Here is a 130,000-nt window from a genome sequence, read left to right as displayed (position 1 = left end):
TATCATCCTGGTTTCCTATAAAAGGCAACTCTTTTGCATTTACTATCAAAAAGTCAAACTCACAGAGGCACAAACATGATCAAAAATATCCTTTTTTCCCTTTTTTTCCATTTTTGAATGAAAATATTTGTCTGTAGGTGTGTCTGGTTAGTTTAGAAACCACATCCTGTTACAAATATGATGGTGATAAAAATAAAACCCATTATATTACACTCAAAATGGCCATTTGGAGAATCCAAAAGGACAGTCATTAATAATATTAAGGGGCATCAAAGCTGCTCTGGTGTCAATCTAAAGGTACAAATTAGTCTGAAGCTGCAAGTAATGACAATTTGTATTATTAATTAATCTGCCAATCATTTTTTCCATTAACAAATTAAGCATTTAGTCTAAAACAATATGAGAAAAATGCCCATCACAATTTCCTAGAACATGATGTGGCATCTTCAAATGTCTTGTTCTGCTTGAGTCCTAAACCCAAAGATATTCAGTTTACAATGATGCATACAAAAGAAATCTGCACGTTTGAGAAGCTGAAACCAGTGACTGTAGTAAACCATCAAACTTCACCCACCAGTTCTCCACTGTTCTCATCATACACTTATCCATTAACAGCCAATATATCAACAGAAAATGAAACTATTTTGATAATCTAGTAGTCATTTTAGTCATTTTTTGAGCAAAATGCCAAACCTTTGCTGGTTTCAGCCTCTTACATGTGAGGATTTGATGGTTGTCTTTGTCTTACATTATAGTAAGTATATTTGGGTTTTGGACAGTTTGATGGACAGAAAAGACTTTTGAAGACGTCACCTGAAATTTTATAGGCAAAAAAATTAATCAACTAACTGAAAAAATAATCAGCAGATAAATCGCTAATTAAAATAAAAGTTGGTTTCAGTCCTAAATAAATCAGTAATACAGATGTTTCTAAAAACCCGGAGCTGAGTGTGTGTCATTGGCTGCAGTGTTACCTGGAAGTCGTTCATCAGGCCGTACTGACAGCCTCCCTCCTTGCAGATGGAGAAGTCGTATCCCAGTGTGCAGGCGGCGTCGGTGCAGTTCACCGTGTCGCTCACCGTGTCATTGTGGTCGCCGGTGGCGTCTCTCACAAGGCAGGAGCCTGAAGGTGGAGAAAACCAACGCACACTATGACATTACTGTGACAAACCTTTGTGAACAGGGCTTACTCCACTCTTACTCCCCTCGCTTCTACTCTTCTCGTTTCTTTGGTTATATTTAGTTTGTTTACACATTTTCCACTGTCCTGAAATGCAGACGCCACAGATGTTGCACTTGATTCGTAATTTATTTTATGTTTTACACCTCTGTTTGCATTTCACAGTCCTGCCAGTGGTTTCACACTGTTCCAGTGATTTACAGGTGGCTGGAAATACATCAAGAACCGCAGCTAGTAAACATGGATGTAAACAATGAAGGATTTAAAACACTGAAAAAATCGGCTTTGCAAATGTTTTGTGATTTTTGTCAGATCTCAGTGATACACACAATGAGTTTTGGTGAGTAACACTCAACTGAAAGAAGATTAGAAGCAGAATATTAACCTGCAGAGATGGCGATAACCACGTAGGTGATTCCTGTGATGAGAATGGCCAGCAGGGTTCCTTTAGGGATTGCTGACTGAGGGTCCTAAAGGTGGAGACATGAGGAGATTCAGTTTTATTGTCCACTCAGTTAAGGATTTAAATTTTACCTTCAGCCTCACAAAATTATTGACTCAATACCAAGCTGAAAAATATAGTTTAATTGGCCTGTAACTACGTATCAACAGTGATGTCACAGTGTACTGAACACTTCTACATCACTTACAAGTTAAACTAAAACAAGACTTTCTGCAGGTGAAGATTTTTTCTCTTTGTCAACTACTAGTCACATAAGTGTACCAGATACTATAAATTGCACTTTATGTAAAATACCAAACATAAGAGAATATTTAAACCTACAGCGAGATCTCCAGAGATGTTGGCGCCAGCCAGGATCCCAGTGGCTGCTGGGAAGAAGATGGCAAACACAGAGAAGAACGTCTCTTCCTCTCTGAAGTCTGGACCCAGGTTCTCGAGAAAGATGGCCGCTGTTGAAATTAGCAAACCAAAACAGACGAAAATGTAGGCTGGACTGGATTACACTTTTTGCAGTGGCAAGATCAGGTAGAGTACATCGTAGACTGATTAGGTCATAGAATAGACCAACATTTTGGAAAAAACCCAGACAATTAGTGTTTGGCGGGGAAAATGAAGATGCAGACTGACTGTGGTAGCCGAAGAATCCTTTGGGCTCCTTGCTTTCTGTTGGCATGAAGCTTCCTATGAAGTAGTTGGCGATGGCTCCCAGCAGAATAACCAGGAGGACAATCTGAGCCTGGGGGGTCAAGGAGAGAGAGGATCAAGGACTTTATTTTTTTATTTTTATTTATTTGTTTATTTATAAGGGCACATTAATAAACATTGCTGTAAATGCGCCAGAGTTAGCCAAGAGGCTATTTTTCATCTGTAGTCCCTGGACAGATGTTACAGAGTCACCCTAAAGACAGAATATGAAAATGAGATTGAAATTACAAAGTTACTGAGGTCATTTATAAGCATGCAGGAACAATTAATAAAATGAAGAAAGAAGAACATATATAATATTAATAAAAAACATCATTCAGGACATCCTTAAAACATGCAACACAGAGACTCATGGTACAAGATATGCAAGACAATAAATACATGAAGATATTTATGTTAATAGAAAAGTAGATTGAATAAGACCACATTGAGGTGCATTGTTAGACACTAACTAGAACATGCAAAGCAGAAGCACAGATACAAAAAACATGCACAGTATGTAAAATACATTAATTAGTCTGACACAATAAAAGCAAAACCACAATAAGACATGCATGCAGGTACATGAAGGCAGACTGGCAGCAGCAAGATAGCAAGATGCTACATGTTATGTTATGTTATGTTATGTTATATTTAACATGCTTATATTAACCATCCTGGCTCTTATCTGATTGGTTTACAGCAAGAAAAAGAAAACAGTAGCGAAAAATGTCACTTTTATTTCAAATGAAATTTATTCATTAATCAGTTTTCAATTCATACCAGCTTAGAAAATGTCCTGGATGTGGTTGTTCCTGGAAAAATGTGGGGAGTGGTGTCCATGTATTTTTTGTGAATCAAATAGAAATTAGCTGTTGGTATTTAGTTTAGTTTAGTTTAGTTTATTTGGCAATATGTGAAGAGACATAATGTGATTGTGGTCCTTGATGTATTCCTGGCATTCCTCCAACAACTAGTCCAAATTAAACATCACAATATGTCAAAGTATGATCATGGTCATGGTGTTGACTCGCAGTTGGAGATAGGTAGTGAACTCTTGTGTTAAAGTCCAATGTTTTGTTGACCCATCTATCCACTCTGACCTCCTTCCTACATGGACTTTGTCGCTCTATAATAATGTCACCTGATTTCTTCCTTTGGTCCTAATAACTACGGCCACTAGATGGCACTGTCACTTGAATGTAAACATATGTAGTTTTTGGGGCAATTCCTGAAATAACTGATTGTGCCATTTTTCTTTGGGAGGACAGTCTTCATTCCTCATTGAAATTCATGACTATCTGATTGTCTCCGACCAGGCAGTTCTCTCAGGTTTCAATAAGTTAAGTGAACAAGCTGCATTAGGATAAATTGGACAGATTTCTCTGTGGAAATTGGCACAGTACAGCACAGCACAGAGTAGGGTGTTGGTACAGTATCAAAGATATCACAAGCAGCCCATTATTGTTTGGTGAACTGACCCAAAGGCTCTAGACAATGTGACCGCTGACACCAATTACAAATAGGGTCTTAAAAAGTATCTTTCTGTGGTGTCTGTTGGTAGATTCACAAATTTACAGATAGTTAATTTATCATTGTTAACAAAAACTGAAACTAAATCAGATTTGGCAATTCATTTCTCATATAGTATGAAGATTGTTCTATAATTACAGCATCTTTCAAATTCTTCTGATTGAAAGTTTTCATTTTTACAGAAATTAGATAATTAAAGCATGCATTGCTGTCTGACACGGTGTCTTTTTTGATACCATCACTACATGGCGCCAAAGTCAGACATTTCAGTAGCACTGAAGTAATCCCACAGCAACACTGTTTAAACATAATTCCAACAGCTGTACTGTCAATGTTGTGTCAGTGTTTGAGGTGTCAGTAGAGGATTTTTAGTGTGGACTATCAAGACCTACCTTGGCCTCCCACTCCATCCCAGCTACAGAGATTCCCAGCAGCAGGATGACGGTCAGAGTCCCGACGATTCGAATGTCATTGAGCTCATCGGTCATCAGGGCGTCAACATCCTGGAACCACCAACCACATCAGGACATGGATCAGAATCAGTGCTCGACAGAAACACACACACACAGATGTTTTGAATAAATCTTTCTCACATTAAGCAACTCGACGACCGTCTCGGCGAAGCCCACGACATACATGGCCACAGCCACAGCATTGGCAAAGGCGAAGATGAGACCGATCGAGCCTCCGAACTCTGGCCCCAGACTCCTGGAGATCAGGTAATACGCCCCTCCTGGGCAGCAGGAACAAACGGTGTCAATCAGTTTCATCATACGGCACTAATAAGCTTGGTTTCTAACACAGGGGCTTTATTTTGAAGTGTGCTGATCAAGTAATCACTTTCTTCAGGCTGGTGATGACCCTGGTTAGATTATAATCAGACCCTGCTGTTTGAGCTGAAAATCTGAACTTGGTGTGACGGTTTGGATTTTAAAAGTCTTCTAGAGTAAACTATTGGACAGTAATTATATAAACCATTGCAAGAATTCAGACTTGCATTGGCAGACTTTATTGGCGCTTCAGTGATTGTTAAGGATCCCCATTAGCTTCCTCAAAGTGGTCATTAGTCTTCCTGGGGTCCACACAACAACAGCAACAATAAAACAAAATCGCATTGATCAACATTAAAACAAAAACAAAATTGTCCAGATAGAAAGAAAGGTAATAATGATCATCAAGAAGGTTCCAAGACCGCAATAACTAAAAGTAACGTCTATTTAAGAGTAGTCAGACTTTGTTCTCCACCATTGGAAGATTCAATGAAAGCCTGACTTTGTTTAATAGTTAAAATCAATAACGGACATTGCTGCTTTTGAATCTTTAATAACATGGACTAATAATTATGAAGGGAGGTTTTATGAAGTTTGGTCTCAGTTTTGAATGTATATAAAGAAAGAAACATAACAGGAAGTAAATATTTCTAGCATTTTTTCAATGAATCTGTCTTACTTTTCTATGTACCCAGATTTGTTTTGTTTTGTTTATTCTGTCACTGTAATATGTTGTCTTGTATTGCTTATCTTTTATTAACTTTACTGTAAAAGTTAATAAAATACTTTATGTACAAAAGAAAATCTTCTAGTGTGTTGTTCTAATCCTCCATATTTTGGGAAAACTGGGTCATAAACAAAAGAAACTCTTCTCACCAAGCAGATAACACTTTCAAAAGCCTGTATACAGCCTGAGCATCTGTTGTCTCACCTCCTCGAACGAAGCCGTTGGTTGCAATGGCAGAGGTAGACAGACCGGTGATGGTGGTGACCAGAGTGGCCATGAGAATGATCGCAATCGTCAGTCCTGTTACACAAACACACACACAAACAAAATCAATGAAGTTACAGTGGAGAAGACTTTCATTCAAAACATGAACTCGGTCGCAGCAGAATGATCACACTAGTCAACCATGTTAAACAGATCTGACCCAAAAATATTTCAAGCAGCCATAAATCTAATCCAGAATGCAGTAACATCATTTTGAGTTAGCTCGCAAGCTAATCTTGACATAACTGTTCTCCACTGTTGATCATAGCACAACTACTGTGCCTGTTAATTGGAAGCATTAAGATGGTTAACTCAACTTGTCTTCAGGCTAACCACCTGGCTAAGGCAAAAAAATTATCATAAACTGTCATTTATCTAATCTTATAGCAATCATTTTATGTTTTTGAACAGCTGAGTTTAATTTAGTTAATGAGTTAATGCTAGGTTTACAACTTAAAGGAGTGTGATGTGTTGCATTTTTTTTATTGTCAACAAATTTCATGGAAAGATCAAAACCAACAATGTGTTATTTTATCTCTCAATATATTCTGACTTCCTTAATGTGGTTCATACTGAAGACATAAATCTTTAAAAACAGCTCACAAATGTATAATTCATTTTTATTTTAAAGAGCTCAGTAATTTCCTGAAACAGCTAGCCAATGTACTTTTTAGCAAATGTTACTCCAACAGGAGGAAAAAGTGCACTTGTTGGGGACTATTTTCAGAGGCGGATAAATCCACATTTGGTGCTCTAATAAGTATTTCTGGCAGCAGACTGGTGTGTGTGAGAGAGTCAAAATAAACTACAGAGTGTGTGTTTCATAGTAATGAAGGAACATGTCACCCAGTTCAGCGGTGTGACTCATTGGCGTGTTTTTTTTATAGTTTTTGGATGACAACGGAGCTCTAAGGCACAGAGCAATAAGATATATCAGGCAAATTCTTGTTAGTGGATCTATTAATTGTTGGTTTTGGTCTTTATGTGGGATTTGTTGACAAGAAGATAAATACTGAATAGACCAGACTTATCCTTTAAGTAGTTGGCACATCCTACATATTGTACATCTTGAGGAAGGCTTTATACTTATCAGGTGATCTGGAGTAGAGGAGGTCCCCTGAGTCCTCTAATGGAGACCGAGTGTACACAAAATCAGATTTATAAGATCCATCTGTTTATTTGTACATACCAATGCCAGCCTGTCCAACAATCCAAGACATTCTGATGAACAGCATCACACCCCAGATATTAAGCATACAGCGGACCTGCAACACACACACAAACACATGGTTAACCTTGTGGGGACCCGCTTCTTGTCCCCAGATGTGACTATGAGTCTTAAGTCCCCGTAATGTCATTAAAACATGTACACACAGTTCGGCTCCAGATTCATTCTCGATATAAAACCAGAGTGGAAAAGCAGTCCTCTCCCCTGATTCTTCACATTTATTTGATAAACTGAAGTTATTTAGTTGTCATGAGATTATTTTATTCAAGTCATCATAACCAGAGGCTGTGAAGTGTGAAATTGAATAAATGATTTAAAGTTTAATATCACAGGGAGAAGGTGGTCACACTAACCAGGACTCCTTTGACCCAACCAAACTTGACAGTTCCTCGTTTCGCCTCCTTCGCTGCCAGCGCCGCCGCCTCCTCAGCTGCTGAGGGCTCCTCTCCATTGGCCAGACCATCCTCAAACGGCTCCTGACAACCAATCACAGCCAAGATAGAAATGAGAGATAGTGTACCAGAGCTGAGACAGTGAGTCAACTCATTGATAAATTGATAAACAAAAAAATCAGTCTCGGTTTAATCACTGAACATTTCATAATTAATTAATTAGTTGAATTTAAAAATGGGAGCTCTGATTGGCCAGCCATCATTTTCAGGCATAGATATACACACGTAGTTGCTACACTGGACACTGCTAGTCATGGTATTGATACGTGAACATGGACGCCACATTGGTCTGGTCTACTCGTCACAAAATAGGAGACGTTTATGTGTAACACAGAAAACTTTGTTGATCAAAAATGATGTTTTTTATACAAAAATACTTGTGTTTAATGCAAAGTAACATTACGCTAATATTACTTAAATAAAATAAAGTTGAGCCTATGTTTTGTAATTATGTTAGAAGTATATTCTGTTTTCTCATTGTGTTGTAAAATGGCAATTATGATGATTTTAATGTCACTGCATGTCAAGATGCTTCTCTTTGAAACTATAGATGGGTGACAAATTAAAGGAAAAACCTGAATAAATGAGTAGAAAATCAAGCCAACTCAACACCAATGCAAGATTTTGGAGCGACATGTTAGACAAAACTCTTCACCGACATCATCAAAACACCAAAAGAGGAAATATCTTTTGGAAGAATGTTTGGAAACTTGGAGAATCTGCTGTTCTGGAGGCTCGTGGTGGAATAACACCATACTAACATGCTATATTTTAGGTTTTAATTCAGTTTGTCACCAGTCTGTATCTCATATCTTAAGATTACTGTAAAATTTGAACCAACAGTCTGCACTTTACGTGTTGCTTCACCGTAATCAGAGGAGACAGCTGCAACTTCCCGCTGTCACGATACTGTCAATGCTCCCTGTTAATGTACAATATAGCCACCTGATTGTACCCGAGGAGTGGGAGCACGGCTGTGGGGGCCTGCAGGGTCATGACAGACAGCATTGTATGTGTGTGTGTGTGTGTGCGTGTGTGTGTGTGTGTGTTTGGGTCATGCCTCCAGTGATGTCATTGAGCCCACTCACAGTCTCTCAGGTGGGAGTGAAGGGAATGTTTTCTGTCTTAAGACGTCTGTTTATTCAATTTTTATGGTAATTTTATTCATTGTTTGTGTTTCGGGTTGTTTTATGGTCATGTAGAGTTTTATATACTTGTCTTTATAAAAACAAACATTAAAAAGATTCAATAAATTAATAAATCCATTCAAGAAGGAAATTAAACACTGAACTCAAGCAGACAGGAAATAGTTACTATGGTTTTTCCTGCTATGTTTTTTTATTTTGTGTAATCATTTATTTTATTAATATTTTAAAATGTTTTTATTTCCTTTATCCTCTTATTGTTCTTTCATTTCTCATTGTCTTTTATCTGTTTTTAATGTTTTTTAATCTAATTTATTGGTTTTCATCATTTTTATTACTTGTGTGTTTTAATCTCAAATTGTTTACATTTGTTCTGTTTTATTATCAGTTTCTCAGATCTCTGTAATAAACTAAGAAATGCATTAATCTGAAGGAAAGGTGCTATATTACTAAAGTTTGATTTATTGATTGATTGATGAATGTTGTATGTTGGATTGATGATGATGGATTTAGGGGATAAAATCATCTCTTTTCTCTCAGATAATAATAATAATAAAACGTACTTTAACTTTAACGTCTCCAGAATATAAAGATTTATCGTGTGTTTGTGCTGTATAGTAGGGGGCTGTGTAAACCTGTCGTTATTACACATATAGATCAATAATATTCATCAAACTGTGCTTGTTCATTGCACTTTATCACTAATGGATTACCTCTCTTGAGTTTTTAATAATGACATTCTAAATCTTCCTATAATATCCAACATTATTATTACCATTAGAATATGTTGCTTTTTACGATAAATGATTCTTAGTCAGAGTGATGGATGTGACACTGATATTAAAACTTTTACTTTATCGAGTTCATCATGCAGCTCCGACAGCGACGGTCTGGTCAGTTTCTCCCCGAAGGACGCAGCAGTCTGCCGGTAGAACTCGATGTTCGGCACAGCGTCTATGGTGTTGTGTCCGAAGGTCCTCATGTAGTAGGTGTTGGAGTGGGAGTCGGAGATGTGGGTATGCCCAGTGCCCGTTGAATGGAGGCTGACCGAGTCGCTCTTGGTCGTGTCCGGCTCGTGGGAGACATCCGGTGGGAGCCCGATGTCCATCGCGCTGCCCAGCGCGCCCGAATCCAGGAACCCCACCACCCTGAACCGGCCTTTGGAGTCATCAGGCGGCTTGGATCCATCGGTGGAAGCCGGGACAGGTGCAGGTGCTGCGGATGATGCCTCTGTCACCACATCCACCTGGAAGCGGCTTTCAGCGGAGCCGCCGGTCTTCAAGGACGGTTTCTGTCCCGACATGTCCGCCCGGATAGAGGATAAAACTGAAGCACCGACAGACTAAGTGCTACCGTGAAATAACCACCTGCTCCAAAACCGCGGGGAGGTCCAGGCAGCAGCGCCGCAGCATTTAGTACCGACTACCGAACAGTCAGAGAGGACACACAGAACCACAGAGCGGAATCAGTCATAAAACTGGAGTCCAAATTAAACGATTTGAGGTGAAAGTTACATACAAACAGTCATTTACTCCTCTGCTGACCACGGGGGAACTCTGGGTACATGCGCCAGGACGCACGGCAAAGATCTGTGCCGCGCGTAAAGGACACCAACTCTCTCTCTCTCTCTCTCTCTCTCTCTCTCTCTCTCTCTCTCTCTCTCTCTCTCTCTCTCTCTCTCTCTCTCTCTCTCTCTCTCTCTCTCTCTCTCTCTCTCTCTCTCTCTCTCTCTCTCTGTACATCCATCCACGAGTTGGCGAGCGTGGCGCACCCGCACTTGGTAACTCAAACGGGTTATTGTCATCGCCCTCTCTCTCTTTCTCCCCCTCTATCTGGACTCTCGAGACATCCCAGCATGTCGGGAACACGGAGAGGATGAAGAAGAAGAAGGAGAGAGGATGGATCGATGTCCACAACGCTCCAAACTTTGGCACGCGTCCTGGCGCCTCCAAGTCGAGAGAGGAAAGCTTGAGATTGGAAAGAAAGAAAGATTTTACATCATAAAGTTTAGATCCATTGTAACATGAATATGTTTATTTTTCATAGAGAACACTGAACCAAACCCTGGTTATACCCCATTAAAAGCAGAATAACGTTCTTATAAATAAAATAAACAATATGAAGTCCTAATTGTACCATTCAGCATACTTTAAAGTGTGTGTGTGTGTGTGTGTGTGTGGTGGCATAAAACAAAGACATTTGTCATCACTGCTCGTGACACACTGAGACACTCACACAGAAGCCTGGACACGCAAGGAGTGTGTGTGTGTGTGCAGCATTAGCATAGGGAACAACAGTTGCTTTCTCTGTCAAAGTGCTTGATGCTGGAGCCAAGCACTGGACAATAAATATAAAACAATACAAGGACAGAAAGACAGGAACCAGTTTAACCACACTGTAAAAAAAAAAAAAAAAAAAAAAGTTATTTCACAGAAATTCACTGTATTATTTTATTTTCTACATTAAGTGTAAATGCCATAAAAACACAGTAAATTATTTTTATTAAAAATATTAACCATAAAATAAAGGCTGTAATCTGTAAACATTGCTGAAATACCTTAAAATTACCTCATTTAAATAATGGCTTGTTTTATACAGTATTCTTTTGTAAATTCATAGAATTATCCAGTTTATCCTTAAGACTGCCCCATCAAAGCACAAATTTCTGGATGTAAAACACAAAAAAAACATGTAAAATTATATTGAAATTATCCTCCTTTAACAACCATTAATGGTATCTTGAGAGCTTTAGGCTTTAATTGTATGTGATTATCTCATCTATTTAGGGAGCCTGATAGTTGAAGGCTCTGCCTCCCATTCTACTTTTGGAGACTGTAGGAACCACCAGTAAGCCTGCATTCTGGGAGAGCAGTTTTCTTGTGGGGTAATAGGGTACTATGAGCTCTCAATAATTACAAAGATCAGTGGCATAGAACCAGCAGCAAGCATGCCAAAAGTAGTTACAAAAAATGACCAGCAGGTGTCGCACTGAGTGAACCTCCTCATCAATAGGTTTGTACACTCAATGTCTCAAAAAATAAATAGAAATGTGGATATGTTGACAGCTAGACAAAAAACAGGCATCTATAGATAGGCATTTATGCAGTGACTAATCTACACAGACGGTAAACATCATATGAAGCAGTAAATCAGTTTGGGACATCTCATCCAGGTAGCATCAGTTAGAATCAAGCTCTCACTGGACAGTGGCCTTCATCAGCTGTGATCATGTGGAGCCACTTGATAACTGGCAAAACACACTCAATGTAATTCTGCAGACCGGTTAGAGACTCATCCTACCTGATAGGAAGGGACTGCTTTACGGCTATTATGGAGATAGGACGAATAATTTCCGCCCACTAATAACTTTGTCGATATACATTTGACATTTGAATATTGTATTGAGATAGACTTGAAAAAGTCCAAACCTATCCTTGAATCTACCTACATTTTGAGAATGCTACAGGAGGCGTTCAAGTTCGTTTACCATACAATATGTTATGTCAACAGTGTACTGATAGATGTTGACATTTCTGTGAGTGTACTGAGAAGTTACACTGCTGGTCTTGAAGAACTCAGAGACGCCTCGCGCTGATACACCGGAAGACTACGAAGGGCCAGAGTGCATCTCATATTCATGAACATTTTGTTCCTAGACTGAAAATGAAAAAGTAATAATCATTACACAAATAATTATACATCACACAAACATCAAGCACAAAACAGTGTAACAGTTCGACTAATGTAATTTCCAAAAAATAATATAATTATGATGGTTCTATTTTTTTTTAAACTTTAATTTTTTCTTTTAAACAACCATAGTTGCCCAAGCCAGTGTTTGAGAATTACATATATAAAAATGTTTGCGGTCATGTTTCCAGACTTTACAAACTTGCCAGGGTTGTAAAATACTGACTTGCAGTATTATAAAGTGCTATGCATTGTTTTGGCATCTGAATAGTCTAAAAACGCATGGATCTATCCCTCAAACTAGACTTCTTTTATCATATTTCATCATCTCACTGCTACCTGAAGCAACATGCCAACACTAATACAGACCATTTTTGGTCTGAACAGGTTTCAGACAGATATTCAGTCTGGTAATAGCTCAGTACATAAAAAGCACTGAGTCTATATATTCTTAAATAATTCATACAGATATACAAATATACTGCTCCTGATGTGGAGAAAATCAAATTTAAAATATAGCTCTGATTGCTGTACAAGGGGCAATGTCACTCAGTCAGTTTGATCTTGTGGGAACAGATTTATCAAAAAATATGAAATAATTTGTGTTACAGTCATAATTGCTAATTATTCCAGTTAACAAGGACTTCACAATGAAATGCTTAAGTGACTTTTTAAATACAAAATGTAAATATCCATCTGACTTACCAATACAATAGCCGCTTCCTGGTGAGTGAGTGATTTAGTCCTAGATGTGCACAAAACACATGAATATGAACTTTTGATTAGTTTACAAAATAACAGTCAAGTAAAAAACTTCAAATGTAATATGGGCAGGGTTTGAAGTGGGGTTACAATGTTAAATTGATAAAGTTTATCAATAGAAAATTAATCAGTAATAATATCTTAAACAATTATATAAAAATATAATTGTTTCACAAGAAAAAATGCCAAAAATGTGTTGGTTCCTGCTTCTCAAATATGCAGATTTGCTGCTTTTCTTTATGTTACATCACTGTGAATTGAATATCTCGGGGTTTGGGACTATTGGTTGGACGAAACAAGACATTTGAAGAAGTTCCCTTGGGCTTCTGCAAATGACACTAAAATTGGTGTAATTTCTTACTTTGACAGTTTATAGACAACACAATTATATAATTGTATTATAATATTATATAATTGATGAGTCAAGAAATAATCGTTGGAATAATTCGAGCAATACCAACAGTATTTCAGCACACATCATACCGAGATGTCTTTGAAGCTCAAGGAACCTCAGCATGCATGTTTCACTTGAGCCTACGAGGAAAGATAAATGACAATAAATATATAAATGACAACTTAAAATATATGATGGACTTAGCATACAAACATACAGTATGTTCAATAGTAACACAGTTCAGTATTCACTGGTTGAGTCAAGCTATTTATATCCAAAACCAAATTATTTAGCTTAATTTTTCCAAGTTAAAAAAAGAGTTTTGACTATATCAGTATCAAATATATCAAATCTTAAAATCAGAGGAGGAAAGTAGTTCTGGGATTGTTTTGTCTGAATAGTTTTTAGAGGCTGTGAAAAAGTGGGTGAGACCTCCATTTTGTCTCCATTAAACTTTACATTTCCATCCATATTTATCATTTGTTTGTTTAGCCAGTCACATTGCTGTCATTTATGGTTCACTCAAGAGAGAAAAGTATTGAAGCTCTTTATTTATTGTTTCTTGAGTTATAGATTAGCTTAAGTTCAAACCTACCATACTCACCCACCATGCGGCCAGGAGACAAAATGGAGGCACTGAACCACTTCCTGATTTTAAGATCTTGCTGACATCACCAGTGATGTCATGAGTTAGACCAAGTGTGAGGGAATTTATTTTATTTAGTTAAATGTTTGGTTTTGTATTTATGTTATTTGTACTTATTTTGGTTTACGATAAGGAACAATGCTGTTGTTGATGTGTGTGTAAACAATGTTAACTGATACAAGTGACATTGTCATTCACCAGTTGTTGGTCTAAGGGAAAGGACACCCCTGATAGAAATATGGTTCTGCCTAGACAGATTTCAGGGCCTATTTAAAGGGAGAGATGTTAGTTTGGGAGAGAGCAGAAACCACAGAGGATGTCAGCGTAGCTGTGTGAAGGTAAGTTTGATTTTGCTTGTTTTCATTTGGTAGTCTCTGAGTCTGTCCCTTATCACCTTCCTTGACACTCTGGCAAAGCTTCCTCACAGGTAAAACTTTATTTCACAGTAAAACAGCAAAGGATTGTGCAAAGCCAGAAAGGGTTGCAGAAATGTTTCATTTTTCTTGTTTCCTATCTTGTCAATTGTCTCTTTGATCCAAAATCCTTTAGGATTTAATTTAACTTTTAAATTGTATTGCATGCAAATGAAAGTTCGCGACTTGGATGACTGACACTGATAAGACTCGACCTGACTTTGACTTGAGGCAGATGACTCGAAAAGACTTGACAGTTTTTATTTAGCTGAATCGCCTATTTGCATTATTGTAGATATTGAGCATGAACAGCTAACGTTGTGAGACATGAAAGGGTGTCTTCTAGTGAAGTGTGTGCAACCCAGGCTTTAAAGACAGTATCTAGCAAGACCTAGAAAACAATGCAAGACAGGATTGAGCTCAAAGCTTGTTGAAAGCATTTTCCCATACCTGCGCTGATTTTCTCTCAAGCTTAATATTATCAGACCGTTTTTGATTCAGACAAGACAGCTTATGAATTGACAGCTTTTCATGACAGAGCTTCACTGTTCTGTTCGCAGTCCCTCACTAGTTCAAAGTCAATGTAACTCAACCACAGCAGAATGGTCTCTTTCTCTTTAATCAACTGTGTGACAAATACAATCCTTCAAGATCAGGCAAACAACATGGTATTTTTCCTTGATGATGCTTGATGTTTCAATAATTTCAGTGTTCTAAATGAATGAATGTATTAGTCTACACAATCCACAGCAGAAAAAAGTAATCATCAGATAGAATATTATGTTTCGTTGTGCAAGCGCCAAATGCAGGTAGATTTTCCATTTGGTGAGTAAATATACCAAAGTAGTCATGTGTTGCAGACAGACACTCAGGCTGTAGTATAACTTGCAGTTTTTTTATCTGCGCACTTTACAACCACAACAAAGCAGAATGTGTAGCTTACAGTCCATCAGCATATTTTTGCTGCTGTTAAAACCCACTAGCTTTGTGCTAACTAATGCAACTGGAGGAACTTCCTCTTCTTCTACTACTTCTGCTTCAAAACTCTCACCTTACTCAAAGGCACAACCTGGTGGCAGAATGGCAGAAGTCATACAACATATCCATAAACATTAATACTGCATAAAATACAAAATTATGAACCCTAGATCCTGGAAAACATGTTAGATCAGATTATTTATTTTTGTTCAAATAGTTAATTAATGTGAAGTTAATTCATAAAGTTAATCAACCTGCATGATGTTCTTTAGTGTTCTTTAGTGATGTTCTTTAGTTGACATAAATTGTCAACAAATTGTAGTTGTTTTAATCTTTAAATGTCAGTAAAAATATGTATATATTTATTCAGTGTCAGAGTTGATATGAAGGTACTTTTACATAGACCTTCTGGTTTTTGTACACTCAGAACTCCATATATTAATGTGAAATGTCTGTAGATATATTGGGGAGTTGCTTGCAATTACTGTCACATAATATTTATATAAAGTAAACCCCATACATTAATGGGAAAAGCCTGTGAATATATTGGAGAGCTGATTTTAATTACTGTCAAAAATGTTTATATAATGTATACTCCATACATTTATGGGAAAAGCCTGAAAATATATTGGAGAGCTGCTTGTAATTACTGTTAAATAATGTTTATATAAAGTTAACCTCATACATTAATGGGGAAATGTATGTAGATATATTTGATAGTTGCTTTTAAATACTATCAAATAATGTTAGTAAAGTAATGATTATTAAAATTATGTTTTTGTAAACTATTATCACATGATGTTTTTTTTTGTACAGTATAAAACCAACATTTACCAGGGATCTACTGTTAATAGATTGGATAATCACATAAAATAAAAGCCTAAAGCTCTCAAGATACTGTTAATGGGTGTTAAAGGAGGGTAATTTGAATGTAATTTTACATAATTTTTCTGTGTTTTACATCCAGAAATCTGTACTTTGATGGGGAGTTTTTGTGGATGGATTGGATAATTTACCAAATTTTACCAAACATTACTGTATGAAAACAAGAGTCTTCATTTAAATTAGGTAATTTTAAGGTAGTTCTGCAATCTTTTTCATTTTTTGTGCAGATTTATACATTTGCTTAACATTCTAGCAATGTTTTATAATGAGATTTTCTTTTTATTTTATAATGGTTGGGCTGTAAAAATGTAGACAATGTCCAAAGTAAATGTCCATATATTTTTTTTTTTTTTGAATAACTAAAGAATAGAATAAGAAAAGAAGAATAGAATAACTACATCCTCATCACCACCATGTTGTCACTGGTTTACACTTATTTTACATAATTCTGTTAATATTACAATGTTAAAATGTTGTGTTCTGAGCCATTATAGACTTTTTAATATTTTGTTTTACAGTAATCACTTAATAAATTACAGATAATTTTTAAAGCTATTATAGATTTTTATTTGCTTTTAAATGATAAGTTCAAAATAAAAACATAATGAAAACAAATCATTACATTTGCCAATATATGATTCTATTTCCTTATAAAGTATGAATCAATAATTTAATTTCAAAATGGAGTTGCATGAATTAAATTATTTTAAGAATGCTTTTAAATTTTACTGGCTTGGTGTCTTTTTGTTGTTGTTTCCTTATGTGACACGTAAGTAAATGAATGAATGAATGAGTCATTCATTTATTGTAATTAAACCCTAAAAAGTTCATAAAAGCACACTCCAGAATCCTAATTATACAAAGAGCAACTTCAACCAGTAAAGGATGACTCCAGTGTAAAATATTTGTAAAATTGTAAAATACTGTAAAATATTTATTTATTAAACTTTCTGCCAACAGATTGCTCTGATCAGGTTAAAGCAACATCACTGAGGCAGCTCTTAGAACCACATTGTACTTTAAATAGAGAAGAAAACGATGCAGATTTGAAGCAACTATGTGTTCAAACTGAATCAACAAGTTGCTGAAGCTCCTGTTGATGATGACTGTATGATGAAGACCACTGAGCAGTTACAGCAGTCAACACTGACATCCTGTGGTGAACATGAGAACTACAGGACCATCCTGAGCTCTGATATACTGATCAAATCAATGTTACTGCTTTTTTTTATAGAGGTAAAGATGTGTTTTAAAAATGGAGGTAACATGCATTTGCTTTTGTCAGTATCAACTAAAGGAAACCAAATTAACAAAATAATGATGAACTATAGCAAGAACATAAGCTACTTGATAGCACTTTAGATCATAGTTTATATCTGACAATAAACTTTATTTGTACAGCACATTTCATAGATACAGTGTAGCTCAAAGTGCTTTATATCAAATTGTATACATGGAAATGTTTAAAGTAATAGGAATAAAATTTTAGATATAATGAAATGAAATTAAAATGAACTTCCAGTAACATTAGATAAAAGCTAAGTTACATACTTAAAAACTAGATTTAAAAAGTGAGTCTTAATGCAAGTGTTAGTAGTTTTCTTTTTTTTAAACACTTAATACTAAATACATACAAACATTTCAAATAATCACAGTACACGTAGTCTTTTGTTTTCATACAGCACAGATAAGGAGTTAGTGGCATAAGGCCTATAGATGGCAATGTTCAGTCATTTTCAAGATAATTCTTGAACTGAAAAACAACAAATAGGGGGAAGATAACATAAGAATGAATCACAGAATGAAATGGTCTTTAATTGATTTAATTGATTGAGATACTAAGTCATTATTATGAGAGACTAAGTCATTATTATGAGATACTAAGTCATTATTTTGAGATAGTTTCTCATTATAATGACTTACAGGATCCTTTTTTTCATCACAGTGGTGGAAATGTTCCCAGATGAGAGAAAACCAAAGCATGAATTAACTTCAGAGGACGATATGAGCTGACTTTTACAGCATTTCTCAGGTGGAAAAAATGCTGTTTTACTGGTATGTTATATGCCTACAAATGTTCATATCATTGTCTTTAATGACACTGTGGCTTTTTATCTCAGATTCATTCTGCTTTGGCAGAGTTAAATTCTTTCAAGAATTTAGTCTCTTTAAGAATCAGGATACATTTAATTCTCAGTTTTGTCCTCATGTATTTGAAATAGTTGTTACACATCTGTAATATTTTATCTTTAACAATTTAAACTGTTGAAATCAGCGGGCAATAATGATATAGCTATGTGTTGTCCTGGTGGTTATGAAATTGTACACTGTGTTGTAATATTATTGTGTAAGGGAAAAATTAGTGGGCCAAGTATTGAACCTTGTGCAACCCCATGTAGAAAGTAATGTGCATTTAAAACATGCTCACTAAAACTTACAAACAACCTGTTTAAATAAATAAATAAAAAAGATTGAGCACAGCTGTGTTTTTCAGAGCTTAAAGTAGACTCAGTTTATTTAAGTCTTTAGGTTTGGTAAAGCTGCCTGGTCGTCACCACAGAGCTGTTGTACCTGCAGGAAAACAGAAGAAAATGTTTTTATTCACACTAAATATCTCCTCTGGTACGAAATCAGTGTTTCATTTTGTTTATGGCCGTTTTGGAATGTCTCATAAGAGTCAACGAATCATCAAAAATGTTTACTGAAAGCAGTCAAATCTTTTCTTGAGCATCAGTCTCTGATACCTGGAGAAGTGGGAGGAGTGATGAGCTGTCAGTCCTGTTTGGGTGAGAGGAGCGGAGGTGGAGGCTGAGGAAGAGGAAGAGGAAGAGGATGAGGAGGATGGAGAGCTGTGGTTGGAGTCCTGACTGTGGCAGAGACGTTCCCGACCACAAAAACACAAAGATTCCTCATGAGGAACCACAGGGATCCTCGCCAGGGCTGCGTTCTGTAACACACACACACAAACAAGATGGAGGACGACATAACAGACCAATCAGTTTGCTGTGAGGTGTGTTTGTTTCGTTCCCTACCTTCATCAGGAGCCTCTGGTTCTTCATGTCCTGCTTCCATGGCATCACATAGAGTTTGGGTATCATAGGATGTTGGGCTGAGAACGTTGGGATGTGGGAGCAGGATCGCCTGGGAGCGAGCAGGAAAAGATGAAAAGATCAATCAAAATTGATTTATGTTGCACAATTTATAAAGTAGAAATAAGTGTTTCACATTAAAAACAAAGGTAAAGTTAAAAATCAAGATGAAAAAAAGAGAATAACAACACAGAAATTCAGGAATTATAATAAAAATAAGCTAAAATCTTGATTAAATTATTAGATAAGAAAAAAGAATTTAAAAAACAATAAAAATACAGACGTGTTAATTAAAAGCTAAGTTAAAAAGTTTTAGCTGCTTTTTACTGAGGCTGCCCGTTTGCTGTTTACATTTATGCTGGTAGGCTGTTCCACAGACTTTGCAGCAGCTTTTTATCAAAAATTGCAATACACTGCAATGTTTTATGTGCTCTTTTTGCAGTAAAATTGCATTAATTGGGGAAAAATTGCAAGTAAAGGAAAATAATGCGATTTAAAAAAAAATACTACCAAAGAAGAGTCCTATGTAATCACTTTCCTCAATAAAAAGTATACTGCATATCACAGACACAACTATAAGCCTTATAAGCCTTTATTAAATAAACTTTCACCTCAACATTAGCACCAAATAAAACCAGTCAATAATGCCGTTAAAATAAAACCATTAATATAGAAATATAGCTTCATTTCCAAAGTGCCCATTTTTATGTCTAAGCTACGTTTTGTCACACTTGTCACATTCAAATGATGGAAAAATGATTTTTGTTTTAAATTAAACAGACAAAACAACATAGTTTTACTTGTATTGTTTCAGACTCATATAAATCACATAATGGATCATATTTTACAGTCGACTTTACTTTAAAAGTTCATTCTTCAGTGAAATAATCTGCAACAGTACTCACTCATGTTGGTCAGAGCTCCCTGCAGCATCAGCCATGTTTGTTGACTGCCAGGGTCGCCTTAGAAACCTCCCGGTGGATCATTGGTCGGGGTGTGTGTGTGGGGGGTAGGATTACAAGAAAGAGGCTTTAAAGTGACTCACTTAACTATTAGTTAAAACTGACAGTTATGGCCAGTTAAAAAGTGGTGATATGGGATGGGAACCACCAAATGTCAGACAGAAATGTGTGATGATTCGACTCTGGAACAGACTTGTGAATATGCCTGAACAGATTTTTAATTGGGACATAATGTCTGATGAAATGATGTTACAGGTACATCACCATTAGCTATGGAAACATTGTCCCTGTAGGCAGTGGCACAGTGCACAGATTCTCTGGTAGAGTCAAACAAAAGGGCACCTCTAAGTTTATGTTGACATTTAAGTCCATTTCTGTCCCGATGTCACACCAAAGCAGCATCTGAGCATCACTAACTGAAATTACTTTTATCTGAATGTAGCAGCTTTGTGAAAATAAAGAGTTAACCCTTTCATGCATGAATTATGATAACCTCAGTCAGGATTTTTTTTCCTAAGTGTTTTTATTCTCCTTTAGTCATGAAAAAAGAAAACTGAACTTAAACATGCATTTTTCAAGGAGTTTTTCACATGTCCACTCAGGTGGAAAGCATCCGTTTGAGTTTTCAATTGAAGGAATGTGTATTTAACAAATGAATAAAATGATACATTATTTGAAAACTATAAAATAATATATATTTCAAAGCTGTTAAACTAATGTTTTAACATATTTCAACATATTCTAATACTGTTCAATGCAATGCAAAAACATTGAGCCTTGTTCCTGACTCCTCAGCCTCTCCCCTCTGTCTTATTGCATTTATTAGCACATGAGCTACAGATGACTTGAAAAGCAGAAGATCCTTCTTTTCTAATCCAGGCATTCTTTTGAGGTGCCGGGCATTCCCTCAACATCCTTATCCCCCTCAGCATCCTCATCATCCTCAGTATCCTCAACTCCTTCAGCATCCTCAGTATCCTCAACTCCTTCAGCATCCTCAGTATCCTCAACTCCTTCAGTATCCTCAGTATCCTCAGCTCCCTCAACATCCTTATCCCCCTCAGCATCCTCAGCATCCTCAGTATCCTCAGCTCCCTCAACATCCTCAGCTCCCTCAACATCCTTATCCCCCTCAAAACTGCAAGTTACATTCTAATATCATAAATCAATTGATTTACAGCCAAAAAAGTTACTCCAGATGAAGTATTTTCAAGAACAACAAAGTTGCAGTAATAGTATAATTGTAGTTGAAATGTAGTCAGCGATGCATGATGTCCAACTTAGTGGACAGATGATTAATTGTCATTTTCTCCCAACATACAATCAACATATATAGAGAATTTCCGGCCGGCAGGCGGCCATCTTGGTTTTGAGTAATTTGTGCTGCACTTACAAAGGCTGGCCAATGGATGGCAGTGTATGGGATGACACACTAGAGTCCACTGTGGTGGCCGATGTGCAACTATGCCATCAAAACCCAAGAAAACGGCTTTTGAATAGTTGTCCACTGTAGTGACCACTATGCATGAAAAGGTTAAACTAAGATTATGGTGTGTTTATGTTTACGTTATGGGTTAGATGAAATCTCCCAGTTTCCCAGTCACAATCATGACTTGGATATGGAGCCTGGGAGAGGCCATGACAAAAACAATGACTAATTTGTGCTCTCGGTTTAATATTACATGCTCTAGATTTAATAATTCAATTTAAAGGATTTCATTCATGCCAAAGAGCATCTACACCTAATGTATAACAAAGAGACAAAAATGCAGAAATATTACAGCAAAAATAAAACTTTATTTCAAAATAGATCTTTTAATCATCAAAACTACGAATCTGACAGAGACCCTCTGTGTATAATTTTAATATTTACAGAATCACAGTGATTCTTATCTCTGTAACAGTCTATCGTATGAATCTCATCTGGAATTATTCTGCTGACACATCAGTATCACAGTCTTTATCCTTCCTATTCTGATTGGATCTAAGCTGGTAAACAGACGCCAATTATTACAACGCTAGACCAACTGTATAGAATTGGAATCGTTTGGAAAATAATTGGCAGTAAAGAAGATATAAATCAACTGAAACATTCATAACTAATTGCAGATATTGATGAGAGAAATGAGGTTTTGAACTCCAATGAACAAAGACAGAAGCAGCAGCAAACTATCTGCTACCTGCTCAGCACTGTGAGTTTTAATGCTGTTGTTTTTACTTCATAAATGACAGTAAGTGAAGCTTTAAGGTAGCATGAGGTAAACATGAGTAAACTTCTGTCAGGGTTTATGGAGTATCTACAAAACCAGGATGAAGTCCAGAGCTGGTTTTCAGTCTTAAATGTCATCATGTGTTCGCTGTTTCAACCTCACATGAACATCAATGTGATCAGTCAAAACTGGGTGATCAGAAAAATAAATCCAGCACTGAGAACACAACATGGATCTCTTCAGATAAACAGGACTGTAAACAGAAGACGCTACTTTAAAAATAGGTTTTGTTTCACTGAAAGGAAAATGGAAAGTTCTTGTTACTGCCTTCCGACTACATGTTGTAGCCCTTAAAATCCAAAAATTTACAGTACACTTTACTCATACAATACTATTCTAATACTAATGTATTTAAAATTGCACCAAAACGTTTAATTTAATAAGCCAATAAAACGTTGATCACAGGTTGGCCGTAGTTGCAGCGACTGGTTGAGTTGAACAGTATTTGAGCTGTGCGTAGCATTTTCAATACAGTACTCAATACTAGTATTGTCAGTTTGTAACATCTAGTATAATGAACTATATACTGTACATACAGTATATATACACAGTGGTTTTCTGTTAATATACTGGTTTCCAGTATCATCAGGCAGCTTCGTCCAGCAGCCTCTGCAGGTTCTTCTGCACCTGGAAGAACAGATATCCTGTTTTATTATAACAGTAAACTGAATGCTGTACGACATGATGCTACATTTCTAATCAAACTGGGATCTAATGTCCTGTCATTGATCATTTTGAAAATAAATAATGCTGTAACATGACAGATGAATATACGGAAGCCCTGAAAGGCAAGTGAGAAAAAAAGTTTCTGGAGATCCAATTTCTAAGTCTGATCTAAATTCTTTTCTCTCTTGTGTTTATGAGTTAAGAACAAGTGAAAAAAAAGGTTTTGCCAGGATAATCTTTCTAAGTTCCATAAAAAAAAATTTAAAATTTTTTACACCTGTTTCACAGATCAAAAGAATTTTTAATTTTTTTTTATGGAACTTAGAAAAATTATCCTGGCAAAACCTTTTTTTTCACTTGTTCTTAACTCATAAACACATGAGAGAAAAGAATTTAGATCAGACTGTTTCACAGATTAATTTTTTTTTAATTTTTAATAAAAAAGAAAACAATTTCACAGATCAAAAAAAATTTTTTTATGGAACTTAGAAAGATTATTTAGAATTTTGTTTATGAATTAAGGACAAGTGAAAAAAAGGTTTTGCCAGGATACTGGGTTAATGGGTTTTAACCAGTTCGGGTCAATATTACACCAACACATTACTGAGCCACTCATGACAAGAGGTTGTTTTGATCCAGTTTTAGTGTTATTTTTTATTTTACTGTTATTTACCCAAACTAAAGCTTGTTTTAATCTGCTCTCCTGTTTTTTTTTAAACTTCCATGTCACGGTTTGTTAATTACTTGTGTATGTTTTGAATGTCATTTGTGCATCTTTTTTTGTACAAGAAACAACACATTTGTGAGAGTTTTTAACTAAAGCTTGTTCTGTGTAACACTGGGTCAAAATAACAGATTGTTAAAGTCAACCCAATGTTGTGTTGGTGTCCTGTAAACTGTCATGTGATTCGTTACACCACATGCACACCTCACGCCACAGTTTATGGGATGGCGGTGATTCTAGTTGTCTCTGGCTGTATCATAGTGAATTTAACGGTTGCATCTATGAGACAAAACAGACTGAAAATAACTCTTCACACTGACCTGCGACCTGCAGTTAGCAGACAAACAAAAATCATTCTGCTGTAGTTCGGGGTGTTTTTATGTATCACGGCTCTTTGGCTTCTGTTCTGTGATTATTGTGTGTGGATTTGATGTCAGATCGACGTTTCTCAACAACCGGTCTGTGCAGTGTTTCAACTGGAGCTCACCTCCTGACAATATAGTGATGTGGCGCCTTCAAAACACTAATCTGACCCCGGAATAAGTTTAAAGTCACAGTGTATAAACCACAGAGGCCTTCCAGCAAGAGCAGCTACTATCAACACATCAGGAGGATGTTTTTCAGTGTATGTTTGCAGCGACACAGTTTACTCATCATCGAATCATACTTTGATCCTTGATACATGTTTACTGGTTAAACTTAGCTGTCAGCTGCTGTTTGTTTGTTGGTAAAGAGACGAGTGTCAGCCTGAAATGTTAATGCTGACTGATGGATGAGCAGATGAGCTCTTCTTACAGATGACGTCCAGGCTTTTCTACAAACAGATCACTGACTATAAATGTTTGATTAACGGCAACAGTCGCAGGTTTCACTTTGTTCGCTGGAAACAAAGCCTTCCTGTTCTGGTTCTGACGCACTCTGTGTGTGGTTTCACGTGTTGAGGAAAGGACGTAGCAGACGGAAAAATCCCTCTTGAACACGGGCTCAACGAGTTTTAAGTTGTGATTGAAAGTTGACAAAAGGTTACTTTGGCTGCACTGATGAGAAACACAATCAGGTAGAAGCAGGTCAACGTTCTTTGGGCAGCTGGTTTCTGGGTTCGAGACGTACCTTAATTAACTAGAGTGACAAGTCTGTTTATCCTGGAAGAAAGCCTTTTTGTTTTATATATACTCTCTGATTTTGACATAATCCCCTGTTTGCTGTTGATGTTTTAAAACTGGACTAAACTACACAGGTTTGACAACTATAACTGTAACAAAATCAGGTGTTTCTCTTCTTCTTTTATCTAATATTTAACTTGGAAGAGACAGACTGACCTTCTCCAGTTTAATCAAGTTGATGGTCAACAGTTCAGAGAAAAGCTCCGTGTTCACGTCGCTGTTCACTCGTAGAAAGTCGTTTCTGGAAAAAAAAAAAAAACACATAATGGGTGGAAATAAATTGTTAAATATATATCGGAAAAGATGCAGATGTATCAGCAAACAACCAGAATTAATAAAATAACTTCAATCATTTCATTTCCTGACATAAATAATGTGCAGGAACTTAATTATGGATCTAATTTTTAATATGAATAAAGGCTACAACTAATTTATTTCATTATCATTTAATCAGCTGTTTATTTTCTCAGTTAATTATGAAGCCATTCAATCTATAAAAAAGTGCTGCTTTCCTAAAGCCAAAGGCGACATCTTCAAATGTCTTGTTTGGTTTGACCAACAGTCCAAAACTCAAAGATATTCAGTTTACTATAAAATAAAACAAAGAAAAGCAGCAAAATCCCACATTAGAGAAGCTGCAGCCAGAGGATTGATGGAGTTTTCTGATTGATAAACGGTTAATCTATTATCTAAATATTTGCAGATACATTTTCTTTTTGATCAATTTAATCATTTCAGCATTAACATGTATCGTGTGACTCTGTGCAACTTTGTACTGTTTGCACACGTTAGGAAAATATCAGGGGTCACTTGCAAGAGAAAAACGATGACATCACGCGTTTCACAGCGGTGTGAACAGAGCAGGTGCAAAGGAGACAGTAGGTCAGAGGATATACAGTTGTGCTCTGGTAGAATCTGTAAGATGTGCACCATTCATAGTGTCTATAGTTGTGACCATAAAATTCAATTTTGGTCTCATCACTCCTAATAACTTTGTTCCAGTAGTTTGGAGGCTTGTCTCGGTGCCGTTTGGCATATTGTTAGCAGGCTGTTTTGTGGCGTTGGCACAGTAACGGCTTTTTTCTGGCAACTTGACCGTGCAGTCCATTTTTGTTCAAGTACCTCTTTATTGTGCATCTTTCAGCTGAAGTGGCATGTGGGTTTTTCTTTGCAATCTGAACAATTTTTCTGGCAATTATGGCTGAAATCTTTGTTGTTCTACCTAACTGTGGTTTGGTATCAACAGAAACCTTCATTTTCCTCTTCTTTATCAGAGCTTGAACACTACTGATTGGCATTTTCAAATCTTTGGATATCTTTTTATATCCTTTTACTGGTTTATAAAGTTTAACTCCATTTTCTCGCAGGTCCTTTGACAGTTCTTTTGCTTTCGTCATGGCTCAGTATCCAGTAAAGTCAGAGCAGCCCTGGATGAAATGTGCAGAACCTCATTGACTATTTATACACAGACACTAATTACAATCAAACGAGTCACAGGTGTGGAAACTTACCCTTCATATCCATTTAAACCTGCATGTGTCAACTAGTGTGTTTATTATCAGGTGAAACATTCAAGGGGATGTAAACTTTTGATCAAGGCCATTTTGGTGATTTCAGTTATAATTATGATTTAACACAATTATGTGAAAATAAATGGCTTCACCTGATCACTATCTCTAAATAAAACAAAAGTTTTCAGCATGATCAGTCATATTTCCCAAAAATGGCCAAAATTTCACAAAGTCTACCAGGGTATGTAAACTTATGAGCACAACTGTACATATATATAAATAGTTTTAATATATAGGGCCAGTTCATCAAAATTGGTTTATTATTTGCGTTTTCGACATCCTTTCTTATATTTCTGCCTCCACCCCAAATGCAATAAAGGTAAACGGACTTTTGTTTACGGTGCTCAGAGTTTTTAAAAAATCAAGAGGAGCATTTCTTTCTACAAACTGTTACTCTGGATAATTAACAGACCTCATTATAATTATAATAACAGTTGTCATGTGAACTACTTTCTATTGAGGAAATAGTTCCTATGAAAACTGTGGACAGTGACAGTCTGTAAACAGCTCGAGGTAAATCCTTTAAAATCAGTGCATGTGTTGTATATCTGAAACAAAATATGGGAGAATTTGTAACCAGGGAGGATATATCTATATCTATATCTATATATATATATATATATATATATTTAGAGAGAGAGAGAGAGAGAGAGAGGATATGTATAGAAAGTTAAAAAAAAAATCCAGTTTTATTTCATCTGTCTAGAAATTAGTAGCTTTTTCTCGCATGTTTTCCAGGATTTTACAATCTGTGACAATCTTTAATTTGTCACAGTATTTTTTAGTTGTTATTTTATTGTTGCCTATTTATTATTATTTATTATGGTGTTTGATGATGATGATGTATTGTTCATTTTCCTGTTTAGTGATGTTTCTTGCCACTGCCTGATGAAAACAGATCATTTTCCACAGTGAGGACAATACAGTTCCTTCCTTCCCTCCTTCCTTCCTCCCATCCTTCCATCCTTCCATCCATCTTTCCATCTTTCCATCCTTCCATCCATCCTTCCTTCCTTCCTTCCTTCCTTCCTTCCATCCTTCCTTCACTCCTTCCTTCCTTCCTTCCAGCCCTCCATCCATCCTTCCCTCCTTCCTTCCTGTCAACTCACTCGTGGTTGGTGAAATCTGTGACGGAGCCGAGTGTCGTCAGTCTCTGTTCCAACGAGACGATCTTAAAGGCCAAGTAACAGGAAGACAATACCAGGACACACACTCTGAGGACACACACACACACACACACACACACACAGTCGATCAATCAATGATGAAGGGATTGATGAACAGATGAATATGCAAAGTTATGAATGAATGAATGAATTATATAGTGAATAAATGAATACACTAGTGACAGATCGATGAATACATGATAAATTACAACTACAAGAGTAGATGAATGAATGAATCAATGGAATATAGATAGATGAGTAAATTAATCAATAATTTAATGAATGACTGAATGAATGAACACATGAAAAATTAATGAATGAATATAAAAAATGGTTGAATAAATATAATAAAAAAGAAACATTTTGAAATTATTATTATATTTTTAAAAAAATCAAAAAGACAATTAAAAATTAAATATAAAAATATGAATAATTTAATGAATAACTGAATAAATGAAAAAAATGAATGAATTAACATTAAAAATTGAGGAATAAAAAAATGTAAAATAATAATAATAATAAAAGTGAGTGACTAAATGAATGAATGAATGAATTAATTAATATAAACATGAATGAAGGAGTATAAACAATTATAAATGAATGCATATAAAAATGTATGGATTCATTAATTAATATAATAAATAAACTAGTGGATAAATGATTGAATTGATTGTAATAAATATCTATGAATTAAATATGTAGATGAATTGGATAATGAATGAATGAACTAATGAATGAATGAATGAATGAATGAATGAATGGCAGTAAACTCACAGGAACAGGTAGACAAACAGCACAGTGTTGAGAGAAACTGGTTTCATCGTCCTGCTGTCAATCACAACCTCTGAGACTGGAAATAAAAAATATTACACATCAACGTCCTTAATGAAACGTTTATATTTTCACTCTACAAAATCTGTAAACTGACAAACATATTATTAATTATATATGATTCAATTAAACTTTATCGGTCCTTTGATTTGCAAAAGTTGTTCCAAAATCAAACAGTAATGTGACACACAACATTGTTGTCTTTTATGATGTGAGTCTATTTCTCTTAAATACACCGTATAAAATGTTTTATTGGTAGTTTGTCCTGAAGAATCAATTATCTACGTTTATATTTCTTCATGTCAGACTATTAACTCATGCCCCCGTCTTGTTAAATGGTTGATAGACTATGAAAACACAACAAGTTCGATATGTTGTCTTTTAAAATATATTAGAGTGTCGTCAATAAACCTGAGGAGTGAAGTGTGAGGTTAGCTTTAGGTTGTTTGTTGTAACAGGATATAAAACCTTCTCGGTGCAGGAGAATCGTCGTACCAGAGTGATGTTTGTCATGCTGCTTGTTGTCTGGACTCTGCTGGTTCTGATGCTGGTTCTTCACTTTGTGCTGATGGTCTGGATGTTCAGGAGGCGTCGCACCGTCTGTGTGCTTCAACACATCCAGGAACGGAGGAACAGGGAACTCTGTAGCGTTCAAGAGACAGTGTTTAACAACGTTGTTTACTTCAACAATACAGTATTACAACTTCTTTAACGCACAATATGTAAATTCAGCCGCTAGGGGTCTCAATCAAAACAATAACAAAAGACGGAGTGTGATGACGGTGTGAAGTAGCAAGGGATCATGGGAGTTGTTGTCTTCGTTGTTAAATAACCAGCTTCACCGGGATAGGATTACTCCAGTGTTCATCATTCAGGATGTTTTTACTGGGAGCTGAATTATCCGCAGAGGTCTCCTCCTCTCCAGAACGAACAGACCCAGAGATTACAGGTAAAAACACTGAATAAAGCTGTTTCACCTAAAAAATCAGTGTTTCTCTGACGATGTATGGCGACCACCGGACATCCAGTACGGGCTGTTAGCTGAGTTGCTGCTAACACTTGTTCAGTTTATTTCTCTTATAACTTTAGATCCAGACGTCCAATGACTAAAATCCTTCTTCCAGCTAAAAGATATAGTTAAAAACCACCTAAATTTATCGTGAAAATGTGTCTTAAAACTGAATAAAAGTCCATTTATAACAGTTTGTGTGGAACAACCACAATGCCGATGTATTATCTTGTATGTGTGTAAGTTAATCTTTGGTAGACGCCATTGTAGCGGACAAACACAGCGCCGCCGTATGCATCTTGTGCGTGTTTACTCTTTGTTAGAGGAGGTATGACGCCATTTACAGGCGACCAAATGAAACGGTCCGTTACTTTGATTAAATTACAGATTTCTCTGGGTTTGAAAATTGTTGGAAACATTTGGGATAATGTAAGTACACAACTCAACAAAATATATAACATAGGTCCAGTTGTTTTTATACATTTTAATGTGGAATAATTACATATTATAGCTTTAGCTGCTGGTAAGTTTATTTGGATCTTTTAGCTCGAGGCTAATCTCCCAGTAGTCCATGTTAAAATGTAATGGCTTCACTGCATGTGATTGGCTGGTGATACCTGCTATCTTCTCGTAGTCGGGGGTCTGAGAATCAGAGCTGCTGCTCTCCTCCATCTCCTGCCTCCTCTGTCTCACCGCTCCGTCCAGATCACTGAAATCACCTGAAAAACTCTGCAAAGACGCACAGGCAGGTCGTTCATTACTGAGCACCAGAAACAGCACTAGAAGCCTCTGTTAGAGGACTGTGAGTGTTTGTTTTGGTGTGTTTGTGGTTCACTAACCAGAGGAAAGCGGGGCGATCGGGGGGACCTCGTACTTCTGAAGCTGTTTTCAGCTGAGGACGGGATGGGGCTGCTGCATGGACTCTTCTCCTGCACATTAACATATAATACAAATCAGATTCTAAAACGTCTTGGCGAACATTTGACTGTAATCTGATCCATGGTGGTATTTCTGCTTTGATATTTAAAGGGAACTGATTTTTGGCTTCAAAAGTTGCAAAAAAGGAAATAAATATGATGTTTAGTATCATAAACATCTTTTGCTTGCTCAGCAATCGTTTTCTCAAAAAATGTTGAAAATGTTTTGTGAGTTTTCGCCTTTTGGAGTAAAACTACACAAAGTACATAGGTGTGACAGTGTAGAACAATGCAGTAAAGCTTTTCAAATGGTGGTTTTAAGGAACTTAGTTTAACTTATAAGGGTGAATTAAAAGAGAAAATGTCCAATAAAGTCAAGTTTATCTGTAGTAGTAGTTTCACGTACAATGTCAATATTAGCTTTATAGGCCATTATCATCGTCATATATTATTCTTAAAGAAGTTAAAACATTCCTAATTTTTATGTCAACTTTTCAGGAACTATGGAAACCAGCTTTGACTTTTTATTATTTACACATCACATTATAATATGAACATTTCCACATTCCTGGTCAATATTTTGTACATTACATTCTCTTCAATTTAAATTTGTAACAACTCTTTTCACTTTACTTTTTTTTTTGTAAATTTCTATTTTATATTATTTATGATTACTTGATTCATGTGTATATTTTAATTATTATGCACCATAACAGCAAACCTACTGGGCAATAGAACTGTCTGATTCTTTGAGTTCATGTACTTTTACAAGGTTTGATAAGACAAAGAGGTCAAATAATTTTATCTCATAATCCTTGAAAATATAAAATATATATATATTTTCTATGTATAAAGTGCACAGGTTTTCTACCTGGCAACAGTGACACAGGAAATAGATATAGTTGCATGAGGAGAAGTCTTTCCTACCTCCAGATGAAGACAGACAGACATCAGGAACTTGTAGGTGTTGTCTCTGGACAGGAAGGACACAAACACGTACTGCAACAAAAAAAACACCACAATGTTACTCATAGACGATTCTAGTTTTATTTTAGTGGCAGATATTTGATGCGGACAGTCATCTGGACAGTTGTTAGTGATAAACCGGTTGTAAACAGAAGCAAACAGTAATATAACACCCGCAGCTTTGTTGTGTTGTGTTTTTTCAAATGTTTTTTTATTTAGAAAACTTTCCCCAAATGAAAAAAAATACGACCATCATGACGTGATTTCTCACCCTGTCGTTTGCAGTGGAGATCACCAGAGCGTTTGGCACCAAGATGGCGGTTTTGGTCTTCTTGATGTGAGTGACGGAGATCACTGGGATGGCGATCTGGGACGGACAAATACCAGGATGAACAGTTCAGCCCTGCAGGGACTAGTTTACTCTCTGTTGGTACAGTATCACTCATCCTGTGGGGAGTAGTGGTCACACTGTCACCGGAGCTCTGAAACCTCATCAGTCAAACAACTGGAATCATGGGAAATGACTCAAGTAAAGGTCTGTTTGATAAGCGAGGATGTGATCGCAGACACAGATCTCTATCAAATATAACTGCTGTGATTATTACACACAAACATTTTTTCCTTAGTCACTCTGCCAAAAGTCACATTTACAGATGTTTTTCAGTTTTCTTCAGCTTTAGGAACATCCTGTCCTCTTCGCACTGCAGCACTCATCTCTAATAACTCTACTTTTGTCTTGTGAAAGGCTGCAGACAAAAATATGCATGTCAGGACCAACCAGTAGGGGTCACTAGTTCAGTGACTAGAACTTGATCCCTCACTGGCTTCCCACCAATGGAACACACACTATTAAGCTGCCCTTGTTTGTGCAACTGAAATCAGATTTAGTCATCAAGTTTTTTAAGTATTGTTAATAGTTTTGTATTAATTAAAAGGCAGGAAAAAGGTCTTTGGGGAAATATCAGAAATGCTCCATTTCCTCTCAGTTGGCTGGAAGGGCGTGTTTTTGCTCTCTACCAACTCCTGAGGGAAATATCTGGCTCTTTAGCTGCTAAATGCTCCACTATGTTCACCAGCTAGTCTACAGCTAACTGTGTCTGTTTGGTGCTGAGCAGGTAGTGTACAGTGGCTTTACAGAGCTTTTTCTCTGAAAACGACGCTATGAGAGCGCTGAGAGTGAACCAAAACAGTAAAGTTGCAGCCGGACAGATAAACAACGAGCTGAAGCCCGCTATAAAGCTGCAGAGTAGCTGATAATTCTCTGTAGGTTCATCACTACGAGCCACACACAACACACACTGTCAGTTCAGACAGTAATTTAAAAACTGTAGATTGTAGCTGCTTTAATCAATCATCAAATGAAACCTGCTGCTTTTAGCACCTTATATAGAGCACAAAGAAAGATAATACTCAGCTTTATTACATTATGTTGGTATACATTGATACAAACACTGTGTAACACTGTGAGATGACAGAAACAAGAGATGTAGCTGAGAAAGTTAAAGACTCTCCGCCAAAAGACCTTTGGGATGATAAGATTACTTTTCAAACTTAATGTCCTTGTCACAAACACAGAACATTTTTGGCTTCAAAAAGGACTTAGCAGTAACAGTAAACTCTGTCCCAGTTTTCAGTACCTTTGTGTCTTTGCCAAACACCTTGGAGTGGAAACAGATCCAGTGGTCGGAGACAAACATTCGTCCCTGGTAGAGGATGTCTTTCTGCAGGGCACAGGTGTAACCTGACAAACATGTAAATCAGGTACATCGGGTTACCGAAGAGAGGCTGCAAATCACTTTTTAGTATTAGTTTAGGGGAAAAAAGATTGTTGTATTTAAACAGGCTAAATGAAGTTAAATGGCTTAACAATTAATAGAATGATTACTGAATTTAGATTTACTCCCATGGTTCTGTTATAAGCATTAACTCATCATCTAGAGCAGCTCGTAGGTATCAAATGTTAGACTATTATCTAAACCCTCATTTAGTATTTAAGGTGGAGTGGATGGCTGTGATCATTAAAGACTTACTCTGTCTGAGCTGTTCCTCTTTGCTGATCTCCTTAAATATTTTATGGTACTGGCAGTTGCTCTTCGAAAGCTGAAACACAGCACACACATACGATTAAACTACAATGACATTAATGCAAACAAAGCAACCTGAATATTGGCAAGCATTTGTCTGACGAGTCAATACAATGTGCTTAACATTAAAAACTAAAATACATTTAGAAAAGAAACACAATAGAATATAAAAAGACAGAAACATGATTTTAAAAGGTTATAAGAAAATATGTTCATATCATAGATCATAGTAAAAATAATCTAAAGAAGAATAAAACATAAAATGGGAAACTACAGGCTACAAAAAGTGCAGCTACAGTGCAAGATATGAATAAATTAGTAAATTTAAAATAAATACGTTGGAGCAGAAGTTTTCTGTGAGTTTGTTCCAGTTATATAAAGTAGTGCAGATAAACATACTGTAATAGCTTTAAAAATGTTTTGACCGCAGCTGATATTTTGTGTCCATGTTCAGCAACCTTTAACTGAACATTTTTAAGACTAAAAAATGTAAAAATGTGTATAAAATGTATTTAATACAGTAAAAAAACAAGACCCTGGGGGGTCTGGGACATGGATGTATTATAAGAACTGGATACTGGACTCAAATATGGCGCCTATTCAACTAACTATATAATATGCACAGTAGTGTTTCTTCTGCTCAGCCCATAAATTTTATATCGGGATGATGTCACAAACTTTAAAAAAAAAAACCTTTTCTTGGCTCTGAGATTCTAGTTTTACAGATATAAAACCTTCACAGATTAAAACTTAATATTACAAAGAATAAAAATCAACCTGGTTTGCAGTTGGAGGCATCCTGTCAACAGTTTTACGGATGTCTTTTTTATAATTGTGCTCTACGGGGAAAATGCTTTTTAGGCTGCAGGGAATTTTTCGCTGCAATACTGCCAGTGACTACTGGGAGAAACTGGTATCAAGACTGAGCAATGGCTCCGTATCCAGCTCTCATCATCTCATACATCCATGGTCTGCAGACTCTGGGCAGCTGCCCGCTTTACCTGGTTGATCATTCAGCCTTTAGATTCACTTCCTGTTTCCAACCGTGAGTCAACGTTGTTTTTGTTTTGTTCCTTAAATCATGACCGCGATCGTCCCCTAACCTTTAACCATGTGGTTGTTATTCAGAGCAGGTCCATGAGGGCCATCAGGACCTTCTCTGTAGGACATACTGTTTTTGACAGGTGTAATTTTTATTTTTAGTTCATAAAATATTACATTATTAAAATTATTTATTTGATTTTTAAAAATTGTTTTGTTTTGGTTTCAGTTACTATCATAACCATAAACCCAGAATCTGGAGCTGGAACTGGATGTGTTCTCCATCCAGCTGTCTCTGCCCCCTCAGGTCCTGCTGTGTCCCTGGTTGCAGGTTTTACTCATAGAAAGTAAACTTCGCAACAAAATTAACCAATCAAAATCTGATTTGTGGTGACCTGCTAGCAGGTATTTCTTCGTGCCGCGGGGCTCACGCAGGCAGGTATTGCAGAAAGAACGAAGGATGGATTTTGTTTTCAAGTGACCGGTGAGTCCTGATGTATTCATTATCTATAGAGCTGATTAAGATTGTTGTTGGCAATGCTCGACGTTGCTGCTGTGAGATATATGGCCTGATTTCTACCTCTCAGAAAGTCTTTCCTTTATTGTTGGCTGATTGTTGAGCAACATGAGCGAACGTCTAGACCATCGGAAAGAGCAGGTTGGCAGTTTTGCTAATGAATTTGTCTTAGTGGGAGGAAAAACAAGGTTAGTATTAGTGTCGGCTTGTTGAGCACACGAGTTAACAAGGCGATTTTGAAATGGACTTATTTTTAATGGCATAATTTGCATATTGTTTTGATTTTAGTTGCTGGCAATGAGTGCACTTGTGTGTGTGTGTGTGGTGGGGTCATCAATGTGACCACCGAAGGCCCAGTGCAAGACCTGCTACTGCTGTTATTGTTACCATGACAACGAAGGTCCCCTAACCTTAAAAAATCAGTAATTTTAACCTAAACCAAACTTGCCAAACTTCAACCATAACATATTTATTTTTCGGTTTTGGAAGTTTTGTCATTCTGGAGTTCAGGGACGTATTTTGTCTTTTAATTTGGACGACTTGTTAACAACTGAGGATGTGACCTCAGTGTCCTCAGTCAGCTACAGCCCTCCTACCACTGATATCAGCATGACCCACATACTGCCGACCCTGATGCTTTCTGATAGTTATCATCAATGAGATAATAATGTGGCCTTGGAAAAAAAAAGTCAGTCATCATAAAGCATATCTGATATCACTAATCTGGAAAAACAACTGTCTGAGAACGGTTCCCATGCTGTAATGTTTATGAGTGTAATAAAATATGTGTTAATAAATCCTCACTTGGCTGTAGTGAGACTTCTTCCTCTCTATCTTGGAGTCTGAGTCAGCCTGGACCTGAGTCAGCAGAGAGTTGTCGAAGGTCTTTGACCTGCAGACAGGAACCAAAAACCAGTACAACCAGGAATGGATTCACTTATTACTGATAAGACATTAAACAAACTGAAATTACTCATACTAACTGATACAACACTAAACAAACAGTTATATTACGCATTACACGGCTGTCTGGCTGTCTGTGACCCTTTGTACTCTAATTCAAATGCATTTTGATTATATAACACTACTTATTATACTGTAGGTCACCAAGTAAAGTTATATAAATTAAATATAGTATAAATAAGTAATGAAAATAATATAAAAACATTTAATTAAAAAGATAATATAAAGGATAAAAGATCTTTATCTTTAAACATCAGTAAAAAAAAGTATTTCTGTGAAAATCTGAGATCAAGAAATATAAACAGCTTTTTATATTTTATAAATCTTGTTGTTTACCTGACTAACGCCGGCTTCCTCCTGCTCGAGGGCTCCTGATGCTCGGGATCGACGGCCTGCGGAGGCTCGTTGGTCGTCCTCCCGTTTCTCTGACGCTCTTCGGCCATGTTCTCTACATCTGAACTACAGACAGAAAGAAAACAACCACAGAAATCACTTAAAGAGCAAGTAAGAAGAACATACATTAGAAGGAAATGTAAAGATAAATGCAATCCTAAAGCAGCTCTGTAGACATTTAGTACTGCAATTGTATAAAAATGAGTCACAAGTGACAGATTTTTAAGGCAGAGACACTGTGACAAAACACTGGATCCTACATTTCCCATAATGCAAGTTGATAGTGTTTTTTTTTTATTTCATGATGCCACAGTCATGTCTGGGATTGATGGGAAAAATTCCCATGTCTGCAGCTTGCTATGATTACAGAGTTGGTTGACTGATGGTTAAAAATGCTGTGCACTGACAACACAACACAACACTATATCCATTAAATTTGGGTTTAATCACCATGAACCATAAACCTTCGTCCCTAGTTGCTCCATTTTCATGTATTTCTGTTTTATGAATGACCAAGACGGATACATCAGCTCTTTCAGAAAAGTAGAAATTTCCCAGACATAACTGTAACTTGACTTATTTACAAGTTGAAATCTCGTAATCACGATAAGAAAATATGACGTGAAAGTGGTGTAAAACTCTCCCTGCTTGGTAAACACCAGCGTCTTTCCAGACCCCTTAACCCAGTTTATAACACAGACTTTCTCTAGCTCAAGCTGATAACCCTGATGACATCACTATCAGCGTATGTACTGTATTTGAGGTTTAGTGCAGGATTCAATTGATTCACCACTAACTGACATATCAGACAAAATGGAAACCACAAGGACACAAGTGAATCGTATTCATCTTGCAAAACAAGACAGTATTTTAGTTGTTTTTTAATTAAAAATATTAAATATCTGTAAATCAGTGTTAGACATCTACTGCAACCCAGACTTGGGGTCATTTAATGTGAACTTTGAAACAGGTTTCAATCATATCATTTTTCAATATATTGTTAGTAGTTTTGTGCCATTAGAATCTATTTCGTCTCAGTCGGCTTTGTCAGTGTCTGTTTGTGTTTGATTGACAGCAGCTGGCAGGCTACTGGTACAGAAGGAAGACAAAGTAAACAAACTGCTATGGCTATAAGTCATGCACAGACGGCGTATTGCTAACAAGGATGTTGAAGAGCAACGACCAAACCAGCATCTAACAGGTCCGAAGTGACATTTGCAGGTATGTTTACATGCTGTTTAATGTGCTGCAGCTGATAAGCTAATTAGCTATCAGGTAAATGATTGTTTGGTGGCTCGTTCAGGAAGTTAAGCTACAGGACAAGATGTATGTTCATGTTTATAAGTTAGATAAGAAGGAGACTTTAGCAGGGAAGCTAATGTGGGTTGTTGTTCAGAGTGTGTGGCTCTTGTGTTGTGTAGCCGGATGCAATCAGGCTCAGTGTGACCATCTGCTCTGCCGATGATAGAACGACACGTTATTGCTTTATTCAACATTTGATTTGCTGATAAGGACTCCAATGGTATTTCACTGAAATAATGTAAAACTAGGGGGCGCCATCATGAAACCAAAGAACTTAAAATATAAACGTCTTCCTTTTGGTTTCTGTTTTTTTCTCAAAGGAGAAAACAGGACAAATGATTTACAGAGCAGATATGTTGCTGTCACAGACAATAGAGGCAGTTTAAATTCTGTTGGACTTTAACAAATTGTGACTGAGATATGCTCTGGTGGACAAACTGTGTAACAGAGACACTGACCTCAAACACATCTTTAGCATTTCTGCACTGAAATTTCTTTCTACTGAATGGTAAACATATACACAGATATATCTGTGATAAACTAATATCGGCCAATTTATCAATTTATCAATTTTGTTTTTTTTATTACTGTGTGACAAGAGAGTCCAAGGTGACGTCCTCAGATGTCTTGTTTTAATCGACCAACAGTCCAAGATTCAATAATGTCCAATTTACAGTAATATAACATGAAGAAAAGCAGTAAATACTAACATTTGAGAAGCTGGAATCAGAACATACTTTGCATTTTTTGCTTGATAAATGAGTTCAACAATCAAAACTGTTAGCATTTAACTTTCTGTCAGTTGACAAATCGATTAATTGGCTAATTGTTTCAGCACTAATAGAGATACTAATACTTATACTACACCTTCTATTTCTACTCATTTAAACTGTTACTCATGCCACTACAAACACTACTATTACTATTACTACTGATATCTACATTTCTTCATAATCTAGGATCCTCTCTTTGACTCTCTTTTTCAGTCAGAAACTCACTGATAATCCCTTTCTTCATGCTTTGCAGTTCCTCTGTTAGACTTCCTGGCATCCTCCTGTGATGTCTGCTGGTTAACACAGTGTTCTGTCATCACGCTCATCAGTTTTTACCGATCAAACGCCCCGGCCGTCCCGCTGTCCTGTCTGTCTGCCTGCTGCTGTGAGAACTGAGAGGTGAACTGAGCCTGCAGCCTGAGCTCCTTCACCTGCTGGTAGGAGTGTCTGCAGGGGCCTCCTGGTTTCACATGTCACAGCCAATCAGACGGCAGGACGTGGTGTTGTGCGTGCATGTGTGTGCATGTGTGTGTGTGTGAGAGAATTTAAACCTTTGATCAGTGACATTCAACCCAGCTTTGTTTGAGAGTAAAGTTTAATTTTTACTCTCTTGTATGTTGCTGTACATTATAAAATCTTATTATATTCTGCTCTGATCGCATGAAATCTGCAGAAAAAGTAAAGTTGAGATATTTGCTGTGAGTAAGAACTTTATAACTCTTTCCAGCTCAGTTTACACTGGAACAAAACTTTCTCCTCTTTCTTCTCTTCTCCTTTTCTTACTCAAACAGGATGAAATCTTATCAGTTTCCCTTTGTCGATACAAAATGTAATCGTTTTATTTACTTTCTTACTACAGTAGATGAATCCGGGACAGGACTGCCAGGTAGAGAAAACACCTGAGGACAAATATTATATTTTTCATTGTATCTCTGGCATTTCTTTACTGAAAATGGTGAATTTCTAAATATGTATGCGATAAGCTAATATCGTCCAATTTATCATTTGGGGTCTACCTGCAACCAACAATTACTTTTATTAATGTCTTGTTTTGTCCAACCAACAGTCTGACCAACAGCTGATGTAAGACTTTTAAAAAGTAGTAAATCGTGTTTTAAAAGCTGGAATCACATCAAACTTTGCATAGAAGAAGATTAATTGACTAATTGTTTCAACCCTAAAAGAGAAACTGACTCTGATACTCTGATATATCATTTATACAAGTTTACAACTGCTCCTTATACCATTATTAATACTGATATCTATATTGCTTCATAATCCTTGACCCTCAGAAACTCACTGATAATAGTTTCTCTGTGACACTTCCTTGCATCCTGGCAATATTTTTTGTAAAATACTGTCTACAACCAATTCTTAATTGTTGGGAAAATGTGTGAGCACAATATAAACTAAAAATAATTAAGGTCTTAAAACTACATTTTCACAACAACCTTGTGATTGCTGATTATTGATATTGTATGTTAGTCCAGCAAACTCTCTAACAAATTTACAATTAATCAAATGAGCAATAATCAGCTGAGATGCAGTGACTGTGGGGCTTTCTGGGCCCTTGAGGCTCTGTGGCTGCTTTGCCCAGCTGTTTCTCCATGTTGTTCCTGGCATTTCTTTGTTATTTTATCCAGACAGACAGTAATTTCCTCTTCGATCATTAACTATGTACTTGCAGTAAAATATCTGTATTGAAATGATAAAAAAAAAAAGAGTGGAATACCAGTAGTGTTTATACACAGGCTCCAGCAGGCTTGCTTGGTAGATTTTGGTGCACAAAACAACTGCTATCCATTCTCAGTAATAATGAACATAAATAATAAATAAGAATGCAAAGTGCCATTATTTATTCTGAAGCCAAGAGGGAAAATTAAATGAGAAAACTACTGAATTATACCTATACTACAGAATTTTACCTGCAGGTGTTTAGTTCCCGTGTAAATTCAATGTGAATGAGGATATATGATCCAGCTATTACCCTGCTTCCGTGTGTGTGTGTGTGTGTGTGTGTGTGTGTGTGTGTACCAGGTATTACTCATGTTGTAGGGACATAAAATAAATCTGTTACACAGTCACATTGTGAGGACTCGCCTCCTATTCCTATAAAGTAAATCATTAAATTTTAGGACGAAGACCTCATTTAAGGTTAAGGTAGGGTTCCTAAGTCCGCAAGTACATGAATGTACGTCAAAGTCCTCTGAAGTGATGGAAACATGTTTGTGTGTGTGTGTAATCTGAGCTGACTGATATCAGCTCTGGGTTACTGGGCCACAACAGTCAACAAACATGTTGAACTCTTTGTCCTTCAATTTCTTTCTTTCTACCACTCAATATGTTTCACACACACACACACATATTTATGTACAGTATATACACACAGAGGTAGAGTTACACATGTTCTTGTATACTTGTGAGGACCCTCACTGATATATTACACTCCCCAGCCTCTAAACCTAACCTGAAAGGAACTGTTCAACATTTATATCAGCTTACTCACTTTCTTTACAAGAGAGAGATGAGAAGGTCAAGAAATTATGTTTATATACTAATAAATTGCAACGGTAAATACATTTTGAAGGAAGCCTAGTGCCTCCTGAAATTTTGTTTTCTGTCAACACATTGAGAAAATTAACGTATTTCACAAGTTGCACAAATGTTGATATTGAATGTTTTAGTAAAATGTTCAGTAACAACATGTTTCATTTTTCTTACATGTCTCCTTTAATCTAAACCTTTTTCTAAACTGAACATTAAAACCAAGTCTAAAACATCCTTTAAAGAAGCGAGGATCAGACAAAAATGTCTTAAAAGTGATTCACATTCATTCTTCGGGTCTAAAACTCTGATTCGTGGTGTTTATCAGTGTTACTGTTGTGTCATCGTGTTGATTTCTTTACTGACAGTACAGGTACAGTTCGAAATACAAACAGTGTTGAACTCTTTGCCAATTTTTTTCGTCAGTTCTTCTTGCAACTTTGCTTATTCATCTTTTTTTTTCTGTGTCTCATTCACACATTATTCATAGTTTATAATGATTTGATTTTATTACTACACAATCATTTACTGTTATTCTGCATTAGTACATATGTTCATTTTTCTTTGTCTCTCATATCCTCCACATACTATATTCGTATTGAGTAACATCCCTCGTAGCTCTTTTTCTTTGAAATAAATAAATGCTATTGGATTCTAAAACAGCCACATGATGGAAGAGTTCATTTTCCAACTTTAATGAAATATTAAAAATGTTTTCCTCTTTAGTTGCTTGTATCCATTTTAAAATAATCCACTTAAGTATCATGTTACAGTCATAACTAATTACTGTCTCCACTCTCAGCAACAACTGGGGCTTTATTGATTTATTTTCAAGTTAACGTTTCACTGCTGCATGTTGCAGTGTGTAAACAGAGCAGATGCACTTTGAAACACAAACATAAACTGTATGAACTGCAGCTCACAGTCTTCCCTCACAGAGAGGAGCTTGATTTATTTACTACCAAAGTATTTTATTGTTATTATTCATCTATTAAATATTTTTGTATATAAACTGATATAAAAGCCAGTAAATCCCGGATATTTTGTGTTGTAACAACACAGTTGCCGACGATAACCAATTTTGATAATGACAGATGCACTTCTACATCATTTTTAGATCTATTGTCACATTTATGACAGTGAATTTAAAAACAAAGAAAATAACCACCCAAATACATGCAAACTGTTTCAACTCTGTTACAACTGTCTAGTCTTTCTGATCCAATGTTACCATTCATAGCTTGTATATAAAACTGGACGTAGCGAGGGTGTTTTGAAGCCGGTTTGAAGCCCAGTGTTGCAGCTTATCGTCAGCGCCATCGTTTCCATTTGGAGCCAAATTACCTTCCAGATAAGGAGTGTTGCATTTCACACTCTGGAAACACGCTCTGCTACCTCGCACCGAAGCTAACGCTAGCTTACTGGGAACACCGAGTGGTGCACACTTGGGCTAAAGTTAGCTACTTTAGCTAAATTGTGCTAACAGAGCAGGTACTGTAGTCAAGTAACATTAAAATTGATGCAGTTGAAGATGACGCTTTTTTAATTGGGTCGGGTGGAGCCACCATCTAGTGGCCATGTGTGGCAATACACTTTAAGTTACTTCCACATTGGCGACGTCAAGGGGCGCTGTGGTCTACAAAACCACAGCTCTATAGAAAACAGATAGAAACTCACAAGCATAGCAGTATTAGGGCTACAAACAACCTATTATGCATTTTCTGAAAGAAACAGAGTTACTCAGTGTAAAAATGAGTTGGTACTCGCTCCATTCAAAGAAAACATCTGCATTATGAATATACAAATGTCTTGCAAATTTCCAAATAGGCATTATATGAATAAACTGACCACATATCGCAAATAAAAACGGTTCATTTCTCACCTGAGAAAAAAATCTAAACTTACTTAGTGACACAGCAGTCCTAGGACAAACATTACAACAGCTTTGAGCCTGGCTTTAAAATCTGAGCCATCTCTGCCATTGCCGCCAATTGGCATGAAATGCATTCTGGGATACTTGGCTACCCCAAGTCCATACAACTCAGCCCACAGAGTATCCTCGATAACATGGGCCGAGCGGGGTGTGGACTTTGACGTGGAGCAGTACTTGTGCTGTGACTGATGACATTTCAGAAGTCCACAAGAACACACTTACAGACAAGAACACAGACTGAGAAATTTCTTACTGATTGTGTTAACTAAAGGAAAACAGCACCACCTACAGAAAATCAAACTTGTATTACAGAAACTCAACAGTACTGAACAATTAATATCAAACAAAAAAGGACCTTCCATTTAAACAAAAAGTTAAAGTTTCTTACCGGTGACGTCCAGCAGTGTTGTACGGAGCAAAGGAAGGTTTGGACATCGTGCTCCTCCCTTTGAATTGAAACAAGTCGTCGGTGTTGTAGTTCACCATTGCAGCAAGAGTCACTTCACTCTTTACACAGGCAGACCTGACTCTTGTTGTCACGTAACGAACAGTATAATACCCCAATTTAAAGCTCAAAACTCATGTCTGGAGCTGACTGAACCCACCTCCTTCTAGTCCATGTTACATTGTTTTTGATTAATTTACGTGTTTGACTGAACTCCACTATTTTCCTCAAATATATAGTGCGGGACATATTGGGGTCACAAATGACACACCTCCTCTACCCCTGCAAACTAAACATTACATTACTGTCTGTCATTGGCTGTACAGTGGCTCTGTTTGTTTGGTTTGAATCTACAGTGTGTAACAAACACATACTGCCAGCATTTCACTGAACCTTCTTCCTGCCCCAAATCTGTTATCAGTGACTCTGGTCAGTGATTGACAAGCTGACTGTGTTTTGCACTGACATTGCAAAAAAAGGAAACTCCAATCCCATTTGGGGAATGTTTGATTAGATAGGTCAGGAGCAGAAGCGTCTTGCAGTCAATCTTTTTGGAGGGGACACAGTTTCACAATGTGTATGTTAATGTTCACAACAAACTAAGTTGTAATTATATGCTTTGGCTTCTGTTTATGATCAAACCTGTCAATAACTATCTAGGACTATGATTGAATGACACTTATTAACACTATATTGCAACAAATGGCAATAGCAAATAGCAAGAAAATGTTGGCGAAAAGGCTTTAAACTCAGGGCTAACATTAGCTGGTTAGCTAGCAGTACTGTTAATTTAATGCTGCATAAAAACACCTCACAAACATATAGCTGCTGTTTTTACTGACACTATTTAACTCTTGACTCTTTGTAAAAAATCTCATGTCCATCCTGTTTTGTAGCATGCATTTCAGCGCTCCAGGCTGAAGCCAACATGGAAACTACCTTAAAGTGCCACCGACGGCTGCTAGATGCTCTAACTGACTCCCGTTCAAAAAGCCTGAACTTCCCTCAATCACTTTTTTCAACAGTTCATTATGGTCTCAATCTCTAAATTTAGTATATTTCACTAAGTTTAATGTTACTTGATTATGATACCTGCCCAGTTTAGCAACAGTAGCTAACGTTAGCCCAAGTGTGCACCACTCAGTGTTCCCATTGAGCTAGCGTTAGCTTGGGTCCAAGGTAGCAGGGGCGTGTTTCCAGAGTGTGAAAAGAAACACCCCGCACTCCTTATTTGGAAGGTCCTGACTCCAAATGGAAAAGATGGCGCTGATGATAAGCTGCAACTCTGGGCTTCAAACCGGCTCCAATGAAACCAGCGGGTGACGTCACACATCGCTACGTCCATCTTTATAGGGTATGGTTGTATCCTGCATCTTTAACACAAATAGAAACAGAAAACAAGGTTTAAGGAGTAGTTTTAGTTATTGGCTTTTGTCATGTTCATGTCACATGTAGCTAATTACAAGCAGCCAAGTGGGTAAAACTTTTATGTTTTGAAAATTTTCAAACACATTTTCAGGTTTGAATGTTGTACATTTATCCAGTAGGCTATAACCACGCCTGTAAGTAAGACTAAGATTATTTCTTCAATGACACACAACAGTCTGCTGACATTATCACAGGTGTTATTCACTATTTTATGACATGTTATTGACAAAACCATTTGATAATGAAAGTAATTGTAGATGTAACAAATAAGCAGTTGGCAGTGTTTGAAGTCCTTTGAGAGATAGAATAAATTAGGTCTAAGCCAAAATATTGTTGCTATCAGACTACAAATATTAAATCAGACTAAAAATATTAGTATATTTGTCTGCCATCAAAAACTCACTTTGAACATGATTTCTACCTCAGAAATTATCTGTCAAGAACTTCTGTAAAACCAATTCCAACATCTAATTCAAATTCCATAACAAAGAGGATGAATGAACTTTCCCTGTCAAGCCACAATAACACACTTTAAGAGTCACACATAATTAATATGTCTGTGTGGCCACTGTAGTTTTTTTTAATTTACCAAGTATCTCCAGTTGTTGTGATTAAAGTTTCATATTTTCTTATGAATTATCTAAATACACTCTGTCTTTGCACTGAATGTGTGCTCCTGTGTATTTAAACTGTGTTTCACTAAACTGATACGTAGCCTATTTATTCCATTTGTCCCTTTAAGTAACCCGTAGAATAAAACGCTGTCTGTGTTGACTGCTCAGGTTTGCAAAACAGTATTTCTTCATCACAACCATTCAACCACAGAGAGAGAGAAAGGATTGATTTGAATATCTTCTTCACCACAGCAGCAGCAGCCAGCAGCTGAGTGACAATAAACTGTGATTTACATGTTTGATACTGGACAATTACAAGTAAACGCCTCCTGCGACCAATCAGTGCAAATCAGTGAAAACGCTGAAAGGACATTCAATCAGTTACAATCAAACAAACACTGCAGCGCCCCCCTGTGGCCAACGAGTGACACGACTCAGGCTTTTTCAAAATCTCGTTTGTGGCTTCTGATATTATTATACTGTGTGTGTGTGTGTGTGTGTGTGTGTGTGTGTGTGTGTGTGTGTGTGTGTGTGTGTGTGTGAAAATACAATAAAACGCAATAGACAATTATATTACTATATTATTTCTTTTTGAACATAGAAATTAGGAGATTTTGGTGTAAATTTAGGTGTAGCTGTGTTTTTTGTTTTGTTTTTGTTGTTTTTTTAAAATCTTTTTTATTTTTATTAATGTATTGTTTTGTAATCACATCACACCTACAGGCTACTGACCACTTGCCGAGCACCTCTGTCTCTGTCAGAAATACTCAGGTGTCATTCAGCCAGTGTTGTAGTTTGTGATGGAGCAGGCCTGATCCAGCAGCCTTGAACAGACCTGCATGTGTCCATCTACAGCTCGGTGCTCTGCCACACTGCGGCTGGCTGGCGGTCTGACAATGACTTGAATGCTGATTATTGTGGAGATCGACAAAGGAGACAAGGAAAGGAGGAGATGAACCGTTTCCTGAGAGCTGGGGAGAATGGAGGGCTGCTGACGGACTGCAGGGAGCTGTCACACAACCACACTGCCTCATCCTCCTCCTCTTCCTCCTCCTCCATCTCCATCACCTACTCCTCCTCCTCCTCCTCCTCCTCCTCCTCCTCCTCCTCCAGCGCCGCTGGCTCAGCCGACAGAGACGCGGCCCTGCCCTCGCTCCAGACCCGGGGACCTGTCGGCGGTGGCAGCGGCGGGTCGGAGCCGAGGAGATCCGCGCTTAAACGCAGCCGAGCCGGCCGGGAGGGACGAGAGGAACCGGAGGCGGCATCGGCGGCGGCAGCAGCGGCGGCGGCGGGTCACTCAGCGGCTGCCGGTGCGTTGCGCGGCGGCGGCGGCGGCGGAGGAGAGGTGTGCGTCGGGGTCGGTAAGCAGCAGCAGCAGCAGCGCCGGGTGGCTCAAGGACGCAGAGTCGGTGGAGAAGGTCTGGAGATGCTTTCAGCGGTCAGCAGAGACGTGGACGGCGGCGGCGGGAGCGGCAACAATAACAACAATAATAACGGCGTCTCCGAAGTGACCACGGCCTCTCCTTCTGCGACATGCGCCAAAGGCAAGGAGGAGAGGAAGGGGAAAAACGTGATCCGGGGCTGGAAGAGGGAGAGAGACAGGGAGAGGGACAGAGAGAGGGACGCCGCCGCTCCTCCTGTCCGGACGAGGAAGGAGAAGCCCGGCGATGGCTCGTCTCCTCCTCCCTCCGTCTTCCTCTCATCGTCCGCCCTGCCCGAGCATCATCTGTGCCGCGACGGCCCCGGACACTGCCACTGCGCCGCGCCGGACTCCAGGATCATGGGGGATAACAGCAACAATAACAACATCAACAACAACAATAATAGCGGGAGTAACGCTGCCAATAAAACCACCGCGCTGGATTGTGGAGTTAAAAGCGGCGGCGCTATTGTTGTCAGGCGGCAGCATGACGACACGCCGTCCGCCAAGAAACACAGAGGAGCCGAGAAGGTAAGCAGCTTTTATTGTCTGGAGGCCAATAATAAAACACAGCAACAACAACAAAAAAAACCAAACACAACAGCGATCACTTAACACCTGCGGCTGTGCGATCTGTGCGTTAAACGTTTTCAGGCAGAATACTTTCATTTAAAAGCTGAGAAACATGAACATAAAAGCAGAGAAATGAAATATTTTTGATATTCAGAGCACACACAGTCTGTCAGATGCAGGTGTGAAGGCCACAAAGAAGCCTGTACAGCAGACACACAGCAGGAATGTTTAAATGGATGGATGGATGAATGGATGGAGGGATGACCGCCTGCCTGCCACATGATATTTATTTCCTATTGTTGTTGCCCTGCTGGTGTCATTGTTCCTATCTGTGTGTCTGTCTGCTGATATTTACCATGCTGATGTACACAGAAGGGATTTTTTTCCTCTTTCTTTTTTTTTTTTTTTGGAGGGGAGATGAAGAGAGGAGGAGGAGGAGGAGGAGGAGGAGGGGAGGCAGCAGCAGCAGCAGTGTGTCCTGTCCTCCATCTCCATCCTCCCCCTCCTCTTTCAGAACCATTTAATTCAGTCCTCCTTGTTTTTGCTGGAGATTAGAGGAGAAAGCAACTATTTCCATGTGCTGCTGCAACTCAGCAGAAGGCGTGAGGGAATATGAATGAACCTCTTCTGTAAATCCTCTGTTTTTGTTGCATCTGCACAGGCTTTGTTTGCTCTTTTCATTTGGGAAAAGACCTATGATGTCAAAATTAATTAGGCGTTAAATCGTGGGTCAGAATCTTTTTAAATAAGACATAAAATCTGCAGGTGAACACATTGAACCGCTGAGGTTTAATGAGACACTTTCAGATAGGCCACATTTTCTAGTCATTTGAGGGGAATAGCAGGGATGTTGCCACTTGTGAAATCATCTTTGGGTTTAAATAAGTCGTCTGGAGAGAGGCAAAGATGGAGGAAGATGGACGGATGGGTTGGAGAGGTGAAGTGGGGAAAGAGATGTTTGATAGAGAGGGAGGAATTGGAGGTGACAGCAGAGGACACAGACTGAAAGAGTCTGATAGACACAGAAAATAAGAGAGAAACAGATGGAGGATATCCAGAAGGAGTTTTTTTTTTTGGGAGGGGGGTGGAGGGGGGGGGTGTTTGTGGATGCAGGATTAGACGAGGCAGGAAAAAACGAAGTGTCCTCCCTGCTGGCAGATGCTGCTGACAGGAGGAACGCTGGCCTGGCCCTGGCTGCTTTGTTTATTTGTTGATCTGAAGGATTCCCGTTCGGTGGTGAAACACACACTCGCACACAGTCACCCGTGAGCTCTGTGGTGACTGTAATGCATTCTCTGTCAACAATAATCTGAGTTTCACCTGAGAGTTCCTGTGATTGTTGCAGCAGAGCTCCAGAGGCTTTATTTGCACCCCGAAACACTGAAAAATCACATTGTTTTTGCACAGACTGAGTTAATCTCCTGAATATTGACTCAAACAATGGTCACTTCCAGACATGATCTGGAAATATTGATCAATATTACTGATAATACTGTCTGAAAGGTATCCGTGACCAGGAGTATCAAACACCAAAAAAAGGTTTTGAGATTCATTCTTGATCTTGGGAACACATGTGATAAAATATTCTGAACTCAAGTTTCCCTAACTAGTCTTTTCCAGAGCTTTTGATCGTTTCCTCCGGTCTGAGCAAGTTCCATTGGCTGAAGAAGGCTGTGAACGTTCTGGAAAAAGTAAATAAGGGATCCTTGATTTTCAAATATTTTATCACAGATACTAAAACATATTTTCATGATTCCACAAAGTAAAATATTGCAAAAAAAGTATGTCAGGTGGCTTACTGGCTGCAGAGTTTGTATGTTTAATCATTGAATTTGTAGAGCTGTGATTAACAGAGAATCAATCACCACCTATTTTAATAATCAATTAATCAATTTGAGTCATTTTTTAAAGAGAAGTGTCCAAATTCTCTGGTTTCAGCTTCTCAAATGTGAATATCACATGGTTTCTTTAGTCTTCTATGACAATAAACTGAATATCTTTGGGTTGAGAGAAGACATTCCCAGAAAAGGTATAAAGTTGGTTGATTAAAAAAGAATATTTGCTAATGTTGTATATGAATGTATATAAAGTTTAAATACATCAAATAAAGCTTTATTTTTAGGGATTTTGAGAGGTGAAAGTCCTGAAAATGATCTGATCACCTAAGTTTTTTAGTATTTTTGTGAGTGTTTGCAAAGTCTAATAACAATTATTAGCATTCGAATGGCGGATAAAGCTCAGGTGCAACTAATAACCTTAATGATGCATCTTAATGCATTATTAATTACACCTATGTTTAACAAGTCAAAATGTCTGCTGTGAGAAAGGTCTGTTGTTTTACTGGGAAGGCTTAAATAGTATTTAAATGTAGGCAGTAGGAGATTTGAGGGGGGATCCAAAATGACCAAAATGTATCTCCCTTGTTAACCAGCCACCCCCCCTCTCCATCCCATAATAGCAGAGACAGTGCAGGGGCAGAGGGGTTGTTTAGTTGAATATGTTAGTCTGGTCTGCCTGATTCATTGATCCTTTATCTGGCTGAGTTTTGTGCAAGTTAGAATCTATGGCCCAGACAATGGCTCTGAAATATCAGCAGCCTAACTGTGCTGTGTATTGATAAATCCATGGCGCTCTCCATGGTGCTGAAGTAGCAGACAGATTTGTAAATGCGCCTTTTTTCTCTCAGTCCCACCGTTCTGTCAGTTTCATCTTGGATTTATAATATTCTCTAAACTATACACTGTGAATACTCAATTCTATACTATATTATAGCCTATATACTCTATAGAGTAGTGTCACTTTTATAATAAAAGAGAGAGAGCGAGAGGATTATAGAGACACACTGCTGCCTGTAGTATTCCTATAATATTCCCATAATATTTTTATGATTATTCGGTACCATCTGAGGTGCTGAAAATACACCCTCAGGCCAAGCCACCTCTGTAACAAAATATTTTAGGGGAGACATGACTAAAGATATAGTTTTTAATATAGATGTTTGGTGTAACCTGGGAGCGGAGCAGGTAAAGTGACTGAGGAAATTAACCTGCACTGACCGCACCGCATTCAGCTGCTACAGTTATATAATTCAAAGTGAAATTTATACTGTCAAAACTACAGTGTGTTTTGAAAAATAAGCATTATTAAAATGCTTAATGTCGACATCCAGTAAAAGAATATGTCTAGACAAAATAAGTATGTAACCCAATAGCAGTTCTATTAAATTGAAATTAGAATAACAATTATAATATCAAGAATTGGGATAAGCCTATATGATAATCCTGCAAAAGTAACAAATCACCCACTGCATATAGGGCTGGAGCCTTTTTAAGTCAGCTGTATGACAGATGATTGACAGTTTTCTTCTTTGCTCAGGAATCAACATGAACCTTTCTTACACCTGACTGCTTGAATGCACCACTCGCTTTGCTGTCATCATGGTCTTTGCATCTGCTTTTCAAACAGAAAAAAACATGGCAACTGTTCTGAAAAAAACATCACATTTCTTCTCACTAAAACCCAAACTACTGTCCATCTGTTTCTAACATTTCTGTGTTTCACCGACCACAAACTGAGCTGCTGTCAACTGAGGTTGAAGTTCAACCTTAAAAATAAGTGTCGCTCTTCATTTTGCGCTCTGAGTTGAGGTGCAGTGTTTTTAATTATTCTTAAATCAGTTTAACTGCTGTTTCCAATTCACATTTGGAGAAGTGTTACACCCTGTGGAGGCACTGAAATTAATCAGATTGAACAGAATCAAATCAAATTGTGAGAAGAATGTGAGATTTTATGATGCACTTCATTTAAATTTAATCCAAAATGGATTATTTAGTTTTACCACTGCTGACAAGAACAATAGCAGAAGCACTAAATACACGGAATAGTTGCATAGTTGTGCAAATCTTAGATTTTACATTCAAACTAAAGAAGATTACTGCACAGAATTAAACATGTTTACAGAGAAGGCAGAGGTCCTCGGGTACTCAGTTAAGAAATGGTATCTTATCACTAGCAGCTGAAGAGTTGCATTTATGTGTTTTTTGTGATCTTAGTGTTGCAGAGGAGTCCACTATTTTTAGAAAATGCCTGGAGGCTCAGACAGAGAACCCAGGCTCCTTCATAAGAAGACATTTCTGTTATATAATTTAATATTTTGAAATGTTCTTGTTTTTGAATTTGTGGATTATAATTACGTTTGGTCATGGACTCGTTCTGGTTGTTGTTTCTGTCTAGTGTCTTGTAGGCCAGTACAGGTTGGTCAGTCAGTCAATTAATTAATCAGAAGAGTCTACAACCATGCTCCCAAGTGCCAGAGTTTTTATTAATACAACACTTTGACCTGCAAGGGCTTCGTCAAAAAGGCTATATACAGCTCAACCTACAATTACTGTGAGAGATCACATGATACAAATCACCCACCTGTCAATTTGCAATGTACAGAGAAAATGCACAATTTAGCCCATTAAGGGACATGTGATTGACTTAAAAAAAAATAAACATTGTGCAATATATTTCACATTTTTTAACGACACAAGAGAGAAAAGTGTGTATATTGTACAGAACATGCATGACAAGAAACAAATCAGTATTTGTTCTACTGTAGATCTCTGCACCAGTGGGAGACGAGTCGGAGAGGGCGTATGGAAATTAAATGTCTGTAATTCCTGTTTTTATTTGCTGCTTTTTGTCGTGACCCTGCACCCAACTAGGATTGGATGTTCCTTTTTTGCTTAGCAGCAGCTATCATGTTATTCATTTTCTTAGTTTAGCGTGTTAGCATGCTAACATTTGCTAATTAGAGCTAAACAGAAAGTACAGCAGAGGCTGATGGAAATGTCATGAGTTTTGCAGGTATTCATCCTGAGGGGAACATGAGTGTCTTTACCAAATTTCATGTTTCAGCCAACAGTATTTCACTCAAAGCCACAAATGTGAACCTCATTGTGGTGGTCAAAGGATCACCAAAGTCATTAAGATTCATTGTCTGATAACCATAAATATCTGTACCAAAAATTTGTCCCAATCCATACCATAAATGTATAGATATTTCACTGGATACGTGAAATATTTAACCTGCTTGTGGCATTAGAGGAAAAGTCAGAGGATCATCAAAGTTGCCTTTGTTGTATTTTCATAGCAATCCATCTAAAGCTGCAATGATTAGTCAATTAATCGATTAGTCCATCGACAAAAATATAATCAGCAACTATTTAAATAAGCAATTAATCTTATTATTTTAAAGCAAAAAAGTCTCATGTGATAGTAAATTGAATATCTTTTTTGGACTGTTGGTTAAACAAACCAGGCAATTTGAAGAGGTCACCTTGGACTTTAGGAAACTCTGATGGACATTTTTCACTGTTTTCAGATGTTTGATAGACCAAATTAGTTGATTAATCGAGAAAGTAATCATTCAAGAGCTCTAAATCCATCCGATAGTTGTTGAGATATTTCACTAAAAACTACAAAATGATATTCTAGTCTGGAACAAAGGGGTTGACCAACATTGCTATGCCTTATATCCTGGCTAAACCTATATACACAAGACGGATGGAATTTAAAGATCTAGAATAACGTCTGAAATGAACAAGCTACCCATAAAAATCTGATTGAGACTCGCTGACAGAAATAAAAGCTGTTCTGCTGCTGCTGAGGCTCCGACTGTCATCTGCATGACAATAAGATGCACTCGAGTTTGTCTGTGAATGACAGCGGCTGCTCCGCGATCACTTTCTGTCTGTCAGTCTGGATCGCTGCAGGCTGACTGAAGACGAAACAACAAACACATTCAGCTCCTGTTGGATTTTTATTGGTTTATCTTGAATTCTGATCACCTCACAGGAGTGTTAACAAGCTCGCCAATATCCGGCTACTCCTCAGGATTCTTGAATGCTTTATTTTGTGTGTGTGTGTGTGTGTATGGTAGGGTTGGGCGATGTATACAGATTAGCATGTAACAATGGGGGATGGGTGCACTTTTGCATGTTGGATATTAATTACTATTTCTATTTTTTTTCACATTTAAGCCCATTCACAGCCATTAGTGCTTGTCGATGATGGCAGTGTTTGTGCACCAGTTGTTGTTAAATACACAGGACACCTCCACAGCTCTTACCGGAGTCCTTGTTTCTGATGCTGCAGTGGTTTGAGCAGCCTGCTAGCTCTACAGCTGCGTCCAGGGCTCCTGGAAAGTTTCTGTAATAAATATCATGCAGCTCTCCTAAGTGGGTGTCTATGATGAGAAACGTAGTCTCAGCTCATCCATTTTATTGTCGGTGGTCTGTGAGTGGCCTTCTTTAGTCATGCTAGGATGCAGGACCAGCAACCTCGCTTCTGTCTCCGTTGCCTCCGCCATCTTCGACACGGTAACCCACGGAGACCCCGATGCTCTCGCTATCTCTGCTGGTATCTGATGGGAGTGCTGGAAGGCACTCGTAGTGAAAAAAATTGGTGCTTTGTGTATGGAAACATCATATCCTATTAATCGTGATGAGCTCACAACATGAGATGCTGTGAAATCAGCAGCTCTCGAGTCGGCCCGTTTACCTGGTGGGTTTTAACAGGTTTGCACAGGCTCTGTTACCATGGCGATGTTGACAGTGTTTGGTTAATTCGGGGAGAGTTGTGATCGGTGTGTGATGTCGCATGTAAACAGCTGATCCCGAGCAAGTAGCATTGATGAGGAGAGGTGCATGTAGGAAAAAGCTTGAAGTATAAAATGTTTGCATTACACAAATTATTTTAAAAATGTGCCGAAATCTACACAAACACATATTTCAGCCCACTTTTCTCAACATTACAGAATATTATTTCTTTCATGGTTGTTTAGTTTGTTTATTATGCCCTTAGCGTCTGACAAAAGGTAGAAAAATCTCACTTTTCTTGCATCTACATAGGAAAAAGATTACTGCACGTCACAGTAAAAAACAACTGAGACTTGAGTCGTCTTTTACTGTGCCAGCAAGTTTATTTTTATTCAACCTTAATTTAACCAGGATGTCTCCTGAGACACATTATCTGTTTTACAAGAAAGGTCTGGCTAACATGGCAGCGCTGTGTTGAATTTTTATCTGTTGTAGGAATGGATTTTTCCAAAGAGTGCCGCTGAGAGGATAGTTTTAGACACAATAGTAAAATTGGTAATGGAAACACATTTTAATTCTAGTCTTTTTGATGACCCTCGCAGTGTTGGGTAGTTAGTTCCACTACTCCCACACTACCATGCATTACTGGTGCAAGATAAATTAAAGATGGATCTGGTCAAATGCTGCAGATAAGAGCAGCAAGGTTAGTTCTTCACTGTTCTTTACATACTATTGTGTGTAAGATGCATAAACCTTGGCTAACTGTGGAGGCTAAATTAAAATTTAGTCTCCTGTTATTCATACAAAATGTCATTTGGAATAAAACACCACATTTCTTTTGCAAAAAACTAGTACATACTGGTTTCTATCAAGTCAGCACTGGTCATCTGGTGGATACAATCTAATGAATCTCACACGTTACTTTAAGTTTTTGCAGTTTTGGAACATTTTTTTGATTATTTTTACTTCCTTTTTGTTTCTTTCTTGACAATTTTGTGCTTATTGCGAGTCCGTATTGTCTACGTTTTCAAATGTCAGGTTATTTATCTTATTTTCTGATCCATATATTTGGCTTGTTTATCTTTTTCTTGATTTAACGATAGATGTGATTTTAAATTGCTGTTTGTTTTATTGTTGCTCATGTTGTGTGGATCCAGACAGACTAACAACCACTTCTGTGGAGGCTAAAGGGGATCCAAAAAAAAACAACAAAAACAGTAAAGAGTGAAGAATGGATTATGATTCATCTGACAAGATTGATGTAATATGCCTCCATGTACACCAACATCATCATAACACTCATATCACAGCTAATTTTCTTCCATAATCCTGTGTGAAATTTAATGTTTGAATGTGTGAATTATCAAGAACTACAGTGATTTATGATAAAAATAGTTAAGATGATCAAAACATGGCTTATATATGACAGCCTATATCCAGAGTTAATAAAATCAGATTTATCCGCCTCTCGTCGCTCCACATTTTTCATTAACTCATTGAGTTCTGGCTTGAAAGGCTTAAGACGTCATTTTCAGATGGCTGAACAAAGTATGATTGACAGCTGTGTCCTTTACTCAGACAAGTAACATAAACCCTGCCTTCACCTGATTGGATGAACACAACACTTGCTGGGTTATTATTGGTCTTTATCTCCAGTTTTTAAACAGAAAAAAACATGGCGGATGTTCTGGAAATGTCGGATTTCTCCACTGAAATCAGTCTCTGAAAAACGTGAGCATCACAGACATCGAATTACACCAATAATGTGTGGATGGAATGGTGTTAATGATGCTAAAAAGGAAAAAATTATCAATTATCAATGTGACAACAACAGAGATGTTGTGCATTGAATTCAGTTTGCTGCCTTTTTTGGTTCAAAAACATTCTTTCTATGCAGAATTTGTATTGTGCATCATAATTAGCGGCATTAAAGAAAATATTATCTTAAAAGAAAATAAAATGTAATCATGACTTTCATGTTTATTAGTGGTCGTTGTTTCCTTCTGGTGATCACTGACAGGAGTTTATAGTAGAACGTCCTTTTTATTTAGCGTGTTATCATCAGACAAAGGTCACTGGTCCTCAGCAGGATTCAAACTTACATCATCACATGTGTCCAGTCTGCACCTGAGGCTGATAATCAGCAGCACTTTGATGCTGTTTATCTTCTCATTTTCAAAGAAAATTGTCTGGAATTGAACCTCTAGCCAGCGTGGTTGGACTGTTATCTAACCGCCAGCCAGTCAGACGTCTTTCCCAAAACACTGAAAAACATGTTTTCTAAAAAGGCACAAAACGTCTGAGTCCGAACTTCTCATGTGGATTAAATGGGAGACGAACCAGCGGGGTTCTGACTCGTGTCTGCTGAGATGTCAGATCTGCAAAGACTCACATTTACAGCTGTTAGACGGTGAGTCATATCCTCAGTAATTTAACAAGGAGTGAGCAGTGACTCAAAACGTCTGTCCTCAACTCCACATTCAGAGCAAATTTGGCTAAAGCTGTTTTAAGACGGCAAAGAAATGCAGGGATGTTCAGCAAAAATGTGGAACTTCGCAACGTGACATCATAATTACATTACAGGGAGTAAATTGATTCATTATTATTATCAATATGTTGATAAGTGCAGCTTGAAGGTTTTAGTCGTTGGGTTGTGGTAGAAGGTGAATTCTGCTCTGCATTAAACCCAGACACCCTGATTTTCTGCTTCGCTACACAAGGCAAACATAACTTCCTGCATTGGCACTGAAAGACTTTGTCTCTGGATATTAAAGCGCACTGTGGAATCGTCCCAATATGACAGTACGGATACTGGGCTGCGATTCCTTCTCTCTGAGTTGTAAAATCCTTTCTCATGAGACTATGAACTACTATTTTCAGTGTTTTGGAATCTGATAAACCAACAAACTCGTGTGTTTCCTTCAAACTGGACTATTTTCAACTAGATTTAACTAAAATTGGCTGCTTTTGTGTCACACAATCCTCTGCACACAGTCAGTTTGAATCTCTTATAACTACAAACTCAGTGCAAACAAACAGTAATATTGTAAACAACATAGAACCAAACTCCACATCCTGAAGTTGTTTTTTCATTAATTGAAATTCTTCCACTCAGCAGCAGCACCTGTGTGTGACTGAATGAGTTTAATATCAATTAAAACCACCAAAACACTTCTAAAGAAACAGAATTAAGTCTTGATTCAAAATTTTCATTCATTTTACCCAACGTTTGTACATTAATTTGAATTTTCTTGGCAAAGAGCTGGTTGTTGTAGCTCAGGTATTGATGAAAACTTGTCTCAAAAGTCAGGCTGCAACTAACGATTATTTCTATTATCGATTAATCTGATGATCTGATCTGTTATAATTCCAGAAAATATTCAGTTTACTGTCATTATTACACAGAGAAGCTTCAAATCCTCAAATTTGAGAAGCTGCAACCTGCAAATGTTCAGTATTTCTGCTTAAAAACGACTAAAATAATTATTTGATTATCAAAATGTTTATTGACTAATTGATTAATCGACTAATTGTTGCAGCTCTAACTCAAAAGGTGCAGTTTCTTGTTGTCCAACAATTTATGATGGGAATTTTTCAAATCTCCAGGTGCCACATAAGATTGTGTTTTATCAGATTTGATTATAATTTTTTTTTTTAATTGGTTCTAATTGGATCCTTTTGGGGATGAATATTCTTTTAAAAATATTCAGTTTTACCAGCTTCTGTTTGGTCATATTTGAAGCAAACTATTTCTCACCGAGATGAAATGTTCAGGGTCAAAGTTTCTTTTTACCTTCACCACTATTTTCCATGTTTTACCATGTTGGGTAATAGGGATGTGCAGAGAGCCCAGTATTTGTATTTGTATCTGTATTTGTTGAGGCAGCAAAATTATTTGTATTTGTATTCGAATAAAAGTGGAAAGAGGCTTAAAAATCCTGTTTTTTAGAAAATTAAAGATGAAAATTAAAGTGATGTCCAAATTAAGAATTGTGCGTCATGTAGCAGGTGGATGTGACTCCCCTTGTTGAGACCTGCTGATAGACGTAACAGCGGAGCAGAGGAGAGACACTGAGATAGCGACTATAACTGACCTGCTCGCTGGTATTTGACATGTTTTGTTTTTTTCTTCCCAAAAACAAATAATTTTAAAAATATTTGTATGAAACAAATATTCGTTAAAAAAACCCCACTATTTGTGCTTTGCCGAATAACGTATTTGTATTCAGGCACACCCCTATTGGGTAACATAACATTTTCCTTCATTTTGTTCCTCGTTTTGTCTCTCTTGCTGAAGAAGACAAGCATCAGTTTAAAGCTCAGTGTAAGATCCAGCTTGGTTTTTTTTATAGTGCAGAGTGGAGCTGGTGGATGAGTTCTGCTTTGTTCCGTCTGTCGGCTCCACTGGGCTGTGATTGACAGGAAGTTATCGGTTGAAAACATGAAAATCAGACAGGCAGAAGGCAGAAGTAGCCCCCCTGGTGAATTTGAGAAAAAATCTGAGGCTTCAGAAGTTTTTGAAAATGAGCGGGTGACCTTGAAAGTCCTTTTTCTTCCCTTTAACACTTGATCAGTACGTCTCAGTTTTCTTCTTCCTCTAATTTCAGTTTGACTTTAATTCTTCTATTTCTGAAAAAAAATCTCATATTTCAGCCCAAAACATGACGTTAAGCGGTCAAACTTAACACAGAAATGATTTTCCTTTTGACTTGACTATTAGACAGAAGCTGAAATACGACACACGAAGGACAAGTGGACGAGTAGGGTGACTTAACAGCTCGGCTGACGGTATTGATCCCTACTCGAGGTGCAGAAGTGTGTTTTCAGAGCCGTACAGCAGCTCATGTGGAGGCTGGACTGAGAGTCCATTAGGTATCAGAGTATCAATGCCAACCCGTGTGAAAAGGCTTCATGGTACAAGCGTACGCCCACACACTCTGCGCTGCAGGCTGGCAGGTTTTTCCTCTGCATTCATTCATCACAGCCTTCACAGCTCAATGAAACACTGAAATAACAGAAAATACATTACAATACGACCGCCTGACGTCTGTCACTACCTGCAAAACCTTCTAGGAGTCACCTCACATCCTCTTTGATATTTTATTTAACTCCAGCCTTCCCCCAAAAAACATCTTGTTCCTTCTGCACAGAGGAGGAGGGTTCTTCAGTAGCTCTTTTGGCTCAGACAGTGAGTTCCTCTCATCTGATGAAATCTAAATCAGATTGAAGCTTCTTTCATCTGAATCGATCCATATGATGGAAAATGAGGTGAAATTGAGTCCAAGTCAAAAATGTTTTGGAAGATGTTGCTTTAATGTTGCTCGCTTAAAACATTTCATGTGATGTTAAAGTGTTTTTCATCGCATGAAAGATGCAGAAGTGATGATTTTATGTTCAGTTAATTGAGAAAGTTTCTATGTACAGGTTAAGGAAGGTCTGTGCAGAATAATTTAAGGTAAAAGCTTCCTGTAGAGATTCAGTTGAGCATGTTAAGGGTGTATTTGCACCACCCATGTGTTCTTCTTGCCCAAAAATGATATTTTTAAAATAAATGGGAATAGGGGTTAGGGTTAGGGGTTAGGGTTAGGGGTTAGGGTAAGAGGGTTAGGGTTAGGGTTAGAGGGTTAGAGTTGGGGGTTAGGGTTAGAGGGTTAGAGTTGGGGGTTAGGGTTATAGGGTTAGGGTTAGAGGGTTAGAGTTAGGGGTTAGGGTTATAGGGTTAGGGTTAGAGTTAGAGGGTTAGGGGTTAGGGTTATAGGGTTAGGGTTAGAGGGTTAGAGTTGGGGGTTAGGGTTATAGGGTTAGGGTTAGAGGGTTAGAGTTGGGGGTTAGGGTTATAGGGTTAGGGTTAGAGGGTTAGAGTTAGGGGTTAGGGTTATAGGGTTAGGGTTAGAGGGTTAGAGTTGGGGGTTAGGGTTATAGGGTTAGGGTTAGAGGGTTAGAGTTAGGGGTTAGAGTTAGGGGTTAGGGTTAGAGGGTTAGAGTTGGGGGTTAGGGTTATAGGGTTAGGGTTAGAGGGTTAGAGTTAGGGGTTAGGGTTATAGGGTTAGGGTTAGAGGGTTAGGGTTAGAGTTAGGGGTTAGGGTTAGAGGGTTAGAGTTGGGGGTTAGGGTTATAGGGTTAGGGTTAGAGGGTTAGAGTTAGGGGTTAGGGTTATAGAGTTAGGGTTATAGGGTTAGGGTTAGAGGGTTAGAGTTGGGGGTTAGGGTTATAGGGTTAGGGTTAGAGGGTTAGAGTTGGGGGTTAGGGTTATAGGGTTAGGGTTAGAGGGTTAGAGTTAGGGGTTAGGGTTATAGGGTTAGGGTTAGAGGGTTAGGGTTAGAGTTAGGGGTTAGGGTTAGGGTTAGAGGGTTACGGCTAGAGCTGAAATGAATAATTGATTAGTCGATCAACAGAAAATGAATCGCCAACTATTTATTTTAAGATATTTTTTTGAGCACAAATTCTAACCATTCTCTGTTTCCAGCTTATCAAATGTGAAGACTTGATGTTTTTCTTTATATGATAGTAAACTGAATCTGAATATTTTTTGACAGTTTTTTCTGAACAGTTTTTGACTGTTGCTTGAATAAAAGAAACAGTTTGAATACATCACCTTTGGCTGCTGAAAATTATAACAGGAGTTTTCACTATTTGTCCGTCCGTTTTTGATGTTTAGCTTCTCCTGACTTCAGTGCAGATTTGCTGTTTGGTTTGTGCCAAGTTTCTGTGTGTAGGAGGATGATCATACAAAAAAATTTGGCCTTTGGTTTGCAGTCTTCTGCGCTCTGCCATTCAGGGCAGGGCAGGTAGAGCACACTCTGTTTGTCTGAGCTTGTTTTCTGGAAACGACTGCCTACAATTTTCATGTATATGGGGATGAAGGCCTGAAGAACTCCACCATGTAGTCTTTGCAGCCAAAATAAATGAATCAATGAGCTAAAAGAGGCTTAAACGGACTGAAATCTGCATATAGTTGCAGAGTTGTGTAACTTCTCAGTGGGTTTGGAACCATTAGCAAAACCTTACAAGTGTTGATTTAATGTTAAACCTCAATTACAAGTAGTAGTGAACACAACACTGACATATCATCAGCTTTAAAGTTGATTTGCTGAACTTGTTAGCAAACAGTTGCTTATTTCCACATCCAGCAGTTACGGAGCAACATTATCATTCATGTGGAGTCGTGTTTCTGTCCACCTGGTGAATGTAAGTCCAATATTCACTCTCTTTTAGCTCTGTTTTTGGTCTCTACCAACTCCTGAGGGAAATATCTGGCTCTATAGCTGCTAAATGCTCCACTATGTTCACCAGCTAGTCTACAGCTAACTGTGTCTGTTTGCTGTTTGAGCAGGTAGTGTACAGCGGCTTTTTAGAGCTCTTTCTCTGAAAATGACGCTATGATAGAAGAAAACAAAATAAAAACCTTTTAAACTACTGTAGTATCTCTGTCCTCTTGGAAAATTACTTTTTTTTAAAAGATTTTTTTGGGGCATTTTTACTTTTATTTGACAGCAGGTTTGAAGCACTTGAAGGAACAATCATAGTAAACGTTAAAAGGTCATTTTAAGGGCTTATGTGAAAAGTGAGAAATTGCTGTTCATTCCTCGTCCATGTTGCTATAATATCAACTGCAAATCGTCATATCTGCAGCCTACATCGGCGAGCTGGCTCGTCACATCATGAATTATTGTTGTTTCATTATTTCATTTCTAAAAGATAATTGTTTTTCTCTTGAATATCTTGTAAGAAGCATTTCTGTGTGCTGAGTGTCCAGTCGCTCTGCTGTCATTAAGGTTTCAAATTTCCTCTCTTGGAAACCATTATTGAGTCTCCTGTATATTAAAACCTCTCTCTGGTGTTACATCTGCTGCCAGACTGGAAGCCTGAGACGTCGGCCTCAGTTCGGATGCTTTTTAATTATATCGTTATGAAAGCTCTACGTGCAAACGCCGCAACTCCAGGAGATTAATTTACGCAGAATTGGACTAACATAATTATTGTTAATGGTTGATTGTGCAGAGTAATATCCATTGTTTCTCACTCTGTTGGTTTAAATGCCATTACAGCGTGTCATTTAAAAGGAAGGTGAGTGGTGTGTGTGTGTGTGTGTGTGTGTGTGTGTGTGTGTGTGTGTGTGTGTGTGTGTGTGTGTGTGTTCATAATGTAGAGACTGAAAGAGAGTGGAGATGAGAGAGGCTGGAGAGAGGAAAAAAAAATGGCGACCAATTGCAGAAACACACACGTGCAAAAACACACACAAACCGCAGATCGTCTGCATGCGCTCACACACACACACACACACACACACACACACACACACACACACAATGCCTCCTCTTTCAGCAGCCTGACAATAAAGACAGGGATGATTTCTGTCTGGGAGGGAAAAAAAAAAACTGTCAGTGTGGCTTCTCACTGAGGGATTTAATAGGAGGGGAGGAGGAGGAGGAAGAGGAAGATAAAGGGAGGAGAGGAGGGGACATGAGGACAAGACATGAGAGGAAAAAGAGGGGGGGGGGGGTAGAAAGGAGGGAGGAAGAAAAGGATGATAGGGTAAAAATGTGAAAAGGAAAAAAGGATGGGTAAAAAGGAAGGAAAGGAAACTAGAAGAGGAAAGAAGGACAAAGAAGGAAGAAGATGGAGAGAAAAGGGGAGGAGGAAAGAAACAGCAGAGGGGGAAAGGCAGGAGAGGAAGAGAGGAGACAAACAAACAAAAGAGGAGGAGGCAAAGAAAGAGGAAGGAGAGAGGGAAATAGGAACAGAAGATGGGAGGAAAGGGAAATAAAAGGGAGGAGAAGATAAAGAAATAAGAGGAAAAGGGGGGAGGAGGTAGAGGAGCGGGTGGAAGAATTGGTGAGAGGAAAAAATGTGAAAAGGAAGAAGGAAGGAAAGGAAATCGAGGAAGAGCAGGAAGAGGAAAGAAGGACAACAAAGAAAAAGGAGGAGAGAAAAAGGGGGGATGTGAGGCAGAATCAGAAGTGAGAAAATAGGAGGAGGTGGAAAGAAACAGCAGAGGGGGAAAAGGAAAGAGATGAGAGGAGTGAAGAAAGGACAGAAGGAGAGAAAAAAGGGAGGAGGGAGAAAAAATGGAGAATAGACAGAAATAAGAGAAGACAGAAGGAACAGAGGATAGGAGGAAATGAAAAAGAGAAGAGAAGAGGAAGGAAACAAGGACAAAGAAAGAGGAGGAGGGAGGAAAGAGGATGATGCAAAGGAGGGAGAGGAAAGAAAAGGGAGGAAGAGAAAAGTAGGAAGGGAAACAAAAAAGGAAATTAATGAGCGGGGGTGAAGAGAGGACAAGAAGGAAAAAAAACAAGCGGAGGAAGAAGAAACAGGAAAAGGGAGGAAGAGGAGGATGAGGAAATGAAAAGGGAAAGGGAAGAGGGAAGAAGAGGAGGACAACAAGAAATGAAAAAGGATAAAAGAGATGGAGGGATGGATAAAAGGAAGGAAATAAAGACAGGAAAAAGCAAAAAGGAAAGGGGTGAAATGAAAGAAGATGAAGAGGAAAGGATGATGAAGCAGATAAATCCACTTCAGGCAACGTTTTTCTCTCCAAACATGATAAAAAAATCCAGTTTTACATCTATAAACACTCCTGCATCCATTATCAGAGCTGGATGAGGGGGCGGATAAATGAAAAAGATGGATGGATGGATAAATGAAAAGATGGATGGATAATTGGATCGTTGGATTGCTAAAAATTCTTTATTAGCATTTTTGAACACATACATACACCACGGGGTGCCTCTGTAGTCTGTGGCGCATAAAAATGTGATTGAAGATTTAAAAAAAAACACAAAAAAAACCCATAAGAACCAAAGATAAAAAAATGTCTCTTTGTTTAATTATAGATTTTAGAGGCTGAATTAATGGAAAACTCAGCTGGCTCCCCTGACATCCACCCTCCACCCTCCACCCTCCCTCTCCTGATTAATTTGGGTAAATACAGCTCAGTATGCGAGTTAGGACAGCTGTTTGTGATTCAAATGCAACACAAAGCTCCAGCCTGTGAGGAGGAGGAGGAGGAGGAGGAGGAGGAGGAGGAGGAGGAGGAAAACATTCACGGATAATCTGCTTCAGGTTGAACTGCAGCAGCAGCTTTTTTTTATTTCTCTCTCTCTCTCTGTCCATCCCTTCATCCTCTCACCGCTAGAGCGTCCAGTCGGAGTCAGTCGGTGTTGACAGGCGGAAACGTGATCATACAGTGTGTGCTGTTTAATGGTTTTAATTGTTTGTGTTATGATCATAATTTCCAAAATGACCACCAGCACACTTATTAGAGGGCCTGAATTTAGAGATTGAGACCAGAATGACTCACTGAAAAAACATGGCTGACATGGTTGGAGCGTCTAGCCGCTGTCGTTGGCACTTTAAGGTATTTCAGCCTCAAGACGTGGTAGCTGCTGCCCATCGTTCTCGTCAGCATTATTCTAAAAATGTTTGATATTTACGACAATAAAGATTGTTGACCTCGTTTGTGTCACTGCAAGAAATAATAACGACACCATAAGAGAGATGCAGCCATACTAGCGACTCTGTACTTGATCTAAATGCTTAACTGAACATGCTAACGTCAGCATGCTAACATGCTCATAACAAATAAAATAACCAGTTTACAGTCATCTTGAGAGAGAGAGAGAGAGAGAGAGAGAGAGAGAGAGTCAGCTGATTTCTTAACTCTCATGTAAACGAGAAACCTAGTTTCCGTAATCGGGTAGTTTACAGAAACCGGGTAGATTTCTCCCAGAAGACAGAGATTTCTCTGCCAGGTTTAAGCTAATCAGCTTTTTATGAGTTTGCATGTGAATGAAGATTACAGACATCACTTTAATTTTCATCTTTAATTTTCTAAAATTATAAGTGTAATAAAAACAAAAACAGGATTTTTAAGCCTCTTTCCACTTTTATTCGAATACAAATACAAATAATTTTGCTGCCTCAACAAATACAGATACAAATACAAATACTGGGATCTCTGCACATCCCTACTGTCTGTCTTCCTGCTGCCGTTCTGTCACTCTGTTACAGATGCTAACATGCTATTGTTGTGTTCACCATCTGACTTTAACATGTTAGCATGCAAACGTTTGGTAATTAGCAAAGTATTGGAAAAATGGGCGATGCTAGATGAAACGTCAGGGGATCATCAGTTATTACAAGTCATCTGAAAGGGAAAAAGATGATTTCAGTCAAACTTTCATGGCCGTCCATCCAGTAGTTGAATCAAAGACAGACCAACATTTTTTTGAGCTTTGCTGCTTGTAGGGCTAAAAAAAAATATCTCACTTTCTGTGAGAGTATTATTTTATTATAGACTTACATCATGTTTGCAGGGCTGATGCTTCAAAAAAATACGTTTGTACGCCATGTTGTCCAACCTCATGCAGAAATCAAAAGTCTTACTCGAAGGTGGGATGAAAAGCCGGATGTCATAAAGAAGACATTCATAGTGTCTCTGTTGTTCATACTAAAAGTTACAGAAATAGTTGTGTAACAAATGAAAAAAAGAATTAGAGAGACACGTTCAAACACTCTGTCCAGCAGTTCTCTGGCAGCTTTACTCCGCCTCTTTATGATGGTTGCAGTTACGTTTTTAACCTTCTTTTTTACGATCACGAGAGATCCACTAGCTTCTCTCTAAAAGATGGGGGTCAAACTTCATGATCCTCACAGTCTTTTAAGCATCTTCTTATTTCCCAGGACGTGTTTTCTTTGCTGAGTTGCAGCAGATTAATACATCACGGTAGTCTCATGTTGGTTTGTTGCCACCAGCAGTAAATCTACACACGATTACCACAACGATGATACCCATGTGGTTTACCTAATTAAGATTGCTGAAGGCTTATATGAGCTTTTGGTTGCTTTACAGGTCTGTGAATTTAAACCCCCCCAATATTTACAAAGAGTTCCCATCATGGCCAGTATGGACGGCGGGAATGATTGTGATGAACTACAACTCTCTCAGCGTCCATACTGTCTGACAGAAGTATTGTATTAAGATAGAAAAAATACAAACATATCCTTTAATCCCATTATCTGGAGATAACACGTTTTGTCGTGATGGATAAATATCTTGTTTCCACAAGAAAACAAAAGGTGATTTAGTTATTTCATAGTAACTTTTGTTTCCACAAGATAAGGTGATAATTACAGTATCTTGTTATTTTGAAAAAAAACAACAACCATTTAATTTCTTGAGCTGTTTATCTCGTTATCACAAGAAAACGACTTTGATATCCTGAGATAAAGAGACAATTAACTCGTAATCTTGACATAACGTGAAAACAATTATTCCATATCTGTGTTGATCTTGTAAAGTCTATTTTTTTATTTTGTTAGTGGGCATTGTGCTTCTCTGTGTGAGTTTTGCAAGGAGAAATAGAATAAAACATCCTTTTTTTTCTTTTCGTGGTATTACACAGAGATTTGGTCCGTCTGGTGATTCTGTAGCTGACTGTGAGGAAGGATGTCGGTGGATTTTATCTGAAAGAAAGTCAGGAAGACAGCTTCTGTGTTTGTGTGAAGCTTCGGGGGTTATGCATATTTTAGTGTTATTTGGGTCTTTGTGTATTTTGTGTTCCTGCGTGGTTTAGTTAAAGCAGTACTACTTGAGGGCCCCCCCCCCCCTTCCCCACCACATATATATATATATATTTCTTTACATCTCGGTCTTTGTTGCCCAACCAAAGATACTGACGGCTTCACAAAACCTTGTCTTGCAGACTCAGGGGGAAAAAAAACAACAACAGAAATCAATCACAGAAGCTCGAGGTGATGCAATTTCAATCAGCATCAGTACAAGGGAGGAGAAGAAGAAGACTGAACACTAAATGAAAGACATTGACACTGCAGACGTGAGCGGTAACTTGTGAATTCAGATTAAGTCCTCATTCCTAAACAAGAGAAATTTGAGCATGAAAATTTGTTCTTGATCTCAGTACAGAGCCCCCGAACTCCAAGAAAAGAAAGAATGTCTTGCACGCAAAAAATATATATAATTTTTTGCGACTTTGGGGTAACCTTTAGGAACAGTATGTGGGTCCACTTACTAACTCATCTGAGCTTTCAACTGCATCTTACAGTGTTGATATATTTGCTTTTCAATATGCGTTGACATGTGTAAAATGCATAGATTGTATAAAAATATGGACGTAGTTACCGTGACGTCACCCGTTGGTTTCTGAAGAGCGGTTTTGAAGCTCAAAGCGAGCCGCTCCGGTCGTCGCCATCTTGGCAGTGTGTGATGCTGCCTAACTCCCAGCCAATCAAAAATGGGCAGAGAGGCGGGCCAAATGGCTGAAACAAGCCACCTAGCGGCTGGCGGACGTGTCACTCAAAGCAGCCATGTCCTTCATTATGCAGAACTTTACGGCTTAATAAAATTTAAACAAGTGAGTTATAAAAAAATTCACCTCCCGTACAGTTGTCATGAAAGAGGAAATTAGCTACAGAGACCAAAACTGGATTGACTCGCTTTTGGAGCCTCAAGTGGCCATTCAAGGAAGTGCAGTTTTTGGCACTTCCGCATTGGCTTCATTTTACAGCCCCGGAGGTTGCCGCTTGGTAAAATGGCTGCGAACACAGTTAAAGCTACGAGTCTGTGAGATGCAATTCAGCACATGACCAGTGGTCAGTATGCTTTATTTTACCTAATGTCTTAGAGTGGACAGGAAGGATTGAAACATCTTTTTACCGTAAGTGTTGCAATATAGGGGCATTTGCGGGGAAACAGTAATCTTCTACATATGCATTTCCATATGCTGCTGTCCGATACGCCATCTACTGTGGCAACCAGGGAATGACCTTAACACACACATAGATACAAATGGCTCTAACACTACCGATATGTTTTCCCAGTTACATTTTGTTGGGAAATGTAACTGCTGCCTGGAGGATGTTCACAGAAATTAAAAATACAGTTAGATAATTATAACAAAACATAAATAGATAGATAAATAACTGTAACAGACAAGGTTAAAACAATTTATGATATTAAGAATTAGGGGGAATCAAAGGCCAAAGGTGTTACCACATTCTTCTACATGCATGGACCATCTAAAGCACAAGACTTTGATAACAGAGACGGGGGTTTGCAACTGTCCTGGTCCACAGTTCAGTAATAAAATCATACTGAAGCACTACAGAGCGTCTGGCTGCATGAGAGCTGAGAGCGCTGTCAGCCGAGGTGAAGTGATGATTATGCTGGACGGCAGTAAAGGTAACGGTGCCAGAGTCTTTGTTTAGCTGACTTCACAGTGAAGCTGAGAGCAGACATGAGACAACTTTATCATCACCCTTCTTTATTTCCACTGGTTTTATCAAGTTTATAGCATTGCCGTGCTATTTTTGTGTTGCTCTGCATGCACACACACACACACACACTGAAAAAAAATAAAGCAGATTATTTTACTGACAAGATGGGTTTTAATTGGGGGTTTCTGACATTTAGCGGGCAGCTTTAGTCCCTCATGAGTAGAGCTTATGGGCCACACAAAAATAACAAGCACTCTTTATCCAAACATGATCCTAACAACGTTTGCTTGCACGCTTGTCACAATTTATGAGGTTTATATTTGCACTGTAGTGTCTATAAATCATTTCCTTAAATTGTCTGCAATGCATTACCCCATTATTGTATTACATCATTTATATAATAATCTTATGTAAACATGATACTTTGCCAGATCATGCAAAACAGATTTTTAGGGAGCTGTGAAGACAGGATAATTATTGTACTATTTAATATAAAAATGGAACAGCGTGTACATTCATTCTCTACATTCAGCCAAAGAAAACCCAAACATGTAATCCTTTTAAAGCAACGTATTACACAGATTACTGCTTTGGCAGCCTTGCTCAGAGGCAAGGTCAGACTGTCCTCCCACATCCTCAGTTTTTTTTGGAGGGAGAGACGACACAAGCTTGTTTCTTTAATGCTAAAGCTGCCTGCACTTTAGTGATGTTTTGCTGTGATTTTCCTCTGTTTTTTTTTAATTAAGAAACAGTGTGAGAAAGGATGATTTGTTTGAAGCGTTTCACACGCGAGGGAGCAGGCTTGTGTTTTTTTTTATTGTTATTGTTACTGTGTGACTGTGCGTCCTAGCTGACTATAGCTGCTGTGTGAATTGCGACTGAGAGTTGTTGTTCTGGGTGTCTGAGGGAGGAAAACGGCAGAACAGAAATCACCGGGGATCGTGATTCTTCTTTTATAGTTAATTTGCTTTGTGATTTGGTAGAAGAAGTCCTGGGTGGTCTTTGTCAGCAGCTGTGTGGGAGTTAAGAGGCGGTTTCAGGAAGCACAGAGGATCATCTGTGTTTTGTTTTATTGCTATTTTGTATTATAAATTTGCATTGTTTATCAGGGTTTTAACATTGATACAGCGCAGTACACAGCTGAAACAAAGCTTCTCATAATACCTGGAGTACAGATCCTGTCGGCATGGGAGAGCCTGGAATAGAAACTCTTTGAGCTTTTGAGTTAGGAAAGAGGAGTTTGGGAAGTAGCAAGCATTGGCATATTTTTACTGGAAGAAATTACACCAAATAACCTTATAAATAATAATAAGTAATTTGTCCCCTTAAATTATCTTTATCAAGTTTCCACATCAATCTCATCCCCCTCTTGAAAGTATGAGACACTTTTCAGAGATTAGTGAGTCACAAAGCCTAGAGGGTGTCAGGAGAAATCCTTGTTAAAATTGTGCACAGATATTATTTATTCATGCACTTGAATTACGTCATTTAAGCACACAAATTAGTACTGTAGCAGGAGAAACTGAGGTTTCAGGTTGTTGTGTTTAATGCAGTCAGTTAGGAGGAGTAACTCTTGTGTTAACAGCAGGTTAGCAGTTGTGTTTCAAGGTGTCACAAATGTTTAATTCATTCCTTCATGTTAAATCATCAGGCCATCATATTCATTACATCTGTCCTCCTTCCCTTGAATCTTTTTTTATACAGATGTGATGCTACATTGGAAGTTGTTTACAATACAGTAATATTAGTCCGCTTCAGCTGCTGCAGTATCAGGTGCACACGTACCACTGTGCAGCTTAATGCAGTGTAAAATAAACAGTGAAAGCTGTCAGGACAAAAACAATCTTAATGTCTAGTTTCTATTCTGGTCTTTACTTTGAATTTTCTGTTTTTACAAGGTGCTATAATAGTTACTAGTACAACTAATACATTATTTGGCCTACTGCCGCTACTGTTGGTTCATATTGTTAGAAAGAAAGGGTCCAGAGTGCTCGGAAGTTCAAACAAGTGTGATGAAGGTGCTATTTGGTAGAGAACACAAAAGTTCAGAAAAGAAGGCACACTCCTGGCAAAAAAGTTTAAAAGCCTTTATTCAGAGAGTTATTTCATTTAATTTCAACACAGGACATCAGGGCCAATATGCATGAGGAACCTCAGTGCTTAACTGTATTTGATCAGTTTGCCTCTTCAGGAAGTGTTATGTAGGCTGATGATTTGGCTAAATACCTGAGTAACTGTACTGAGGAGGTGGAACACAGCGAAGCTATGTAGCTATTTTTATAGCTATAACAAGGAACAAGTCATACAACAGTAGTATTTGTGTACTATGACACAAGTTTATACAGGATATAAAGATACCAAAAGAGACAAACAACCGTATATTAATTAATAAGTAGAAGTAAACCAACAATTAGAAATTGAAAAAGGTTTTTATATTAAAAAAAAGGTCTTATAAAACCTCTGGACATTGTAAACTGTAAAGTCCATGAAACTAAAGCCCCTTCATGAGTCTGCTTTCTCACTTCTTGGAGATTGTAAGATTTTTCTGCCAGAGAAGGAGCTCATCTACATGTTGCGGAGTGAGGCAGCTCCTTTGTGCAGTAACAGTATCGCCAACGGTTGAGAAAACTCTCTCAGAGGGGATGCTGGATCGCGGAGATACAAAGATACTGGTTCGATCGGCTCCCCTGCATGCACCCTCCACCGGTTCAGTGGATTTTCAGAGAGTGGAACAGGTTTTACTTCTGTGGGACTGTGGGAGGACAGTCTGACCTTGCCTCTGTATCTGTTCACTTCTTCCTGTGCCTTGTCAGTCAGAGTTTTCTATGATACTGTAGATTTTTGACATGTAAACTGGCCCAATGCAGCCATCAATGCTGAAGACTCCTTTGACCTCTTTGGTGAAGTAGCAGGGGCATCATCCAGTTCAACAGGACCAAGGGAGTTGTCTTCCTGCTGTACAGGAACAGTATCAGCTCCATCACCACCAGATTCTTACTGTTGAAAGAAATATAATATTCAGGAATTAACCTAATGGGAAAATCAATTGGGAACTCACTGGGGAATTCAATTATTTAATATTGCTGCTAACACTAAGAAAAAGACTGTTTAGAATTTATATTCAAATACTGTAGTGTACAGGAACAGCCAGGAATCAGTTATTTCTATACTTCTATTACTTACATTAGATGCCTCAACTTGCTCCAGACCAGCGGCTTCAGTCATCAGTTTGAAGAATATCGTCACAGGCGTCATTGGACGAGAAAGGCAGGGACTTGAAGCAAGGATGTAATGCTTTCTTTACATACAGCTTTTCCTTCAGGACACATATCTTAAAGAGATTTCACATATTTCAATCACTGTTACACAGACAGACAGACTGACACACACAGACGTTAAGTAAGCATGAGTTCAACTTGTTGTATACAGCTGTCTTAAGGTCTTTAATCACTGTGGAGTCGTGGGGGACGCTGCTCATCTCCTCCAGCAGCTGTGCGTGCAGAGGTGCAATGACAGATAGAGTCGGGGTCTTCTCTTCAGACATTACCAGTGTGGTTGCTTCAGTGTCTCAAGAGCTTTCACCACATCTTCTGCGACCATTATGTCAACCTCTGTCAGACTGCTGAGATCACTTTCGTTACATTCCTGCACACTTGAGGTGACAGCAGAGCTGCCAAGATTGCTGGTTGCTGCTTCAGGAAGTGTTCCAGCATCTCCAGCGCGCCGTTCCACCGGGTCACCGCGTCAATCACCAGCTTATATGCAGGCAGCTCCAGTATCCTTTGCTTCTCTTTGAGCTTGTGTCTTGCTGCTCAAAAATACATCACCTAACTGAAGCTGAGGAGGCTCTACTTTCCATTTAACTGAGACTTTGAAGTTCAAATCATGTGAATTGAGTCCACAGTGCTGGAGTCCACTTGTAACCTTGGCAGTAACCTCTGCAATTTAAGAAGCTTTAGAAGAAAAATAGCAGAGGGATTTTAAAGAAAAGCACAGAGCACCCCTGAGTCTTTTGTTTTTCTCTCCTAGGAAGCAAAAAAAATAATAATTTCTTGTCAGATTTGAGAGCGACCTGTAAGAGTAACTGATTGATCTTCATAATAGCACAACAGAGGCACAACTCCTTTATCTTAGAAACCACAGAAACGCCACAGAAGAGCTCTGTGTTGGATTTGACAAAGTGCTTTTGTTTTCTCAAGTATTTACAGACTTGGCATGGCGAGGAAGTTGTTAGAGCCGGGAAATCACTCAAGAATATCGTGCAGTGAGATATCTGTCAAGCCCGTAATCTTTATTGAGTCATAACGGCGAGAAAAATCCTTCATTGCTGATTGCTGCTGCTCTCTCAGCAGAATTATTTCCCAGAGCTGTTGTAATTGGGACCATAATAAGTAGCGAAGATAAGAGTGGGGCTCTTATAAGCACCAATGGCTTAGTATTTCATTACCAGTAACCATGGTGATGACAGTGGTTAAGATCACTCACAGGCCTTGAAAACTTAAAACCAGTGTTCTTGCTTTTATGAAACAGTGCTGGACACAAGAAGCAGAGTAGAAATCTAACACTTATATAAGTGTCTGACTGTGGCTATACTATATGTGTACAAGTGTTCAGCTCTTAGGGGGGTGTTTTACAGTATAAATACTCGACATTATTACATTATTTTTTGATGCACCTTGCCTATGATTATGAGAAATATACACATATTATTTACAAAGCCAAAATATAATATTCATTGTGTTTTCCTGTGTTGCTCAGTGTACAGCGAGGCAGTGGCTTCTGGATGATATTTAAGTGGCAGCCAAGACAGAGCTTACTAATACAGCTAATGACACTGCAAATTTTTTTGTCACCTACAGCAACATATCTGCTCAGTAAATCACTTATCTTGTGTTCTCCTTTGAGAAAAAAATTAGAAACCAAAAGGGAGAAATTTATATTTTATATTTTTTGATTTCATGATGGCACCCCGTAGTTTTGCATTAATTCAACAGAATACTGTTAGTTATCCGTCTACATAGCTGGAGTCCTTATTTCCATACAGCAAATCAAATCTCTGCATTAAGTGATGTGGCGTTCTATCATTAGCAGAGCAGACGGTCACACTGAGCCTGATTGCATCCTGCTACAAAACACAAGAGCCACAGACTCTGAACAACAACCCACTAAAGCTTTCCAGCTAAAGCCACCTTCTTATCTAACTTGCAAACATGAACACACGTCTTGTCCTGCAGCTTAACTTGTTGAACGAGCCACCAAACAAACATTCACCTGGAAAAGTGCACCGCTAACATCAGTTAGCAGGCTAGATAGCTAATTAGCTGCTCAGCTGCAGCTCATTAAACATAATGTAAACATACCTGCAAATGTCACTTCAGACCCTTTAGATGCTGGTTTGGTTGTTGCTCTTCAAAATCTCTGTTAGCAACACACGTCTGTCCATGACATGTAGCTACAGTAAGTAAAGTTTATTTAATATAGCAGCTTTCACAGAGCAAAGTCATAAAGTGCTTCACAAGAGTAAAATTGTTAAAAATACAGCAGTTTGTTTACTTTGTTTCTGTTTGTTCAGTGTAACATCAACATATGAATATTAACAATACATTGGCCCGTTGTGTTGCTTCATGAAGATGTGCTGCCTTCAATTGGCTGAAGAGGAAATGGGAGCATAATGCACACAGCTGGCTACAGGAGCTGGTTTAAATAAAAAATGCACAATGCCTCCTGCAATCAGACCACGTTCACTCCACTAACGAACTGTACCAGAGACTGTTTGTAACCAGATCGAGACCACCTCTTCAACAAGGTCTCGGTCCGGTTGTTTTGGTGCGATTGCTGTGTTCACACCTGCCCAAACGAACCGCACCAAGGAAACGAACCAGAGTTCAATTCAACCAAACTAAACAAGGCAGGTGTGAAAGCACCCAAAACTGAATCAGTTACTGTGTGTAATATTAAAAGATTCGCTCATAGCGATGAACACAAAGAGAATTGACTCTGCTAAGCTCCACCCCTCTGAGTTACTGTTACTACGTCCATCAGGTGTTCAGCTCTATCACTGCTCGTATGCAGTTCACAGTGATCACAGTGGCAGATTTACCCTTTAACTTTGTTGTAATTAACAAAAAATGTATCCTTGATGTCAGACAGAAGTAGACAAAAGCAGTTTTTCATTTCTAGCTGTGACTGTCGATTTTGTCGACAACTGTAACTGACTCTGTGAGTTGGTTGAAAACTTCAAATGAGAGCCCTGTAAAAGAGTCTTAAATATGCAATGGAAGGCTACATACAAAATAAAAGAGTTAAAAGACTGCTCAAAAAGACCCAGTTTGACCGACATCCCAATAAAAGTGTTTATAGCTGTTGTGAACGGCTGTGTGGAAAAGCTGATTAAATATCGGAATAACAGCGCACGCTTTCATAGTGTTGCACTCGTTTATTCACATGAAAAGTGACAGAAATAGTTGTGTAAAGAATTAAAAAAAGAGAGCTTTTTTTCTCTCTGTTCCTCTGCTAAGCTGGCCAATCACTGCGTGAAGAGGGTGTGAATAAGTTTCAGAAAGTTGTCAGGGCCTCCCTACAGTTTCAACATCAGAAGGGTGTAAATGGAAAGGGTATCAGAGGATGTTTAAACCATTCAACAAGCACTTCGGATGAAACATATCAACACCTTCGCTGTCCTCGGTTCCCTCACGGATTTGATGTCATTTTACTCATCACCTCCAGCAAGAAAGATGTTGTTCAAGGCGTGAACTTCTTACAGCTTCTCAAAAGACTTAAATTTCACAGAAATCATGTCAAACACAGAAAGTAGTCCCCTGGACGTCACTTTAGCTGATGATTTCTGTTACATTTAAATTGTTTCGACAGCTGTAGGACGCCTGTGCTCTTGCTGGAGTCTGAATTTCCCAAACAGACGTGGTAAGGTTGACAAACGGTCTGCTGGGTTGCCAGACTTTCTCTTTAGTACCTCGTTTTTGCCAAGTCGCCGTGTGCAAACATGGCAGCTAATTATAATGTGTAGCTTCTACATGTACTGTATGTGTTGGCTGGAAACTTCTACTTCCAGAAACTGGTGAATGAGGGTGAAATATTTGCCTCTTAAGGACGTCATGATAAAGAGATGTAGATGAATCGAAATAGGTAAAAAGATTTTTTAAAGTCCGGATATAGTTGGGAGGTGATTAGCTGCTTCAATAGTAGGAAGTTGGTAACCGCAGACTGAGAATAGAATAATGAATGGTATGACATTTGGAGAAAATGTCTCCTCTTCTAAAACGTCCTTCCGATTCTTGCCTCTATTATGCAGGAACATTCAAATAATCAGGTGTCAGCCGGCTTCACATCAGTAATATTAAAATGACATTAATAATTTTTTCTTACTTGTATTTTTGACCGTCTCTCTCTTGAAGCCTCTTTCACTCTTTTCTGCAGAAATATTCAATGCAGCCATGGAGCCTTATTTCATTAAGTTTAATGAAACTGAAATTGAAATGATGACAAAAATGAAGTGGAACTGAAGCGAACTAAAGTAAAATTACATATTACGATGCATGACAGTGTCTTTCTCTGACCTCTAATGAATCGTCTCCTCTTCCCTCCAGGTGGACCCCATGTTCACAGTGCCGGCGCCCCCCGCTCCAGGCCACCCCGGGGCCCCCGGATCCTCCCTGCCCTCGGCCCCCTCCTTCTCCCCTCCGACCCTGCCCACCTCTAACCCCAAGCAGCTGGCGGTGAGGACGAGGTCTATCGGCACCAACACCCAGGATGGAGGCGTGTCAGGGGTGCTGGACGGCGACTCGGCTTGTCTGGGGCCCTGCCAGCCCGGGACCAGCGTCAACCTGGAGGGCATCGTCTGGCACGAGACTGAGGAAGGTAAGGAGTTAAAAAAAAATCAAAAACGCAAAATGCTTATGGGATTTATGTCCCTCTCATTAGTGTGTACGTTCTGTAATTCCACCTAAAAATACTTATTCTTTTAGTCTAAATGTTCTATTTTAAAATTTTATTTTTTATTTGGATCAAATTAAGTCGGCAGTTGAAGACAAATATTAAATATAGTTTGTGTGACTTTATATTGTAACACAGGGGTTCCCAACGTTACCTTATTGATGGGCAAAAAGCTGCAAGATTTATTTACATTTTTTTTAAAGTACATTTTTAAATACGTTTTGCCCAAAATAAAACTAGCAAGGAGACATTTCTCATTTGAAAATATAACGATAAACACTGAATTTATCATATTAAAAACCTTTAAAAACCTATTATGCTGCAGCTAAGATCAGTAACTTGGTGGTTGTCATAGTAACAGAACACACTTTTTGGCAGTCTAGTTTTCCAGGTGACTGTCAGAGCAAGTGATAGAAAGTGTTGATCAGTAGAGCTCAAATAAATGGGCTTAAAAATTTTAAGTTTTGGTTTTTTGGATGAATGAAACACATATCGGTGAGTTTAAAGTCCTCCTCCACTCAAAAACATGTTCTTCTTCTTGTTCTTCTTCAGTTGGATGTTTGTTCTTCTTCTCTGTGCAGAATGATGTATTTTCACATTCATCTGCTGAAGGAGGAAAGTTTCTCATCTTAAATCTCAGTTTAACACGTGAACCTACGAGCAGGATTTGTGACATCACAGCTAGTTTGTAGCCAATCAGGGTCCAGTATGCAACTTATACAAGTGTGATGTGGAAACTTGAAGCCTCCAGTTGCACAAACACTGAGAATGAACTTTACAGTGAAGGAGGAGACATCTGGTGTCCAGCAGGAAAACTTTAGAAATCAACAATATTTACATATTCAGAGATTCTGGATTTGAATGAGAGAGAAAAAGTGGACAGTGTTTAAAGGATTTTGATTAAGTAATTAAATCTTTTTTGTGGAAAAAAACATACTTGACACAAATATTTCTTAAAATAAGTCTGGAGGGAGTCTTTAACAGTGCTGTTTTCATTTAAGCATTCAATGGCTTAAAGGACAATTCCAGTTTTTTTACATGTTTACAGATACTCACTGTGAATGTCCTTAAATGTGTTGAGATGTTGATGTTGTCTTAAGCTTCTCTACTGATGTGAACAAAATGAAAAGAGTGTTTGTGAGTTTGAGAAGTCTGAGTGTTTCCAGAAACGTGATGATGAGGAGGTGGAAAGTCTCAAGTGTCAAACACGGGTAAATAAAATACTTTTGTCAGGATGCAGTTAGAGAGCCGAGATGGCTGAAACACATCAGCAGCTTTTCTGATCCCAAAGCTTGACCTGACTTGAGTTTGACAAAAGACTTTTCTTGTCTTGATGTGTGGAAAAGCCCCAGATTTCCCCTTCACTGCACTCTTTCAGGTGCAGCAACCATTTCCATCGTTTTTTCCCATTTGAGGATTTGTGGTCGTCCGCTCTGTTCAGTGTCTAAATAAACAGACTGACGGAGGATCACAGATGCAGCAGGCTGAGCGGTGGATGCATTTTGGCTGTTTCCCAAAATCTCCAAGAGGAAATCTGCAAAAAAACAAGTGAAGTTTTTAAAAAAAAGTGTCTTGTGTTGGTTCTTCTTGTTAACACTGAAGACAGTGTTGTCTGCAGGATAAATGCAGGAAGTGAAAGATTATCCTGCAGGTTTCTGACAGCTCCTGCGGAGCTCATCACAACTCTGTCATAACTTGTTAAATAGTTGTACTTCCACCTCCTGGGAAGTTGTTTTTAGGTTTTGTTATATATTTTCCAAACAGCTCAGCAGTTACCTGTTTGCAGAGAAAATGTGGAATTAATTATTGGGGATATTCACAAACCCCTTGTTGTTTGGCCCCTTTTGACCACCGTATGGTAGAGCTGAAATGATTCAGTGATTAATCAATTAGTCGATAGTCAGAAGTTGATAACTGATTAACCGTTTAAGTCATTTTTAAGCAAAAACACCAAAATTCTCAGGTAGCAGCTTCTCAAATGTGAATATTTGCTAGTTTTCCAGTTTTCCATGACAGTAAACGCAACATCTTTGTATTTTTGACTATTGGTCAGACAAAACAAGTCTCCTCTTCAGGGAATAATAATGGTATTTCTCATTATTTTGTGGACATTTTGTACCCTGAATAATCAATCAGTTATTAAAGAAAATAATCGTCAATTACTTGTTAATGAAAAGAATTGTTGATTGCAGCCTTACGGTACTCCTATGAGGTGTAAAATATTTAGTTAAGTTAAGAGAAATATTGTTGTTACGGTTAATAAAACGACAGACGTTGTTTCCCAGTGGCCACTTGTGGTATTGCAGCCGTAAAATAACCTGCAGCCCAAAAAGCATTTTCCTTATAAACTTCCATTATAAAACAGTTGACAGGACACCTCAAACTGCAAACAAGGTCAATTATTACTCTTTCTATGAGTGTTTAAAACAATACTTACATAGAGCTTTTATGGTGCGTGTCATCATCCTAATGTAAAGTCTACGGGCCGAGCAGTAAAGCCGTGGGCGGTGCCAGCAGGAGAGAAAACTAATGAGCAAGCAAGCAAACCTGGAAGCTAGAAAATATTTTTGGCTTGTTCACCAGCCAAGCAATTTTCAAACTTTGAGTCTGGTATCCAGTTCCTGTAATACATTCATGATAAATCCCCGTTAAAGTACAAACGGTTGTTTTTACATTTATTTTTCTGCACAGACCAAACACAGAAGATCCGTATTCATTAGTGAACTTGAGAGATGTTGTTTAACTTTGAAAAGATTTCCAGTCCTCATGTTAATCTAGAGAACTCTTCTCATGTAACTCTCAAAATGAAAGGGAATAAGCTCATTTCCAAAATGTCAAACTGTTCCTTTAATGGTGATCCATTCATTAGTTTGTGAGATATCTGACTGGAGCAAAGTGGTGGACTGACATCCGTAAAGCTCTACAGCTAGCTGGGCTAGAAAACTGCCCCCAGTTTGCCCTCTAAATCACAACAGGGATGATTGTTAAGTAATATAGAGATCATAGATTCACCCCAATTTACTTTTTGGCATTGTTACAGCTAGCGTAGGTTTGGAGAACATATGCTACAAGAAAAAATAGCCGGTGCTTCTTAGCTTTATCGTTCCAGATCTTTCAGACACTTTCTGCCAAATAAAAATAAGCAAAGTTTATTTTTAATATAACTGATATCCTCATGAGGGCGGTTTTGGCTTTGCACTACACGTAATCTTGAGTCCAAAACAGGAAGAAAAGTAGAACCAGAAACCTGTCCAAAACAACAAAATGATACCACGGGAGCGCCGGGCGGCGGATCAGACAGCGTGATGATTTACCCACCGATTTTGACGCCACCGCTCTTTGATAGGCCGTTAACGAGGACAGCGCTCAGCACTGCAGCCTCTCAGCGGAGGTGTAATACCTTACTGCAGGCTGCTAATGAATAAATCCCATCTCTCGGTGCCCATCTCGCTCTGCCAGCCGCGGGGCCTCTGAAGTGGAGTGTCGAGTTTGGCAGAGAGGCGTTTGTATCCCGGCCCAGTATTAATTAACTGGAGCTACTCACTCCACCCGGGCAAAAATAAAAAAAAAAAAGAAGAAGAAGGAAATACAAACATAACACAGGGGAATATATCCCAGATGAAGAGCGTTCTTAAACAGGCCAGAGAGGTGGAGGGAGGAGAGAAGGAAGGATAGACGGTGAATAATACATCTGCTGCTTCTGACTCTGTTTGTATTAAAGGATCTAGACAGACAAAGAAGAGAAAAACTGATTTTTAGCTGATCTGATGCATTTTTTTAGCATTACAGTAAACAAAACTTTGGTCTGTTCTCAGCTACTTTAATGTTTATTGTCATCTTATCATTGATAAGCACTTGGTCGTGTGTAGATCCCACTTTTAATAAGATTATTAACAATATTCATCCTTTCTGCCATTTTTATAGTAGGAATATTAATTCAAATAATAAGGGCCAGTCAGGATTATTAGCAATAGGCACTAATAATTGTGACTTTGTGCTTGCCTTACTAAAATTCATGATATATCAGTATATCTGTGAGATACATTTAAATCATTTCAGGAATTACAGGAACAGTTTCACATTCCTCAAACACATGAGTTGTCAAGCTGATGATGTGTTTTTAATTTGCAGTGCGTTGAGCTTTCAGTGTATTATAAAGTCGTACTGCACAATAAATATTTGTGAACCGCAGCTAAATATTCCGGCGAAGTTAATTCAGTTCTGTTGGCATATTTTTGAGATTTTCCTCCTAAGAAAACAAACAGAAAAACAAACAAGCGAGCAGGACTGAACACATTAGCTCCTTGGTGGAGATAATAAATGCAAACAGAAAACATCAAAGCATCATGTTTTCAGGTTTGTGCAAGTAAACAAACAGAGGCAGCCTCAGTGATATGAAACAGAGTAACAGTGGATGCGGATATAACAAGATACGTAAATATTATGAGAGATAATAATTCCGGATAGAGACACGTACGTATGCTGTTCTGAATAGTAACGTGAAAATACAGTATGGATTTTATAAACTGTACAGGGACGAGAAGAAAGATGGAGGAGGGAAAGAAGTTGGATAAAGATGGATGCGAGCGAGAAAATGGATTCAGGTCTCAGTCTGTGTGCCAGCAGGCTGACAGGACGGATGGATGGAAGAGAGAGAGAGAGAGAGAGAGAGAGAGAGAGAGGAGTGTGAAGATGGACAGAATGTCATCCGAGGTTTTGTCTATATTTTTTAAAGCACCAGAGAGATGAAGAGATGGAGAGGAATGTGAAGACGGAGGCAGGAAGACACAAATAGACAGATGAAGACTCATTTTATTTTTTTTGTCATGAGGTGCAGGCAGAGGGACAATGCCAGAGTGAATCAGAGAAAAAAAAATGACTGAGACAAAGAAAAATTAAGGAGAGGTTTGTATTTTCATCCTGATGAGTCCTCCCTGCTGCTCGGGGACTACCGTTCAGAAGGCGGAGTGATAACTGGAGCCCCCCCCTCCTTATGGCAGCGGAGGGATACAACAGGGAGATGCTGGTTGCATGTTAATTAAGCTGAATACTAATTGGAGAGACAGAAAGGAGAAGAGACCACCATTTCAGCTTCAGACCCTCCCTGCAGGAGCTCAGCGTCTGATGAGCGCTAATCAAACAGTGATTGGCTCGACTCTCGTCTGAGCTCCGCAGACTGTCTGATGTTATATCCACACAGTCTGTCTGGCTGTCTGGATGACAGAGATAAAGGAAATGATAATAATGATAACCATTTCAAGGTGATCTGCAAATTGTAAATAAATATAATGCAATAATTCCCAATAATAGCCATTGTAAATAGGCAGATTAATGTTACTTGCATTTAAAACCAGAATGTGTTTTTTTTTTCTCATTCTGACTTTGGCGCCCCCTGCTGGTAGTAACAGCAATGCACACCACACACACACACACACACGCAAACTGCACCATTTTCACCAGGATTGTCTCATTTGTCTCATCTCATTGTCTTATATAACAAAAATTGCAGATATTCGTCATATTTTTTGACAAAGCATTCACCCTTTTTCTTGCCACTGCTATGCTGATGACACCCAGCTCTATCTGTCCGTCTCACCCGACGGCTCGACCCTCTCAGCGCTGATCTCAGCCTGCCTCAGTGGTATCTCTAAATAAACGATTGAACGCCAACCTTCAACTCGATCTCTCTAACTGGGAATCCACACAGAAAGCGAGATGTGAGCCCCACGTGAGCGTCATTGAAGTTAATCCGTTCAAACCACACCGACTCAGACCTCACAATTTCCAAAGCGAGTTTACAAAGAGCTTTACAGACCTGCGAGCAGATAAAAACAATGAGACACATGGCAGCACATGAAATATGTAATTAGATTACAAGAGAATATATGTTAATAAAGAAATAAATAAACCAAATACATAAACTAAGATATCAAGTTGTTTTTTTTACCACAGACTTGTTGTTTTTAGCTGTGGCACCAAGATATTGCTTGATCTGGACATGCAGGTTTTCTGGGCCAATGACATAACTAAATTTGCCATAAGTGACATTTGTGATTCAATTTTGTGATTCTTGTTGGTTAAAAGGTAGATTGTTGGCAGTTTTCCACTTGGAGGTCCTGCAAATAGCTGATTTTGGGAGATAATGCAGCTATGAAAACGAGTTTGGTCGGTAGAGAGGTCAGAGAAAATAAGCACATTAAAAAATAAAGAGCTCATACTGTCTACATTGAATAAATGTGACATTTTAAATGTAAGATTCTTTTTGTATCATTAAAGGATGAGGCTGACGATTTTCTATGTTCTTTATTCGACAAATCTCAATGAACTGATTTACTAACAAGTATTGTGTGTGTATCCAAAGCCTGATATATCTTATTCCTCTGTGCTGTTGACCTCTGTTGTTGCCCAAAAACTATTAAAAATACATCTATGAGCCACCGGGTGACATGTTCTGTCATTATGAAGAGTTTGGTCACATTTTCAGTCTCCGGAGAGTAGTTCTGTGTAAGACAGACACCACTGAGCATGCTCACTGCTCTCTGATGTGTTTGTAATAGTTTTTGGACAACAATAGAGGTCTACAATATATCAGGCTTTGGATACACACACAATACTTGTTAGTAGATCAGCTCATTGTTGGTTTGGCTCTCCACAGGAGATTTGTTGACAATAAGGAAAACATATCAAACCAACAGATCTATGTTTTAAATTTGCTTTGATATGCTCTGCAGTAGACGAGGATGCAGAGAGAGCAGCTGAGGTAAATGAGACTGGAAGAAAGACCAGAGGAAGAACTAGAGCGGCAGGAGAGAGAACATTTTCTTTTTCACTGAGTCATAACAAACAAACAGTCAAACAAACCCTGAAGTCACTGAGATACAGATGCTCCACAATAGGATGCTCACATTTTGAGACAGTTGGTTCAAGGACGTCATGTTCACTTCTTTCCTTTTAAAAGAGTTGTTTGTTTACACTGGCCCAAAGCCTTTGAGAAGCAGAAAATACACATTTGAACAAATTGCAGTCTGGGCTTTTTTTTTTTCAGGACGGTTTCAAAATTGAAAACAGACTTTGAAGGATTCTGAACAACATAATATTAGTATGAACACCCACATTCATGACAGTACGATGAAAACTGGGAGTTATCCTCTGTTTAGGTTTCTCCTCGAGAGGAGACGGAGTCATTCTCACTAAAAATAGAAGCACTGTCACATTTCTGGCCTGACAAGCCTTCTGGGGACACAACAGTGTTTGTTGCTGATCCTGCACTGCAATACTTATATCACATCCTAGTATAAAATTTTATGTTTAATAGTGGGGGAATAACAGTGTTATTCTTTAGCTTTTTTCTGATTTCTTTCTTATTCTAACATTGATATTTTGTGGTGTCTGTTTCCAAAGTTAATGTTTTAATTTGACAGATGGCCTCCACCCAGGGAACACAGATGGAAATTAGCTTTTTTGTATCCGCTACACTGAATGTGAATGTGACACTGACTAACTAACCAACTATTTACTGTGTGCGAACTGTCAGCTGAACTGTCGACCTCGTCACAGTCGCTGCATCGTTGACCCGACTCCCATTGATGGATGTTTTTCTGTTTTGGCAAATTCTAAATCCTTTCCATGTCAGGGGTAAAGTCCTCTTGGGCTGCAACTAACGATTATTTTCATTATCAATTAATCCAAGGCTTATTTTCATGATTCATTTTTTTGTTTATGAAATGTCAGAAAGTAATGAAAATGTCTGTTATGTTAATCTTTTAGCCCAAGGTTAAATCCTCATATTGGAGAAGCTGCAACCAGCAAATATTTGGCATTTTTCCTTAAAGAATGACTAAAATCATTATTTAATTATCAAAATAGCTCTAATTAACAACTATCTGCAACAAGCAGATACAGAATATAAAAGTGAAGTGACAATACAATGTGGAAAATATATTTTATCAAACATCAAAGCTACTTAAGAGGGTGTTTAAACAGAATTATATGTTCGATAGTTGTTAACATATCAAATACATGCAGCTCATTAACTTCGGTCTGTGTGATCTGCCTGATTACATCCACCTCTCGTTAAGCTTGTAGAGCGACACGCTTCCGTCCGTGTTTCCCAGGGTTCATTTATCTGGAGAGCTGCGGGATTGTTCTGTGAAGATGGCGCCCATCAGGCTTAATTGAAGAACCAGAAGTGTGTTGACGTCAAACCTCCTTTTAAAGCTGTAATGTGTCCAAAATTTGATTTGCCAGCGTTGCTGCTGGCGCATCACAGGACGCAGGTTAATGGTTTTCAAATGTCATGTTGAGAGTGTGTGAGAGAGAGACGTTTATTTCAGACGTCTGAAGGGTCTTCACTCCCCAGATAAGAATTTCAACCTTGATAACTAAACTTTCTGTCCATCCAAAATCCTGACAGGGATGGACGACTGTATTTTTCTCCTCAGATGTTTCTGATCAATATCAGTTTGAGCACTTTCACAGACACTGTAACAAACTGTCTGAACCGTTTTGAAAACAATTTGAGCCTCTTAAACCTGTGAACTCCATCCTTCAGGTTACCACAGCTTTTAGTTTCTAGACTGTTGACTGCTGCTTCTCTGCAGTTCAGACGTCTGATTGTCTGATTGATTTTTCTTTCATCTATGGTGCAATGTACTTTTTTTTTTATTTTTAATCCCTGCTCACATCTTTGGTTTTACTGTTGTGCGTCATCCAGTTATGATGTGAGAAGTTTTAACAAGATGTTTTTCAAGTCATAACAAGATATGTTCATGTTCATTATTATTATTTCTTATATAGTTAAATTTCACAAAATGAACGTATCTCGTTATAACAATATACTGACTTATGTCATTAAAAGAATAAATGTTTCTTGTTTTAACATGATAATGGATCCAGTCACTGTGTGGATCTGGTGCCACATTAGATCAGTGATTGTTAAGAACCAGGCGATGACTCAGTACCAGCCCGCAGATATTATCTGATAAGAACAGACATCTCCTCCCCTCGGACCTGCCATCACCTCCTGACAGCGCAAAGACCCAGATGACTTCACATCAGGGCTCCAACAAAGGATTATATTCCTTGATTCATCCATTAATCATTTAGTCTGAAAAAAGGGAAACGTGCCTGTTAAAAGAGATGTTTTCTAATGTTTTATGTGACTAACAGTTTAAAACCCAAAGATATGTGTTTTATTGTCATATATGACAAAGAAGAGCATCAAATCTTAAAACCTGTAAGTTTTGGACATTTTAGTTTGAAAAACTGACTGAATCCATTATTGAATAATAATAATTATATTAATCAACTAATTGATTAAGCAACTAATCGTCGCAGCTCTACTCGACATTTCTGATGGATCCAAACTCCATCTGCTTCTTGTTTTAGAAGAAGTTTCAACAGAATACAAACTTATCATGATATAATGAGAAAAGTTTGTTTTAATGAGATATGATATGTAATAATGAGATTAAGTGAAAGAAATGAATAATTTTGTATCTAGTAAGATCAAGAAAATGTATAATAATAAAATGAAAAATATCTTGTTCTAATATGAATTCATTAAAACGAGAAAAGTTTGTCATTATAACAACTAACAACTGAGCAAATGTTTTCTTGTCATGATCGTGAAACAAGATTTTTTGCAGAGCTAAAAAGGCTGAAAAAGAAATGCTTGGAAAGGCTGAAAAAAATGAGGAAAAGATGAAAAGCTCAGACAGGTTTAGATATGTTATAAAATAACGTGTCTTCTGTTTCTGCTCGCTGTGATAGATCAACAGATCCTTTAGCCTTCAGCATAGAAATGCATTTAAAGCCTATTTTCCTCCCATAATTATCATTAATTAATTATTGTCTTCTGAAATACTGATAAATTATTTTAACACAGCTACATCTGTCCCAGGGTGATACATTTTTTAAAAAATGAAACTTGCATCACACCACATTAAATCATTGTAGCTGAAGACTTTGAACATTTGAGTCCTGAAGCCTGTGTTGCTCTCTGACGGATCCATCCTGATATTGAAGACTTTTAAGGTCCCAGTAGATCCAGTACAAACTCCTCTGACTCTGTCCCATGTGATCGACAGGTGTGCTGGTGGTGAACGTGACATGGAGGAAGAGAACCTACGTGGGAACTCTGTTAGACTGCACCAAACATGACTGGGCTCCTCCAAGGTAACACTGCACTCTGTTTAATGATTTCTTTTCTATTTCTGTCTGTTTCTTTACAGAGACGTTTACAGACACACCATATAAGACAAAATCCCCCAACTCCCACCAGGCTCACTGCTGATGTTGAGTTCAGATGAGTTACAAAAAGTTTGGAAGAATTTTGTGGTTTGGTCGTGCTGTTAAGCTCTTAAGAGGCTGTACATGCAGACAGCTCCCTAAAGCTCCCTAAACACTCGGTACAGTCACCAAAGGTTATGTTAACATGGCTGAAATGTCAGTCCTCTGGGTTTGCTGAGCATTTATCGACAACTTTACCACAAAACTCAGGTTCGATTCAGTGAAAATGTTTTCTGAGAGCCTAATGTTTGGTTCAGTTGTGGCAGCTAAAAAGACTTTAAAGTAATTCTCCACTGAAAACCTTTGGGTATCAAACACTCTGCCCCTGCACACTAGAAAGGTGGCTCCTTGTAGCTTGCTCCCTCATGGAGGATGGAAGCTGAAGTCAGATTGGATTCCAGCAGTAATCCAGGAAAGAAAGTATTAAGATGTCCATAAAAACTCGGATCACTCCTGCAGCATAATTCTATTATGTTCAAACTATGTTCCAAATACTCTATACTGTGTTGCTTATATTGCTTATATGGCTAAATATTCAATTCAATTCAATTTTATTTATATAGCGCCAAATCATAACAAAAGTTATCTCAGGGCACTTTTCACATAGAGCAGGTCAAGACCATACTCTTTCATTTACAGAGACCTAACAATTCCCCCATGAGCAGCACTTGGCAACAACAGCAAGGAAAAACTCCCCTTTAATGGGAAGAAACCTCAAACAGAACCCGGCTCTAGGTGGGCGGCCATCTGCCTTGACTGGTTAGGTTGAGAGCAAAAGAGGGAGGGAGGGGGAGAGAGACACAGAGAAGCATAATAACAACACTAATAACAATAACAATGATAATAATAATAATAATAATAATAATAGAGATATGACTAGTAATAATATTAGCAATAATAGTAGGAGAAGGTGTCGAGGTAGGACACCCACAGAACCATGCCACCATCACCGCAGCCCTCGACATCCGGTTTTCCTGTGAGACGAGAAAGCACAAAGACTCCGGGGAAGAAGCCAAGTTAGTAACATGCATTAATGGTACATGAATGCATACAGATGGAGAGGAGGAGGAGGAGAGAGGAGCTCAGTGCATCATTGGAAATTCCCCGGCAATCTAGGCCCTTAGAAGCATAACTAAGGGCTGATCCAAGGCGAGCCTGGTCAGCCCTAACTATAAGCTTTATCAAAAAGGAAAGTTTTAAGCCTACTCTTAAACATAGAGAGGGTGTCTGCACCCCGGACTGAATCTGGAAGATGGTTCCACAAGAGAGGAGCCTGATAGCTGAAGGCTCTGCCTCCCATTCTACCTTTGGAGACTGTAGGAGCCACCAGTAAGCTGCATTCTGGGAGCGCAGTGTTCTAGTGGGATAATACAGTACTATGAGCTCTTTAAGATATGATGGTGCCTGACCATTAAGGGCTTTGTAAGTTAGGAGGATTTTAAATTCTATTCTAGATTTTATAGGAAGCCAATGTAGCGAAGCTAAAATGGGAGAAATGTGATCTCTTTTTCTAGTTTTAGTCAGAACACGTGCAGCTGCATTCTGGACCAGCTGGAGAGTCTTTAGAGACTTGTTAGGGCAGCCTGATAATAAGGAATTGCAATAATCCAGCCTAGAAGGACTACTTTTTCTGTATCTTTTAGAGAAAAGATGTGCCTGATTTTTGCAATATTACATAAGTAAGAAGAGGTAGTCCTTGAAATTTGTTTTATTTTAGAGTTAAAGGACATATCCTGATCAAAGATAACTCCCAGATTCCTTACGATGGTGCTGGAGGCCAGGGTAATGCCATCTGGAGTAGCTATATCATTAGATAATGTGTTTCTAAGGTGTTTAAGGCCAAGCACAATAACTTCACTTTTGTCTGAGTTTAGTAGCAGAAAACTGCTGCTACACAGGTCATCCAGGTCTTTATGTCCTTAAGGCATGCTTGGAGTTTAGTTAACTGATTGAATTCATCTGGCTTCATTGGTAAATATAATTGGGTATCATCTGCATAACAATGAAAATTTATGGAGTGTTTCCGAATAATATTACCTAAAGAAAGCATATATAAGGTGAATAGTATTGGTCCAAGTACAGAACCTTGTGGAACTCCGTGTTAACTTTTGCGTGCATGGAGGATTCATCGTTAACATTTACAAACTGAAATTGATCTGATAAATAGGATTTAAATCAGCTTAATGCAGTTCCTGTAATGCCAATTAAATGTTCCAGTCTCTGTTATAGGATTTGATGGTCAATGGTGTTAAATGCAGCACTAAGATCTAACAAGACAAGTATGGAGTCAAATCCTTTGTCTGATGCCGTTAGGAGATCATTAGTAACTTTCACCAGTGCTGTCTCTGTGCTATGATGTGCTCTAAATCCTGAATGAAAATCCTCAAATAAACCATTTTGGTGTAGAAAGTCACACACAAGGATCTTAGAGAGAAAGGGAAGTTATATGTTATAGGTTTAGTTATAGTCATAGGTTTGTAAGGTCCTTTTGCTTGGGGATAAATCGGTGCCTTGAGGGCAGGAGGTGGTTAATTTTGTCTCTAATACTTTGAATTTTATCATTAAAAGAAGCTCATGAAGTCGTTACTACTGAGAGCTATAGGAATACATGGATCAGTAGAGTTATGACTCTGTCAGCCTGGCCAAAGTGCTGAAAAGGAACCGAGGGCTGTTTTTATTCTCCTTTATTAATGCTGAGTAATAGGCGGCTCTGACATTACAGAGGGTCGTATTATATGTTTTAAGACTATCTTGCCAGAGTACGCAAGATTCTTCCAGTTTGATGGAACACCAGATCCTTTCAGAGTTTCCTGATGTTTGCTTTAATTTGCGGGTTTGGGAGTTATACCATGGAGCTAACCTCTGATGTTTTATTATCTTCCTTTTTAAAGGGGCGATGGACTCAAGTGTCATTTGCAGTGAGCCTGCGGCACTATCAATAAGATTATTAATTTGGGAGGGACTAAGATTAACATAAGAGTCCTCTGTAGTATTGAGACATGGCACTGAATTTAATACTGATGGAACTGCTTCCTTAAATTTAGCTACAGCACTATCAAACATCTAGTGAAGATATATTTGCCTAATGGTGTGTAGTCCATTAACAGGAATTCAAAAGTTATTTAGTAATGATCTGATAAAATAGGATTTTGTGGAAAAACTGTTAACTGTTCAATTTCGATACCATATGTCAGAACAAGGTTGAGGGTGTGGTTAAGACAGTGAGTGGGTTTGTTTACACTCTGAGAGAAACCAATTGAGTCTAATAATGAGATAAACACAGTGCTGAGACTATCATTATTGACGTCCACATAAATATTGAAGTCACCTACTATAATTACTTTATCTGTACTAAGGACTTAGATTAAAAAAAACTCTGAGAATTCAGAGTACAGACCAGGAGGACGATACATTATAACAAATAGAATTGGCTGCTAAGTTTTCCAGGTTGGGTGTGAAAGACTAAGAACAAGACTTAATGAGTTATAATTAAATTTAGGTCTAGGGTTGATAAATTTAGGTATTATTATTATAGGCTTGAGTTGACTGCAGCTCTGCCTCCTGGTCTTATGCAGAACTTGTGTACCAAGTTTCAATTTATTTTTATTTAGACAACAGAATTGCAGAAATATTATATTATAATGTTACTTTACTGTGGGTAGAATTATATCAAATGTTACACACTTGTTCAGTGTGGCTTTATGTAGAACATTCCCAAATTTGGTTGCAATCCAATTTAGCATTGACGAGTTCTAGCTCGTTAAGGGCATCATCCACACCTTCAAAAGTTTGGCAACCAATTACAGACAAACAGTAAGTGAAACCCAGAAACAAACTCCTAAGTTTTTTCCAGGGTCATCTAAACATGGTATTTACCAAGTTTGGTGAAGATCAGATGAAATGTGTGCCAACAGAAGCAAAAAATCCTAAATGGTGGAAAATATATCAGTTGAATCAGCATTGTCGAAGAAACACTGTGCAAATATTGTTTTGATACGTCTCACGGTTCATGAGTTATGTAAAACACGTAATAACTGACCTCATGGTGGCGCTATTGGTCCCATGTTTTAATATGTTAAGCATTTCCACATGGGACACCTGTCCATGTAGTATGAATACTTAAGCACTTTTAGTTTTTGAGATACCACCTTGCAAACATCCCTCCCATAGACTTTCAGTCATGGACTGTTTTTGGACTTTTTGTGTTTTGGGGTTTTTGGGGGGTTTTTTTGTTGCAGATGAGAGATTGTAGTGTTGCTTGGGTATCTGAGTTGTATTCATGTTTATTCTGTGGCGGTTCCATGCAAGTTGGTTTATTATGAAGAGTTTTGTGTTTTTCTTGGTTTTGGGGTTTTTGCTGTGTTCCCTTCTATGTTCCTGTGCTTGCTTTGCCCATTTGCAAACCTGCCCTGCATCTAGCATCGTTAGCCCTGCCCTGCTCTGTGTTTCCCCACATCTGCCCTGTATCATAAATAAACCTTTGAAGAACATTTATGAGAACCGAATGGTGTTCCTCAGCCCTGGCATTAATTCTACAGTCTCTGAATTTTTCTGGAGGGATGAACACCATTCTTCCAAAAGATTTTCCCTCATTTGGTGTTTTGATGATGGTGTTGGAGAACGCTGTCTAACACGTCAGTCCAAAATCTCCCATAGGTGTTCAATTGGGTTGAGATCTGGTGACTGTGAAGGCCATAGCATAGCATAGCATCATTTTATGCAGAGGTAAAAATGTATGGAAGAAAAAGAAGCTTTCAGCAATCACACAAATATAGTTGAGTTGAGCACAGCAAAAACGCTGTCAGTAAATGCAGTCGGCAACAGGAAATGACACAATACGCTTACCTCAGCACGTCAGCCTTAACTTAAAATACTTAACTTCCTTTTGCTGCCAGCTCTTTACAAGCCTTTTCTCCAAAAGATTATTAACCAGTGATGTTTAACAAACCCAGAAGGTCGTTTAAAAACACTTACCTCTGTTCTGATTATTTTCAGAATCCTCAAAGACTTTTCTAACCATCTGGATGTAAAAAATATTTCATTCACTGCACGATAAAAAAAGATTTTTATCTTTCCAAATCAAAACAAAGATGGCAGCCCGCCGGCTACCTGGATATGAAAAAGTATCTTAACAAGTTTATCATTCAGCAGATGGATTTTTTTAATCCAGATGGTTAGAAAAGTCTTTGAGGATTCTGTAAATACCTTCAGAACTGTAAGTGTTTTTAAACGACCTTCTGTGCTAATTATCTTTAAAAAAAAAAAAGTGATTGTTAGCTCTGTGACCCAAATGTACACTAATACATGAGAGGTTCAAAGTCCAGCTATCCAGCCCCAAACTCCTCCCTGATGAAGGCGAAAACTGAAGCTACAAACTGTTTGACATGCGCCCACATAATGTCGAACGTATCAAATTAAGATGAAACTGACCCTGAAGTTGAGGTAAAAAATACCCAGACAGCAGATTTTCAGTGAGAGAAATCACTGTCCTTGAGGACACGCTAAAACGTTACCCATGCCCGTGTTTACCACTGTTTTAGGTTTTTTTTAAAGATTATTTTTTTGGCATTTATGCTTTTATTAGATAATGGACAGTGAAGAGGCAGACAGGAGACTTGGGGAGAGACATGGTATGACCTGCAACAAAGGTCCTTTGCTGGAATTGAGCCAAGAACGTTGCAGTTATCTGGCACGTGCAGATATCATTCAGCTATACATTAACATTTACTACTGATAATGTAACAGAAGATGTCATTTTTGGAGCATTTTGAGGAAATATTTCTTTTCAAGTTTAGTTATTCAAAACATCTACACTTATTCATAAACAAGTAAAAGTATAAAATGTTGTTAATTAATATTAAATTGTAGTTGAATTGAGTCATGTTTGTATGGTATCATGAACTGTTTCTGGATAAAACTGTCTGAGAGGCAGAGATACTCCCGCACAGCTTCCTTTTCTTGCGACAAACAGGAACACACTTGTCAGAGCTGTCCTGAGATGTTCAGCGGAGCATTCCTTTGAAGTTATGGTAAAATACTAAAATAGACAGTGCTGTCTTACATCTTACATAAGGAAACAGAACTACATCACGGTCAGAAACGCAGCGCCTGTGTTCGGTTGCCTCTGCCTCAATCACAGTCAGGTTTGTTCATGTATTTGTGTCCAGATGTTGAAGCATTTACCCGTCATCGACTTTGAATCCGAACTGTGATCAGCTTGTTGATTTGCACACAGAGCAACAGAGAAAAAAATAGGACACATTGCTCTTCTCACCTTTGTACGCACAGCGACTGTGTTTCTGTTCATCACAACAACAACAAAAATCAGGGTCATCATTTTAATTTTTAAAATAAATGCCTGGATGCATTTTCTAATTAACTCTGAGTCTTTCTGCTCAGTTTATTTCCCTGTTGAATCCCTCATGTTTAACCATGTTATTGTTATTCTTATTGGCCTTTATTTGCTGATGATTATTTGTCTGATTAACTGAAAAAAGAGCACTCACTTCTCAAAGTGCTTTAAAGGATGCCCACTCAGCCGTTAGCAAAAAGTAGTGATGTGTATACAGATGTACTAATATACTACGAGTGATATTGCAGCGCCGAGTCTGAGTGTCTGAGATAAATCACATATCAGATTGATAAATGCACTGGACAGAGCAGAGGGACAGACAGCTGCTGAGTGCAGGGAGCTCTCTAAGACTAGACTATTATATTATAAAGGGTCTACTGTAAGGTGTGTTGCCCACATTTCTGTACAATACAGCACTACTATGTTTATTGTAAAAGACCAACACCACACATTTAGCTTCTATCTCACCTCTGTACCCTCTGAGGTTCACCTGGGCCCGGTGTGTGGCATTTCTTAGCCAGCAGCTGCTGAGATACAGATACGTTTTATCAAAGACGTAACCGGATGTACCACGACGTGCCGCTCTCTCTCTGCTGCCACATGTTGGGTGGCGGTGTGTAAATCAGCTGCATTGAAATAAATGCCATTTGGATGCTACACAAATTCGCCCAACAGGCTCCTGTTTCTTGTGCTGAACAGGAGCGAACATGTACAATTTATAACAAGAGATAATGGGCAAAGATTCTTGTGCCCCGGGCCAGAAATACGTCACCTATCGCTATCTTTAGACAATGTAGAACATTTTTAATCTACATTTTTATTGCAGATTATACATTTTACTCACTAGCTATATATGTTTTTTAAAGTCTTATTCAGTGAAGATCTATGTGATTCTTCTTCATGTGGGGAGTGGTGGTGCGGCACCCTCTATTGATCAGCCACCGCTGGTTAGCACGTTTAGCAGATCAGCAGAAACAGTGAGTGCTCAGTCCGTCTCTGTGGCTACTGGCTAGGCGGGATAGGGGGTTTATATGTAACAGCATCATCATGCAGAAACCTACAACAGGTCACGTGGGAAAAAGTTTGGGAAAATGGCATTTTGATGATAAAACACACGTAGATTTGAATACATATGGAACGCTATTGGGAGGCTACAAAATGATATAAAAACCTCAAAAAAACAAAAAAGTAATGGACTTGCCCTTTAATGTTGTTAAAATTATAAAAAGGCTAAATTGGCTCCGGGGCCGTCAGCTGTTGTTCTATAATGAGCGTTAACAAAAACGCTCTCCACTCTCCATCACAACTATTTCACAAATGGAGAGTGGTTTTTGTAATTGCTGAGTGGAAAATGTGACAGTCCCTCCTCGCAGGGCTGAAACCTCTCAATTATTGCTCCTGTATGAAAATGATTGTTGTCATGGCAATTACAGCTTAATTTCAGAAAGCAGAGAATAAATTGCTTTTTCTATTTGGACTCTTGTCACTGCGGATATCTGTCGGTGGCGACTGGATGTTGTTTTATTATATAATGTAATGGAATAAAATTTCTTCCTTTTTTATGATTCATTATTGGTCTTTGATTGAAACTGTAACCGAAAGCACAAAATAGAACAAACATGAAAAAAACAACAACTGAGGAGCCTCAGTGTTTCAGCTTAACGTGAAAAAGTGAAATTGTAGGAAATCGTCTGTGCTGCATCACTCATTCAATCAAAATAGCTTTTCAAACAGAGACATGAGAACAACAAATATCCATGAAATGCCAAAGAAAATACAGAAAAATTCAGTCGCGTGTTCCAGCAGCTTCAGTGACATTCAGGGACACACGGATTGAAAAATGCAATTACAAACATCATAGGAAATGTGAGATATCGTTTTAAAATCACAGAGGGGGACAGGAAAGTCTAGCCTCGACGTGCTTTGCAGTCTGTTCCGTTAATAAAGTGATTAAAACCCAAAACAGTCTTCCCAAGGTCAGAGTTTTTTCAACACCAAGCAATCCTGTGATGCAGTATCATAATGAATGCATGACAAGGCCTGTGCAGATACAAGACTCGGAGTCTAGCTTCTAAAACAGATAGAGTTACACTATAAATACATATGAAGTAATGCATTTTCCTCATCTCAGCAGACAGGGTTTTGATATAAATAACAATTGGTGAGTGTGGAAAAGTATCTCCGGTATTAAGATGCAAGCCACTGTGGTAAACAACATCAAAAGACTTCAAAGTAGAAGGGACGGCATGTGAATACAAAATGTCCCCATATCAAATACAGAGATAACTGTGGATTGTACAGGTTTTTTTCTGTTATCAAAAGAGAAGCAGACTTTGTACAGAAAAAAATCAATTTTTATCCTTGACGTCTGGGTAAAGTGGTCCACATGAGCCTTAAATGATAATCTGTTATCTTCCAAGGTTTTGTCTGATGGAGTTCAATTTGGGTGACGATATGAACAAGTTTTTCTTGGGTTAAAACCTTTGAAGAACAACAGCAGCTACAAGAAAAACAGCCTTGTGTTCAGCTTGATGGTATTTTTTAGTTTATTCAACAGGATTTGAAAAGCTTTTATGAACTCAATACAACAGAACACAATATGATATGATATAAAATGATATGATGTGAAACAATACAATGCAACGTGATACAAAACAGTGTTATATGATGTAAAGTGATACAATGTAAAATTACATAATGTGAAACAATATAATATGAAAAGATACAATAATTGAAAAATGACAATATATGATAAGATGACAAGACCCATAAGACCCAGAGCAATACGATGTGATGCAATATGATACGACATGATGTGACAATAAGATGTGATATATGATATGATGTACTTGATGTTGAACAATATGATGTGAAATTATATGATAAAATGTGACGATACGATACGATACGTCTCACATCTAAATCAGTATTCTCAGGTTGTCAGTAAGTGATTATTAAGAGGAATTCTCTTTGTTTTTGTCTCCCTTCGTCCAGGTTTTGTGAGTCTCCCTCCAGTGACCCTGAGATGCCAGGTGGGCGTGGTCGGGGGAAAAGGATGCGACTGACCATGGCCGAGCGGCCCTGCGTTGAGCCGGCCCCCGCTGTCAAAGTCAGGGGTCTATCGCAGCACAGGAGTCGTGGAGGGGGTGTTGCAGGAACGGCTGCGCCCATCCACAGCAAGGGACGGAGAGGCAGCCTGAAACTCATCAACAGCAACTGCCGAACACCTCCTTCTTTCTTCACCGTTGAAGAGGTGAAACCTGCCAACAGCGCTGCCTCCCTCTCCTCTGGTAAGCGAAAGAACAAACCACCGGCGGAACTGGACCTCAGCCTGGTCTCCTCTGATGACATTAAAAACGGGAATGGGAAGCGGATCCGAGCCAAATCCCGCAGCGCCCCATCCACACCGCAGGGCAAATCAGACCCCTCATTCATGGACCCCGGAGGAGGTTGTGCCTCCTCACCACCTCCCCCACCCATTCTCATTGACTGCCCCCACCCCAACTGCACTAAACGCTACAAGCACATCAACGGCCTGCGCTACCACCAGACGCATGCACACCTGGAGGTCGAGGAGCAGAGGAAGCCTGAGCTGGAGCCCATAAAGGACGGGGAGAGTGAGGAACGACTATCAGACTGTGAGGACACCATCAGCAACATGACATATGACCTCTCAGAGACAAACAACAGCACTAATACCAACAGCTCCTCCAAGAAACCTGCTCCTCTATACAAGGTGACCACAGTGGGGTCTCCTAAGAACAGACGGCTACTCCTCAGCACCGACCACAGCCCCACAGCCAACTCCAAAACCAGAAGAACCTCACTGCTAAAAGATGGGCTGATCGATGACCTCAGCAACTTGCCCATCATCTCCAACATGACCGTAGTTCTGGAGAACTGCATGGTCCCAGACAGGAACTCCACAGTAGAGATGCCCAAGCTGGAAGCTGAAGGTTTGATCGACAAGAAGGGAGGCATGTGTGACAAGGGTAAGAAGGCCAATGGGAAGGTGGAGAAGCTATCCAAGTCGCGGACCAACCGGCCAATCGCTCCAGCCCCTGCTCCTCCCAAGCTGATTGCCATCCCCAACACATCATATCCAACCGGCACAGCAGATACTGCCACCTCACAGCAGCCCTCACCCATGGCAGCTGTAGGCCTCACCAGTAAAAACCTTCCCTTGAAACCCATCAAACCAAAGCTGAGCATCGTTGTTGAGCCAAGCCTTGTCAAAGCCACCCTGGTTACCTGCAGCAAAGAGACCAGGAAGAAAGAGAAACGAAGGCTAAAAGACAAACACAACAAAGATGCACCAATTAGGACGCCTAATGGTGACAGCAGCGGAATCAAAATGGAAGATGGTGGTGGTGGATCTAAAATGGGTGTCAAGGAAATTTCTGGAAGCCTTTTGAAGGAGCACCTCAGTAAGCAGGATGTAATGAACGGGCTGACGGAGAGCCAGGAGAGCAGAATGGCCAGTATCCGTGCCGAGGCTGACAAGGTCTACACCTTCACAGACAACGCCCCAAGTCCCTCCATTGGCGGTTCATCGCGACTTGATGCGAGTGGTAGTTGCCTAGCAACAGCAGACAGCAGCAGCAAGAACAACAGCCCAGCCTACTCTGATATCTCAGATGCTGGGGACGATGGGGTGTCTTCTGAATGTCGCTCGGATGGACTCAGATCCAAGTCTAGCTCCTCTGCCTCTTCTGAGGTAAGCTCTAACAGTAACCACGGTAACTCTGGTAAAACCCCGCCCACAGCATCTGCCCCTCCATCGAAAGACCCCCAGTCTCCGTACTACCACAGCTATGAGCCCTACTACCTACAGGGGTACATGCAGTCGGACAGGCAAAACAGCAGCAGCGTTGTTTTCCACAAAAGCTCTGCCCACGACGGCAAAGGGAAAGACAGAAAGGAAGAAGTGAAAGAGGATGACAAAAGCTTCTCCCATGAGTTCTCAGACTCAAAAAAAGGCGACGGGCCACCTCAGTCTCAGCTCCAGCTGGCTATGAGTCAGACCCAGACTGCCTTGGCCCAGTCGCTGTACTATGGCCAGTACTCCAGAGGACTGTACATGGACCAGAAACTTTTACTGGCCTCCAAATGCTGTGACCAGACGTCTGGTGCCAAGCAGAGGGGCGAGAGGGGACAGGGGGTGAGAGACGGGGAGGATATTAAACACATAGTTGGGGGTTCAGCCGGTGGCCCCATGCTAGGTAAAGGTCCAGACGGCACTAAAGGGTGCTGTCCCAAACCCGTCCTGTCCTACGTGGAGATGAGTGAGAGGGGAGAAAGGGGACAGAGTCTGGGCGTAAAGGCGGTGCACGGTGGCATGGTGGACCAGCACCAGGTCTCGATGAAAGACTGTGATGACATCAAGTCACCCTCCTCTTCCTCTTCTTCATCACTCCACAACCCAAACAGTCAGACAGATCTGGACTCAAATGTTTCCTTTTCCAGTGTAAGTTTCTCCCTCTGTCTATAACCTGCCGCCGCCGCTGATGATGTTGTTGGTGTGCTTTAATGACTGTTGTTGAGTGTCACAAAGAGATTAATCCTACGTTGTGTACAGCTAAACCAATGGGTGCTAATAACAAAGACCATGCGGCTTCTGTGGTGCTGTAGCTCTATTTTGACATACTACTTCAGTCATTGTGTGGTTTGATTTGATGGATGCAAATGTTTTTAATGTTTAGAGTGAGAATTAATGGGGGAAATATGTAATTCCAACTTTAGCTGTAAATGTAAAACATAAACACATACGGAAACAAAAGAAACTTTTCTAATACACGAGTGTTGGTTTTGATATGAGCTGCTTTTTCAGAAAGCTTGTACAGATTTTTAACCATGTCATCTCACGATGCAGTTAACCGCTAACTCTAGCCATGCTGGGTCATGTAAAAAGGTTGTATGAATTGAATGAAAGCCGTGTCTGGGGAGGTTAGGTTGTTTTTTCCTTCAGTTTGGCCTAAATTCTGCAGTTGATCATGTGTGAGACATGTCTTGATTCGTGTCATTGAGAGGGACGCCACACTCCTCACATCCCACCTCTGAATGGCCGCCTGCTGTTGAAACGTCGTCATCCTTCATCAACATCACATCCAGAGCCAGTGATAGATGGTCTGTCTATGGCTCTGTTCACTCAAGTACACAGTGTTTCCTCTATAGTCATTCAGCAGCGGTGGGCCGCCGCAGCAAGAAATTCTCCACCCCTGCTAAAAAGAAAATGCACAAATGAAAGTCATAAATTAGCCTTGCTTTGTCTCCAAAAAACACAAAACGCTTAAGGGCTAACATTTAGATTTATCATGAAAAAGGTTTTTAGTTTTAGCCCTGCAACTGGCCATATAAACAAAAACTGGGACAGAGACGTGGACCGAAGTTGAACTCACCCCAAAATGACTCCCACCCACCACTGTTAACAAAGAATTATAGGGGAAACACTGCAACTAGCACCAACACTTGTCCCCATCGATCTAGCCCTCAGACGGCCCGGCCTGGGCTCACCGCCTGGCTCACAGCAAATACTCAGAGCTACAGAGTCAACATGGGGAGGAGGCTGAGGAGGGTGAAGCAGAGAGGGGAAAAGAATGGGGAGCTACCGTGGAGCCTGCCGGGGCCAAGCTGACTTCAGGAGGAGGAGGTGGAGGAGAGAGAGGAGGCATGGTGAGCTGCGATGCTAAAAAAGCCAGGTTCCATGGATCCCACGATCTCCTGCCCGCCATCGACACGGAGGATTCCGACAGGCTGGAAGGGCTGGAGGATCAGGGCCAGGAGCCAATCGGAGGGTTGTCTGATGAGTCCCAGAGCGCCCGGGCAGCGGTATCTCCTCCCATGACCCCCCAGCAGCCCTACATCCAGTACCAGCACTCCTCTTACCCGCCCTACCTGGCAATGTGTGAGAGCAGTGGGGGCTCCTACAGAGGCGTGTCCCCAACCCTGGTCCACAATTACCCAGGTAAGAGTCGAAGGGACCCACCACCGACCAGCTGGTATCAATATAGAGTATCCAGTGTTTAAATTTCTATCAACTTGCCTAGAACGGAAGAGGAAAGTTTACTGTAGTGTGTCTGCAACTGTCTGATAAGGTAAATATGTGTAAAAATGCAGGTTACTGAAACAAACTTGTGTCTACTTCTGAGCTTTTGTCTCTGCTCAGCCAATAGTTTGGGGTTGCTAGCTAGCTACTAGCCACACACTTGCTATTTTACAAAGCAGACTTTTTAACAGCGGTGATAGCTGACTATATAATATAATTAGGTGACAAACATTTAATGGTATTACATAATTACAGAATGTTGTTATGCAATACCAATCTGTCAAAATTTAAGATCCAATTTTGAAGAGTTTGTTCTTGCATTTCTGGAAAACAGCCCTGTGAACTGTGTGTCCATATAGACAATCTGCTGTCAGTGGATTGAGAAGCATGAATGTTAATGAATCAATGCAACACTGTCAAAACCGAATCTGTTATTATTATTAAATATGCTTAAATATGATTAATTTCCCCATAAATAATGTTTTTAATCAACATGTTCTAAATGATTTGGAGAGAGTCGTTTTTAATATATTAAGGTGTTTTTTTGTGTATTACGGGGTAAGTAGCATTTAAAATGTACCAAATAGTATCAAAGCCATTTATTTTATGTTAAATTGTTAATTTTATAATTATAGTGAAAATTTAGGGGAGTTAACCCCTTAAACCTGTCCTTAATGCATTCATTAAGTTAAAACTCCTTAAAGGTACTATATGAAGAATTGGGGTGTCCATCTCAGTAAGAAACAAGGAAATGCACAGTCCATCCCATAGGTCTAACTTTAGTTACAACACAATACATAGATGTCTTTGACGTTACATCAAAACTGTTATTTCTTCACATTCTGATGATAATTTTAGTTCATTTTTGAATGTTTTAAACTAAAATTCTTACATATAGCACCTTTAATATGTTATAATGCATTAATTTTGGATGAACCCCTTAAACCTTACCAAGTAAGATAAGCCACTGCTTGAATTGCATCTTTATTTATTTTATTTTTTTATTTTATTTAACCTGTTTTTTTTTACCAAGCAAGACATTAAGAACAGTTTCTTATTTATAATGATGGCCTGGCATTTGATAATTAAACAGCTTTTCATGGAAATTCAGGGGCTTTTTTTTAACTTAAAGTATGAAAATATATGTTGCAGCAGCCTCTGAGTCATAGAATCAGTTTTGTTTTTTTTTTAAATAAAATGCAAACAACGAAAGAAAAAAAAGTCTCAGTCAAGGTGCTGCAAAGTGCATTCAGCACCTAATTCACTTAAAGTCATGCATAGTTACTTTCTGAGATTGAACAACACAAGTTAACCAAAGTGCTGAACAGTTATCAGAGCACTCCCACAAGCATTAAAGACAAACTCCCTGATATTTATACAGCCCCCAGCAGTGCTATTAAAAGCTTCAAAATGTCCTTCTTGTTCCGTCTTTTAGAGGTCCGTATAAAGTAACTATGTGTTGTACTTGTAAATGTGTCCTCCAGGTTTCCACTACCCTCTGTACGGTAAGACAGCGGGCAGGGAGGAGTCGGAGGTGAATCCGCCCAGCAGAGGAGGAGCGGTGAGCGGCAAGCAGAGCGGCGACTCGTCCTCGTCCTCGGCCATGGAGCTGCTGCAGCAGCAGAGCCATCAGTACCACGGAAAATCACCCGCTGTGAGCACCGCTCACTTTACCGTCACATCCACCCTGCAGATATTTGTTTTCCTTCATACGACACATATCTGATGTTTCCTGATGAACAAACCCAAAAATCATACGACAGAGAAGAAGATTAAAAGTTCTGACATCATATTTTCTCAGTCAGCTTCTTACTATAAGTGATGAAGATACACTTTCCTGCCAAAGTTAGAACAAATGTGGATATTTCATAAGAGAAATTTCTGCATTTTTTTCTCTGTGCTCTTCTCGCTGGTTTGCAGTGGGTGGAGCTCAGTTAGAAAAAGTCACACACTTCCAAACCAATCAGGATTTAGCAATATTTAAATATTTGAATCAAAATGTGATGATATTTGCTCGCAGGTCACTGTTAATCAAATCTAATCCAATTAGCCTCAGATAATCTGTGTTTTGAGTGTTAAACTCTTAATAAATAATATCTACGAATTTAGAAAACTTTGAAGCTTAATGACTTGAAAAATTCTGAATTAATATTGAATGTTACTAAATGTAGGATTTGAAACCAAGTTTTCAGGAGCTTTTAAAGACAAACACAACAGGAACCAAAAGTTAAAATCCCTGCTTGTAAAAGGTGGATGCTGAATCAATACTGTTAATAATTGCTTTTTGTACTTTTCGTTCTATAAGCAGTCACTCTGAGCAGCTACATTTCTATTGAAAATGATTTTTTTGTTGGAGTTTCCAAGAATAAAGAACAAACTCTAACAACATACTTTAAACCAGCGTGACACTCCGATACCTGTAATATTAAATATTAAATCAATAAACCTTTCAAACCTCATAACTGTTGTAAACAACAAACAAAACAACTTCATCACCCCAAACACATTTATAAACGCAAGAAGAGAAATAAGTTATATGATTTCGTTGTTTGGCAGAATATGAAAAATCAAAATAGTTTTGGAGTTTGACAGAAAACACGTTTTTGTTCGTTTTAGTCCAGTTATTAAAAGTTCAGAACCTTTAACTTCACTCATGAGCATTTTACAAGACACACCGCAATGTTTTTGATATTTTTTTTGTATTTACCAGGAAGTTGTCGGGATTTTTACTCATTAAAGTACAAAATTAGTTTCAACTTGTAGCAACTTGAGACTTTCTGACACTTGGATAAATAATCCATCACCATCAACAGCTGCTTTTTACTTTAATTCACTGCAGATGATACAGTTTTATCTGCTCGTGTAGCACTAAAGCAGATGAATCATATCAAGTATGTTTACAAGTTTCTTCTGTCTACAAGGTTTTTGTAGTGTAGTAATTAAGTGTAATGTAACAATCATGGAGACTCACAGTAGAAGAAGCTAAGTTAGCAGTTGAGGGACTAAATTCATCCTGAAGAAAATGTGTTGACTTTGAATTTGTGGAGAAAATTTTGGGTTTTTTTTACTTTCAATACAGTCAGAAATGTTTTGTGGACATGAAAGATACAGTTAAAGACCTTTAAACATTCCTGAGTGGTATAAAAGGACAGAACTCCTCATACACAGCAGGTATCTTCAGACAGGTGCTGGTCGGTCGCAGAAACATATAAGGAGAAAATCAAAATTAACCATCGCACACTGTGACGACTTTACTGTGACTTTATTAAGAGCGAACAACGCGTTTCGCCTGTAGCTTCTTCAGGTTCGCTCAGTACGACTGCTGAGTACTCACAGGTGTGATGAATACATCTGAGTCACATGACTAATTATCACAGTCTTCATTTTCTCAAAGTGAAAATGAAAATATACATATTACAAAAAACATGATGTGATTAATGTTGCACAAAGTCACAAGAATTACACCATTTTATATATAATTAAACTTCATTACATCCCCTCAGTGTTAGTTGTTACTCAGCTTTTATTACTGAATTATTCATTATTTCATCAAGACATCAAATCACTGTTCTTTCCCACATCTCAGAGGCATCAAGTCACATAAATACCCTTAAATGTAATTAATGTGTGTGTTTGTGATTTGTTTCATTAACGTGCAACACAAATGAAAAGTTTTCTGGATCAGAAGAAGAAAAGTGTAAATCCAGGTGTGTGTGTGTTTGTGTGTGTGTGTGTGTGTGTGTGTGTGTGTGTGTGTGTGTGTGTGTTCGTGTTCACACAGCCCGGTGAGAAGGGTTCCCCCGAGGGAGAGAGAGAGACGGAGCGAGAGAGGAACCACGTGTCGTTCGCCCGACACCTCCACACACACCATCACACACACCTGGGTATGAGCTACAACCTGATGTCAGGACAGTACGACATCTACCAAGGTACCGCCGAGTGTGTCGCACTGAGACCCAAAACTGGCAAAATGTGACGAAAAAAAAAGCATCTTATTTACTTTGAGTTTGAGTTTATTTATTTATGCTGGTTGAAATGAAACACATTCAGTATATATACAAGAAAAACATCAACATGCAGGGAGAAGACTGATGACCTCTAAATAATACACACATATATAAATATACAAGGAAGACAAATTCAGACTATTAAGAAAAATAACAACAAAAAACAAAACTTAAGTCTTTTTAAATGATGCTCTAAAGGACTTTAAGGACAAAGAAATTTGAATCCGCTGAGAAAAGTAGTTCCATAAATTTGGACCCTTTTATCTGATTGGAATTGACCTCTACTTGAAGATGAAGATGAAGATTAGATGATTGTCTATTTGAGTAAGAATGAATCTGAGTTAGTCTGAAATGATCTGGAACATTTCCTTCCTTAAAGTGTATTTTACATATAAAATGACCTGTTTGGAAAATGTTAATATCTTCGATTATGAGAAGAGTTTCTTGGAACAGAGATAAAGATGTGAGCAGGTTGTAATTCAAAGTGTTTTTATAGAAGAAAAGTTCTAACTGAGATAAACGTCACGTTGCTGCTGATTCAGAGCAGCTTTATCGGTTATTATTTATCCTGCCAGGATCACTAAAGGTCTACAAGGTTTAGTCACAAAGATCATTTGATTGGCTGTCAATTTGAAAACATCCTCCTCTGGAACTAGCTAGTTTTGTATCAAATTGTTGCAGAAATGGATACCAGAGCAAAAAACTCTCTCTTGAAAATAAAAAGGGAGTCAGAGGTCCAAGCAGCAAAGTGTTCTTTAATGCCGGCATGAAAGGAGAGCAAGTAGCACTTTTACAAAGAACCAAATCGCTCCAAAGGTTTTTCTTTGGGGCATTGTTTTTATGCCCTTGGGTCGGCTTAGGTCACACCTTATCATCCACCCTCCCTAATTTTTGACCAATTATTATGTATCTTTTATCTCCGTCACTCGTTGTTGGTCAAAACTCTTCAAAACAGGTTTTGAGCTGTTTGAGGATATGTACTGGCATATTCAATTCTACCTGATTATATCCAGTTTTTTTATATAAGTATTGGGAATCATTTTACACCATTATTGCCAAGTTGTCTTCTGTCCTTTTATTTTTTATAAGTTATTCTAGTCATTTTACACCCTTATTTCTTGATCTCCTTCAGAGGGTATTTTTTTTTAAAAGGTGAAGACTTTAGCAGACCCAAGCAAAGTGACATGTAATACAAACACACTCAAATTTCTCCAGTGTATGATTATGATTCTTCTATCGTGCCTCTATACGTACAGTGTGATTAAATATGGTTCATGAGATTATAACTACACCAATACAAATTGTATCACACTAGCCCTTATTGCTTATAAACTTATAAAATCAATCTGCATGGCTTAATATTGTCTTTAAGCACACCAATGACTTTTAATGAAAATACACCACACTAGAATTAGCTATTGATTATCATGAATGACTCAAGTCTTCCTGATGTCATATTGAGCATTTAGTGTGTTTAATGCAGTTTTTACTGGCGTCTTCCATCTCTGCTAAAATGTTTGGCTTTTTGTTGTTATTAGAGGAGTCATGTTCGACTACTATTTTTTCCTACACAACTTTTGTTCTTCACTGTTGTATGTTCCTAAGAGGTTTTAAAAGCACTGGTGTGACTATGAATCATGGGATAAACCGTTGTTCAGTGTTTGTAAAATATCAGTTTTACAGCTGATCTGGTGTTTTGTTTAGTCTTACTCTCTGTGTTCTTGAGATTAAAGGTCATATGTTTCATGTAAAGCTGCAACTAACGATTATTTTCATTCATTTATTAATCTGTTGATTATTTTCTTGATTAATTGATTAGTTGTTTGGTTTATAAAATGTTAGAAAATGGTGAAAAATGACGATCACTGTTTCCTAAAGCCAAAGACGACATCATCAAATGTCTTGTTTTGTCCCCGATATTCAGTTTATTCTCATAAAAACTACAACAAATTCACATGTGAGAAGCTGAAACCAGAAAATTTGTTGTTTTTTTTACTTAAAGAACGATACCAAACAATTAATCGATTATCAAAATAGTTGATAACTAATCAACTGTTCATTGCAGCTCTGGTTTCATGTCAGATTTTCTCATTGTGTGTTTATTTCTCTGTATGTTGAAGGTTTGAGCTCCAGGTCGCTGGTCTCCACTCAGCAGGTGTCGGGACACTCCTCTACTGGTACGTTACCTCTAAAAACTACTCTCACACATATTTATCCTCTGCTCCTCCAGTTTCCTGTTGGTCCTTAATGATTTAGATACTTTTGAGGAGCTCAGGGAGTGTTTGTCCTTCCAATCAGTAATATGATGTATCAATCAAACCTTGTACTGGTTCAGTCATTGGCTCTCTGCTCTCTGCTGTGTCTACTTGATAAATCCCTAATAAATGTGATAAAGTAAATGATTAAAGTGAGTATGAAATCATTAAGATTATAAACTGAAGGTATTTTATTAAAAGGTACATTTTTAACAGTGTTGACTTAATAAAAACAAGATAAAAACATATATAAAAGCAGCATGTAAGGCTCCACTAACGTCCTCTATAGTGGCCAATTTAGCCTCTTGTGGTATCTGTTTAAGCTACTGCATCTTCTTTATATATGTAATATATCCCAGACTCATAGATTATCCTCTTATCCTCCTTTTTTATAAGTTTACACCTTATAAAATAAAATCTTTCTTTCATAAAATGGAAACTGAGGGCAAAACGAGCTGGAAACTGTTTCATCTTCGGGTCGTCTGTTGGGTCAATAAATCTAATATCTGAATCTTCAGTGCTTATTCGACTCTCTGAGGCTCGTTGCTTAAATTATCACCCAGCAGCTCGTTACCAACTCTGCAGTGTTTTCCATATATATATATTTTTTTTATATAGGCCATACATCACTGCCTTTTGTTTCAAAGTGTGAAGTAATGCAGAGGGAGCCTGCCAGGCAGTTAAAGAGCATAATGTGATGATTACCTTAGTGAAGCAAAGACTGCAGTTATCTATAAATGGTAATTGCTGTGAAATAGAGGAGATTAATAGACAGGAGTGATGTTGACACTGGAAACAGCACAGAAATGAAGAAGAATAACAGCAGTTTTGCACAGAGGCCAAAAGCAGTGATGGTTACTGGTTTTTTTTTCCAGCTCTTATATCTGAAAATCACTAAAACAATCTGCTTATCTTGTGAAAACAAACCGCTTTTTCTTGCAATTATGACTTAATTATGTCATTATCTGAAAATAACAAAGGCTGGTCATACTGTATGTGTAGATACATGATATCATCTCGCCTTTTATGTTCTGTTTCTCTCAAGGCTGAGAGGAAACCAATTTGGGTGATTACAGAGATAACGAGACATTACGTGTGATCATAGGAAAAGAATGTTTGGTAGAAAGATTTAAAAGTTTAACCTTTGAGTAACATCTGCTGCGTTGGTTTTATGTTCCTTGCACAAAACCTCTGCAGATGTGTAATTCCAGCTAGTGCACAGGTGCCTCTTGAGGCCTTTTTTAGTTTAGTTTTCAAATTTCATCACCTATCGTTGATGAAAAGCAAAAAGAATAGTTTATTATATGGATGATACTGATGATTAAGTCTTGTCAAAAGTGAGGTTGATGAAGTGATGCATCGATTAATCTGTGAAGACGCATAACGGCAGCATGACAGCACCGAGGCAGGGAGGGAGAAGACATATTTAAAAAGACAAGCAGCAAAGATAGGCTGACAGTGAAGATGTGTCACCGTGCTATTGGTTAGATGTGACCAGCTGATGTGACCAGCTGATGTCTCAGTTGATGCCCTGGGGAATGACAGCAAGGAAATGATGAGTGAGCCTGTGTGAGAGATGGGGGATGACAGATGGTTTGAGAGATAAAACTACAGACCTGAGCTTGTAAAAGAGAGTGTCCTGACTGAACTTTCACTAAAGCTCCATTTATACATGAGTACTGTTTATAAGATGCAGCAGAGTTATTGTTTCTGTTCATTTTGCTGACATACTGTTAGTAAAATCACAGTTTGTAACTTGAGGACCACATTCTCTTGTTCAGGAAGCATCTCAATTGGTGAATCTCGACTGATCTCCAGACTGTCAGGTCCGGGTATCATCGGATAATCCGTAATTCATTTGGAATTCAAAAACCAAAAAACGGTAAATCTGTTATTTGTTTCAAAACAAAAAAACAAAAAAACGTTTTTGGTGTCAGAATCAAATAATGAAAAAACAATCAAACCCGGCCCGCTTTCGTTATCGTTATTCCTTTTTGGATTGAATATCCAGCAGGTCTGCGGACTTTAAGCCAATTCGTTTTTGCGTTTGAAACCAAAAACGGAAGTCACAGGGTTTTTTTCTTTTTTCATTTTAAACCAAAAACGAAAAACGAAATCACGTGATCTATTACTATTTAGTTTCCCAACGAAAATCCAGAAAACCAAATTCAAAAGACCGAGCAATTTTGGTTTAGAAATCAAGTATTTTTGTCAGTTTTGTACGATAGCGGAAGCGGCTACATTAGCCTACCCATGATCCTCAGCGATCGTTGCTATAGTGAAGACGCCAGCGACAGCCTCAACAGATAGTCAGTATAACATTATATAGTACTGCAGATTATTGGTTATGATCGGGATCAACTTACTTTACTGTACATTGAACTGTAAAGAAAATAATGTGTGCTATGGACAAAGAAACGAAGTGTATGAAATATGTGAAGGTGACAAGAGAATAAATTAAATATAAATAATGAATAAATAATTACATTATATAACAGTGGAGGTTGAATAAAATGAACAATCTAAAGTCCACTTTGATGAAAATTACGACAGTGAAAGTGTAGGGCTTAAATGAAGGATGTGAAATGTAAAGTTCAGTTTTATAACCCCGTCTTCATCCCGTTTACACACGCGCGCGGCTGTCGCTGGCGTCTTCACCATAGCAACGGTCGCTGAGGATCATGGGTAGGCTAATGTAGCCGCTTCGCTATCGTACAAAACTGACAAAAATACTTGATTTCGAAACCAAAATTGCCTTTTGAATTTGGTTTTCTGTTATGGAAACAAAAAAGGAATAGATCACGTGATTTCGTTTTTCGTTTTTGGTTTAAAATGAAAAAAGGGAAAACCCCCTGTGACTTCCGTTTTTGGTTTCAAATGCAAAAACGAATTGGCTGAATGTCCGCAGACCTGCTGGATATTCAATCAAAAAAGGAATAACGATAAAACGAATCGGCAAAAACCGAACACGGGCCGGGTTTGATTGGTTTTTCGTTATTTGATTCTGACACCAAAAACGTTTTTTTTGTTTTGAAACAAATAACAGATTTACCGTTATTTGGTTTTTGAATTACAAATGAATTACGAATTATCCGATGACACCTTGACCCAGTCAGCAGTCCAGTTGCATTGTGGGTAATGTAGGCGCCAGGTTTTGACAAGGAAGATATGTGCATGTGCATGAATTTGACCGTTAAAGTGTTTTTTGCAGTCTGTGTTTATTTTCTACAAAAAGCCGTTGCACCAGTGTTAGATGTATCTGACTAACAGCCACTCTGCAGTCTGTCTGAGTTTTAGCTCTGACTTTGACTGATTTTAAAACTTGTCAGGTGTCTCAGTTCTTTCTGTTCTTTTCCTAAGTGCAAATATTTCAAACTGAAACATTCTTCGACTAACACAGAAGTTGCACAATTGGACTAATTTTGTCGAATTATGACACAATCGTACCCCCTCATACTTCACATTGAGTCTGAACAAAGCTTTATTCCTGACTGGAGCTCCTGAGCTGAACAGACAAAATGAGACTGAAAGCTTTTGTGTGTTTTTATGTCTTCTTGTCTCCGCAGAGAGCGAAGGGAAGAAGTAGGACCATGTGACGACGTCTCACATGAGGAACGGCAGATTTATCAGACATCAATTCCATGGTGTTGAATAAGCTTCGCCTCGCTGAGAGGCAGAGAACAAAGAGAAAAAAAAAAAGAAAAAAAAACTCTTTCATTTCTTACTAATGACAACCACCTGTTTTATAACACACCACTGAGGAGCAGTCGGGCCAAACAGAGGAGCAGACAAACAGATGGAGAGCAGGATCTGGACTTTTTTGAAGGAGGAACTATCTGTATAAATCCAGAATCTCAGACTTTTGAAGCTTTCAGTTTTGCAGAGTTTTGACAGAAGCCGGCGGTGCGTATAAAACGAAACATCCCAGAACGCCGCACATGCAGCGGTGGTCAACTTTATAAAATGCACATTTATCGTAGTGTATTATGATGATGATATGACTGAATGTACTGAAGATGACTTACATATCCCAATAGTGTTGATCGTTTTTTTAAAACTCCTATTGGGACACAGCATTAGGAAGCTAAAAAGTCTATTATTATCCTTATTATTATCATTATGATTATTGAAGTGGTCCTCCTCCTTCCATAGTGCTGACGCTACATTTGTATTACTAACCTGTACTTGAGCGTAACCATGTTGATTGTATTGTCTTTATGTGAGAGTAAACCTTCACATCAACCTGCCCAGTGCCATGTAGGAACCCAGTGGTGTAAATATTCTGTACAGATTCATGGCAGAGCACTAACATGCTTTATCCTAATCTACGTTGATCTCCATCAGCCATGCAGGGGAGCAGCGGCCGGTGTGGGGGGAAAAAAACCAGTAGAACCAGAACCGCAGTATCTTTATTAGATTCATGCAGCAGTTTGTCCTGGAGGCACGTGTAATGATGTTTTTGTTTAGGTTGCATATATGATGTACAGCTTTTTGTAAGAGCCAAAAGGTCAATGTGAATGTTAGCTCCAGTTTGTGCCTCTTATGTACTGTTTTTTTTTATATTTGAGACTTTTTAGCCACACTAGCAGCATGCTCTAGTGAAATATCTTGACATATATTGGAGAAATTATCATGAAATTTGGTACAGATGTTCATGTTCATCACAAGGTGAACCCTAATTACTTAGATCTTCTCTTTTTCTGACGATTCAAGTCGTAAAAACAAAATTCCGTCAGGATTTTAACTAAAAAAAATGGCTTTTGTCTGAATCTAATTATCAATGATCAGCAAACGTCTCCAATGTAAAAATGATGTTTAAATCTGAGGTACAACCTGGAACTATAGGTGAACGAATGCTAATGAGGAATGCTAGTGAGTTTATGCTAAAGGAATCTGTTTGAACATGAAGGGCACATGTACCTGCAGTCACAGTACCTCTTCTCTGAAGGACAATTCCAGTGTTAAATTGAGTTTTTGCTCATTTTCTAATATCCCTTTCTTTAATATCGCCTCTAAAGGCTGGCAGCATACTCAAAACTAAACATAATTTGGAAAGTTCACTCAGGAAAAATAGTGAGTTTATGACCAAAAAGAAGCTTCATTGTTGGTCAGTCACACTGGCCAGAGGATTTTTGTTTTACTTCATAGAGTCACACCAGTTTTATTCAAGTATATTGTTTTTAGTCATGTATAAAAGCATTGGCTCGCAGTTTGAGAAGCTGCTAAATTTGATTTAGTTTGGAGCATAAAATACTACCAACCAAGAACATTTTTAAATCATTCAAGCCAAACCAATAAGGCTCAATAATTCCCCTTTAATTTCAAACAGCAAAGAAAACAGAGTTTCTAATGACAAAGACACAAGAAGAAATCCGTTTGGGAACACAAGAGGATTTTCTAGTTTTCTTTTCTGTAATAAAACTTGACAACTAATGTTCTCTGTGGTTACGCTCAGAACCACTTCCTGTCAGCCAAAACCCAACCAGACACAGGCCCAAATCAAACCAAAATGTTCAAATAACAACGAAATTAAATGTACGTTTTACACGTTAACAGCTCCAAATTGAATCACTCTTCTTGGCTGGGATCAAGTCATAACATTAGATGTTTTTTCTCTCAGAATATTTATTTTAAATAAGATAATGAAATATTAGAAAATGCCATTTGGCACGATACAAGATGGAAAACCATCTGCAACAATGGAAAGCAATACAGTGATGCAGTACACTGTATCTTACACTGGAGTTGTCCTTGAAGTAAAATGCCCACATTTTCACTGTGAGTGATGCCAGGGAGTTGCCCCATCGTCAGGAGTCCCATGATCCTTTGCCCCGCCGCTGCTCCCGTGCCCCCCTACAAGTAAACTAGCTCATGGCAGAGCCTCTGATAGACAGGCCGGTCAGGTATTTTACCAATGGTGCCATATCTCTGACCTCACAAACCCAGCACACAAATTTCACTTCATTTCTGGTGCTGCTCATTGTCTTTATTATCTGAACCACTCAAGATAGTGCCAGACTCCCCGAAACTCACCGCAGAACCACCGGTGGAGTCATACTGTACTGTGTATGTATATGATTATGACAATAATATCTGGAATATGACCTAAAAAGCTAAGACCAGCGGTAAACTCCTGACAAAATTAAATTTGGCATTTTTGCACAAACATACCGGCAGGTTGGCGACCAAGACGAGTTTTGCACAGCCTCAATCCACCAGCTGCTTCCAAATGAACCACGTCAGGTCGATTATGGCCAAGTGTGAGTTCCAGATATGACCCCAAAAACATGGAAGTGTGAACCAAAGCTTGTTTGCAAGCCTGCACACTGGTGGTGTCTTGACTCTCAGGATAGGCCACTGCTCTGTTTCCCAGCACGGAAGCAGGGATTTTATCTCATTAGCACCCTGGTTTGGTACATCATGGCGTCACTTCATGCACCTGCATGCCTCGTGGCTCTTGTGTCAGGTGGAACACGGACTTGAGTGTCGAAGCGCTTATTCTCAGTCTACTATGGCTCGGATTGTACCTCGTTTGTACGTTGCTTTAAACAAAAGCGTCTGCCAAATGAATAAATGGAAATGTAGTGCTACAGTTGTCAGGTGACCACGGCGACCAACAGCCAGTACTGTACTTTTGATTTGGACTGAGATCAGCTGCAAGTAGACGCACTTAAAACCATTATCAGTGACTGGAATCAGACCAGTGTATTTGTATACTTGATGAATAATTCAGCCAAGCAACCGAATGAGCAAATTTATTGTGCTCATTAAATACAATAGTTAATCAGACAAAAACAAGACAGTGATTGGAAGCTGATATAATTAGATAGATACTGTATAGTCTGAGTCGTGCTTCAGGTTTGGTAGTGGGAAGGATGGACCAGCATGCAGGTGTCGATCTTTAAGAATAGAAAAAAATTAGTCAGATCAGCCACAAAAAGAGAAACAAAAACAACTTCATTAGGTTTGTCATGTTGGGTCGTCTGCAGATAATTAGTGGGAAAAAAACCTTCACAGTCCTCAAAACACTGGTCCTCCTGCATTTCCCTGGAGAGGGAACAACAGACCAACCTGTTTACTGTCTTCCAAAACCCTTTTATACTTGTCACCTGCTTTCTGTGGCCAATCAGGGAGGGTCTCTGCAATTAGTGCCACTTTGAGCCAGGTGGCATCAGTCTCCCTCATCTGGAGCTAAATGGTTCTCAAATGTACTTCGACATCAAATTTATCCCTTCAAGAGGCATAATAAAAACATACATATTGTTAATGAGGTTGATAAATAAATAAACATTCTCGTCTTTGGATCTGACCATCATTACAGCAGGAAAAATGACCCACAGAGACAGTTTAAAGGGGAAGTGCACTCCTTCTTCTTAACCCTCCTGTTGTCCTCGGGTCAAATTTGACCCGTTTTCAAATGTTTTTATATCAGAAATATGGATTTCTTTCATCTAATTGCCTGAAAATCACATGGATGGTTCCATACTACACATTCTGCAAGTAAAACTAATGATCACTACTTTCATTGAATTTTGGGTGTTTTATTAAAGTTTATAGCATCTGTGGACTTTTGTCCTCCCGAGTCAAAATTGACCCGGGAGGACAGAAGTTGCATGGTCGCCGGGAAGACAACAGGAGGGTTAAACACAAGTAAACAAGCATTTCTCAAACATCACAAGTTTACGGCTCATATTTATGTCGATCAGATGAGCGAGAGGAATCGTCCTCTCAGCAGACACACCAACACTGACCCCAAGAAAATTACATAAAGGAAATAGAGAAGTAGGCTCCATGACAGTCTGTTAGCTGGAAAGATAGCCAGTCGACATTGTATGCACAAAATAATCCAGTATGGTCGCCAGAGGGTGTTCCACCAACTCTGAGCCTTAACGGTGCACCCGGTAGCCTGCTGGTTAAGACGCATGCCATATAACTGCAACGTCTGTGCAGACATTTGTTGCATGTTACGCCACATCACACCCTTCAGATCCTGTCATCTCTCCAATGTCCATGAAATGCCCCAAAAAATATTAAAAAGAAAAAAACTTGAGCCTTAATGTGGCGTCCATGTCATCACATTCAGACTTTAATTATGGGAAACAAACGTTCACGCCAGCCTCCTCGCTGTAATTCATTGAAAAAAAGAATTGTTGATGATTACCACTTGGTGAAAAGAGCATCAAAAGTGTTATTAAAGCAGGAAAATGGCTGCGAATATCCAAATAAAACCCAACATTGCACACTGATGCAATTGATTCAGCTAATTAAAAAGGTGCTATACATTGTTGAAATAAAAACTGTTAATTTAGGCTTAATTTGAGTCATATCTGGTGTGACTACAGGAGCAGTTGGGAGGGTAATTATACAGGAATAATGAACCAACAAGAGAAAACAACACCCATAACTTTCATATGATGTGATCACAGCATAACAAAAATATAAATAACATCTCTACAGCAGCACTGTGGAGCCAACATGGCTGACAACAACAGGTGCAATGACCAAACCTGGTCTAGCAGCGGCTCTGCCTCCCTCACACAACACCTTACCTGCATAGTATCAGTGATCATTCTACTACTTGAATATAGTGCTATGAACTCTGTTTACAAAATACTGTCATCTTTTGGAAGACACAGTGTTGTCTTATAAAGGCTGCTTGGTATGTTCAGTTCATCCACCCGGTGTATCCAGTTAATAACACACTGAAATCGTATAAACATGAAACCTGCTGTTGCTTTTTTATACTGTATATGCCTTAATTCATATGTTTGGCAATCATGATTAAAGGATGTTTATATATATTGTTTTCTCTGTGGAGTTTTCTTTTGACATGTATAATATAAAACCAACATAATATTAATATATTACTACACTAAGGAGTTAATTTTTGCTGACTTTATGATGAACAGAAATGTCTATAAATTAATCTTTTTACGTCTTACAGAGGACATGTTGTGATGCAACATGATTCACCTTTTAGTAGTTACAGTAGAGAGGATCTCTGCTAATTTAAACATTTATCTTTTTTTTAATTATATTACTTTAATTTCTTAAAATGACTGAAATAGTTTTCAAATTGACAGTTTATTTAGAAAATACATTGGATTTTTTTGGAAGAAAACTATGTATCAGTAAGTATCAGATTGGATTACTATTAATTATCATTATTGTTACATTTTTTCCTTTTAGTGTGACCACTTGGACTGATGTTTGACTGACACATAATTAAATATTTAAATATAAATATATTTTTACACATTTTTGCATGAAGGAAGCTGCGTACTGATTACATGATGCTATGTAAAGATGTCTCATTGGGCCATGAGATGACACGACAACACTTAAATAAAATTAACTAAATCAGTCACATTAGTAGTTGTAACAGTGGTGGAAAGTAACTAAGTACATGTCCTCAAGTACTGTACTTAAGTACTATTTTAAGGTATTTATTCTTTGCTCGAGTATTTCACAGCTGTAATTACTTGTCACTTTTCAGATCAATATTTTACAGTTGAATGCAAAAGTTTGGGCACCTCTTGACAAATACAATATTTTGGTGATTTTTTTTAATTGAAAAGGTGTAAACACAGTCTCTCTAGGATATGTAAAAAAAACCCACAATATTTTCATCAAACAATATTAAATAATTACTTTTTATGTCATACATTTAACAAAAAGATAAAATAAATAAAATGAAAACATCATTGCATCATATGCAAAAGTTTGGGCACCCAACACAGTCAGTACTTAGTAACACACCTCTGGCAGATATCACAGCTTGCAAACGCTTTTTGTAAGGCAAGTTTATTTGTGTAGCACATTTCAATAACAAGACAATTCAAAGTGCTTTACATAGAGAATAAAAGGCATTAAAACAGAATATAAAAGAAACAGAAGTAAAAAGACATATAAAAACAATTAAAAAGTGTTAAATTTGGAAATAAAAAGAAGCTAAAAAGGGAATAAGACAGATAAAACAAGAGAATAAAAGTAACAGTGCAGTGTAAAATATTAACCCTCGATGTGGTTTAATAAAAGGCAAACAGAAAAGTCTTCAGCTGTGAAAAGAACTGAGAGTTGCAGCAGATCTGCAGTTTTCTTGGAGTTTGTTCCAGATATGTGGAGCATAAAAACTGAAAGCTGCTTCTCCAGGTTTAGTTTTTACTCTGGGGAAAGAGAGCAGACCTGTCCCAGACCACCTGAGAGGTCTGGATGGTTCATAATGTAGCAGCAGATAAGAAATGTATTTTGGCCCTAAACCATCCAGTGCTTTATAAACCAACAGCAGCATTTTAAAATCAATTCTTTGACAGACAGGAAGCCAGTGTAAAGATCTGTGAACTGGAGTTATATGATCCACTTTCTTGGTCTTAGTGAGGACTCGAGCAGCAGTGTCTGAATCAGCTGCAGCTGTCTGATTGATTTTTTTAGGGAGACCTGTGAAGACAGCGTTACAGTAATCAATACTGAAGATAAATGCAGTTTTTCCAAATCCTGCTGAGACATAAGTCCTTTAATTCTTGATGTATTCTTCAGGTGATAGTCAGCTGACTTTGTAATTGTCTTAATGTGGCTGTTGAAATTCAGGTCTGAGTCCATGACTAGACTACAAGATTTCTGGCTTGTAGTTTTTAACATTATAGATTGAAGCTGAGTGCTGACTTTTAAATGTTCTTCCTTGGCTCCAAAAACAATTACTTCAGTCATAGCCAGATAAAAGTCTTTCAATGCTTGTATTTTGTAATTTTCTCCCATTTTTCCTCGCAAAATGCCTCTAGTTCTTCAATATAATATCTCAGTACGCCTGCCAACACCGAACAGTAGCAGCAGTACTAGTGGCAGTTGTGTTGGTGCTGTTCCGCCTCCCTCCAGCAGAGGGCACTCTACGCATGCGCGCCTCCATCATCACTTCCGCTGTTGAAACAAAATGGGTGGCGCCAAAGCTTGACAACAAAGCGGCTGTTTGCTGCCTCCCTGTAACGGACAGTCAGCCTCCTCTCTGTAAACAAAACCTCTGCCGTGTGTAAGTTTTTTTTTTCTCTCCACATCAAGACATTTCGGAGTTAAACGAAGGTTTAAAGAGAAGTTTGAACCGACAGTTGGAAAGTTTTCCGTTAACTGTTACAAATGTCAACATGGCTTCGAAGACAGACCAACTTCTCATCGTTGTGTCCATCCTGGAAGGTAAGAAGCTCAGGAGGATAACCTGCTTAACGGGGAGACTTAAGGTTAGCTTGTAAATTGTGAATTATACAGTACATGTTAGCTGTGTTAGTCGATATAAGTTGCTTTGCAGGAACGTTACTCGCATACATCAGTGTCATTAGTAACGTATGAACCAGCTGACTGGAAGCAACCTGTTGCTGTTTGGTATTTAAAGGACAGTTTCACAGTTTATAAGTGTGTCTTAAATCAACAGTCAGGAGCCCAAATAAACATTAAACATGTTTTTCTTGCTGTAATCATTCCTCCTGTTCATACTGACCATTATAAGATCCCTTCATAATGCACTTACAATGGAAGTGATGGAGGATAAAATCCACAGTCCTTCTGTGCAAAAATGTATTTAAAAGTTTATCTGAAGCTAATATGAAGCTTCAAATCAAGTAGATATCTTTCAACGTTTCAGTCTTTTTAGTGCCAAAGTCCCTCTTTTTGTTACTATACTTCCACCTGCAGCTCAACAGGGAAACACTGTCCGAGGAAACACAAAGAGGGAATTTGATACTAAAAAGACTGTAAATGTGTCAGATATCCACTTGACATGACTAACTCAGACTGCTGAAGCTGAATAGAAGCTTCACAGAGACTTTTAAATGACTGTGTGGACACACTGTGGATTTTGGCCTCCATCACTTCCAATGAAAGCAGATTTGAAGGATCTTGTAATATCCAGTATGAACAGGAGGAATGATTACAGCGAGGAAAACCTCTTTCACTGTTCATATGAACACCTGACTGCTGGTTTAACACACACTTGAACTATTGTGAACCTGTCCTTTAACACTAAAATGTACTTAAAGTTCATGTTCTGCAGAAAAATGACAGTCAGGTGTTTTAGTTACCAACCTAGGGGTCGCCCTCCTCCAAAGGGTCACGAGATAAGTCTGAGAGAAGAAAAGTAAATGAGACCATCTCAGAAGTTTAGAGGTGATTTCAGTCTCAGGTGGAAGTGAAATCACGTCACAGACATGTGAAACTTGAAACACAACGTCTATGTTGTATTATGTTACAGTCTCAGCTTGTTTTGGTCATTTTGGTCATGGTCATATATTGTATTTTGACAGCTGTAACTAGAAACAGTGACAAGCTTTGATAGCTGTTACTATAAGTTGTGACTTCATAGTATTCAGGGTCCAAAACATTGACAGCTGTGACAGCAGAAGCGATATTAATTATATCTCAACACCTCAACTGTCAAGAGTTGGTGACTCATCATTACAGAATCTGCTGAGTCACAGAGGTCAGTGATACAGAGTCATTGTGAACTTCAAGCTTGGATATTTTGCTCTCCTGGTGTTAACATCTGTATGACAGTACAGTGATGTCATTTTCTGCACTTATTCAGCTGTAACAACTCAGTGTTGATTGGTTATTGAATCCTCGTTATTAATAAGTAGTTTGTCAAAATTCTCCTGTTGTGTTGAAGTCTGTTTCTCATAACCAACCTTAACCCACCGACCAAACCAACCCCGACCACGAGGACGCTTAACTGTCAATATTTAATGAACGTATTGAAATATATTCACACTGTCAACATTGAGGGATTTGCTTGAAAGTGTTGTGAATGTTATTTAATGTTACTGATGTCAAATACAGATGTGGAAAAACAACAAACAAACTCCAAATGATGCTTGATGACAGCTGCCACTATTACTACAAAAGAAAGCTGTAATTCCTTTACTGGCCCAGTAAATATAAAGTCACTCTGAGGCTGACCACCTGTAGAAAAGACTCATTTATAATCTACTTTTGCTACTTTATGAGACAACTTGTTGTTGGAAATAAATCAGGACAGTCGACACCTAAAACCTTTCTGCGTCTGACATGAGGCTGCTGGAAGTGATGTCAGTTGTCAGTTTGTAACTTCTCTCTTCTTCCTCCCAGGTCGTCACTTCCCGAAGAGTCCCCGGCTGAGCCTCGTGGTCCAGGCGAGCTTTGACGGCGAGCAGCTGGCCACAGACCCGGTGGAGCACAGAGATCAGCCGCAGTTCAGCACCGAGCTGGCCTGGGAGCTGGACCGCAGGACGCTGCACCAACACAGGTCCGCAGCAAAAAACTCCAAAATATTCACTTTATCTTCATATATGACAAATAAAAGCATCAAATAGTCTCATTTGACAGTGAAATTTTGGCAGTTTTTGCTGATTCATTTTCTTTCGATCGACTAATAGTTTCATCTCTATAAATGTCAGTAAACTGTCGATCGTCCTCCAGGCTGCAGAGAACTCCCATCAAGCTTCAGTGTTTTGCTGTCGACTCTGTCAGCAACAGGAAAGAGAGCGTCGGCTACATCGTCCTCGACCTCCGATCGGTACAAGAGGTCAAACAGGTAAAGCTGCTCTTCCTCCTGACTGGGTGAAGACCAGTTAGATCCAGATTCTGGTCTGATAAGAGTGACAGGTTGTGTGTTTCCTGTGTGTTTGTGTCAGGAGCCTCGCTGGTATCCGCTGCTGAGCAGTAAATACACCAAACAGAGACCCGCCCTCCTCATCGGCGTGATGCTGGAGAACGACACCAAGCCCTCCGAACCCTCTCCTGATAGGTTCAAAGCCAAGAAGGCCCCGCCTCGACAAGGTCAGCTGCTTCAACAACACTGTTTGTTCCCTTTATATAAACTTTTGTTTGTTTTTTACTCATTAAGATTAGGGCTGAACAATTAATTAAATTATTGAAATTGCAATATGGCCAAAAGCGACATCCAAATCACCAACGTGTCTCAACAAACCGTTATATATGAAACACTGTGATGCTGCAGAGATGTAAGAGAACATGCTGTCAGTTCAGACTCAGCAAAAAAAAATTACATCATCATCATTTGTTTATTTTTTTCAGTGAAAATGAAATATAAAAATTACCATTCCCACTAAAATCAAGACTGTTGTATTGTATTTATTGGGACCATGTAGAGCAGAGGTGTCAAACTCTGGTCCAGGTAATACCAAATGACTACTAGAGCTGGCCCGCTGGTATTATACAGCACATGTACCGCTAATACTACAAGTCCCAGAATGCTCTGCTGGTGTTTTGGCGCGTCAATCAGGACAGGACCCATAAACACCCTCTCCTCTACTACTGGCACCGTGCCAGCCCTCCCAAAGACGGCGAAAAGAAAGACAGAAAACAGAAGCTTTGTGGACAGGTGGGACCTGTTTGTCTTGTATGTGGAGCCAACGTGGCTTTAACCAACATTAGACGACACTATGAAACGAAACACCACGACAGAAGTTTGGTTTCACAACAGATTATGTTCAAAAAAGCCACATGACACAGTGAGGCTGCTGTAAAGACTAGTTTTTGTGAAAAAGTGCATGATGAAAAGTTTGTGACCTCGTGTTCCCGGAGGAAAAACAAGCATTTTCAAATGTGAGCCTGAGCAGAAACACAGTAACTGATCTCACATGTGATCCTGCCACCGATCTATTTGACCAGCTGATGGAAAAGGGAAAAGATTTGGTTGCATTCTCCCTTCGCTGCGGATGAGAGCAGCTGACCCAGCTGTCAGTCTTCATCCGGGGAGTCGACTCACATCTGTGTGTTTGAGTTTGACACCCCTGATGTATTGTGTTCAACATAAATGCACCAGAGTTAGTTCTGAATGCAGCAGCTCTCACTCATATCACAGTCGTAATATCTGTTAAAATAATCATAATAAAGGATATATTTTTTCCCGACATCTCGTTGAGCTCTAATCAGGATCAGTTTACTCGTCTCGGCCTGTGAAAACAGTCTTATCTTGATTTCTGTGTCTGGAGGAGTTTTTGTCAAGTCTGAGAAAATAACTGATGATGTCACTGTGAGGTCATCGTCAGGGTTATCTGGGATCGGACTTTGTCACAGTGTTGATTTGATTTATTGAACAGGACAGTGTGCGTCTGTAAGTCCATTACAATCAAAACATACAACAACAAACAGTACAAAGCAAAAAGAGTTTGAAATATGTAAATATGATAAATATAATCAGTCTGCTTTATGACTTCAGTATTATTGGTTGTGAAGAAGCATGCAGATGGAAAAAATGTCTAAAAATATCACGTCGGCCTGAATATTTTCTGGAAGTTGTGTTTGAAAAAGCAAAGATTGTTTTACATCCAAGGACTAAACAGTTATAAAGATCCAAGACGTCAGATCTTTTTTAAAAAAAAATGTAAACAGTGTCTCCTACAGTGAGTGTTGCATTATGGGTTGTTTGTAGCCTTCTTGTTGCTAGGCAGCGAGTATTTCAAGTCCATTTATGGTTCGTCTGTCAGTGAGTCAGACCCTGAAGTATTCACAAAGTCCTGCTCAACTTACAGCAGTTTCTGACGGCTCCTGTAACGTTCTGTTGCCAAAGAGGAAATTAATTCATGATGAGTGAAAATAGTTGAAAGTGACTGAATCATCTGTGAAGCCGCCAAGAAGCTCTGCTGTCACAGAGCATGAGGAGCTGTCAGGGAAAATAATCAGGACAGGAGACGGCTTCCAAGAGTCCTGACAGGAGAGCGTGTGAGTGATCGACAAGATACACAGATGTGAGATTTATGTTGTGCTTTACTGTGAAGTATTTCATGTTTTACTCTCAGTCTAATCAGGGTTGTCATATCGGGGTCAGTCTGTTAGACCTCTTCTCTCTCTCTCTGCAAACACTCCATCTGGATTCAAGTGTGTTACACAACTACTCAATCTGTGAAAAACACTGACGACCGGCCATCGATCTAACCGAGAGACGGGATTGAGTTGCATTATGGGAAACGATCCAGTGTTTCAAGCCTTGACTCTGATTAGAGATAAAAGTCAGTAAATCAGAATTTTTGATCTTTCTTGACCAGTTTTAAATCTTCCCAGACGTATCTCTGACATTTCAGTTCTCCTGGATCCTCATCAGCTGATTTACTGCAGAAAGACACTAAAGTCTCTGATAACATGAAAATTATTGGTCTGATACATCAGCTGGGCTCTAAAACAGAAGATTTAAATGTTTTGAAAAGTTGAAACAAAAACAATAAAATCACTCTGAAGGTCTTTGCACACCAAGTCCATTTTTTTGTCCAAAATTGTCGCACGTTAAAAAAATAAATACGACGTCATGTTGTGTCGATCATGTTTACACGCCGTAAAGTAACCCCCCCCGCGCGCCCCGCGGCTATCCTTGAGTGGGCCCTTAATAAAAATATTTAGATTTTTTTTAAGGGGGGGGGTCTATGGCCGTTTTTGTGCCTAAAGATAAATTCCCCGTAGGTTCAGCGATATGAAAGCCTTATAGCATATTATTCTGAAAAAAAACTCAGCATAACATACAGGCTAACTAACTTCACACAATAAGGCTGTTTAATAACTGTTCATCTTGCCAAAATGGTCGATAACTGTATATCAACTATGCAGGAACCCACCTGTGAACAGACTGCATCCTTCTTCACGTCTGACAGGATTTATCGTTCCAGATATAGTCGTGATTTTCGTAAGTTTGGCAGAAAATTCTGCAGATTTTTCTTTGTTGTGTCGTTTCATTTCCTAAGTGTCTCTGACGGCGGTGCCCATGCTGTCACTGAGTTGTATTGATTTGAATTTCCCGCCTAATGTATTAATTGGACCAAAAATCCCTGATGTATCAAACAAAGAAAACTATGAACCAGTAAAGTTTTTATTTTATTTTAAATATTTGTTTTATTTTTATGTTCAAAATACAGACATCATGACCTGAACCCTACGTTGTGGTAAAAAAAAAAAAAGATAGTTGTTTTACAGGCGGGGCCCCCACCTCGCGGGGGCTGCGGGGGTGTACTTTACGGCCCAGCATGTTGATACGACTCCAAAAGTTTCGTCCGTCGTTAAAGTTTTCGGAGCAGGTTCGATTTCAAAAACCTTTACAGAGTTGTTTGACCACTCAGAGCCACCGTACACACAAACAACACAGCCTGGAAACACTGATACTATCAGCTGTTACACACAGACTGATCACAGGACGACTATTGATCATCATCTGGTCTGTATGTTGCAGCGTTTTGAGGCGGATTAAAAAAACACATACGAAAAAAAAACAGCCTTGATGTGCAAAGACTATTAATGTGAGAAGGTTCCAGTTATTACAAACTGACTCGTCGTCTCTGCTCGCTGTACTTTTGTGCAAATTAACTTTTCATTGTCTTATATTCTTTTCTTCTTCTCTTTTTCCTGCCTGTCTGTTTGAACTGGTCTCTGTCCTGCTGTTTAGGCTCTCCAGCAGTAACCGATCTTCTCCCAGACAAGCTGGAGGCTGTACTGGTCCCAGACCAGGGTTACCATCAGGTGGGACCTGCAGATCACTGCACTGACATGTTCGTCCTGTCCGTCACCGTGGCGTTCGCTACCAAACTAGAACAGGTCAGTCCCTTACTCTCCCTCTGACCTCTGAGTGTGAACGTTTTGTTATTCCTGATAACTGGATGAATGTTGAACAACATGACGTCACGTTTCCAGCATCTGGAATCAAGTTTGATAAGAGAAAACGGAGAAACGGTCACTTTTTCTTGGCTGTAAACTCTCCGTCTTTGTTCTCGCTGTTGTTGCTTTTTCCACTTTTCATTCTGGGAAAAGTCAAACTGAAGCTGAATAAACAATTAAAGAAGGAAAATTACAGCAGTTTATCACAAAATAACTGTAAATGTGCTGAATGTGCAGCACAGATTGATGAGAGAACGACAGCAGAAGAACATCTCAGGTTGTAATCGTCGTTAAAACATTATTGCTTCAACGCAGACGTCTGTTCTCCAGAGAGTCATAGACGCCGCCGACTGTCTTCACCGCCAAATTAAACCGATTTCTTTCATCACTTTAACCTGAAGTCTCTCACTGACAGGAAGCCTTTGATTAAAACATGATGTCATTGGTTTAACTGTTCATAAAGCTGCAGCGATTAGTCGATTAATCAGTTTTACGTCTCTGAAATGAATCCAGAGGATGAAGAGAGTCACATATATATATATATATATATATATATATATATATATATATATATATATATATATATACATATATATCACACAGGTGAGAACAGGAAGAAACAAACGCAACACTACGACTGTAACAATCTATTAGTCAACAGGAAGTTATTTGCCAACTAATCTATTAATTGTTTTGAGTCATTTTTTTAAAGAAAAAGCTTCTCAAATATGAATATTTTCTGTTTTTTAGTCCTCTGTGATCATAAACTGAATATCTTTGTATTATTATTGTCGGTCGAGACAAAACAAAACATTTGAAGATGCATCTTGAGCTTCAGGAAACAATAATTAACATTTTTCACTATTTTATAGACTGAACAACTAATCAATAATACAAGAAAATAATCAACAGGTTAATCAATAGTAATAATAAATAGTTGCAGCACTAATTGTGAAGCTGTTTTTGTTCATCTAGTTTACAGATGAATTATTAGAATAATAATCAATTGACATCTGTGACAGATATACAGTATCAGTAAAGATCAATACATGTCTGTTTTTGACTAACTCAACAAATGAAAGCTGCTCTAATCAATATTTTTGTATCAAACAATGATCGCTCATAGTGACAAACTCACAGTGTTTAGCATCTTTCAGCTCGTTGTTTTGGTTTTTACAACCCAAAACTTCTGCTGTAAACTTTCTGACCAGCACGATGTCACACATGTAGTTAGTCTGTGATACTCTGATTAATTGACTGATTGATGATCCAGCTGGATCCTGTGTTTACTGTTCACAGCTGCAGGTTTTAAAGATTCTTATATTTCCTGTCTAAATGTGTTTAATATTGTCTTTTTCCTGCTGAGAGTAACATTAACTTCTTTATGTGTTTGTGGTTATTTAGAGACGTTTCTACATCTATAAACTAGAAGTGCAACAGTGGAACTTCCATCTATTCATTTTCATCTTTTATTTTCATTTAATTTTTTTTTAAATTTTTCATTATAAAACACTCTTCTGGGTCCAGGTCATATTAACTGATACATTATGTTGGAATTATTGTTTATACAGCAGGAAGTACTGACAACATGTGATATGAACAATTAATTCATGTAGTTATGTATTTATTCTTTGACCATTAAGACTTGAAAAAGGTAAATAATTTGTGTTTTATGTAGCATTAAAATGTCTTAAATTTATTTGGTGAACCTGCAGAAACCCTGATACAGGTTATTATATCATGCAGTGATTTATAGACTGGCTGTGAAATTGTCTGTCTTAAGTGAAAACTATTATATTTCCAGTTTGTTTCCACTACTCCCAGTAACCAAAACCATCAGTTAATGCAGGTCAGAGTGTCCAGTGTTGATTCAAATTAAAATGTTCATGTGTTTCCTCGTCGTTTCCTGCAGCTGATCCCCAGCACCATGAAACTGTCAGCAGAGGGCTCCGAGTTCTTCTTCTACTACTGTTTACTGGGGAACGACATCACCAGCGAGCCTTTCCACAACCTGCTGAGCCCCGACTTTGAGCCGGAGCGCGCCTCTGTACGCATCCGCAGCAGCAAACAGGTCCTCAACGCCTTCCTGGCTCAGCAGCCCAGTTTACAGGTGAGAGTCGACCAGTCTGACCCACTGGTTTACCTGTTTACCTGTTTACCTGTTTACCGGTCTTCATACGTCTCCCGTCCGTCCTCAGATCCACCTCTGCTGCGGGAATCACTCTCTGGGCGGTACGGACGTCTCTCTCTCGGCTCTGTCGGCCGTTCCTGTGGATCTGGAGAACAAGGCGGCGACGGTGGAGGGAGCGTTCGTACTCCAACCTCCCAAACGCATCAAGCAGACGCTGCCGGCTCTTCCTGCGGACCTGCAGCCGACCGTCGGAGTGGCCGTCACCCTCCGGAGGGAGGAGGTCACACCGCAGGTACGCACTGATTTATACTTTATAACAGCTGAAAACTGATGTTCTGTGCAGCTACCTCTAATCTTTAGACTAATATTGTGATTTCAGTGAAGTAGTTTACTGTTGTTGTTCCTGTTTTCTACATCTGATGGAGTAAAAGAAACAGCTGCAACAGTTGGTTGAACAACAGAAAATGACAATTATTTTGCTAATAGAATAAATGTAATTTTCTTAAAAAAAACCATCAGTAATTCTCTGGTTGCAGCTTCTCTAATGTGAGGATTTGCTACATTTTTTGTGTTTTTATATATTGTTAGATGAACATCTTTGGGGTTTTGGACTGTTGATCGGACAGAAGAAGACATTTGAAGACATCATCTTTGATTCTTTTACTGTTTTCAGACATTTTATAGACTTAATTGACTTATTGTGAAAATAATCGGCAGCCTTAGTTAAAGCTTTTTGACAGATCTTAGAGAAAAGAACACTGTTGATCTTGTAGAATGTGGAGACTGATAATAATAATAATAATAATAATAATAATAATAATGGTGCAGGAAGAGAAGGGAAGAGTCCTGCATATTGCTCATAAACCTCTCAGCTGCAGTGCATTCTGGTCTATTTCCAGCTTATATTAGTAGAGTAACATGTCTCTTCTGCTCTTTTCTGTCTCCATCTGCTCCTTCACCTTTTACAACCCAATGTATGGAAAGAAAATACCTACATATACATCCATATATAAGACCTGAAAATAATATACACTGATGGATGAAGTGAAACATAACGTTAATAAAGTGCAATGAAACCGTTATGAGTAAAAAGCCAATAAATATTTTATTAAACCACCTGTTCAACAAGCATAAACATGCAGAAAAGTGATATTTCCTGCAGCGTCCCATCCACCTCTGGTACACAACCACAGCTGCTGGTTAAGCTAATAACATGAAAGATGTCTGTATGTAAACTGTTTATCTGAGTTTGCCACCGTTCTTGAAATTCGGCAAATTCTTGTGAACTTAGCTGCTGGTGTAAACGGTTCTTGTTCCTGCTGTGGAAACTTTTCATATAAAACCTGCAAAACTGATGACATTCCCATCAGCCTCAGCTGCACTTTGTGGTTTTCTTTTACAAATGTTAGCATGCTAATATGCTAAACTAGCATGGTGAACATCAGCATGTTACAGAGGGAGTGAGGTCTGCACACTGGGAGCTTAACAATGTGCAGAACTCACTCCTTTGTACTCTGCAATCAATCATTTTCTACTTGATGTGCACATCTGGTTCCTCTCCTAAACATCAGCATGTTAGCATGCTAACGATAGCTTTTAGCTCAAAGCAGCGCTCTACATAACTACAGCCTCTCTGAGCTGCTAGCGTGGCCGTAGACTCTCACTCTTATGAATCATAAATGTAGCTGTGTTTGTTTATCAGGCTTTTCTTTGTCCTAAACTACATTTTGGACGTCTCTAATATTATACAACTGATGACATTGGGGGCTAATCACCACCAGATCACCTGTGTGTGTGATTCACCATCACAGCTGCTAACAACCATATCGTCTCCTGTCCTTCCTCCAGGCTTTAGGGAAGAAAGAAGGAAGTGGAGCTAAGACACACTCCGTCCCTCCCTCTGTTCCTCCTGCTGAACCGAGACCTCGAAGCTCCTCTCCAGTCCGAAAACCTCCCGACGCCTCCTCTTCTCCTCTCGGTCCTCCTCTTCCTCCTCCTTCCTCTCACACAGAGAGCGAGGCAGAGAGTCTTCTGGAGGAGCTCCGACATGCCAAACAGCAGGCGGGACTTGCAGGTGTTTGTCCTTTTCAGACAGATGCAGTTGAAACCTCTGATGACTGAGAGATGTAGCGTGAAACGTGTGTTTTGTGTGTTTGTGTCCAGCTGCAGATCTGGACGTTCCTGCTCAGACTGAAGCAGCAGCAGCAGAAGGCGGAGCGTCATCCGTCAGCGTCTCTGCTCCCAAAGTGTCCATCCCGTCCTCCGCCCATCACTACTGCTTCTCTCTGGACCTCCGCAGCCTCGGAAAACTCAGCCTGACGCATCCCATCGCTGCTACGCTCAGGTGAAAAACTGCTCTGAGACAAAACTATAAATGTTTATAAAAAATGTCTCGTGAAGTTCAGTCTGATAGCTTAACTTTCTCCTTTACTCACAAGCTTCACTGTAAAGACAAAGAGGGACAAACATACAATCTCACATTTACAGTGGACATTTCTGGTATATTTGTTTTCATATTTGTTGAAGCTGGTGAGCTCATTATTATCATAACATATAAATGAAAAGCAGCTTGAAAATCACCACAGTATCATTGTTTCATCAGGACTCTTCATGCTGACTGTTAGAATATAAACAAATACAGACTGAAGAAACAGACTCAGGTGCAGCCGACAGCTGACTCACACTGACTCCACTACAACATTACTTCCTGCATTTATCCCCTAAATGTTTATGGGAACTGTAGTTCCAAAACTTCAAACTAGATTACACCCAATAAAAGACAAAGAGTTACAACAGGAATGACAAAATGCAACTTTGTCTGTGTTAATTGTGCTAAAAAAGGTAAATAAAAGCATCTTTTTTCTATTTTTTACATTGCTGAGGCTGAGAATTTCTTATCAACATCATCGACACTCTTCTCTGTATTTAATATTTAAGCCCCTAGAATAGTGCAGTACTTTACTGTATCCTGCTGTGAAATAAAGGTTGTGTGTTTGTGGCGTGTTTGTTGTGTGTTTGTTGTGTGTTTGTGGTGTGTTTGTGGCGTGTTTGTGGCGTGTGTGTGGCGTGTGTGTGGCGTGTTTGTTGTGTGTGTCAGGTATTCGTACCAGTTCTTCGGCAGTGCAGCTCCCATCATGACCAACCCTCCTGTGGAGCTGCAGAGGAACGTGGAGGTGTCTCTGCCTCAGTCCTACTGCGCCTTCGACTTCGCCGCTCTGCCGCAGCAACTACAGGACACCTTCCTCAGGTAGGAACACACACACACACACACACACACACACACACACACACACACACACACACACACACACACACACACACACACACACACACACACACACACACTGCTTAATGTATATACATTACATATTCATTGTCTTGTTTTTTATCTAATATGTATATGTTTTAAAAAGAAATAAGGATTAAACTTAAATTAGACGATGCACACATACGTACATGTCGTCTCAGGTTTTCTCTCTTCAAAATACAAAAAATACAATTATTTGTTATATTCTAATTGTGTTTGTTTTTTATATGAGATAAATCTAGAGTAGAGTGGAGCTTTAATGTCTCTGAGGGGCAGTTTAATTTACAGACAACATATATATATATATATGTATATATATGTATATAACAACAATAAATACAAAAATAATACATATAATACACAAAACACTTCACTAAATAAAGAGTTGCCCCATAAAAAGTGCAAGTTAATGTAGTTGTAGCTCAAATATATTAATGAGTTTGTGTTGATTTATTATTTCTGTTTAATATATTTTATGTTTTGATATATTAGCTGTTTGACAGATTAATGTGTCATTGACGTACTTGGAGGTAAAATGTTGTTTCTCAGATATTGTATATATAATATGATCCCATCATGGTAAACGCAGCATTCTTTGCTGTTGTTTGTGACTTTTGGCCAGCAGGTGGTGCAGTAAGAGCAGT

General features: G+C 38.6%; 5 protein-coding genes across 10 annotated transcripts in view; 2 read left to right on the top strand and 3 right to left on the bottom strand.

Annotated features, from left to right (window-relative positions):
* Positions 1–10,027, bottom strand: part of LOC121903372 (solute carrier family 12 member 2-like) — a 24,018-nt gene extending 13,991 nt beyond the window's left edge. Inside the window, exons 1-10 of the mRNA XM_042420319.1 lie at positions 9,300–10,027; positions 7,203–7,325; positions 6,811–6,886; positions 5,562–5,657; positions 4,454–4,593; positions 4,253–4,363; positions 2,271–2,379; positions 1,965–2,092; positions 1,566–1,650; positions 975–1,123 (exon numbers count right to left, since the gene is read on the bottom strand). Coding sequence (XP_042276253.1) covers positions 975–1,123; positions 1,566–1,650; positions 1,965–2,092; positions 2,271–2,379; positions 4,253–4,363; positions 4,454–4,593; positions 5,562–5,657; positions 6,811–6,886; positions 7,203–7,325; positions 9,300–9,749 — 1,467 coding nt within the window. The 5' untranslated portion in view covers positions 9,750–10,027. The remainder of the gene's footprint in view (positions 1–974; positions 1,124–1,565; positions 1,651–1,964; positions 2,093–2,270; positions 2,380–4,252; positions 4,364–4,453; positions 4,594–5,561; positions 5,658–6,810; positions 6,887–7,202; positions 7,326–9,299) is intronic.
* An 8,712-nt stretch (positions 10,028–18,739) lies between these two features.
* On the bottom strand, positions 18,740–20,274 carry LOC121903780 (testis-expressed protein 43-like). Its single transcript, XM_042421167.1, has 4 exons — positions 20,209–20,274; positions 19,247–19,355; positions 18,959–19,161; positions 18,740–18,785 (listed from the first exon to the last, which is right to left on the bottom strand). Exons 1-4 carry the CDS (start codon positions 20,241–20,243, stop codon positions 18,740–18,742), a joined length of 393 nt encoding a protein of 130 aa, XP_042277101.1. The 5' UTR covers positions 20,244–20,274.
* A 1,766-nt stretch (positions 20,275–22,040) lies between these two features.
* On the bottom strand, positions 22,041–44,654 carry LOC121903395 (GRAM domain-containing protein 2B). Of its 6 annotated transcripts, XM_042420384.1 has the most exons (16): positions 44,483–44,579; positions 43,487–43,544; positions 38,847–38,914; positions 36,490–36,612; positions 35,995–36,082; positions 33,579–33,648; positions 33,186–33,289; positions 31,820–31,915; positions 31,510–31,581; positions 30,505–30,594; positions 30,283–30,394; positions 29,152–29,298; positions 28,600–28,675; positions 27,769–27,873; positions 25,245–25,329; positions 22,041–23,162 (listed from the first exon to the last, which is right to left on the bottom strand). In XM_042420384.1, exons 4-16 carry the CDS (start codon positions 36,594–36,596, stop codon positions 23,121–23,123), a joined length of 1,194 nt encoding a protein of 397 aa, XP_042276318.1. In that variant the 5' UTR covers positions 36,597–36,612; positions 38,847–38,914; positions 43,487–43,544; positions 44,483–44,579; the 3' UTR covers positions 22,041–23,120. The 6 variants fall into 6 exon arrangements, with proteins under 6 accessions (XP_042276318.1, XP_042276316.1, XP_042276312.1 ...); XM_042420382.1 differs by lacking the exons at positions 38,847–38,914; positions 44,483–44,579 and adding an exon at positions 44,636–44,654; XM_042420378.1 differs by having other exon boundaries at positions 38,847–39,081; positions 43,487–44,629.
* Positions 44,655–44,788: 134 nt separating this feature from the next.
* On the top strand, positions 44,789–110,546 carry znf608 (zinc finger protein 608). The gene is made up of 11 exons (XM_042420434.1): positions 44,789–44,897; positions 46,309–46,897; positions 46,952–47,536; positions 76,005–76,275; positions 86,439–86,526; positions 95,987–98,459; positions 99,479–99,956; positions 101,522–101,691; positions 103,819–103,966; positions 106,165–106,221; positions 109,866–110,546. Exons 2-11 carry the CDS (start codon positions 46,538–46,540, stop codon positions 109,883–109,885), a joined length of 4,650 nt encoding a protein of 1,549 aa, XP_042276368.1. The 5' UTR covers positions 44,789–44,897; positions 46,309–46,537; the 3' UTR covers positions 109,886–110,546.
* Positions 110,547–117,186: 6,640 nt separating this feature from the next.
* The window catches only part of LOC121903376 (centrosomal protein of 120 kDa), a 36,840-nt gene continuing 24,026 nt past the window's right edge, over positions 117,187–130,000 (top strand). The window contains exons 1-10 of the mRNA XM_042420325.1: positions 117,187–117,483; positions 119,407–119,563; positions 119,737–119,851; positions 119,952–120,096; positions 123,710–123,858; positions 125,831–126,028; positions 126,117–126,341; positions 127,898–128,123; positions 128,213–128,393; positions 129,147–129,296. Of these exons, the coding sequence (XP_042276259.1) occupies positions 117,435–117,483; positions 119,407–119,563; positions 119,737–119,851; positions 119,952–120,096; positions 123,710–123,858; positions 125,831–126,028; positions 126,117–126,341; positions 127,898–128,123; positions 128,213–128,393; positions 129,147–129,296 (1,595 nt within the window). The 5' untranslated portion in view covers positions 117,187–117,434. The remainder of the gene's footprint in view (positions 117,484–119,406; positions 119,564–119,736; positions 119,852–119,951; positions 120,097–123,709; positions 123,859–125,830; positions 126,029–126,116; positions 126,342–127,897; positions 128,124–128,212; positions 128,394–129,146; positions 129,297–130,000) is intronic.

The sequence above is a fragment of the Thunnus maccoyii genome, chromosome 9 (assembly GCF_910596095.1).
Source record: "Thunnus maccoyii chromosome 9, fThuMac1.1, whole genome shotgun sequence".
Classification (NCBI taxonomy): domain Eukaryota; kingdom Metazoa; phylum Chordata; class Actinopteri; order Scombriformes; family Scombridae; genus Thunnus; species Thunnus maccoyii.
Note: the sequence above shows the minus strand (reverse complement) of the source record. Positions and strands in the feature narration are given on the sequence as shown.

Coding starts and splice junctions, on each gene's coding strand:
- LOC121903780 (XM_042421167.1), bottom strand. CDS start 20,243: ATGGCTGATGCTGCAGGGAGCTCTGACCAACATGA. Junction 19,356..20,208: donor GGGAGCTCTGACCAACATGA/GTGAGTACTGTT, acceptor GCTCGCTCCCAG/GCGATCCTGCTCCCACATCC. Junction 18,786..18,958: donor CACTCCTCCCACTTCTCCAG/GTATCAGAGACT, acceptor GTTTTCCTGCAG/GTACAACAGCTCTGTGGTGA.
- LOC121903395 (XM_042420378.1), bottom strand. CDS start 38,947: ATGAGCGTGATGACAGAACACTGTGTTAACCAGCAGACATCACAGGAG. Junction 33,290..33,578: donor AGAGGAACAGCTCAGACAGA/GTAAGTCTTTAA, acceptor CATGTTTGTCAG/GTTACACCTGTGCCCTGCAG. Junction 31,582..31,819: donor TCTCCACTGCAAACGACAGG/GTGAGAAATCAC, acceptor TTTTTGTTGCAG/TACGTGTTTGTGTCCTTCCT.
- znf608 (XM_042420434.1), top strand. CDS start 46,538: ATGAACCGTTTCCTGAGAGCTGGGGAGAATGGAGGGCTGCTGACGGAC. Junction 86,527..95,986: donor CATGACTGGGCTCCTCCAAG/GTAACACTGCAC, acceptor CCCTTCGTCCAG/GTTTTGTGAGTCTCCCTCCA. Junction 106,222..109,865: donor GTCGGGACACTCCTCTACTG/GTACGTTACCTC, acceptor TTGTCTCCGCAG/AGAGCGAAGGGAAGAAGTAG.